General features: G+C 36.4%; 6 protein-coding genes across 14 annotated transcripts in view; 2 read left to right on the top strand and 4 right to left on the bottom strand.

Annotated features, from left to right (window-relative positions):
• LOC120625245 overlaps nt 1-1,207 on the bottom strand; it is a 3,005-nt gene extending 1,798 nt beyond the window's left edge. Inside the window, exon 1 of the mRNA XM_039892249.1 lies at nt 1-1,207. This exon is cut by the window's left edge and continues 1,798 nt beyond it. Coding sequence (XP_039748183.1) covers nt 1-1,002 — 1,002 coding nt within the window. The 5' untranslated portion in view covers nt 1,003-1,207.
• Nucleotides 1,208-12,056: 10,849 nt separating this feature from the next.
• On the top strand, nt 12,057-14,880 carry LOC120625119. 4 transcript variants are annotated; one of them, XM_039892058.1, is made up of 5 exons: nt 12,059-12,152; nt 12,259-12,430; nt 12,721-12,733; nt 13,060-13,279; nt 14,259-14,880. In XM_039892058.1, the coding sequence occupies exons 4-5, from the start codon at nt 13,068-13,070 to the stop codon at nt 14,770-14,772; spliced, it is 726 nt and encodes a 241-aa protein (XP_039747992.1). In that variant the 5' UTR covers nt 12,059-12,152; nt 12,259-12,430; nt 12,721-12,733; nt 13,060-13,067; the 3' UTR covers nt 14,773-14,880. The 4 variants fall into 4 exon arrangements, with proteins under 4 accessions (XP_039747991.1, XP_039747992.1, XP_039747993.1 ...); XM_039892057.1 differs by having other exon boundaries at nt 12,057-12,430; XM_039892059.1 differs by lacking the exons at nt 12,059-12,152; nt 12,259-12,430 and having other exon boundaries at nt 12,728-12,737.
• Nucleotides 14,881-15,676: 796 nt separating this feature from the next.
• LOC120625001 (fibrohexamerin-like) lies at nt 15,677-19,188 on the bottom strand. Its single transcript, XM_039891910.1, has 5 exons — nt 19,137-19,188; nt 17,979-18,192; nt 17,124-17,260; nt 16,408-16,518; nt 15,677-15,816 (listed from the first exon to the last, which is right to left on the bottom strand). The coding sequence occupies exons 1-5, from the start codon at nt 19,186-19,188 to the stop codon at nt 15,677-15,679; spliced, it is 654 nt and encodes a 217-aa protein (XP_039747844.1).
• Nucleotides 19,189-33,635: 14,447 nt separating this feature from the next.
• On the bottom strand, nt 33,636-84,120 carry LOC120625078 (CLIP-associating protein). 6 transcript variants are annotated; one of them, XM_039891996.1, is made up of 37 exons: nt 84,060-84,120; nt 78,716-78,996; nt 77,529-77,717; nt 72,431-72,531; nt 69,864-70,040; nt 68,168-68,292; nt 66,699-66,812; nt 66,357-66,467; nt 63,960-64,058; nt 63,021-63,205; nt 62,193-62,315; nt 59,907-60,026; nt 59,215-59,342; nt 58,540-58,668; nt 56,783-56,916; nt 56,289-56,336; nt 53,760-53,891; nt 49,627-49,725; nt 49,321-49,441; nt 48,015-48,141; nt 47,494-47,595; nt 47,076-47,204; nt 46,056-46,240; nt 44,256-44,372; nt 43,523-43,641; nt 41,932-42,062; nt 41,176-41,263; nt 40,264-40,386; nt 39,677-39,788; nt 39,184-39,285; nt 38,480-38,553; nt 37,847-37,991; nt 36,515-36,612; nt 35,894-36,105; nt 35,165-35,311; nt 34,451-34,585; nt 33,636-33,783 (listed from the first exon to the last, which is right to left on the bottom strand). In XM_039891996.1, exons 3-37 carry the CDS (start codon nt 77,715-77,717, stop codon nt 33,730-33,732), a joined length of 4,335 nt encoding a protein of 1,444 aa, XP_039747930.1. In that variant the 5' UTR covers nt 78,716-78,996; nt 84,060-84,120; the 3' UTR covers nt 33,636-33,729. The 6 variants fall into 6 exon arrangements, with proteins under 6 accessions (XP_039747930.1, XP_039747929.1, XP_039747933.1 ...); XM_039891995.1 differs by lacking the exon at nt 84,060-84,120 and adding an exon at nt 83,836-84,053; XM_039891999.1 differs by lacking the exon at nt 84,060-84,120 and adding an exon at nt 83,836-84,053 and having other exon boundaries at nt 39,677-39,785.
• A 990-nt stretch (nt 84,121-85,110) lies between these two features.
• On the bottom strand, nt 85,111-86,101 carry LOC120625405. Its single transcript, XM_039892457.1, has 2 exons — nt 86,069-86,101; nt 85,111-85,796 (listed from the first exon to the last, which is right to left on the bottom strand). Exons 1-2 carry the CDS (start codon nt 86,075-86,077, stop codon nt 85,356-85,358), a joined length of 450 nt encoding a protein of 149 aa, XP_039748391.1. The 5' UTR covers nt 86,078-86,101; the 3' UTR covers nt 85,111-85,355.
• Nucleotides 86,102-89,610: 3,509 nt separating this feature from the next.
• LOC120625000 lies at nt 89,611-101,900 on the top strand. Its single transcript, XM_039891909.1, has 13 exons — nt 89,611-89,711; nt 90,238-90,316; nt 90,577-90,724; nt 91,125-91,264; nt 91,842-91,923; nt 92,656-92,757; nt 93,110-93,244; nt 93,710-93,860; nt 94,778-94,943; nt 95,439-95,507; nt 96,919-96,949; nt 97,079-97,143; nt 97,602-101,900. The coding sequence occupies exons 3-13, from the start codon at nt 90,616-90,618 to the stop codon at nt 101,622-101,624; spliced, it is 5,073 nt and encodes a 1,690-aa protein (XP_039747843.1). The 5' UTR covers nt 89,611-89,711; nt 90,238-90,316; nt 90,577-90,615; the 3' UTR covers nt 101,625-101,900.
• The last annotated feature ends 11,131 nt before the right edge of the window (nt 101,901-113,031 follow it).

Here is a 113,031-nt window from a genome sequence, read left to right as displayed (position 1 = left end):
CACGCTTGGTGTCCGCATTTCAGCATTAGAAACTCCTTCGGCACATCTATTTAAAAAGTTTAACATCCTTTCTTTATAAAACTCCGAACTCGTCTCAGTATTCGGCTTGTTTTTGTTATTTTGATTCTTCAAATAAAAACCATTGTCATTCTGAGCTAGGAATATCTTTTTGATCTTCCGACTCGGATAGTGATCTATCAAATCTGGTTTTGGGTTGAATTTTCCGTTGATAGGTCTCTTTTTCGTATTGTTACCCTTAATTGTGGTTACGACAGATATACAATTGCCGCGTCTCTCATTGTCCTCTTTATAATTACTTCGCATACCTTTGTAAGATATCTTAACGCTCAATATTGACCATAACAGCTCAAGGAATGCTGCAATCAATATATTTATTGATAGTACACGCTTCGTAAACAATTTAGACACATCCTCTTTAACTTCCGTAGAGTTGCGTGGTATAACAAAATGGGAATTGTTTCTCTCAATAATATCACTATGTTTGATAATAATTATGTCTTTAAAAGGTATTTTATCCTTATAAAAATCCGATATATCATCTTCTGTTGATATAAGCCAAACTATTACCATTGTAAAAGAGACAAACGATATTAAAGTCGATAATGTTGACATTACGAAGAGCCATGTTATATTTCTGTCTATATACCATCTTATCGAAGCGAATATTGATGCAATTCCCGCTGCGAGCGCAAAAAATGTAATCAAAGAAGGTGCTAAAATAAGTATATATGTATTATTCGTTGTTTCCTGTAATACTTCAGTAGAATTATCTGTAGAAGTTTCATTTTTTTCAAGTAATACTGATTCTTCGGCATTAGGGTTGACTAACGCGAGGCAAGCTAGTAAAAATGACGTAGATGCTAATGCAATATGGACCCATGCCAGTCCAGAAACCGTGGAAGCAGAGTACCTTCTCTCAGAAGGGTATAAATTTCTCGTATCAGGTTTAGTTTTCACTTTAATTGTATACACATCCTCCATTTTGTAATTATAGCATGATCAAAACACAGGTAAACTTAAAATATGCAGCTTCACTTTTTCGTGGCACTTGTTTGAGATTAAACTTTGAATTCAAACTTTATACGTAACATTCACAAATCAAGGTTTGATTTATTTAAAAGTATAACGATATTTTTTTGTATGTGCGATACATTAATGTTGTCACCGCAAACGCGACTCCTGCGCATGTCAGTTGTTGGAGCACTGGCGTGAAGTTGGTTGTGGTGTATTACCATACGTTAAAACGCTTTCCCTTTGCAAAAGTTATATTTTACATTTATTATTGCTTTTGCTATTTTACAATTTGTTATTTAAAACAAGATAAAATTGGTACTTTATGTTTCCTATAGCTTATCGGGATTTTAGACATACAAGATATACTTAATGTTAAGAGTAAAATCTTTACATATTATAAAAAAAGGCACGCCACGCCAAGCTTGTCTGTCTGTCTGGGCATGAAACACTAGAAAACTAGCGAATGGATATTCATCATGGTTTTCATGTTGAAAGGAATCATCAAAAAAGTCCGTGAGGATATATGTCCAACTGTTATAGTTAAGTCACAATAAGCGGTTTTTGTTATTATGTGTCAATCAAGACATGAATACAATCTAAAGATGGTGACATTCCTTACATAGTATTAATCCTTATCCAAATAATAAATATTATTTATTCAATCAAAATCATTTCATTCATTCTTTTGAAACCTTGTAATCTAACCATTTGGTATGCAAATAATAGGTAGTAAAAATATAAACCTCCTGTTGGAAGTCTGGAAATAAATCATAATAACCATAATTTAATCACGAGTAAAAATGTTTAAGGCCCAATGAAGTGGGCACGGGTCAGCTATAATATTATACAGCTTTTGAGTTTGTTTGGTTGAACGCGCTAATCTCAGGAACTGCTATTTCAAATTGGATTGTTGTGTGGTTTTTGTGTTGAAAGTTATATTATAACATCACGCTACGAAAAATAGCTAACACGACCTGGAACAATCACAAATGAGAAATGTTCAAAACATAAAATATCTTTTTTGAGAGATTCCAATGCGTGCGATGCGTAAAGGTTAAACTCTTAGCCAAGACGACGGACGTATGTAGTAAGTATGACGGAATTGTTCCCCTATAAAAGTTAAAGTAAATGTAAAAGTCTGAATAACAATCCGCGACAACATAATATGAGTAATCTATTAAGGTTGACTCATACGCGGACGAAAGTAAAGTATAATAGTTTAAAACGAACTACTGCTATTCTCAATATAGCAATGTCCATACAAAAGAATAACATTATTATTGGCTCGCATGACTCCCTAATTTTAGGAAAAAAAACTGAACCTGGCAATACTTTTATTGGCGCGTAATATAACAGACAAATAATTTGAACCTTATCACAATGACTTACAGGTTTGTCTCAACGGTTTTTTATACTAATTTTAAAATGCTTATGTTAAGCAAAGAATTTTATACATTAGCCCTTAGACTTTAAGCAACATATTTGCGCGCATTTTTCATTAGATTGTCGGTTGATTTTTATCTACGATTGTATTCAAAAACGCGTTGTAACTTTTTTTGCAATTTTGTATCTTCTGATATTCTTATTAAGTGCTATTTTACAATGTGTACTTAACAAAGAACATTTTGCCTTGCCTAACGAAACTGTTTTCATCGAATCACAGACAAAAAGCAAAATATAGATCTAAACGGAATTCTTACTATAATATTCAATAGCAAGAAACGGGCTATTTTACCTTACCTTAGTACGGGATAACTAAAGGATACGTATAAAACAGTCGTTACCTGGATTTTTGTTGTTCTTTTGTTATTTTTTATACGGATTTATGAAAGTGAACAACCATTGCTGAATTTTTCTACATTGAGGGAGGACTTCTTTGCGAGATATCCTTACCTATAATAGAACATAGTCCCCCTCCGCGTCTGTATGTCTGTCTGTGCGCGAAAACACAAAAACTACTGCCCGGACTTTCATACGGTTTTTACTAATGGACAAAGTTATTCATGAGTAAGGTTTTCGTGTACATTATTGTTTTCTATTAAAACAGAAACCTTTTTCCTTTTAATATAATTTGGCGTGCTGTGAGAAAACTATTGATAACAAATAAAAGTGATGTACTATTTGATTAAAGTGATCATTAATACCCACAAGTAAACCCCGGGAAAACTGATGGCTCCTGCGTAATTTGTGAAATGCCGGAACGGACGCGGAGGAAGTAGCGGGCAACAGCTAGTTAAAAATAAAAATGTGATTTTCGATCGTCATTTGTAGGCATAAGATATTAATCCTAACAAAAAATAGTCAGCTTATTAACGAAATTATCGTATGTAGGTACGCGCTTTGAAAAATTATGATAACTGGACGTAAGGGGCGTGCATCCGCATTGCCCATATAACATTACGTTACGACCTTTAGTTAAAGCGGGTGTAACCGAAGGGAACTGCTAGTTAGTTGTTAAATAAATAATGACAGTGTATAGTCAGTACATATTTGAAAATTTAATGTACGTTCATAAAAACATTTCTAAATTTAAGAAAAAATGTGACTGCAATAATTTAAACATTAGAAGCAAGAATAAACTTACAGTGCAATATACTAGGTTACATAAAATTCATAATTCGTTTAAAGGAAATTGCATACAATTCTACAATAAACTACCAATTGACATATTGGAGAAAGTAAGTATTAAACGTAAGCTTATAGAAAAGTCGTATTATAGTATAAAGGACTACGTAAACGATAAAAAAGCTTGGGTGTAAATTATTGCTCTAACCAGGTTGCTCTTCTAATAATTTAAAATGACATTGTGAGATGGTGATAACAAAAAAAAAAAAAACACCCGGTTAAGTTTGTTGTGGGCTTCTTCTTAGACCGGGACGCGTTTGGGATCCCTCGTAGCTTTAGTTTTAAGTTTACGAATGTAGTTATCGCCATCATCTCACTACCGTGTAATTCTTATGTACGCATCAAAAGTGCCACCTATGGGCCTACTTGAATAAAGATATTTTTGACTTTGACTTTGACTTTGTTATTTATACAGTCACTCTCATCATCATAGCCTATGGCAGTTAACATCCACTGCACAGGGTTTGCCCAAAGTCACCACGCTGGGCAGACATACCTGTCTACCGGGTCAGCGATCGAAGTGGCCTCATACGACACCTGCGGAAAGAGGAGGGTTGATGATAACTTTATACTAATCTGCCGTCACCAAATGCATGAAAAAAATATTTTTAAAACATGGCAATCCCTCATTACACTATTAGTCCCTAATCACCGCGTCTAGCATTCGTTTATTTCGTCTGTGGTATCATTAAATAAGTTCATGTTCTCTTTTTAAATGTGATTGTGGATAGATAATTACTAATTGAGAGCGTTTTTTTTGCAAATCAAATTAACGGTTATTAAACTGGTTTTGTAAAGGAGGATGTCTAAACACTTTTCGTGATTCATTTTAAAATATAAATTAAACTGTTGTGACTGTCTGTGATTTCGAAATAAATGAAGTTAGTTATTATTATAGCGGTTCGTACATAAACAAATACTTGGGATTCGAATGTGTGTCTTTTTATTTATTTCATGGATTGTGAAGAATTTGCATAGCGTTCTAAGCTTTACTTGACTGAATTGCACAAATATAAATTGTCACGCGGACAAAGTCGCTGTAGTCGTTCTACATATAAAGTTATCATATGCAATAATCATCATATTAGCATTGATTTAATATCTTACTATTATAAGCTCACTTACTGATATTCGGCGCATTGACAATAATCTGTCCAGTTATTAGTTATTTAAAGCTTAGACCCACACATGGGCATACCCAGTTTCTAGTCTATGGCGAGCCAGTGACATGTTTTCAGATCAGATCGCCCGCAGCTGTTTTGTGAATTTTTTTTAGAGGGACCTCTATAATCGACACTGAAGCCACAACTGTATTTAATACTTTTTCTGTGAGATTTCCTGGGGGGCCAGCTGCCCTCGCCTGCCACCCCTGGGTACGCCCATGGACCCACTACACTACTCCAATGCGGGTTGGTGGGTTTTAATGATGTTATTATACTATCATTTATAACACTTTACTTATTAGTTATTACTTATAATAAAACATTTTATTAATTTGATAATCAAAATTAAGCTTCATTTGCTATACTCCGCGAAAAGTAGAATCTATGTGGTGTAATTTATAATTTCTTCAACCTTTATACTCCACACCAAACAGATCTTCGGCAATGTACCCTATACGCACGTTTCGCTCCGAAACCGGAGCATCCTCAGGAGATGTTGACTTTACAATGAATAATTGTTAAGTTAACAAATATTTAATTTTGATAATATATCATGGATTTCCGCAAAGTAACGCCTGCTTCTATCCGATAAGTATTAGGCTGTTTAACATTAACAAACGACCAATATTAAGGAAGAAGAGTTGAGAAAGAGGCGGGCGATGCTAAGCAGTGGACCGTAGAACGGAATTTTGTATGAGACTCTTATAAGAAGTTGCACGCGTATTAACTCGCGAGGGACGAAGTAGGTACTCCGACACCAGTCAATTAAATCTTTACTGTGTGATTAAATAGAGCTTCAACCCACCATGCACCGAAACTTAAATAAAACAGGTACCTTAATGTATTACCGGAAAGTTCAGTGGCGTATGAGGTTTTTAGTCTGCTGGTCATTTTCCTCCTCCAAATTAAAAGAAAAACATTTGAGGCAGTCTTTGGGGACTGCAGATAAAAGTTTTTTTTAAGTTATGATTTTTTCTGGCGCGTTAGGGAAATATGGTGAGAGTAAATTCTTACGATGCGCGCCCACAACGTCACAAAAAACCGACACCATGAAGTTAGCTATAGTCAACATTTTAGTTTTTCTAAAAAAGGTTGGACAGTTGAATTTCAGTAATTCAAACAATACCTATTTTTCTATTGTTAGTGTCGTTTTTTCTACAATCGTAGAATAAGGCGAAAGATAAAATTTTTGAAAAGACTTATCTTGTTGCAAAGACGTATAACTTCTAACGCGTGTACATAAGTAAACACACGTTTCTTTTTTATTTCACTACCAGTTTAGTAATTTGTGGACAATGATGAGGGTCGTGTGCTAGTTGCCATATTTATTTTTAACCAAGTCTATTTTTTTTTGTCTGTTGTCCCTAATAAATAAAATAAAATACAAGTTAACCCTTGACTGCAATCTCACCTGGTGGTAAGTGATGATGCAGTCTAAGATGTTAGCGGGCTACCTGTTAGGGACTATGGTAGTCATACCCCTAATAAGTCTCTATGCGACATCGCGCCGGAACGCATTAATCGCTTAGCGGCACGATTCAGAAATTATAAATTCCCAAATTGCCTCTGTCGGGAATCGAACCCGGGACCTCCTACTTAAATTTACAGCGCTCACCGTTGCGGATAGGAGGTCGTCAAAACTAAATCTATATACCGAGTATAAATAATGCTTGGGGACGATGACGCGAGTTCCATGATGTTTGTTCGCACAAAAAGATGTCAACGCGCCTAGAGAAGTTTGGCAAGAACCACCATGCAACCTCAACGTGGCTTAGCGGGCTACAAGTTCAGACATGTGATAATAGTCGCGGTGCTCGAAAAAACAAGCACATTTGAAATCGCACAAGGTGAGGCGCGAGGCCGCTTAGTTCGCACGGCGGTTTTTGCTTCTCATTTGAGTTGCTTTGACCGAATAAGCTCGTTTGGAGCAAGGTTCCCTCTTTTTATGGGCATTGTACCTACATATTAATAGCGGTTGCCCGGCACTTCCACCGCGTACAAATGATACTTATAATGGAACTGTAACTGGACGATTTCTGTAGCTTAGTATATATTTTGTTTTTGAAGTTTCTTTAGCGGCGTTAAGAAAAAACATGGGAGTGAAATTATACGATTTAATGAAATGCGCGCGCAAGTGGTTACACTATTTTAACAGTATGAAGGTATTTGCTAAAATGAGTGAGAGGGGAATACATCGTCCGCCTGCTCACTTTTTACGATGCGCGCACACACCGGCGCAAAAAACCGACACCCTGAAGTTAGCTATAAGGTTTGACAGTGTACACTTACAATTGTCAAAGTCTGCGGGCTCATTCCGGTGATTTAATTGTACAAATATCTCAATTTGAATGTTCAGTGAAACTTGGTGGGACGATACCTAAGAAGATCACTAGATAAAGCGTTATAATAAAACTTTCATCTATTGTTAGAGTCCTAGTTATTTAATTTCGAAGGTCATGTCTCATGACCCCGTTTCACCCCTATTTTACCAATTTAGGTGTAGATTTTTGAGGTGGAGAGAAACTCTTTCTTAGCGCCGACCAACACTTGCCCACAGGGAACCTTCGTTCTAAATTGGAATAATCATGACATCGATAATTCTGGACCCTCATAAAGACTTTCAATCCTATCTCATACATCAATCAGGGTTAAAAGCCGTCAGGGCACTATTAAGAGCAATAAAAAAGACAGTACTGAAAGAAGAAGTACTTTTGTCAGTACTACTACTAACTGTGTAACTTATTTAATATTTTATTATAGACACATCTTCAAGGTCGTTCGTTAAGGTACATGCCAGTTTATGTGGTAGTTTTTATAGCTTAAACAATGAGTCATTCTCATTAGACATGGCTGAAACTCCGACCGGCCGATGAACCCTATATTTAATAAGAAGGTACCAAACAGAATTTTCTGAAAATTGTTATCTGTAATTTCGTGTATTTGTGCAATAAATCATAATATTATTATTATTGGGAAGGACTAAGTCGATGGGGTACTATGAGAATTGAGACTAAAAGGTTATGCTTAAAGGTTATAATAAAATAAAACAATAAATCACAACACACGTTCATACGCACACACGTACACGTGTTATGATGATTTCAAGCCATTACAATTTTTAAAGTTAGGGTTGTCAATGTTTTTGTTTAGGTAACTTTTATATGAAAACTTGAATATAGGTAATTTAGAATTATAATAATTTCTCTAAATTCAGTATACCTTTGATTGCTGGTTTCCCAGAACACAAGTTCCGACTAGCTTTCACCATCATCATCATATCATCATACCAATTGACGTCCACTGCGTGATATAGAGTTCCGAATTCCACGGTTTTGTGCCACTTTTGTCAACCGGCTCCCTGTAACCCGCTTGATGTCCACCTCGTTGGAGGTCGACAAACGCTGCGCTTACCAGTTCCAGCACCTTGGGACCCCAACGTCCATCCGTTCTCCGAGCTATGTGCTCTGCCCATTGCCACTTCAGCTTCGCGACTCGGTAAGCAATGTAGGTAACACTTGTTCTTCTACGTATCTCCTCATTTCTACTATACTCCGAGCATAGCTCTCTCCATCGCTCACTGAGTAACTTTCTTATGAGGCCCATAGTTAGCGACCATGTTTCGGAACCATAGGTCGCAACTAGCCTTATAAATCAGAAATAGGGCGATCCGTTATCAACGAAAATTAAAACATATACAAAAAAAACTAAAGGGTAGGTATAGCGAAGCTGAAGTGGCAGTCACACCTTGGGGTGTCAAAGTGCTGGTGTGACAGCCCTGCACCCATAATTTCCCGAAATTGGCATAACTTGTTATGTGGTATTTTTCCAGTTCCAAAAGTCCGAGGATTGGTTCCAAGCAGTGGGTTTCTTACCCGGAAAAATTGCGTAAAACAGCAAAATTTTAGGGTAAGCAGTGCTTTTGCGCATGTATGAAGTGCACGCCACTGGTTCCAAGTCAAACTTACCTTGTCTATAAATACAGCAACACTTCGCAGGGTATGCAAGGTGCCTAAAGTGTCATATGCCTGTAATTACAACGCCAACCCTTCGCCAGCGGCGCCCTTCAGACCGGAATATAGCAAAGCTGCTTGCCGGCAGAAATAAATATCGCGTCTCTGCTTGTAAAACACGGTTTATCAATTATACAGTGAGTTGCATTAACATCTTTTATTTGGAGTACTCCCAGTGACACCCCAGGGTACCTAAGGAAATACACGGTACCACAACAAATATCACATCGCCATCTAGCCCCAAAGTAAGCGTAGCTTGTGTTATGGGTACTAAGATAGCTGGTGACTATTTTTTTATGAATATAATACACATAAATACTTATAATATACGGATAAAAACCCAGACACTGAAAAACATTATTGTTCATCACACAAACATTTTCCAGTTGTGGGAATCGAACCCACCACCTTGGACTCAGAAAGCAGGGTTGCTGCCCACTGCGCCACTCGGCCGTCAATAATAATAAGATTCAAAATTCAAAATTCATTTATGTCAAGTAGGCCTAATACAAGCACTTTTGAAACGTCAAGTCTGTCCGTGTGTAGTGACTCTACCACCGGTTCGGAAGGCAGATTCTACCGAGAAGAAGCCGGCAAGAAACGCAGCAGTTGCTCTTTTCCAACATCAAAAATTTACATTTTACATTTTAACATTCGTTTTTCTATCTTGTGAGAGATGAAAGCGGAGCCGGCTTCCAATTAACCTTGTCATTAAGAAACTCATCAATTGTATAATAACCTCGCTGTAATAAATGTGTTTTAACACATTCTTTAAACTTATGCACTGGTAGGCCCAAAATAACCTTAGGAATCATATTATAAAAGCGTAAACATGGCGATAATACTTCCCCGGACGTGCTGTGTCACAAAAAGCTGTATTACTACTAAAAATAGCACTGGCGGTGCGACAGGAAGGTGCGACACCGGAATCCTCAAATGGCTCAATGATTGTTGTGTGATGTCACGATGTTATGATCCTGTTATCAATTGAAAACGACCGTTACTAAACTGTGACCAGTTACCCGCTAATAGCCTGTTTACGTGCCGCGTAATCTGTAACGGCCCGAAAAGGGGTCAAAAGTTATATCATCTAGATTCCATAAACTTAAGTTTTTGACTTGTCCTACTAGGATTTCCTACTAGATTTTACCGCCGAATTAACGTATCCGACAAATAAATAAAATTTGAAATTGTTTGATGTACGGCAGTAATAATATATACACGCTCTTCCATACTTAATATTTCCAAACGCCATCTATTGTGCAGAAGGCGAAACACTCGAATTAGGTCAAAGGCCAAGCAATTTAAAAACAGACTCACTGTTGTATTAAATAAATATTAATAATATTGAAATCAAAACTCAATTATTAAAATAATTAGGTACTTATAAATACTTATAGATACAATAGTTTTACAAAAAAAAAAGTTGGCCAGTGTGCACACTAAAAACTTTTTTTACACTAATTTATTCGAGAACTCTTGGCTCATTTGGGGGTTTTTTATAGTTTATTCAGGGATATTTTCAAACAGTTTCCATTAAAAATCGAACGGGGTGTGAATATTTAATATGGAGTCTTGCTATCTAACATCTGCCATTTTTTTGCAAAATAGTGGCCACGTATAATACGCATACAGCCTGCATTAATAAATAAACCCAAAACTATAGTTATACGTGCGAATTGGCTGTGAAATATTGTGTTCTGGTTATTTAAGTCTAGATTTACGAGAGATCAACCGTCGAAGTCTTAATATAGTTATTTTTGTCAGGCTTTAGAGCCAATTATTCAATAAAGGCCGCACCCGATTTTAATATTTTTTTATTTCTTTGCTCATTTCTTATTGGTTTTCATGACATTATCATGAAAATATATCAAACCAACGATGTTTTATTGTCACTCACTTTGTTACGAAACAGTGCGCTTAATTAGTATTTGTACCTAAAGCGGCTGTTCTACCTCAACTAATCTATGGTTGTTAAATGCTTAAGATATGCTTCTCTTTTTATCACACTACATTTCATGTTTGTGCAAAGAGTTCGGTTGCGTAGTAGTTCAACTGCGAATAATGGATAAATAATTAATTATATATCGTTTACATTTTCGTATACATTTAATTTATCAGATACCTACGCTGATTCGGCGGTAAGGGATCGAATTATTATAATTTATAAATAACCTCTACCCTACGGTCACACCCGCATAAACAAGGGATTGCACAATTGAAATGAATCATCATGATCAAGGCCGTGGGTTCGATACCCGAGACTGGTAAATGTTTGTGTTGGATGAAAATGAATGTTTTTTTTTCCGGTGTATAGGACGTAGTCCACCACGCTGGCAAAATGCGGATTTGTGGACGTCACACGCTTTTGGGAACATTATGGAGAACTCTGAAGCATGCAGTTTTTCTCACGATGTTTCCCTTCGCCTTAAAAGCAAGTAATAGTTGATTGCTTATAACGTACATAACTTAGACGTGTGTGCCAGAGTTCGAAATCCCCAGAGTTGAAAACAGCAATCTGCTGAGTTTCTTGCCGGCTATTCTCGGTGGAATCTGCCTTCCGAACCGGTGGTAGAGTCACTACAAACAGACTGACTTGACGTTTCAAAAGTGCTTATTAATTAGGCCTACCTACTTGAAATAAATTAATTTTGAATTTAGTGTTTGTGTCTTTATTGCAACATTTTGTATAATCCTTAAATATTATCTAGGACAGTGATCTAGGGCCATAACCATAGTAATGTATTCACATTACTATGGTTATGATATCGCGATTTTAAATTCGCTCACTGCAGATCTTTTTAGTTCTTTAGATTACAAATCTAGGGAGACGAATAACTATTAGGGTGAGGCCAAGCGAGCGTAATTTTGTGAGTTGCCAGTCGCGTAATTTCGGTCGAGTAATTTCGTATATATATTTTGATTGATACAAAATTAATAATGATACTAAATTTTATTCACCGCTCGTTTAGCATAAATCGAGATTTAAACGAGAATTTCTGCGAACGAAAATACGCGACTGACAACTTACAAAATTACGCTGGTTTGGCCTCACCCTTTTGTAATAGTAATCTGCATTACGTTCTAGCACGGAAATCTTAAATTTTTTTAATGGTATGTGAATTCTTCTGAGGTCTGTTATCTATGCATAGAGTAAATAATCTCTGAGGCATGCTATATTATATCTGTGCCTACGAGAAAAGGGGGATTTCCCGGCTTATGTAAAACGTAACTTGAAATTTGAATAGTGTTTATATTTTCTATAGGCCGATCCTTTTCTTATATGTTGTTTGTTTACTTTGCTTATGTATTTAGTATGGTAATTAGTACCTAGTACCTACCTTTAATTACATTGTATTGATGAGTTAGCTACGATGTTTGAGAAGCATTAACTCAAGCTCACATTACAGTTCTTACTTTCTCAGAGTGCATCGCATCATTCTTAATCAGTCAGCTGAATCATTGAATGCCAATTTTATATTATTGTTATTTGGTCTGTCTATCATTATTAATGGTGGAAGTGTAAGAGTGAAGTGCTGACGTATTTAATAAAAAACAAAAACAAACCAAATAAAAGAGTTACGGATTTATAGTTTTACTAGCTGTTGCCCGCGACTTCGTCTGCGTTTGATTTTGTTTTAAAGTATTCAGTATCGCTAAGCCTTAAATGAGTATAGTAGTATATATATAACATGTGACTGTCAATTTATTATAGACAAATAATTTGCAATAAAATAAAATTGCGACTATAATTAAAGACCTAAGCTATCCTATCTCTTAAGTTGGACCAGACTGCTCACGGTGAGCCAATTTTATTTAAAATCGGTTAAGTAGTTTAGGAGTCCATCGCGGACAAACATCGTGACAGGAGATTTATATATATTAAGATAACATTTTAAAGTAAGTAAGTAGGTACAATGCAAATAAAAACTTAAATAGTTTAATTTTTAGTTTAATAAGACAGCTGTCCGTCAGTCTGTGTGTCTGTGCGTCCGTGATAGACAACTGAAATCCACAGATTTATTTCTGTTGCCGCTATAACATCAAATACATGGGGGCTTTCATACAACAGACATGGTTTTTTTTGCCGTTTAATAGATAAAAAATGGTACGGAACCCTTCATGGGCGAGATCGATTCACACTTGGCTGTTTTTTTACTGGCTGCCCTTTTTCCCACTACACAAAAAAGTTATGAAAAGGCTACATTAACTGACTTTTATTACAGGTACGAGAATGAAGAAATTTTCATTTTCAACGAAAAAAAATGACCAATTTACCATTTTCGATGGAAACCTTTTCTATGATATTTACAAAGACTCACACTTCCTGCGGGAGAGTGACAATATAGTAACCATATTGACTAAAGGACATGAACTAAGGTCAATGTTGAAGCAAGTTAAGCTGGGTGAATCAGTTGCTGTCAGCGGTATGGTCCTCGCAGACAAGTGAGCATTTTTTTTATTTTATAGACTAGATCTTAGCAATCACATCTGATGATAAGTGAGATGCAGCCTAAAATTGATGAATGGATTGCCTAGAAGATCCCTATTCACCCTTCAATTAAGTTTTCTTCAGAAAACTTATACGATTGTGAAGAAAGTGCAGAGGAAGCAAAGTGCTATATATATCACTTGAAGATATAACCATCTACATCTGGGTTCAGATCCTTATAATGCCTCAAAAGTTTTTAATTAAGAAAATTAATTAAAAACACACACACACACAATAACAAAGATGTGTGGAGTCCAGAAATCTGCATTGGGCCAGCTCAGTGGCTACTTCTTTAACCCCTTATTGCGAGAATGAACCCGTGCCCTGAAGTGGCCCATTAATGCTTCAATCAATAATAAAAAGTAGTGATCGATGGGTTAATTATTCAATATCATATATGCATTCTTGCCTATGACAACAAGTGTGCACAACCAAGTACCTACCAATGTAGGCTACATATGACAGAAAATTGAGCTACTGCATAAATATGCATATTAATGCAATCACACAATAAAACATCACACCTGTAGAATCAAAAGGACTAGACAGACAAATTTTGTATATATATTTTTAATGGGGTACATCATGTTTGCATATACGGTTCTATAAAATAATATTGATCAATAAAGAATTTCTTAAATATAAATAATAATGGGGAACATCCACATTACTCTATGGCTAAAAATGGCATTTAAAATCTGTTGTGCAGTTTAAAAGGGCGAGAACAACTATGATTTATATTATGTAAAGACATATTTGCTTTTTAGTTAATATAACATTTATTAAAAAAGTCAGTTTTTTCATTAAAAAATTTCTCTTGTATTAAATTAATTCTTTGAAAATAATAAAGTATTTTTTTTTATAAATACAGATAAACAATAAGTAACATAACTTATGTTCTTTTAACGTAAATTTCATTGATATAATTTTCAGGACTCCACTATTGGTGAAGAAGACTGGTCCGAATGTGGCTGTAGAACCCTTTGAGTTTACAGCAAACCGGCTGAGTGGTTTGGTAGCATCATATGCATTTGACAATCGCTCAAAATTCCCCGACTTAACATCAACTGAAGCTGCCACCTTGGGTTTAATGTGGGACAACAAAGATGAAATTAAATCCAGACTTTTCCTATCAGCTGTATCTGGTACTGAGCAATTTGGGAAGCAGTTTCATTTCTGGCCACTGGTTTGTGGGTTAAGAAAGTTGCAGTTGAAAAAAATCACTATTGAGCCCGTCATGAAGATGTCTAAGATCAAGAACCCAGAGGGTTTACCAATGGCCACTCAATTTATGAGGAATTTGGCTACCGTGAGAACTCTCTGGTCCTATTTCCCGGGATCGTCCAAAACAGATATTGAATTGCAGCTTGAGTGTCTACCTTCGGATATGAAGAAAGTTTTTTATAACACAAAATGTAGTTTTAAAACAAGCAAGAGCAGGAAATAATTTTGTATTTTTTGTGAAAATTTCTTCACTTATAAGTTTTGACAAATGCCTTAATACATCATGTTGTTTTTATTATTATTACTATTGACTCATTATTAATCACTAGTTTTTTATGAAAAATAAATGGAACATAGGTACTTTCCAGTGTTTAAATTTTGTATGTACCTACTAGTTTGTAATCTTAAGTTCGCAGAGTTCACTGCTATTTTTTTTTTAATCTGGAATATACTTTTATCAGTTTCTTTTTCAGAAGAAGAATTCCTCTTCTTTAAATAAGAAGGACAAAGAAGATAATAAAAATTAATTGTTAAATTCTACTCTTTAGAATCTGTCTTCTGTATCGATGAATTTGACGAACGATGGACTACGTAATTGAGAAAAAAGCTTGGGTGTAAATTTATGCTCTAAATAGGTTGCTCTTCTAATAATTTTATATGACAAATTGATAGCAAAAAAATACCCACCCGGCTAAGTGTATTGTGGGATTCTTCGTGATCAGGGCACTTTGGAACCTTCGTAGCTTTGTTTTAAGTTTACGAATATGGTTATCGCCATCATCTCACTATTGTGTATCCTCACTATCGTTCTCATGTAATGTAAGATTGATAAGTGTCATCTATGGGCCTACTTGAATGAAAGAGCAACTGCCGAGTTTCTTGCCGACTTCTACCCGGTAGAATCTGCCTTCCGAACCGGTGGTAGAGACACTATAAAAGACAGACGTGACGTCACAAACGTGCTAATAGAGTAAGCCTATGAAATAAATAAAATTCGAATTTTTATTGAATTTTGATGGTAGAATCACATATATCGCCTTAACTTTTCAAAAGTGTTTAAAATTATTTCAAATAAATGAATTTTGTTTTTTTTTTAAATTTTTGACTCAAGTTGTTAGGATAGAAGTCTAGAAGTCGCATCCAAAGTCGCAAATGAGAGAGTTGATGAAGAACCGCGCTAGTTGGCGGCCTCGCCAAAAGAAAGTTTCTCTTTCGAAGATGTTAAGGAAAGTTTCGTCTCTTGAGAGGAAATTCGCCGTTCTCTTATCTGAAAAAGAAGAATAATAATCATAAATAAACAGGCGAACGTTCGTAAAAAAAATCATAAGTACATCTTTCGACTCTAAACCAGTTGACAGTCAATTTTACTGAGACGATAAGAGTTGTAACTTTTTGGCCGTTGATACCGATTATTATCACTAACTTGTGACGTTAGCCCATCAACCCGCTTTGCACAGTCGTGGGTCTAAGCTCTGAAACCGGATAACAGACGCGGCCTGTGCAGTGGGAGTGATGAAGTGGTGGTATCACTTTAAACGGTGAAGGAAAATACTACTACGAGTAGGTACTCTAAGATACAGAGTTCAATAGAAGTATGTCTAGAACTAGTCTACTTTTATCATTTCACATTATCAGTCCCATTTTCCAAGAAAAAAATTAAGATTGATAAAGCGATTTTTATACCCTTAATGGAATATTATTCCGATTCTTTTTTAAGTTACATGTCTAATGTGAAAAAGTTTTAATTTTTTCAACCGCACCGGTAGACCAGTTCCTAAGATAATTGCGTTCAAGTAACAACACGAACAAATCTTCAGCTTTATATCTTAGTATTAGTTTGAGATAAATGATAACTCACTGTTGACGTTGATGTGGTATCGCGGCAGCGCGGTGACGTCAGCGAAGGTGAACGCGCGGCACATGTCAAACGGCTGCGTCAGCGGCATGGTTGACGTCAGACGAACCATGGCTGTAACATGTAAACTTCTTTTTTGATGACAACCTTACGTTACGCAAGTGATGATGCAGTTTGAAATGGTAGTGGGCGGACCTGTTTGGGGTAGGAATGGCACCAATCGGTTTCTCGAAGCATTATACCGCAATGCTAGATCGCTTGGAGTCACGTCCTTGTCGATGGTAACTAGCCACGGCCGAATCCTCTAGACCAGACCCCAATAGGTCCCGCTGGTGATCGGGGGAAACGAGACGTTTTCACTCTAAATATTTGTATGAACGCTTCATGAGTACATGTACGGGATAGGCCAATTGAGGAAAGAGATGTTTAAAAAAATAAATAATATACTACAACAGTACTCACATCGCCATCTAGCCCTAAAGTAAGCGTAGCTTGTATTATGGGTACTAAAATGACTGATGAATATTTTTATTAAAAATTATACATAAATATTTATAATATACAGATAAACACCCAGCACTGAAAAACATTCATGTTCATCGAACGAACATTTTCCAGTTGTGGGAATGGAACCCAACAAAGCAGGGTCACTGCACCAATCGGCCGTCCGTTTGATTTGATGATCATTCACAGCAATTGGGCAGGCAGCTGTTACTCACGGTAGGTGCCGTGGTAGCTGTAGTTGTAAGTGAGATCTTCCCGCAGCGAGTAGTGCTGCACGACGGTGCGGGTGGACTGGAACTCCAGCAGCGGACAGTCCAAGCTGAGCACTGCCTTCTGAGTGGCTACGTTGTAACTAGAAACAAACGCTATGATCATTTCGGGATCTTTTTCATTTCTTTTTCGGATGGGCACTTGGCAATAACCACACATTGTCGGTAGTTATTTTAACGTCGAGCCTTAGGGCTCGTCTCATAGCGAACTCTCGCGCTCGCCCCCGACCCCCCGGTGACAACGAAGAAACCCCTCAGCACGGCTAACATGGGCAGGAGAAAATTATATCCCCCGAGAAACGATAAAAATGTAACTTCGCCCACACCATTATCAACTCTGAGAGCACTGGCGCAAAAGTGGAAAAAATATCCAAATAATATATGTGTAATAATAAACGAAGGTAAACTTCTCCTATTCCATGTTCCAATGCTTAAGCATGTCGACACGCTCATTATATCGGGGATATAGTCGGGGGATGTTATTTTTGTCTCCACGTGCACGAGTATAGTTAACATGGAATAGGAGAAGTTTACCTATCCCTTATTACACATATATTATTGGGATATTATTTCCAGTTGTGCGCCAGTGCTTTGAGAGTTGATAAATCTTTGGGATAAGATACATTTTAATTTTTTTTCCCGGGGAGATAATTGTCTTCTGCCCATGCTAGCCGTCCTCCCGAAAACTGAAACTGAAACTGATACACTTCAATCTTGTAAGAGACTCTAGACGATGCATAAATACCCACTTTTGGTCATTATCAGTTGAATATAAGTGTAGATAGATACATGAATACTCACTAAAACTCGGACACGAAGCACTTGTCATGGTTTCTGATGACCAGGTCGTTGTCGATGTAGGTCGCGTTGAAGTAGGGCGTGTCGAAGCGGAAGTTGCGGATGGTGTACTCGCTCGGCACGGAGCCGCGCACGTTCGGGTTGCAGGCCGACTGCGACGCCAGGTGTCGCGCTATGCAGGGTATCGAGTCGCATGGGCGGACGATACTGGACGGCACTGGAAGAATGTGCATGCATATGACATTCGGAATGCTGACAGTTGCCTGCATATGCACAGGGTATTAGCGGTCAGAAGATATAAAACCCCCAAGTTTCTATATAGTGCATTTTATTCTACTAGTCCTTTCATTCCACACGCAATTTTGTAGCAATATTACACCCCGTAGTTTTTGCGTCGGGGTTTAAAAAGAATTGAAGGAATGTAGTCTTGTGTCTCGGGCCTCAGTTCACTTGACGTTTCACGGCTCACTTCATACTTCACATCTACAGTTTCTTCAGGAACAAGCCGCAAAGTATCCAGCTGTAAGCAACAACTTAAAACCCGTAAAATTAACGCTAGCACGAGAGAGAAAACGTTGTAATTTAATATTTATATCAAGGGTAGGTATTTTTTTATTCCGATACAAGTTAGCCCTTGACTGCAATATCACCTGGTGGTAAGTGATGATACAGTCTAACATGGAAACCGACTAAACTGTTAGGGATCAGAGCCTTCTCTGTCAAGGCCGTAGTCCGCCACGCTGGCCCAGTGCGCATTGGTGGACTCCTGTTCTGTTAGGGATACGGCAGATTAATTAAACCCATACCGCCAATAGTTCTACGCGTCATCGTACCGAAACGCTTAATCGCTTAGTAGCACGTGTTTGTCGGTAGGCTGGTAACTATCCAGGGCCATAGCCTCCCGTTATTCCCGCTACCGAACCCGGAACCGCTGCGCCAAGGAGGTCGTCAATTTAATATAGATACTTTTTCGCCTACCCAGCAAAGAGACTATTGCCCGTTTTCACTAAACCTAGACGAGGATTTAGGCTTTGCGTATAGAACTATTCGTGAAGGGTTGATGTATGTCTAGGAATCTCCTTAGGTTAGGCTTTACTTAATTATGCATTGCCTTGTCCCTCGTTAGTTAAAACGAGTAAAGTCTGGATAGTTTAGACTTACCAGCTGCACAAGCTGTGAGCCCAAATATTAGGATAATGGTTTTCAACAGCATAGCGTAACCGATCACAGGCACACCTCGTCAAAGACTGAGGCCAAGAACTCTATGTAACAATAATGGCCGACCAAAAACAATAACATGATTAAAATAATTTATTTTCATATCATCAAAAGAAGTTAATCGATTATTTGTACAACTGAATATTACAAATTATGATTGTTTGAAGCAGACATAATTATAATTACACGTAACAAAAATAAAATTGTTTTTGCGTATACATATTTACATACAATTAATTACAGTTGTCTTGTGACTATATTATTGCTAAATTAAACACTCAATTGTTATTGAGACGGTTTAATGACGTAAAACTCATTAAACATCATCCTATTGATGCCCCACAGCCCACCGCTGGGCATAGCTTTCTCTTCTATAAGAGTGTGCTTAAAACTGAGCTGGGCAACTTTATGTCCAATACCAAATCGTTACAAGGGGTTTCAGTCAGGACAGTAAGGTCAGTCTATGGAATGGGGCATATTTAGGCTTGTATCATTGAAACTGCGCAACTGATTTTGATGCAGTTTTCAAATGTAAATAGCGATTCAAGAGGAAAGTATATAAGTAAGTAAACATCTATACTTATAATAAAACTGTAACGGGTCAAATTCTGTACACTGAAATACTTATTTTAATATTTTTTTTGAAGGGCACTCTATAACCGATGCTGAACCCAAAACTGTAATCTTTTTCATTAGTGTCTGTCTGTCTGTATCTAGGCCGCGCGTCAAGCTGAAACCACTGAATAAATTAGTTTAATAATATAATAATTAAAAATAAGACGAGAAGATAAGAAGAATGTTAGAAATTTTCTTGGTTAACCTTAAGCATACGACCCAACCAACAATGCGATTTCGAGTCTTCCTTTAACGATTACTATTCTATGTTAGGGATAGGAGCTGAGACTGATGGATACCAAATTTCCAAAGACGGGCACCCATCCATTTACTGACTTGGGTCAACGTTGCTTACCCAGAGCTATGTTACTAATATTTAGTGCTGCTGTTAAGTTGTTATAGAGAATTCAAAGTATATTAAATTATTATAAGTATAGATAAGGCAAGACGGGAATAGGTACTCGGGACGGGAATTTGCGATTGGCAATTTTAGATATTTTATCACTCACAAATTAGTAGTTTGTTGAAATATGTTCAAATACTATCTGCACTTTAAATCATAGGTTTGTATACTTATTTGGCCTTTTCAGTACGATATTATATAATTTGGGAACTGATTTATTTAGGTAGGTGTGTGGCAGTACGTTGCGTTCCGTAATTTACGCGACTTCGCTCGCATTTTTTACGCGGAGCGCAACGTATATGCCAGGCATCCAACGCGAAAAATGTTTTGTAAACTACGCTTCTACTACACCCTATGTTTGAAATGTTTGTTTTGCGATCACCATGATAAATAAAAACTCAAAAAGTTGGCTTAAAAATCATTTTAATAACTATTGTACATTAATAATAATAATATTCATAATATTAATAGTTTTTAAATAGTTACGGGCATTGACGCAGCGAACACACACGCACCAAGCGTTACTTGCGAGACAAGGACACACTAGCGACAGAAATGTCTTAAGACAAAATATAACTACACTCCATTTTGTACGGAAAATTATTACACACACCTATACGACAAATAATTCTGTTATTTTAGTGCGAAGTTCAAATTTCTCAATTTCGATGGTTTTTGAATATTAAACACTATAACGACAAAGTTATTTGGACCTAACGAATTCCTTTTATAGTTTTAATTCGTGCATAGCCAGAGTCCCTAAAATATCCCTGTGAAATAAAAATAAAGTATAATGTTATCATGAAATAAATGTCATATACACGAAATCACATTTTTATACCTATCTGGATATTATTGCCTTATTTATGTATATCATATGCGTTTCATCCGCCCCTAGACACTCTTGCAACAAAACGGAATCAGTTGACATCAAAGATAATAAAATCAGTCTAAGAGTGGAATGGTATCTATAGTCGAACATCTATACCAATAAAAATGCTAAGTTACTATTGGTTAAGAAGCATTAAGTTAATGTTTCTCTGAAGTTATAGTGTTTTAATAATAAAAACAAAGCCCACAATTTTTTACTTATACTATAATAGATTTCCCTGTTTCTCTAATTAATTTCAAAATGATTTATCGTCTAGTGTGTGCACGAAGTGTCACGTGAGAAATAGTCGCTAGTGTGATCTCGCGCTTATAAATGCAAAAATTGAAGATGCACGTCCACCGGCCACGAAACGTAATACAAAAAGCCAAGGTAATAATTCAAAGTTTCAAAACGACTAAGCACTACTAATACTAGATATTAAAAGAAGAAACTTCGCGCTGTATTCCGCCAAGCAGCCGGTCTACGTTCAGCTTTACATAACGAGTTGTATAAGTGACGGTATAAATGCGGGTCAAAAATACATAAAGAAATATTAATGTATTAAAATACATTAATATTTCTTTATGTAAAAAGGTAATTTACATTTAAAACTATTTACATATTTATTGAATGACTTCTGATGATATAACTGATGGACTATATGAACAGTTTTTGTTTAATTGCAAGTATATTGGATCGCCTACAATTAGGAACACGTCAGCTAGCGTCAGAAGTCAGTGTAAGACTGACATATTTACAGTTAGAATTTATGTTCCCTTCATTACACTGGTGTCACAATATCGACTAAGGAAAATTAAGGAAAATTTACTCAAGTACCCACATTGTATAATATCAAGTATACAAACATGTTATATTAAGAGTTTTTATACATTACATGTCCTAGTGTATAAATAACAATTTATACATGATTATATAATAAAAAATTTACAAACCGATCAATGGTTATTCGTAATTTTAAACCAATCATTACAATTTTATTGTATTATAACGTGTTTTGTATTTATTATTAAGGCATAGTACTGCCACGTTTATTAATTTATACATCACCAAAAGTTTCTAGAGCAGCAATGAGTAATCTAATACTCACTGCAAAAATAAAACATACTATCTCGCTTATAACCGAGGGCGCTTCGACCAATAGTAGACGTGATTCGCGTGAAAATGTGGTGTTTTTGATTGGCTTAAATATTCGCACCTACCGAACTACCTACATATATATTCGCTGGAACATATCTGTAACTTATAAAGCGATATCACTGTATACCGGGTGAGTTTTAGTTTACTATCATAAACGTTTAAGAAACGAATAATTATTGTACAGAATTCAATTAGTGATTTAAATCTATGCTTCTATAACATTTTTTCTAAAAGGTCGCGTAAATAAAACTTGTCTGTCACAAAAAGTCACCCTGTAAAATGCATCGCCATGACATTCAATTGACTTATACTTTGACGTGTCAAATTTGTACATCGTTAACGTTCCGGTTTTACCATTTTTTCCTTATATAGTCAGTTTAAAACATAAATTATTAGAGGTTTGCATTTATATGCTGTGACAAAATACAACGCTAATTTGTATCTTTGGTTTTTAAATGTATTGGTGCGCCCAAAATTGTTCATATAAAATTCCCTGTAACTAAAAACTACTAAATACAATAGACACAAAATTCGTAACCGATAAAATTTTAGTAAGTTATTTGGTTACCTACGACATGTTATGTATAAACAATGTGGGTCGGATTTCAATATGTTATTATTATTTTATAATATTTTACATATGTATATATATACACTTGATACATACGCAGATACAATTAACGCAGGTTTAATTTTAAAATCATATTTTTTGAGCCATCAATTTGTCTCTGGGCTAAGTGGGCAAAGTCCTTATTATGCTGAAACGGAACGAGAGTGGGTTTCATTTACGTAACTGAATAGAGAACTTTAATTTTGGCATATCAAATTAATCCTACCCGCAAATTCGCATTGGAGCATCGCATTGGGTCAATGCTCTGATTCTCTCTTAATTAACAGAGGAGGCCATAGCAGAGGAGGAATGATAAAGATTGTTTCATGCTTAAAAAATAGAATTTTAAACCCATCGATATTTGTGATGTTAGAAAATCTACAATTCTCCTTACACAAAAATAAAAATAAAGAAATTGAGATTCATCCCATAATGAAATCGACCCACGAACTAAAACACTAAATACATAAATAAATTATGTTTTTTTTTTTATAAACCGGTTTAGATAAAAAAAGGAATTAGTTTACTTTATATTTTTTAAAGCGTTAAATAGTAATAATAAGATAGAAAAAAAAACTAAGTTGGTAAGTAATTTCGTTATTATTCTTGACAATATTAATATCATTTAATTGTGGTGAGAATTATGATTTTTACCATGTTTTATTTTTAATTTCTTGTATAAATTCAGAATGTAAGAAGTCACGCTTGTGATGGTCGGTACATGTCCGACTATTTGCAAAACTGTCTGGGGTTACAAGTGTCGCGTGGCGCGAAACGAAGAAATTACCTCAGTGGAATAAAAACTGTCCAAGAAATAACGACCAAACAAGCGTGAATAATATCAAAATCATAAAAAAATCCAAAGACCAAATCTAACAAACCATTCAACTAAAATGTCTTTAACTCGTAAAAGTTTCTAAGAAACATAAAAATCTTGTATTTCCAAAGATTAACTACCACAACTGAATGTATACAAGAAATTATACATACAATTTGAACATGTTATAAAAAAAGAATTATTAAAAACCTACATAGATTTAAACATGTAACGTAATTTACTCGCAACTAAGTCAACTATTAATCACATACAACAAACCAACAGACTTTTAAGTTTTACATACATACATTTTATATATTTATAACTAATACAAACAGTCAATTCAAGTTTCTCTTGTTCATAACATAATCTCTAAGTTTTCATCTCAAAAGCGCGATTGTAGCGATTGTTTTGTTGAAAAAACCGCTACTACTGTTTATAGAACCTGTAAACTATCGCAAAATGCGACTGTCGCGATTTAGTCGAAGCGAAGTTCTACCGACTGTGGCTATTGTTCTATTTAATTACACTCAGCTACCTTTCATAGGTAAATATCTATAAAGTTAAAAAAAACGCGACTGTCGCGGTTATCTTTTACAGCTATGTGTACAGACTTACTAGTGTGAATTTCATAATTTTCGATAATGCCGGAAACATATTTAACACGCCATCCGAGCAAATACATGCAACGCGTGATGCGTTAAAACGAATCTTACATAATTATTTACAAACCTAGCAGGTCTTTGCACATATAACACGGACAGTGTTATAGTTTTATTACAATTTAAAACTGGTTTATATCTTAAATTTGTTTGAAGTTTTACTATGTCAACGATAATTAAAGTGCGATTGTCGCACTTTTGTTACAGTATTTTAATAATGTGTCGCAAATTTTAGGTCATTAATAGGATAGAATTAAACGCGACTGTCACGATTATTAATAACATCAGTCTTTAGGGTATATTCTTTTAGCAGAATAAGCATATACTAGCCAGTTTTATTTGTATTAGTTGTATATTAAGCATACTACACTTGGTACTAAACTGGTTACTAAAGATATATTCACATAAATGTCTGTACACATTTTACACGTCACGAAAGTTGGTGCAAGTTATTGTAGTAGCAATGAATAGGCATTTACGGCATCATAGTGATGGATTAATTAGCAAACGTATAATTCTTAGCCTGCGTAATCTTATGTAGCATTTGACAAATTAAAATTGTTGTGAAATGAGAATGCTAAATTTAATTTATCAGTAAATATAAATAAATGTTTTATTATGGCTAGCAAATAGCATAGCAGTACGGTCATAGCAGGTGTGCTAGGACAAGAGAATTCACAGGTTAAAATTGTTTGCAGGTCCAACTTTAGTGACGTAAACTGTATGTCTATGAGAAATAAAATAGCATGTGCAAAATTAAAACGTACTATCATTTAAATAGATATTATTGGATAATTAACACTTTCATTTTTGAACCAACATTTGGTTACGGATCACAAAATATACGCTATCACCAATAATTTTAATCGTAGATATATACTTAAATGCATTATTGATACAAGCGCGAGTCTAGGTGTTGACACGATGACACGTAGAGGGGTCTCGCTCACTTGGCGGCGAGCACATTTCGAAATTTACCACAAGGGCATATCAACGTTTTAAATTTTTGGCATTCGCCAAGCTTCGTGCGAACGAATACATATTAAAATGTATAATAAAATTACACAGAAGCCTCTCTCGCCTATTTGAAAAGACCTAAATTTTCGCAAAAAATATATGTCACGGAGTCAAATAAACGTCTCTCACAAAATAATGCGAAATTCCAAAACACTGTTGATGTAGGCAGATACATAACTGACAAAATGACTCGATAATTATGCACTTCTCAAATTAACGACAGGAATTATGCAATTATTAAGAGGCTTTCGTAGGTGCCTCAATAGAAAATAATCGAATCTATAAATTCAAAAATTTGCTCAAAATCAATCTTTGTGTATCATCGAATGACTTCTTGTTTTGAGCTAATTTTTGATTAAGAAAATTCAGATTTTCCATTTATATGCAACCGTGACCTGTTTCGTCAACCCACCCAGCTCTTGCCTACACTGTACAACGCATCGCAATCAATATAAAGGCACCGACACACTCATCAAGTCTTCAAAGAAAATCCTTTAAAACGGTCAAGCATCTTATTTACATCAAACTTTTAAAAAACTACAAGGAGGCATTAAAACGCCGGTGTGGCAATTTTTAATCTATATTGTAGTTCCTTACTAACTGTTAAAGAGTCTTAATTCTCAATATGTCCGATTCGAAAGCGCAATTAAAACACGTATTACGTGACATCAAATTTGAGCCCTACATCTCGCATAGCGAATATGGCAGCCTCTCTTTAGAATTAAGGGTTCATTCGCGCCGTCGATTAGACGTAAATGTTATATATACATATTGTGATGTTGTGAAACGTTAATGCGATAACTCGTCGCTTCACATTGCAGTACGCCCTTGTTACTAGCACCGAGATAAAATGAAAAAGAATGCATATACAACGTGTAAATGAAATCCAAAATAATACTTCAGTTGTTTTAGAGGTATATTATTTACTGTCTCTGAGACTTATCTGTGAAACGGAAACTAATAATTTTTGAGTAAACCATTTTCATAATTTTTACTGTAAGAAATCAGATACAGCCCTAACATCACATGCAAAAGTAGTTATTAAGAAAATTAAGTGACTCCAGGTACGCGTCGCGTAGCGTAGGTACCTACTATGCACGTGTCGGTCTTTTATCTTCAATAGGGTTGTCATAAGTAAACAATAAGAATGTTTGAATTAGTTTGTGTGAAAAAATAAATATGCTTCTTTCTAAGTTTAACGAGGGTATGCACCCTTCAATATTATTTTTTAATTCCGTTATACGTTGTCTAAATAATTATAGTTTTAATACGACCAGCATATAGCAGTTAGAAGCATGACAATATAATTCACAGACTAATGGAAAATAGCAATAATTAACACTACTTTTTAAAGAACTAGTGAATACTTTTAGGTTTTTTCCATTATCCTGTGAATTCCTGTGTCTTAGTAAGCTATACTTACTATTCAATACATTGGCTTGACTTTAGTAGAGAAAAATAAAAGCGTTATTTTCTGTAAGCCTGTGAATTCCTGTGTTTTATTAGCAGACTGACAACTATACTTAATCTCGATTCCTTGGTCTCAATTTAGCGAAGATTATGTTTTCTTTAGGTAAATCAACAACACAAGACAAAATTGTAAAATACCTAAAAAATTCACTTAAACAACTCATTCGTAATAACTTAACACCAATAACTGGTAGCAGAGTAAGCTCTCTGAGAATACAACGCTCGTTTGCAGATTAGTACGCCGCGGTGCAAATGAACCCTTAATTTACGTTACAGCAGTCGAATGCTCAGTGGAGAATGAAGTAAATAAATGGACTCCTGCGACTCTATGTTTTTTGTACGTATGACATGTAGCAGCATTTTCTCATTCTATATCCCTGTCGCACTTTCACTAAAATATATATTGATCTCTTTTGCACGCCTATAAAACATAGTAATTGCTCATTTTCGCTCACACGTTTCACTTTCTAATGTGCCTCTTTCTTTTCGAAAGTTCAGTCATATTAATGTAGTGACTTTTCTTTGTAAATAAATATTTTTTTCTGTTTGTCTGTGCCGTTTTTTTTTTAATTTTCACTTTATGCAAGCTCAACTAAATTCGCGTTATATGCACTAGTTCAATTGGAATACAAAACAACGCGCAGTTAATTTTTTTTTATGGTTCCACAGATTATAGCGATCAAAGCCACGATCACGTGTGATAGTGAAGATAATATAAATACTGTACATTTTACCGAATTCAATAATTTATACAACACCGCAAGACATAGACGACTATATTACAACACGTTTAAGGTCGCGATTTCAATGATTGTATAAGCCCTCGTGCCTGATACCTGAGATGTTTTAAATAATATAGAAGCGTTCTCCTTGCTATGACCGATATCAAGATAAGGTAATTGCCCGAAATTAACTTAGTCGCGCTCGCGGGTTCTGTGGCGCAAATATTCAATACTGATATTGAGAACATTTATTATGTATATATATAAGAAATAATGTAATAGACACATTGATATAATTTATGCTGTTTGTAAAGCCCTTGGCGGGTCACAATTATAAATCAACACATAAAGTTAAATAATAAGCAATATTATTAGTACATGAAAATGAATATATGATAAGTCCATATTTGCAGCGTGGTGGGTATAAGCTCTATATCCTTTTCTACCGGCTTAAGAGGCCTGTGCCGTAGCCTGCAGTGGGGAATTATCAATGATAACGATTAATGTAGATAAATGCACAATTCTGGGTATAGGCCTCATCTCGAAGACAGAGAGTTTCAGAGCACAGACCCACCACTCTGCTCCAATGCGGACTTTGCGGACTATTATTACCACATGTTAGTGACTATAAATGAAAATTAGTTATTTATTTATTAAACATCGTAGTTACTATAACAATCATTGAAATGACGACGTAAAGCAATCTTATTCCAACACCGTTCCCATTTCTGATATAAAATTATTTTCGAGAACAATCCACTACGTCCTATCTAGCATATCTCGAACGTAAAATTTTGAGAACAATTCCTACACTATCTAGCATTCCTCGAATGTGATTTTATTTTCGAGAACAATCCTACACCTTACCATTAATTTGTCGAATGTTTCTTAAGTCTTTAACTATCATGTTCCACATATACAGTTGACGAGTAAAATAACGGTCTTTTATAAGTTGTATAATCAAATGTGATAAAACTATGGTCCTCTTTTAGCCTTACCTGTCTTAAACGTCAACACGATTTTAACAGAAACTATGTCTATAAATACCCTTTTCATATTATAGTATTCTAAAAATCTTGCATATAAATTTTTATCATAGGTAGGAAGAAATGAACTCTGCAAATATTTCTTTTAAGAATTTCATTTTAGTTATTTATAGTTTACGAATAAAGTTTAAAATTAAATTTATAGTTGGTTTAAAAACATAGGTTTCGGGTGATGAAAGCTATGATTTTGTAAAATATTAGGTAATAATTTTGACCGTTATTTTACCATCCAAACAACGTTACTTATGCACAGCAACTAATATTATATTCATGGTATATCCAATGTACAGTCGGAGGAAAAAGTTTTATTTTTAGTACTTGTTATATCTATCCAACTATTATCTGATTAGCCAAGTGTTCGCTAATATACAAATGTATAAATTTTTAATGTATACATACAATGTTTATTTTTAATATTGTGTATCATATTTATTTGTGTATTATGTATTTATCATAAAACAATAATTGATAACTGAATCAAATCGGCTTTTGGCGTGGCAACACACATTGGGCCTCAAATCTTCTCCTTTTTCACACAATTTTTGAATGACGAGTATTTTCTAATCAGAGAATCACGAGAATATACAATCATGATATATAAATAATACAACTCAAGTTTCAAAAACAAAAATGAATTTGTATCTGTAACCTAAAGTATATACAAAATGTATAATAACGAACATGTGGCTTTATGTGTCTTGTGTAAATGTAAAATTCGGTAGTATTTAATAATTAAAACTTAACCTATTCTAACAATAATTCATGTTATGCTATATTTTACATTACTTTTTCCTATTGCAATTTTTCCACCGACTGTACTTTTCGGGGCATCGTAACACCTAGTCACAAACTTTACTTTGAATTCTCAGTGTTATCCGTCAACACAGATTTGGTAGCACCAATCGGATAAGGTGTTATTCTAGATCTATCTCACGAAGACAGTTTTACTGTAGTTGTTTTGTGACGATTATGAGTACAATTAGGGTTTCTAGAGTTCGTTATTATTATGTTTATCAGAGAATTATATGTCAGAAAGTAAATTAAAATTCTTATGTAAAATTTTGTCAAAATCACTTTTGCTATCAAGCCTACGTAGGTAGCAAAATACTTCTTACAATTATTCCACTTAAAGTGAGATCTTCAAATTTGAAGATAGGCTTGTTCTTTTGGATAATATAACATTGACATCAAAGTTATTTATTTTAAAATCCCGCAGGAATGGTTCCCGGTATCGGGATTAAAATCATCTATATCATCTGCAGAATGCAAACTAGTTCTATACCATATATCGGTGTATTAATTTAGCCGAACAAACGTAAAAAACACTTTCGTATTTACGTCTATGGATTTTGATAAAGTACGCCGGCTGAACAGTAAACAGTCTTATTTAGATAGAAGAACGACGTAATGTAACTTTTTGTACACTGTGCGATGGACTGTAAGAGTTAAAGTAATGTTTGTAAATAAGGGTACACATTTTTCGTGATTTAGCATAATTTCTACGTTATTTTTATTTAATATATTGAACGCGCCGTTTTAGTCTATACGTTACAAAATGGAGTTTTTATTCTTAACATGATTTTGTAAAGATCTCCGCATAATACATTGAGTATGCGTCGTAATCATTACTAATATTATATCGAGGAATAAAGTATAAATTATGACGCATACTCTATGAAGTAATAAGCCAAGTGTTACGCAAATAATCGATTTTAGTCACTTAAACTTATCTCATAATAGTGTCCTTTTACTGTCACAGGCGTGTTTAGTGTATTTAGACCTTTACTTTATTTTATATATAACTCTTATACCATAAATACTAAATATCATATGAAAATGTACTATTTATACATGCGGCTATGAGAAAATACATTATATTATTTATAATACAAAATTTATGAAACTCCATTTCGTATACATTAGACTCGCGCACGCATAAGCACGCAAATATTCTGAAGAGTGATATTTTGAGATGGTTCAGTGAGATAAAATCGCAAAACTATCTGACTATCGGACTATATTTTTTGGTGATTTAATCCTTAATTATTTTTGTAATAAATAAACATGAAAATATAAAAACACTTTCTTGATGTATTGACAAACTAGCAACAGTGAATGTGAAATTTCGAAGAACATCTTAACAGCAAAGCGCGTTACTAACACGTTCTACGATAAAACCTCGTTTATTATTTGCTCCAGTCAAAGAAAAGTTGGAAAACTGCCTTGGCTTTCACAATATACAGCCTAAACAGCTAGAGACAATCATGAAACTTGAAAAATGTTTGTGTTCTTAGATAATTCAATAGTCTCGATAGTTTATTACAAGGGTTTTTTTCCCAGGGGGGTTAAATCGCGTATGAAAGTTTGAATGGAGGTCCTGTAATTTTGAACTCAAAAGCATAGAATTTGGTATTACGGTTTACAAAAATAATAAAATACCTGTTCCAGCTTTTTTTGAATAATTCAACGCGAATTATTGTGATCAACGTGATTTAGTCCGAATGCAATATCTGTTTTATGACTATTACACTTCATATAGAAATAAATAGTTTGCAATGTAAACAAAAAAATAACGTCGATCTATAACTGCGTGAAAAAAGGACTACTCCACAAACGAACACACGTCTTTGGAAAATAAAATTATTGGAAGGATAGAAATTGAGTTCCTCTACTACGTTTTAAATAACAATATGTTTATTGTATTTATATTATATGCATATCAATTTAATAATAATACTGTGTTTATTAATTTAATATTTTTTCCTTTTGGTACATTATTTTATGTCATAATTTATACTTATATTTGATTAGCTTCGCAAAGAAAAGCTGTTTGACGCCGATAACACTCAAATAGTTTTCCGCCTAAGTGATCCATCTCAAAATCTCACCTAGTTTATAAAGCACATATGAACCGACATTTTTGTCCGCACTATTTGTTTTAAAACAATTTAAATAAATGCGAGATTTATATAAATAATACACTTTATTATGTATAGGCAGTTTCGATTATATAAAATAATATTAATTGCTTCGTTATATGAAAAAGTAACTTAGTACAACAGTTAATGAAAAAAAAGAATAACATAGCATTAGTATACAGTCAATTTTGGGTAGCCATTGAATGCAACTTGACGGTCTATATAGCCTTAGATCATAACCTTATTGTAAAAATGCAATAAGGCTTTGGTCTCAGGTTATGGCGGATATTCGTCAGCAAGGGACATCTCCCGGTCGCCGTTATGGACATCCTCTACATCGACATCCATGACATAGACATAATTGTATTAACTAACACCTTTTAAGGGTTACGTACCTTGCGATCATCTAAGGTTGTATGGGATCGTCAAAAAAAAAATTAACGCAGCCTGATCAGGCGGGTGGCCTTTCTGAAGTCATGCATCGGTTGCGGAAAGGAAGGTTAGTGAATGTTGGAGGTTTGTTCTCATAGTGATGTCAAACAAATCAAATGGTTTAGGCCTACGGTCATCCACGAGGATTCCTTCTTCAATAAAAAAAAAAGGTACCGTAATAAGAGCACGTCGTTACCCAACCGTCTATCAGTATGTCAGACCCCTTTTTCGCAGAAACGCGTGAAGGTATCAGTTGAAATTAATTTAAAATACTCACATTCTACAATCGCTTGGATCTGTGACAAATCCAACTTAAAATTCAACGCAATCAAAAGATACGGTCGTTTGAGACACACATTCCGACATTATCATGGGAATCAAAACCTTTTGTTTTGGGTATTTTCCGTTGATCTAAGAGCCATGAGGTTCGGCAAGAAGTAATTCCTTATAACACATGGAAATACCGATAAAAAAAACCTATGTGGGATGAAATATTTACATACCAACAAGTTTGTATGTCTCATGATTACCGCCTCTAAACATTCCCAGCACCAGAGTAATCAATACGTCGTCAGCCTTTGTGGGATACGTTTTTACTTCATGAAACTCAATGAAAACACCAAAGAAGTAAAACTGACACATTTTGCAGGAACTTGGAAAACATGCAATAATGAATGAAGGCATACACAGAAAAAAATAGAGTTAGTTTAGATATGAGGTACTGATATAACGGATAATAGTGGAATACGAGATATCTAAGTAGTGGGGATGAGATTCAGGTCAAATAATGAAGTTTGCAAGGTTAAAGCAACTGTCTAGCACTGTATCCATTATGGGGACGATGGTACCAACAAAGCGAATCGACTAACCGACGTGAAGTTGTTGTAATCGAGAACTCGATAAAATTTGACTCACGATAAACTTACATGAATAGTAAAACATATAGCGCACCATTAAACGTTGAATGCCGACATGTGAAATGTCGATGTCAGAATTAAGAGGTACAAAAAAAATATAAATAAAGCAATTGAATGCTCCATTTCTATATATTTTGTGAAAATTTCGATTGCGGCGATGTCAAAATTACTCGTAAACTTATACCGATATTCTAAAACCCAACATAATCTTATACTAAAATATAAAGCTGAGGAGTTTAATTGTTTGTTTACTTGAACGCAATAATCGCAGGAACTACTGGTCCGAGGATATATAGGATATATATCATCACGTTAAGACCTATAAGATCATAGCACCAATGAAGAATGATTCAAAATCGGGGTTTTTGAGAGAGCTTGGGCTGCGTAAACGGTTAAAGTTTCGATAAAATCATGGATACAAAGTTGTTTCCCCTTCAAAGTACTAAAAAATAGTGCGAGACAGTACATGCGTATCCTTTAAGGTCGATTGATACGCGGACAAAGTCGCGAGGGACCGCTAGTCATTGATAACGCAATAAAACGCTAAGTTCCAACATGTGAACACGTCAATGTCGGGGATGTCGAAATCGAGGATGCGGTTAAATTGAACCCATAAAAAAATTACGACATTCTACAAGCAAAAATGAAACATTCAGTGCGAAGTGGAACGCCGAATACCGACGCGCTCGCTAGCCGGCGGCGGGCACATCGGCGTCGGGCACGTCGGCGTCGGCGCCGCGGCGGGCGTCGGCGCGAAGGCGTGCGGCGCGGACGTGGAGCGGCGCAGGCCGACGAGGCCGGCTAGCGGGCGGTGCTTGGCGGGGCGGTACGCGCGCTCAGTCCGTCTGCGTGCTGCGCGTGGCGCGGCGCGCTCGCCGCTACGAGCCCGGCCCGCCCTTGGCGGCCTCCTCGCGCTGCTTGCTGATGTACACCTGCCAGGGACAACTGTTCTATTAGCTCTGTAGGCTATGGTCTAAACGTGTGTACTTATGAACACGCGTTAGAAGTTCTCCTTTGGCGTAACAAGATAAAAATGTTTTCAAAAACTATCTCTCAACTTATTCTACGTTTGTAGGAAAAGGTATTTAATACATTGAAAGTTTTATTATGACGCATTATCAGTAAGTTATTTAGTTAAGAAATTGACTTGATTAATAAACATAAATAAATTTGGAATACTAATAGACTCGTTATCGGACAACCATTTAAATTTGAGATTTATGTACAATTGCATCTATTGAATCACCGGAATGCGCTCGCAGACTTTGACAATTGAATTCGTACACTGTCAAACCTTATAGCTAACTTCACGGTGTCAAAAGATAGACATGTTATACAGAAATTTAGATGATAATAAAAATTGCAACCTATTTAATATACAAAAAAAGTATTCGTGTTCGTGTGTGCATGTTTGTGTGTATGTTTATGCGTGTGTGTGTGTCTATGTGTGTGTGTGTGTTTGTGTGTACGTGCTCATGGTTTGTGTAGGACAGAATTTGTGATAATCCACGACTGAGAAATTTAATTTTATATATTGCAGAACCTTGGCAGTAGCCATAATAATATGATAGTTGTCTCCCCTTTGCAGGGGGGGCGTACCTGCAGCAGGCGGCACTTGCTGACGGACAGGTGCTTGAGGTGCGGCTGCATGCGTTCCTCGCCCAGCGCGAACGTGAAGGCGACCATGCAGAACACCGCCGCCTTCCGCACCGCCGAGTTCTGGTGGTCGGCCAACTGCGGGCGGGCAACACTTGCTATTATCCACAAGGGATACAGCCATTAACTCACACACACACACACACACACCAGGAGCATCCTCAGGAGATGCTGACTTTACAATAAATAATTGTTGAGTAACGCCTGCTTCTATCAAATATTTAAAATGTTAGTGTTTATTGACAGAAATAATATAGAGTTAAAAATTTATTATGAATTTACCCGACCCGACCCCGTCACTATTCAAGCCCTTACATTTGGTATCGTTAATGAAGAAGTCGTACAAAAACATCAATCCACCATTACGATATCAAATAAAATTGATTATAACAATTCGCCATCTTGGACGAATTCTCAACAAACAATGAAATAAGAACACCCCCGACTCATCTTTCAAACAAAAAAAAAAATAGCAACATTATCAACCGGTTCGGGAGCAACATAGCCACAAACACACACACACACACACGCACTTCCTTACACGCACACACACTGGCACACACGCACTTGCGCGCATACACACACACACACACCACCACACGTTACACGTGTTTAAAGATAAGAAAAAAAAATGCTAATGATGAAAAGCGTGCTCACGTGGCCGACCCCCTCCATGAGTTGTGCGACGATGTCGTCGGTCAGCTCGTGCGGGCGCGCCTTGGCCACCTCGGTGGCGAGCTTCACGGCGCACAGTGACGTGGGGTAGCCGCGCGTGCGGATCACCGGCTTCAGCAACGCTAGCACCTGCAAGTTCATTAGCAAACATGTCTTTACCCGAGTCATGAATATTCTTATAATAAAGCTGAAGGTTTCGTTTTCTTACAATCTCTAAAACTACCAGTAGGATTTAAATTCAAAAATTAGATACCCCCTTTAGACTTTAATTTTAGAGTATTTTACAAGGGCTTGACTAGTAGAAACTAGTCGTGCCCTTTCATTTGATACCCATATTGAGTTGTGATAAAAAAAAATTGGCGATAATGTGGTGACGGCCATCTTGGATTTAAAATTATAGTATTATTATAGTCACGTCCTTTTATTTGATACCCATGTTGATTGAGTTAAATAAGATGAAATCTGCCACTTTGTGGCTGTTTAAATTTTCATTTCTAAAATAGTTTATAAATAATGAAAGTTTTTTTTTGAAATTTTGTATTTTAATTGAAATATTGAGTCAAAACAAAATTAATATTACTATCCTGATCATAATAATAATAATTTGATGTAAACACAAAATGAATAAATATGCGGTAGCGTAGGGCATGACGGCAAAAGAGACGTCATGGACATCCTAAGAATGAAATGATGATGAAATAAAATTGTCACCTGTAGAGCGGGCAAGGCAGCCGCTATGTGAGGCATGCCGACGTCCACTGCCCTCATGACCTCTTTACTGAGAGCTCCGTACGCGTTGATAAGTTTCAGCAGAATGAGATCAAAGTATTCCAGCCACTGTGCCCGGGTTTCCGGTCTTCGGCATAGCCAGATTAGCACCTTGACGGCTTCGGCCGCGGCCCGCTCGTTCGCCGTGCCCCAACCTTAGTAAAAAAAAAAACAATGCATTTTTTATTTCCTTCGTTTGAGTTTCTTTCAAAACAATATTATTACTGTTTTGAAAGAAACTCAAAAATAGAAACTGCATTCCGGAACGGTTTTACACTAAAGCGCTTAGATTTCAGTCAATCTAGGGTGCCAACGGTACTTTATTACTAAGCTAACGCTGTCTGTTTGTCCGTCCATTTATTTATCAGCAGTTGCTTCATAACTTTAATATATTACTATAATTGCAATTTTCACGAAATGTGTATTTTTGGAGTTTTTTTTGCTTCTTTTTAATTTAAATATTAATACTACATCGTGTTTCAGAATTCCAACTAGCACTAAGAAGGTTTCTATACTTCTATGACCGTATATAAGTAAAAAAAAACATTATATAGTTCTCCTCACCCGACGGTTGCTGTGCGTTGGTCGCATTGTCGGCGTTTTCTTTGTCAGCAGCGTTCTCATCAATAGACAAAGTGGCTAGTGCCACTCTCACTATATTTCTGTGGAAATAAATACATAACAGTTAGAGCCTAGCGCACACCTGATGGTAAGTGATAACGCACACCTGATAAGGTAAGTGATGGCGCAGCCTAAAGTACCTAGCACCTCTCTATAAAAAATAATTATAGCCGGCTTACGGCTTTAAAATATTTTTTTATTTTTTGGAAAATCCCCCATTTAATGGGGTTAAATAGGGGATGAAAGTTTCTATATAGTAGAAAATTACTAAAAAAATTTTTTTTTTTAATTTGTAGTTGTAGTCAGTCTACAAACCTGAAATTTAGGAAATAGATTTTTTGAAGTATATATCAGTAAAGAAAGGCATGCACGTACAACAGACCAGTTGTAAGTAGAAGAAGGAAAAGATAGGGATGACATAATGTGGTCAAGGGCTGTCTGTGGGCTTTTGGATATAATTTATAAAATTAATTCTTTAATAGTAAGTCTAAGTAAAGAATTATAACATTCATGAGAAAATCCTTACTATATTTTAGTTTCAATAATACTATTAATTAATTAATGATGCCAAAGTGTCATCCTGAACATTGCTAGTCTTGAAGTTAATATCTAGGTTTGAATTTACCTATTTTTTAATGCACGTGTTTGTGTCTCTGTGGCATCATATTTTCCGAATGGATGAACCGATTTTGTATTTTCATTTTAAAGGTCCATTTGTCAGGAGTGTCCTTGGATATGTTTCGTACCGAGATTGCCGCTATTACATAATGGCGTATCTCATACTTTTTCACAACTCCCTCGATTTGTGTGTCAAATGAAAGGGCTGGAGAAATATAAAGGAGAACTAGCGTACCCAGCCCGCCTCGCCGGGCTAGATTTTGCTTTATTTTATTCAAACAATAAACTTACATAATTAAATTTTTAATTTAAGTCTCATAATATATTAAATCATTTATTTCTCTCCGTATTCATTCTCTTATATTCTCTTCTCGAGCGGGTGAAGATCATTATCTACACCCAGGTACACCCAACAATAGAATATCATCATAGTAAATAAAAGCTGTATTTGACAGTTCGACAGTTCAAAAATAGGAGTGCTCCGATCGTCACCAAACTTTACAGGATTACTCGCCAGGTCACTCCGGAGATTCCCTGAAAGTTTCATTGAAATCGGTCCAGCCGTTTCGGAGCCTATACGGAACATACCCACACACTTTCTCTTTTATATAATATATAGATAGGTCGTTGGAAGGTGTCAGATGGAACGCCGCTCACTTGAAGTACTCCTGCGGCTTGCGGCAGTCGCCGTACTTGAGGATCTCGTGCGTGGCGAGCAGCAGGCGCTCGCAGTGCTCGGGCGCGGCGGCGCCCACGTCCAGCTTGCTCAGCGCCTCCAGCACCTCCGTCTCGCGCAGCCCGGCTGCGCAGGCGCATGCGGGAAACATTAACCGGCATATTTACTGTAGGCTTCTACTTGGCGCGTTCGGAGCGGCCGTACATATTATTTTTAGTATTTTTGATGTGAAACATCTATAGGCGGTAAACCTGATTGATATATGATGGAATATATATATTATACGTAGTTACATTGCTATAAATTTTTAAATTTTGATATTTGGAATTCAATAAAAATGCATAATTAACAAATTTGTAATGTTGTATCTTTTATTATATATAAATATATATGTATGAATAAAAAATAAAACATCCCAGTTCAAATAATTTTATAAAAAACACTAGGCACACACACTATAAGAAAAAACTTGAAATTAAATTTACGATGGTTCCGATGCAAGGTCATATGCATTTTGTTGGGCTAAATAATTGCAATTTTCCAATAACTCCAACAGAAACCAGAAAACCTAAGATTAATCTCGGTTATCAGTCGGTGAAAGTATGTATGCTTACACTTGGTTATGATCAATCCATTCTCGTCAGTTTCGTACGGCTTCATCTTGTCGCGCGCGCACGAGTTGAAGTCGCTGCAACAAATGTTTCTACTAGTTACTAGTTACGAGGGAAAAGATAACCTTACATAATTGTATTGTATACACTAATTAGAACATCTTCAGTTACTATGAGTCTTATGTAAAGAGGAACTTTAAGATAAAAAATATTTCTACGTAATTAAAGATATGGACATAGTAAACATAATTAAATTTGGAATACTATTAGACTCATTAGCGGACAACCAAGTTTCAATCAACATTAAAATTTGAGATTTTTACAATTGAATCAATTTAGTCACCGGAATGATCCCACAGACTCTGCGCATCGTAAAAATTTACTCTCATTTTATCCAACGCGCCAAAAGAAGTATAACTTTAAAAATTAACCATTCTCATCTGCAGTCACGTCTTACATCACATCAAACGCTCTTTACATTATCGTTTGGTCCGTTTGAGAAATCGGAACGTATACTACTACTACTACGCTGGGGACGCTTGAAAGCAAGATTATTCCGCCCAAAGTTTTAATGAGTCATTAACTTATCGACTCAAGATCACTATTTCAAGGCAGGTTCAAGTACAACTTTCGAGTCGAAATGTCCACAATTCGTTTTTTATGCCGCACTTTTCCATGGTCAAATTATAAAGACAATGTAGAATCACCCGTGCTGCAAGTCCAGCCGGTTGTGCGGTATGGGTGATGACTCTTTGGTACTGCTCGCCTCCTCGGAACTGTCTGCTGAGGCGGCGCGGGCTATCATCTCGCTGAAACAACACCAGAACTGTTATTGCGGGGATATTTGGGTAAACCAACAGAGCTGAGGTTGCCTGATACAGATCGCAACTAAGCGATAAGGCCGCCTTTTATATCCTACTTCCGTCTTTATATGTCAAATATTCTTTTATTTCCCTAACTTCATAGTGGTATACAAATAAAGAGTTAAATAATAATAATAAAATATTATTAATGAAAATAAATGGCCATCAATGAAATAAAATGCGTTTGCAAACAAAAAAAAATACCGTTCGAAGAACTGTCCTCGACACTTAAAGTGTTGGGACTGTTTTTAAGAAAGTTCTTTTGACTGGAATCAATTCTTCAGAACACATAGAAGTTGTGGGCAGAAAGTAGAAAGTGATAAGTCTAGTAACTCACGCGTTGTAGTGTCCGTTGGGCACGGGGACGCCGTTCTGTCCCTTCGAGAGCGTGGCGTCCGACATCTGACTGATGCCAGAGTCCTTGCTGGACATGTGGTTGCCGCACTCTGCTGGAATTATTATCAATATAGTATAAATTATGTGAGTTCTATCAAAATAAATAGCGATCTAGGGAGAATTGCAACTCTTTTCATACAAACTGTGTACAGGTGTACCCTGAGAAACTGATCGTGTGCGTAACCCTTTCGAGTACACAGGCGAATGTTGTGTGATTGCGTAAAAAATGCACATTTATGCAATATCAGCAATCTCGGTTGATTTGCTGTCTCACTTTTTATGTATGTTTGTACACTAAAAAAACCAATGAAATTGATAACCACGTCCTATTTGAAGGAAATCGGTTAAAAATATGCTGTATAAGTTTATCGACTGTAGTAGAATCCTGGAGACACACAGAGGAAGGGTGTTCGAGTACATCTTCTACGCTGGCGGTGTTAGGACGGGAAAATGTGCGTGGATGCGCCTTAAGTGGACATGTGTGGCATCTTGCCTAGCAGTCCCACGAAAGACGAATGTAGCTCTCACCGGTGGAATGTTGCGCGGTGTAGGTGTGTATCTCGCTGGTGGTCTTCCTGATGCGGGAGTACACGTCCTCTGCGGTGGCGGAGTTCGGCGTGGAGCCGGTGCGCAGAGGGCTGTCGCTGCCGGCTGGGGTTCAGTTTAGGTTTCAGGATTACGTAGACCAACAATGTAAAGGGTTGTTTAGCTTAGATGAGCCATCAGGACTCGAATTTAAGCTTTATCGTTGCCAGGCTTTACTACTAACACCTGATTATAATTGTTAACGCAATTCCTAACTAATTAAGGCCACAAATCCACAATGAAGTCATAATAATTAATATATTATATCCCTCCTATTACGACTTGACTACGGTTAATTCCCTGGCCATTACTATCTGGTACTGAAATTTTCATATACATAAAACTGGTTAAGGATCATTTTTTGTCTGAATCTTTGGAAATTTAGAAATGCCTATTCTATTCTGTTTTGTTTGGGGGATTGACCATATTGTTCCTATTTATTGATATTCATTGTATAGATATATATATTTATTAATTATTAGAACGTATATATAATATTGTGTATATTTATAAATATATTTATATGCACCACCTACATCTCGTCTTGAGCAGTGTTTTACGCCATCGGTTGCCTGGAAGAGATCGCTATGTAGCGATAAGGCCGCCTAATTGTTTACATCGTGTAAACTAGTTTTTTTAAATAATTTTTCCTGTATTTTTTATGTGGTGTACAATAAAAGTGTATTAATTCAAATACTTATAATATACAAATAAACACTGAAAAACATTCATGTTAATCGCACAAACATGTTTAGGTAGTGGGAATCGAACCCACGGCCATGGACTCAGAAAGCAGGGTCGCTGCCCACTGCGCCGGTACGGGAAGGAAGGTAGGAAGATGGCATGTGCACGTACTGCTGGAGGTCCTCCGCACGTGTTGCTGCACCACCCCGTTGACGAGCGCCTGCGTGTCGGGCGGCAGCTCCGACATCAGCGCCGTGAACTGCGGACAGACATACGAATTTAAGTAGGAGGTCGCTGGTTCGACTCCCGGCTGGGGCATAGGCAATTTATTATTATTGAATTTTCTCTCGTCTGGTCTGGTTGTAGGCTTTGGCCTTGGCTAGTTACCACCCCACCGACAAAGATGGGCCGTTAAGCCGAATTAGTGTAGCATACTCCCAAACAGGTCAGCCCGCTACGCTTTTAGACTGCATCATCACTTACCACCAGGTGAATTTGCAGTCAAGGACTAACTTGTAGTGGGATAAAAAAGAAAGTAGTTTAATCTGGGAACTGTTCGCTGCGACGCCTATGGATTCAAATGCGTATGTCAGTTCTAAATGTATAGATCGGTCTCTGCGACTACTTTCGCATAGAACTTCTGACATGTTACTTCTTACATGACCGCGTCATATTTATATATTGTAACTTCGTTTGCTTTATGTATACCTTCCTAAAGAAAAGGGCTATCCAATGCAGCAAAGATTGTTAAGTACGACCGAAAGTTCCAGAGATTAGCACCTTCTAACCAACAAACTTTAAACCTCTATTAACCTCATTAGGAAGTAGGGATTTCTAAAACCTTCAAAAGACTTGTATTATACCATTTATTAATACTACTTCCAGACATTCTCGCGTTCAAACCAACATAGACATATATATACTAACTGAAACGGGATTACAGTCGTAAAGGCACGCGAGCGCACGCCGTGCGCACTGACGCACGTCACCCGCACGGGGGTCCCCCGCGAGCAAGGATACTTTTGCCAGAGCACGTCCCGCTACGTCAGTTGCACCTCCTGAAATAAAATTTAATAGAGAATATTAAAAATCAGGTGATCAAAACATTCTATGGCGACCGCTAATAAAATTCAGTAATACTTAACTAAGCAGCATTAAATTATATTTGCGAGAAATTGATAATGAGAGCTTTCAAAAATTGTTTTCGCGACAATACATTCGCTCACTTAGTATTTTAGTAAGCCATATTCAGTAATTCCGTTCGTTTAAATATTACCCTTTTAATGAACTATTAATAATTATAATGAATAAACATTTTCCAGTTGCGGGAATCGAACCCACGGCCTTGGACTCAAAAAGCAGGGTCGCTGCCCACTGCGCCAATCGGCCGTCAATTATTTCCAGCTTGTCGCAAAAGCTCGGAGAGTTGATAAAGCTGTGGAAGAAGGTAACATTCATTTCTCTGAGTAGAAAAATGTCTCCTGACTGATGTAAAACAAACATTATAGTCGTAAAAATGTAATAGGCCCGTTTTGACATTTGTGCAAGACCATAGAATGTAACTTGGAACGAAACTGAAAGAAACAAAAAAATAAAAATCAATTACATACAGTGTTTTAAAAAATACGTAAATTTTTTTGGGACGTTAAATAATACGATTGAATATGTCGCGAGTATTCTTTTTGCGCTTACTTCATAGTAGCATGCAATTTATAATTGTTGCGAAACGTTCCGAAAACAGTTACGTTCTCAGTCTTTTTTTTTATACTAGAGCTGTAACCATTTTTTTACTGAATATCGAAATTATATATTGTGTAGTTATTTTTACTGCAACGAATGAGCTTGGTTCTCAAAATGGGTTCTAAATAATGAGTCTGAGTTGATGTATCTGACCAAGCGGCACATGACTGAAGTGTCCCCGCGCGCACTGCGCAGTTTTTCGTTCCTCATCTTGTAAAGTTGACTGTGCGCTCGTTTAAGTTTGATATATACTGTTTACTTTTACGTTAACTATGGCTCTTCTATTTTGGACATTAATTTAAACATAGTGATTTGACTCGATTTTTGTGTTTGTTTTTATACAGTACTAACTCTGTTTCAACATGTTGAAAAGTGGACGTATAATCAACAGCCAGTTACGCGTATTAGTTGTGAAGTTAAAGGAATACTTTGAACGAACGAACACTTTACAATACATAATAATATCAATCCAGTACTGATACAAACTTGAATTAATTTATCGTGAGTATCGAGTACAGAGTCTTATGGTTCCATAACTAGTTACGTCGCGATGACAAATGTCAAAACGGGCCTATTATATTTTTACGACTATAATCCATTACTTTTCAGAGATTGTTATGTTAAAATAAATAATATGAAAAGAGATTTATGGTGTTCTTATATGTACAGGTACGAAACACTTGTTTAAAGAACCTTGTTACTCAAAATCCGACTACGATTCGTTGATCGACTTTATAAAGTAAAATGATACATTATGGTCAGTAATGAAACCACTCACCGTGTAAAGCAACAGCCAAGCTGTTAGGCATGCAGTATTCGTGCGCTAAATCTGCCAAGAACCTTAACGCAGCCGCTTTGGTCTTAGGGGTTGGGGCCGTTGCACCGTCAGCTAGAAACCTGCCAACAAACATTATACTTAACAATGCTATTATTATTATCAGCCTAATAATTCCCACTGCTGGGCACAGGCCTCATCTCTATGACATTAACGTTTTATATGATGCAAAACAAAGAATACACATTTCAAATAAGAACACAAAACCGAAGGAATGCAAAGGTACTCTTATTGCAAAAAATTTCTTACGGGCGACCTTGAAATTAATGAAGCGGTGATAGCCTTAATACCTTAAGGTCTTCGGCTTTAGTTTTCTAAGTTTTAAGTAATTAAAATATCACTTGCTTCAATGGTGGAAAAAAAATATCGTACCCGTATACCTGCATGCCTGAGAGGTCCCTATTATGTTGCCAAAGACAAGTGAACTCCATCTATTCTCACTTGGTCAGGGTGATTGGTCTACGGTATGATTATAGATAGATACGATTGATAAACCATGAAATATATTTTAGATCACTACTTTTAAATGTCAGAACTAGCGGGCTTTGATATCTGATCTCTCCGGCAATCTCGGCCTGAGCGCTTCGCTCATTAAGCGCTGGTCCTCCTGAAGCAGATGCTAAATGAAGATATGCTTTCTTCTGTTTCAAAGCGACTGATAGCGCCATCTAGTTACCTGAATATATTGTGCAGTTGCAACTCCGCAGGGAAGCACTCGTGGATGACGTTCAACGTTTTCATGATCTTGCTCTGCACCGAGCCCAAGATATCCGTGCCGAGTTTCATCAGCAATCTGCAGAAGGAGAAAGAGGTCAAAATTAAAACTATGAACATAGAAAAAAAACAAGTTTACAGAAATAAATGTTGTACAGACTAAAAAGTCATCAATTTTTGGTATAAATCAAGCTTAAATACTAGATATCGTCTAGTCACACAAAACATGCAACTAATACTTAAAATATATTATGTGGGCGTACCCCAATATACTGAATTCATTTGTGTAACCCTTTCGAGTAAACAGACCTTATGTAATATTGTTTGATATCGTGAACGATGTGTATTTATGTAATAGCATCCATCGCGGGTGATGTGCTGTAATACATTGGAGAGTTCAGTAGTCTGTCTCCATAACTCATAATATCCATACGAAAATACGGGGCCATTTTGGAGATTTTTTTAAATCCGTATATATATGACGGGAGTTATGCTCGAAAATACATAAAAAAAACGTGTGTGTACTTATGTGTACGCATTAGAAGTTATCCTATGAAAATCTTTTCAAAAAATTTACCTTTCGCCTTAGTCTACGTTTGTAAAAAAAGACAATAACAATAGAAAAAAGGTATTTATTACTTTTAAAAGTTTATTATAACGCATTATCTAGTTTTAAGTAAAGTTTATTTAAATATCACAAAAAAAAAACTTTTTTGGACAATTGAATCAATTAAATAACCGGAGTGAGCCCGCAGACTTTGGCAATTGAAAGTGTACACTGTCAAACCTTATAGCTAAATTCAGGGTGTCGATTTTTTGTGACGGTCATCGTAAAAATTTACTTTTATATTTTTTTCCTAACGCGCCAAAAGAAGTATAACTTCAAAAAGAATATATAAACATCCAAATTGATAACATCGGCCTTTAAAATATAAGAATAATAGAAAAGTCTAGTTATAGTTTGAATTTGAAAAAAGGTCCTCCTAAATAAAAAATAACATTATTTTTTATTTAGGAGGACAGAGACATCATAGACATCTATACAACGAGTAACGGAATTACAAAATAATGTTGAATGATGTATAAGTATATTTCATAAGGAATAACCCTGTAAAAATATTAAATCAAATAAAGCATATTCTTTTTTCCATACAAACGAATTCAAAACATTCTCAGTGTTTACGTATGACAACCCTATTGAAGATAAAAGACCAACAAGCGCATAGTACCTACGTTACGCTTAACTCATAAAGTGACAGGAGTCACATGGTTTTAATTTTGTATGTATCTGATGTCTTTCAGTAAAACAATGGCAGCGGTTTACACAAAAGCTATTAGGTTTTCGGTTTCATAGATAAGTCTCAGAGACAGTAACAGTACCTAATGCACCTCTAAAGCCTGTGAAGTATTACTTCTGTTTTCATTTACACGTTGTATGATCATACTTCTGGAACATGTCTGGTAATGAATACAAAACAATAACCCATCTTTTTGTAATATGAGATAATAATAATATCGTTTATTTCTTTCATCAAAATTGCACATATAATGAGTTGACTAACTGGCTATCCTAGCTAGATTGTATCTGCGTTAAGGATAACCAGCCCTCGCCCCCGGAACATACATAGACAGATTGAAATTAAGACATTACTATTATGTAGCTTTAATTGTAACTTTAAAAAGGAAATAATAAAAATAGTATGGTGTGTGCCTGTGTGTCTGAGTGTGTGTTTGTGTGCGTGTGTAGATATAACAGTCTCACCTGAACATAAGCGTGTAGAGCCAGTCCCTGAGCTGGTTGGAGTGCACCAGCAGCAGTTCGCACACCGCGTCGAGCAGCAGGGAGAACACCTTGGTGTGCGCGTCCACGAACATCTTGTTGAGCAGCTCCGTCAGCCGCCTCAGTTGCGGCTCGGACAGCAGACGACCGCTGTTCAAGTAGTTGGCCTGACAAATAAATCTACTTTAGATTGGCTACCGGTTAGCAACTATCAGAAAAATTACTGAACAGGGAGGATTGTTATTGGTGACGTGTACCTCAGTAGATTATCGAAAGTCCGACAGTGTGTCATTGTTATTAAGCTACGCATTATAGCCCAGATATGTAAGTTTGCGAATATATTTAGTCAAGTATCTTTTAAAGACATTCAACTTTATTTTAATTATTACTGAGCAAATAAAGTCGAGCAGCATGGAGAACGCTGTAAAGTTGGCCTGATGTGTAAATGAAGTTAAAACAGGCTGATTTAGAAGCGATTCAGAAATAGTAGCTGGTCAGAAGCTTTTGAACATGGCACGTTACAATAAAAAAAAGTGTACATGGTAGTGATGGAGGGATGGTACTCTTATTTTGACTGAGACCTTGAAATAGCGGCATTTTCTTTAGCACATGTTATCTATTATTGATTTAGGAAATAGAGACACAAGAAGTAGTAGATTACAATAAGCAGTTTTATCTTTTAGTATCAATACCTACTAGGAAACCTACGGACCTAACCTCAGGTAAACACGAGAGAACAGGTACTGCGTGTTGGTGGGAAGTAACGACGCCTACGGCCAAGAACGTACACTCGTTTTTTTTATTTTTTGAAGGTATTAGAGCAACTTTTTTTTTGAACATTAAAAAAACAGAATAGACGTCCTATTCCTCCCTTCTGAGCCTCATTTATAGTTGATTCTGTAATGATGATGGCTCAGGCACGACTGAGTATAGAAGAAGTCTGACACTACGAAATGGAATCGGAATTGTACTGCTAGCCGTAGCGTACGAGTTGTAACTCACTAAATACGTGAGGCCGTCTTTCCGCTCGGTCCAGTGCGTGCAGGCGCACAGGTCGATGATGTCGTCGGGCGGCGGCGGCGGCGGCGGCGAGCTCTCCCAGCCGAGCCGCGAGCCCGACCACGAGGCGCTCTGAAACATGCATTCGTCATCATTATTTTTTCTTTCATTGGCTGACTTAAAACTAATAATAGGTCTTCACAGTTAAATTCTAAGTAGTTCCGTGTGTGTAACCGTGTTCAGTAACACATAGTTAATATACAGTTTTTAATAACTTTAACGTTGAATTCAGTGTCTGCAAAAGTACACAGAAAAGGTCTAAAGCTCGCAGAACTACTAGAAGTAAATTATACAACAATTTACACAACCTATTATATTCATATTTAAATTGTCCTTTAATTGGTAATAATACAAATCTTACATCGTGTCGCCTGTAGGATTCGAGGCTGCGCTCGGAGCACACGCTGGACGCTTCCGAGTCGTCATCCCGGCGCCCTTCACACGTCGAACTGTCTTCGGGGCTCTGGAATGAGAAAACATTGTTTTGAGAATTGCGATATCCTGCAGTACCCTTTACAACCTTCTCAATTCAAAAACTTTGTTTGGATATTCTGAACAATTTATCCTTCTAATTTATCCCAGTTGTGCCATACATTTTAGCATGGTGTATGTATATATTTCATCCTGACACCTGTCATCCAGTCCATTTCAGCTCAATAATAAAAACCCCAGAAAGCACCAGACATGTTTTTGTTCGACTTTTATTAATTGATAGAATTTTAAAACCCACGTCTAAAGATCAGAGAATCTCCTTTCCCCTGTTGCCGTGTTCAAGCAAAAAAGAAAAGTTAATTATATCCAAACAGGAGGCCTCCAGGTATTGCTCAGCGATATATCAAGGCCATTTATAGCGCGAGAGGTTCATAGAAGAACGCAACATACCCTCAGTGCGGACTCGGCGTCCCGGCTCTGCTGCAACAGTCGCAACGTGGCGGCGGGCGCCCTCTGCGGCCGCTCCATGGACTCCCGCCGCCGCACCGCGCCCGCCACACTGCTCGAGCGCCCGCTCCTGCGGACGTGCCCGCGTCACGGGTTTCAGCACATTGTTATGTTGCAGTGAAACTTTTAGAATCGTTGTGATTTCAAACTCGATGAAACGAAGATAAGTCCATTGAGGCACAAACATAAATGTATCGGATTCAGCCGGCGAGAGAATGAGATAGAACACATTAGACGTTCTCGGATTCCACTCTCGGTGTTTAAGAATTAATAATAAACTTATACTAAAAAAAATAGGGTTACACAAAAATTTAAAAATAAATTATTACAAATATAACAACTAATTCATCACTGCTAATGCTATAAACTACTACTTAATACGACTTTTTATTTTTTTATATTTTAGATGGCTTATGACCAACATCTAGAAATGACTTAAGCTAGTTGCATGAATGTCCGTGTCATTCTAAGCATTGGTGACCTGCATTAGTGCGGCATTTTTTTGTAGCAAAAATCTAATATGCTAACTTCAATGTTGGGTATACCTATAAGTGATAACTGTACCTAATCGGAAAATAAAGTATAATCTAAAATTATTAATGATAATACAGAGTAACGTTGCTATATCTAGTGAAATAAATAAACATATATCCGGCCGAGAGGGAGAAAAAAAAACGTGTGTGTTTAGAAGTTACACTTCTTTGGAGTAAAAAGATAAAAATCGTTTTAAAAAATTTATCTTACGCCTTATTCTACGTTTGTAGATAAAACGACACTAACAATAGAAAAAAGGTATTTAATAAAATTTTGAAAGTTTTATTTTAACGAATTAATTAGTCTCATTATCGGACCACCAAGTTTCACTGAGCGTTAAAATTTGAGATTTTTGTACGATTGTATCAATTAAATCACCGAAATGAGCTCGCAGACTTCGACAATTGTAAGTGTACACTGTCAAACCTTATAACTTAATTCAGGGTGTCTGTTTTTTGTGACGGAGTATGTGCGCAATTTTTAATACTGTTCACAAATGCGTGCGAAGTCTTATCATTCCGCACCTAGCCAGGTCCCCGATAATAAGGTGATAATTACGAAGTAGGCTTACTTAACAAACACTTTCGAAACTGTTACTGGACAGTATAAAGTCTGTCTGTTGATAGTAAATCTACCACCGATTGTATACTTGAGGCATTTTCAAAATTGGCTCGGCAAACTATCAATTTACACGTCCAAACTTTAGTGAACTTACCTGGTGGGACTGGTTTCTCTTGAGCCAGCTAAAGACCTTGGGATACCGGAAGGTCTTCTGCGGGCGCTTGTGAGCGACACTGGACCGCTTCTAGAGGAAGGTGATGAAGATCTAGATGTCGCTGTGGAACAAAAAATATTATTTTGAAAACCTCGGGAAACGTTACCATGATTAATTTTTGGGATAAGAAGTACCCTATATCCTTCTCCAGAATGAAAGTCATCTTTTTGCAAATTTTCATTACGATCAGAACAGAAAGACTTTCGCATTTATAATATTAGTATGGAAATAATGATGATAACTCACGCTGCGACTGTGACACGCCAGGACGCGAGCGGGAGCGGCTCACCACTCTCTCGGGGCTCGGGGGCACGGCCGCACTGACTGGGGACCGCTTGGCGCGAGCTGAAAAGGTTTTTCAAACATTAACGACATGACATTTAATCATTTGCTCATATTGAGCCAAATACCGGCAGACTACAAAGCACGGGATTCCCCCCAGAATTCCAAGGTTTAGGCCTTCACGCTGACAAAGTGCGGATTGGTGGACGCGCGCCTTTGAGAACATTATAAAGAACTCTCAGGAATGCAGGTTCCCTTGAAATGTTTCCCTTTCACCGTTAAAGCAAGTGATAATTAATTGCGTAAAACGCACATAACTTAGAAAAGTTAAGAGTTGCGTGCCGGTGTTCGATCACCACTCCCCAAGAAGTAAAAAAGACAATACACACACAATATTTATATCAATAATGTACATAAATACTTATAATACACAGATGAAATGAAATAAAACGATATTTTTTGTTAAAATAACAGATAAATACCCAGACACTGAAAAACATTAATGTTTATCGCACAAACATTTTCGAGTTGTGGGAATCGAACTCACGGCTTTGGACTGGGCCAATCGGCAAAGTGAAGTCGATCTCCTAACAACCTCCTAGCGCAAGCTTACTGTTTTTAAGGTGAGTTATAGAGCAGGTACCAGCCCCATTGCTCCAATTGGTAACCGGGTTTTAACGCACGTTACTGATAATAACTGGAATTTTACGTGCTCTCCGAGGCACGGGTGTTCAACCAAATTTCTTACTACGAGCTCGTGCTTACTTTTTTTTACACTGACTAATAAGGCGGTACTGTTAAATCACGAAGCAAAAATCTACATCGACGACGTTGCTATTTATGTTGCACAGGCGCGCAATTTTTATTGAGTTAACAATTATTCATGTATATATATATATCGCTATTAAAAATATAAAAAAATATCGTCATTTTTAAAAATATTCAAGAACCTTTAAAAAATACCGCACTTATATATATATCGAAATAAAAAAAATTATAATAAAATAGAAAATTTAAATACTCTTAAATACCTTGTTGAGCCACCTCCCCTTCTGCAGGTTAGCATGTAAAATATCATCATGTAACATCTTTTTTTGTATTAGAGCTAGTTATAAAAATTAAGTTCAATCATACTAAAGGATGTTTTTATTCAATGGGGACTTCAAAATTAAAATCCGACGAATTTATTTAATAATCTAAAATTGCGCAGAAAACAAGTTCCTGTTGAAAATGAGCGTAGTCGGTGGCCACGTATTACACTAAACTAACAACGGTTTTAATATGGGCGACAATAAGTGGATAGGACTATACAAATATAAACATTATATTCATACTCATACATACAGTATTACGTTATGGGCGCCGGGATAAATTTAAAGCGTAACGAGGGTATTTTAGAGTAACTCCTGAGTGTAGCAAGATGTTGCACCTAGAATCATGAGTGTAGGAAGGATTTCAGTGGCTTAGGACGAAGACAGCATATAAATACTATGCTATTGGCATGTCGCGATTAATATCAACACCCAATATGACATCACAACACCGCTAAGACTAGTGTTCGGAATAGGCAGTTTTTGTAAACTTCGAAGAAGAACAAAAACGTTGAGACTTCCTTACGACAACATTCTATGCATCTGCATCACATATCTTACATATACATATTTAATAAAGTTAGAAAACAGAAAAATAATCAAATATCAAACTCAAATTTATTATCAAAAATTGCGATTTAATTAAGCAATGTCCCGAAAAAAATTGTAGCTGTAAAAAGTCTCCACTATTTGCCTCCGAGCCTACAAGATCAGTAAAATAATTCTACCTCTTCCGATCACCAGTGGGTAGGCAGTGCTTTTGGGCATGTATGTTTGTTTTCTATCAGATTTTTCAACACTTATTTTCTATCTCGAAGTTGAACAAATTTAGTTTATTACCGCAGGTGTACAACGTAGCTTTTTATTCATAAGGCATTTGCAAGCTATACAGTAATCAATAAATCTCTCTGCAGACTGATTGAAAAAATGTAAGGGTGTAGTGAATATTGTGAGCTCCCTTAATCACGCATACTTATAGAAAGTGTACAAGTAGTTATACAAATAAATAAAATAAAGGTCGCATGTGATTTCGCTATATCAGTCACCTTAACTGTATTTATAATTATTACACGACGGCAAAACTCGCAATGTCAATCTGTCAGGGATAATCTTTGCAAAAACTGTACTGATTTTGACGAGACTTTCACGGGCAGATAAAGGATTATAAAAGCGTATATGCTAATTTTTATTCCGCATGGGCGAGAAAAATAACCCTTAAAGGTAAAAAAAAAAAGAGAATAAGCTTGTTTGCGAAAATTATACTTATAAGAAATTGTACTCGTATAAATAAAAAAGTCATTGTGTGGATAAAAATTTATTTAAATTACAAAAATATACTTAATATTTAAAAAGAAAATACAATTTATATGTATAATAAAATTGGCGCTAACATTTGCGCAAAATTAAAGAAAAAATATATTTTAGTATTTCAAAATGGGAATGTATAAAGTTTTTAGTCAGTAGATTAATAATAAAAAGATTTTGCGAATAAAAATGTGTGAATCACAGATGGATTTGGTGAGAATTTGATAAGTGGAGACACCATATACGTAGGCAAAAAAGTTTTGCTCAATTTCAAGTCCATGTGTAAATTGTACGTGCAAATAATTCCAATATCTGAACTTAAAACATACTAACAGCAAGAGAGATTTACTACAGTATTAACTCTTATAATTCTTAAGAGCTAGTTTACTCCGAAAGTTATTTTTTTTCAAAAAGGCTTGTTGAAGAGGTGTTCTACAACACTACTCATGAGTATCACTAGTTTAGAGAAATTATTACAATTTCAAATAACGAAAACTGAAACTAACCTATAGCAAAATAATGACAACCCTCACTTTTTTATTGATAGTCACACACACTGACTTAGGTTATTGATAGTCTCATAATAATTTATTATTTCTTTATTGTGGATCAGTCTGCAGTGAGATTTTAGTGAGTATTGGCACATTTGGAACATTCACTGTTCTTGTTGAACAAAGGGTTGGTAGGATCTCGTGAATAATCGGTTATTTAAAAAAAAATAAAAAAAAGTGATGAGAGTAAATTTTTACGTTGCGCGCGCACACCGTCACAAAAAACCGACACCCTGAAGTGTCCCTATAGTCAGCATTTTAGTTTCTCAAAGAAAGTTACCAACAAAGTAAAAGTTATGACATCTAAGTATGTTTTCGTGAGAACTGATAACTCTATTCAAGATATGTATTTATTTGTGATATTTAAATAAACTTTATTGATAATGCGTTAAAATAAAACTTTCAATGTATTAAAATATTTTTTCTACTGTTAGTGTCGTTTTTCTACAAACGTAGGATAAAGCGAAAGATAAAATTTCTTAGCGCAATGACCGTTTTTAAAAAAAAAATTCTATCATATATTAATATGCATCAAAAATTGGACAGAAAGCGAGGGATTTGATTTGCTATATAGAATCAGGTACAGGAATCATACTGCAATGTTTCGGACGTCAACAAACAAGATTTCTAATGATGAAAGAGACTAGAGCTGTTTAGAAGTTTATGTAAAGATCCGCCTCAAGAAAAATGTAACTATACAACTTGACAGGTGAAAGTTTCGTATAAAACGAAATCCATATTTTTTTAAACAAAAATGCCTTGCCTATCGGTTATATAAAATACAAAGACCAAGGCAGCAAATAATTATGGCAAATAAAGACAATTTAGTGGATATAATTTAATCTAGACGAATTTTGAAAAACTTTCATGGCGGCACTCGCGACTACATAGGCAAATTAAAGCTTCAAGTCGTTGTTTCATAGCTAAAGATTGTTGATTTTGGTTGAACAAAAAAGTTCCGAATTATGTTTATATAGACGTGACGTCATAATTTTGAATTCGGCGTTTTACCTGTCATGGCCGAATGCTAGATTTTTTTTAAATTTCAATTAGCATTATTTAAGCTATCCTTTTATACTGTTATCATGCGGTCTCTTTCATCACGAAGCGTAGGAGTAAACATCGGGCGGCGCCTAGTACGGCAACTCACGTAAGCTGGCGGTGCCGGCGGCGACCTTGGAGCGCGCCAGGTGCGAGTACAGCGCCCGCGCGCGCGCCCGCTGCGCCGCCGCCGCGTCCAGCGCCGACACCGAGCGCGCCGCGCCGCCGCCCGGCGAGCGCTCTGCGGACAACGCACACGTACGTTAACGCACGCACCAACGGCTCCCGGCACGCATCGCCTTGCGTTACACTACCCCACCGTCATCGTATCGACCCCTTACCCGCCCACTACAGCACGGCTAGCACGGGACAAAAATTATATCACCTGCCAAGGGATATAGTTTACGTGTCCACCTGCTAAAGCAAGGGAATATCGAGGAGGACAAGATAGATACATAGATAGAAAGTCTTTATTGCACACAAATTGAACAAAACAAAAGGTAAATTATATATGCACAAAGCTGCCTTATCGCTTGAAGCGATCTCCTCCAGACAACCTTTGGTTGATGAAGTATATTTAGTACGGAAAACGGGATAGTGGAACATTTCATTAAAAAATCAATAATTGATATACATTACATACACTTTACATACTAATACTACATAATATATAGATAAATCATATTACAAGGACAAGTTTACCCGGGGGTAATATTACACATATATTATTTGGATATTATTTCCACATGTGCGCAAATGTTCTGAGATTTGATAAAGCTGTGGGAGAAGATACATTTATATTCTTTCCCCGGGGATATAATTCTCTCCTGCCCGTGCTAGCTCTGCAGGGCACGGGTCTCCTCACACAATGAGAAGGGGTTAAGGCCGTATTCCACCACGCTGGCCCAGTGCAGTTTGTGTGGACTCCATACACCTTTTAGAACATTATGGAGAACTCTCAGGCATGCATGTTTCCTGACGATGTTTTCCTTCACCGTTGAAGCAAGTTATATACATTTTAATTACTTAAAACGCACATAATTTAGAAAATTTAGAGGTGCGTGCTGGGCTAGGCTATCACCGTTTACATTACCCCATGATATAATAGAAAATTAAGCTTAATTTGCTATACTCCGCGGAAAGCCAGAGAATATGTACGGTGTAATTTATAATTTTAAACATATCTTCGGCATTGTACTATCTACTCTACGCACGTTTCCTCTGGAGATGTTAACTTCACAATGAATAATTGTTAAGATATAACAATATATAACTATTATTATTATACTTTATAATATTCATTATAAAGTATAATAATAATAGTGAGTATAGCAAATCAAGCTTAATTGACAGAGTACACACATGCGTCACATATTAAGATGCCATATGCATTATAAATTTATAAAATTGATATATATTTTTTTTTGGTAGACGCCGCTACTGTAGCTATAGGATTCATAAAAGAGGCTATAAATAATATATATTTATTTCGGCATATGCGGTAGAGGAGCCGCAGCTAAGTGGAAAGGGCTAAGGCCGCGATTGCCAGAGTGGCAGATTCAATTCCTGCCGGTACCGAATTTTTTAGGTGCATTTTAATATTGATAAAACTAAAATGCGGTTATGAAGACCTGTGATAGCCTACTCAGTGGCGTGTCCTATCTCATTTAAGCACCTCTAAATATCCAGAGTTATGTGCAATTTGAAGTTATGCAAATAAATATGAATTGCTTCAAAGGTGAGGGAAAACATCATGCGGAAACCTGCATGCCTGAGAGTGTTATTAAAGGCGTGAGGAATCTATCAATCGGCACTTTTCTACTCTCTCCAGTCTACTACTCGGCCAGTTTTGTGGACTACTTTCGTTCTGAGTTTTCCCATTAAATATAAATATATAAATATGCACCGACAATACACACAACGCCATCTAGTCTTAAAGTAAGCGTAGCTTGCGTTATGGGTACTAAGGTGACCGATGAATATTTATACAGATAAATACCCCAGCCACTGAAAAACATACATGTTCTTACACAAAAAAAAAAAACCAGTTGTGGGAATCGAACCCTCGCCCATGGACTCAGAAAGCAAGGTCGCTGCCCACTGCGCCAATCGGCCGTCAAATTACCGGCGCGACAACCGTACCGTCTAGTGGGTGTTTTGGTAATGATGATTAAATATAAGTTAACAAGCTAACTTTACTATGTTACAAATAAATGATGACCTCTCATAGCGACAGGTATGTGCGATATCGGAGGTCTTTCTTGCGACGCGCGTCTTCTTCTCAATGAATTAGTTCTATTGATTCCGGAAACTAAGTTTTCCGTGGAAGCTATATGGGAATATCAACCCAATGTAGTAAAATAAAGATTAAATTACCAATTCCGTAGCAGCATGTAAGAGAAATAAGAGTTAAAATTTTAATAAAGTTTTAGTTTATTACGATGTAGAATATAATATGTAGAATAACAAGAAGTTAGTGCTATTTTTTTGACACGGTGAAAATATAAGAAATATTACTGATATCTTTTTGCGTATTTAAAATATCTCACTGAATTAATAGCGGTACTTTACATAAAGTAACAGGTCCAGAGAACACTCAATTTTTTGGTCGGTTCAAGTTAAGTAGGTATGTACTTACCGGACACACTGGCAGATGGACTTCTAGGACTAGTTATGTTTCTTCGTTCTGAAAACAAAGCATTCTATGAGAAACTAGCGGCCCCGCGTAACTTTTTCCACATATAACTTCTGATAAGTAAAACAACCATTTAACCTACGACCTACCGCGACTCATCTCTCTAAGAGGGGTCGTTGAGTTATATAAGAAGCCTCTAAATATTCACAAGAATTGCGCTATTTTCAAATCAGACAGGTATTTTCTGAGGTTACCGCATTAAAATTGATGCTTTATTATTTTTTAACACATCTGTGCGTCGCGACGCCGGTCTGACTCAAAAATCTTATAGCTTAACACATAAACGCCGCATAACGTCGTGTTTTATTTCGCTTTGCCATTTGAAAGGAGCTGTCAGTAGAAGTGTTACAAAATACTGCATTACTTCTGTGCCGTTAAGCCACTTTTATTTGTGAGTCCCATAAACATACTCGTAACTCACACAAATGATAACTGACCTGTGGCGATGTGGTGTAGACTGTCCAGGGAGCCAAGTCTTTCCCTCTCGATCTGCTTTTGCGCCGCAGCGTCCAAGGTCGAGAACAAGTGGTCCGCGTCCGACGGGAAGTGGCGTTTGTACGCGAAGTACGCTCTGCAGACGCAGACAAACAATCATTTAATGTTTAAACAAAATAAATAAATAGTTCAAAAAAACTTTAGTTTGTTGACAAAATGATTTAAAAATTAACTTAGTTAATCATATTTATTTATTTATTTATTCATAAGATTCACCAGACTCATCCATTCATTTAAATAAACTTTTTATAGTGCAGAAAAAATGTATCAGAAGCATTCTCCTAATGAATCCTACTGAATCATGCAGATCTGTATTTAAAAAACATAAAATACTAACTTTACCTTCCTTATACATATATGAGGTATGTGTATTCGTACATAGAAATGTTGAGTATTTTGAAAAGAAGACTGATTTAAACCCAAAAAGTATCACGCGATATCCAAATAGATTAGTAATATCAAAATACCGACTTGCACAGACTTTAAAATGGCCTTACGCAATGAGCTGCCCAAAATAAAATTGAAATATATGTAAAAAAACTACCCTTGAAAACCTTTAAAAGGAAAGGTTATCATGAAATATCTGTGGTTCCTGCTTAATTTTGCATGTGTGCGTGTGACCTCAATTTTCTGACATGTTAATTAATTAAATTTAATTTTTATTGTATTTATTTGACATTAAAACTTATTAACTACGCGATTAAATAACTAATACAATGATCTAATATGACACTATAAATCTCAGAATATTATTTTATATAATTGATAACAAATAAGATCATTATTAATATGACTTAATGTCTAAATTTTGCATGTTGATGTATTAACAGAATATGTTGGAAAATTATATCCTAAACACCAATAATTAACCCATATTTAGCAAAATAAATATTTCATTTCATTTCAGAAATTGATTGTAACTACAAAATAATTAAATTATGTGTTAGAATTACAAATTCTGTCTAGTGCCATTACAATAATCTATTATGGGTGTATACAGCAATATCGTTGTTATCTCCGATAACATTATAAAAAAATAATAACTAAAATAAGTATTTTAACTATTAAAAATAATAATGTAAATATGAATAAAGCTATTACAACAGATTGATAGTAATATATGAATTAACAAGAATGTTTATCAATTTTTTATCAACTGAAAATTTAAATAATCTTATCAAATAAGTGAATTGTCATCGGTAATCGATATATCTAAAAAGTTTAAATGAAATCAGACCGTTTGAAGAGGTCCAAAATCAAGTCCAAAGGAGTCGGTTACAAACATACAAATAAACATACAGGTGAAGCTTAATATAAAGCGTGTAAAAACGACGACGCTATACTTCTGAGATCCACTGTCCGTCCGTATCTTATGCACCCTGAGTCGAAATTTAATAAGGATAATATAAGATGTGTTTTTTGTTTGTTTACCATTAATACGTTCCTCACACCGCCGATGCCGAAATTACGACATGCCCTTTTTATCAGTCTTATAGCTAGTAGTCTTGTAGCGCCGTCTAGTAGGAAACATTGCAGTTTCGATCTACTGTTAAAGGTCCATACTACAATGAGACGCTTTTGAAACAAGATAAGTGTTTTTGAGCTCAGACCGGGATTGTCACGGAGTCGAAAATTCAAATCATATCGGTTCCGTCTGTAGGTAACTAGTTAGATGTAGGTCTGATGATGTGATACATACTTTCTGCCGAAGTTCCTTGCCGAGCTGTCGGCGTCGGTGCACGCCCGACAAATTGCGTCCCGAATAGCTTTTTGTTGTTTCTCTATACTTGGGGTGCTCCATCTGTCCAACATTGAGACCAGTACTTCGCTGTAAAAAAAAAGGGTAAAGTAAACACCTTGTAGATAATTTTGATACCGAAAAATTACTATGGTAAAACTCCTGTGGGATTTGTTACCTATGCAATGCTTCACAGATAAATATAACTTGGTAAAATTTTGCATGCATATAAATTTTAGATAGCTTATAGGGTTAAAGTTAGCTATATGGTTTGACAGTGTACACTTTCAATTGTCGCAGTCTACGGACTCATTCCGGTGATTTAATTGATTTGTCCGATGGTTTGGTGTCCGATGACTCTATCAATATTCCAAATTTAAATTTGTTTATTATGTAGAAAATATTTTTTTTGTGATAAATAAACTTTATGTAACTAGATAACTATATATATATATATATCTCTTTTCTGTTGTTAGTTTAGATTTTAGATAAAATTTTTGAAAAGATTTTTATCTTGTTACGCCAAAGAAGTATATCTACTAACGCGTGCACATAAGTACACACGTTTTTTTTCGTTCGAACCCGGGTCACAGCGCTCACCGCTGGGCCGGCGAGGTTGTCGCAAAGTGTACTCACCACAGAGTGGCGCGTATCTCCTTGCTTTTGTGCGTGGTGAGGTTGGTGGCCAGCACGGGGATGAGGCGCGGCGCGTGCACGTGCGTCACGATGTAGCGCACGCACACCGTGCCCGCAGACGATATCACCTGCAACCGCACAGCCGCTTTACCCTAGCCTTATCATCATCATCATCATCATCATCATTATCATCGGGTCTCCTCTCAGAATGAGAAGGTATCACGCTGTAGTCCACCACGCTGGCCAAGTGCGGATTGGTGGACTCGACACACCTTTGAGAGCATTATGGAGAACTCTCAGGCATGCAGGTTTCCTCACGACATTTCCTTCACCGTTGAAGTAAGTGATAATTAATTGCGTAAAACGCACATAACTTAGAAAAGTTACGTGCCGGTGTTCGATCACCACTCCCCAAAAAGTTAAAAAGACAATACACACATCGCCATCTAATCACATCGACTGATGAATATTTAGGTAAATAATGTATATAAATACTTATAATACACAGATAAACACCCAGACACTGAAAACATTAATTACTTAAAAAGCGGTACAAAGTAAAGTCTTAAAAATGTTTCTTATAGTATCGTTCGGATGGAGATATTTAACGAGACCACATATACTCGGTCGGAGTTCGGTTAAACATAAACACTGGTAAATCGTACAGTTGGTAACAAGAGATATTGACTCACTTTAGCTGCATTCTGTATGAGGTTGATCAACTCCTGCAGTATGTAGAGGCTGAACTGCTCTAACTTGTTCTTCAGCACTTTTGCCATATGTGCGATGGTGATGCAAGCTTCGCGCACCACCTGGAATCAAGCCATTGCAGTTTATATCGACCCATTACCAGTCCTCTAGGGGGTCTCAAGAATAAATAAATATACGTCAATGCACACATCGCCATCTAGCCCCAAAGTAATCGTAGCTTGTGTTATAGGTACTAAGATGAGACTAATGAATATTTTTGTGAATGATATACATATAAACACCAAGACGCTGAAAAACATTCATATTCATCACACAAACATTTTCCAGTTCAGTTTCCAGTAGGAATTGAACCCACGGCCTTAAGACTCAGAAAGCAGAGTAGCAATGCGCCAATCGGCCGTCATAAGACTGCGTTTTAGGCCGTCGTCCAACACGCTGGCAAAGTGCAGATGGGTTGACTTCACACACCTTTGAGCAGTGGCGTGCATCTCATATTGCCGGGCAAATCGTTTATTCGTCGCTCGAATTAATGCGCCGCGCCGCCGCGGTCTCCATAGAAGCACGGCGATTAAATGCATCTGTCGTTACTTGTGTGCACCAGCACACAAGGAAGTTCTGGTGTGTAGTGATATAATCGCGTGCGTGCTTACACAATATTTGGCTCTTTCTATGTGTGCGAGTTTTCCAGGTTTCCAGTATAGGGGTTTCGCTTGTGTGCAAATCTTAAAAGCACTGCTTACGGAAATTTGAAATCCAAATGTATGCTTTGTTTTTTATAAGCACAAGTAATTTGCTTTGTTTGTTATTGTTTTAAACGGCAATAATTCTTTTTTGTAGTTAAAAAATTTATCAATGAATTTTATTACATTCAAGGTCTTTAGAAATTTATAAGTACCTAATTTGTTCAAAAAGTATATTAATATAACCAAATTAAAAGTTGCCGAATTATGTTAAATAAATTATTAATGTATACCAGGTGCCATTGGTAACTGATGAAGTAATATTCTTCAAATGACAACTTTTAATAGCATTTGTGTACTAAGAAAATATTACGGACATATTTTGACTATGATATTCTCATTATCGCTGGCGATCGCTCAGCGCCATTATTGTTTACCATTTACCTTCTGTCATAACAACTTATATTCACCGAATTAGAATTAATTACTGTTTTTTTTGTTTGCTGTACGGTTGTTTGTAAATAGTTACAATTATTATTGTTAACATTAACCTTTGTGACAGTGTACTGTTTGTAAATGATTGTGAGGAATATTCTTAGTGTAAGAAAGTTCTTATACCTATTCGGCGTGTGATCTGATGGTTCAGTGTGCTTGGAAAATGTAGGTAAGTTTAGAGCTAATTCTTAACTAACGTTTAATTGAGATTATTCGTAAAGGAAGGAATGCACCTACAAGGAGCGGCACGTAAAAAGAGCTCTGACTGACTTACAGAAACAGGCGAATAGCAGTGATCAATGTTTTGTTTCATTATTTATTTATAATAATACCTGTTTGTTTATTGTTTATTGTTTACACTAAAAAACATTATTTAATGTAATTGCCGCAATCGGTCGTCTCAGAGCTTACTATACCTATTGGAAATAGGAGATGATGAGAAGATCTACATGGGTATCACAAACAATGTTAGGTTAGGTACCTACTCACAAATAAAATTATACAGTAACATCAAAATAGCATGTTCAGTACCTATTTTTTTTATGCATACCCTGACCGAAAACCCTATGCACGCCACTGCCTTTGAGAACATTATTGAGAACTCTGACGATGAAGGTATCTTATAAATATTTTCCTTTACTGTTAAATCAAGTGAAATTTGATTGCTAAAACGCACAAAGTTACAAAAGTTAGAAGGACGTGATGTCCAAACACAGCCATAAGGCTAACAGTACTTTTTTATGTTTACAATTTACTACTATACAAATTCAAACTCAAAACTTGATTCAAATAAGTTTAACAAGAAGGCATTTCTGCACACAGGTACATTGAAGTGAAATGGAATAATGGTGATAATTGAAATAAACTTAAAACTAAAGCTACGGTAAGTGCCAAATTACATGGTGATAGAAAAAAGAATACTCGGCTAAGTACGTCGTGGGGTTCTGTACGGCCCGTTTGGAACCAACGTAGGTTTAGTTTTGATAAGTTCCCGCATATTTTCACTACAATGTAAAAATTTGTATATTGACGCATAAAAAGTGCGTTCTAAATAGCCTATCTTAGTTAATGATTTTTTGACTTTGACTTTACCTGACTCCTCAGGTCCTTGATGACGACCAGGAACGGAACTGAGAGGTCTTTGAGGTGTGCAGCGAACTCCGAGGGGTACTGAACGTGTGCGTTCGCTGTCAATAGAGAGCGGATCTTTTTCAGCTGTAAAAAAAAGTTATTTAAAATGATGACCTTGCTCTCAGTTTCTTCTAACTTGACTTGTAATGTAAATATTCTGTTAACAACCTCATAACGACTCCGATGATTTCGAACGTGCCATTCGTTGACTACTGTGTATTCATGGTACTGTTTGAGGACCTCCCGGGCAGAGTGGTAAGCGCTGTGGTTTACAAGTGGGATGTCCCGGATTCGATCCGCAGCGGGGAAAATTTCGGAATTAATTTGTCAGGAAGTTTTGGTCGTGGCTAGTTATCACCCTACCTACAGACCTGCCGCCAAGCAATTTATAGTGGCCATTTTGTGGCCATGTTTTCGATCGGTGTCGATCATGGATTTGAAATTAGTCATAAAGTGTAGTATTCTACTAGTCAAGCCCATTCATTCGATACCCATATCGAGATGTTGTATAAAAATATGTAATCCCATATAGATATATAACAGATTTCGATCATACATAGCCAATAACACTCCCAACTGATTCACCTTTCATAGAAAAAAAACTAACTCAAAATCGGTTCATTCGTTCAGAAAATTACGATTCCACAGAAACAGGACACACACACTCGCACGCGTGCACGCACGCATGCACGCACTCAAGCACGCACCCACGTACGCAGGCACGCGCGCCCGCACGCACAACGCGGCTAAAGAAGTTTATAGTGAAAAGAAATGCTCATAGTGTCTGACCGCGTCGATGCGCTTCTCCCAGTCGGCGGCGCGGTCGCCCAGCACCGCGGCGGCGTGGCGGCACAGGTCGTCCAGGCCGCGCGCGCCGTAGATGGCGGCGGGCGGCGTGGCCGAGAACGCCGCCTCGAACGCCTCGCTCGACACCGCGCCCGCCTCGCCCGCCCCGCCACCCGCGCCGCTCGACACTGCGAACGTCACTACTGGTAGAGCTTGGTCCGGCAGCCGGCAGCGGTATCACTGCTGTCGAACGTCACTTTTGTTTATTTACTGTATGGAAAAGTGACGTTTGGCAGCAGTGATTGCGAGATTCACGCCTGTCGCAAGCCTGTCGCGAGATACGTAATCACCCTGCGTACATTATGTATTTTTCAAAGGGAATATAACGGAGAACGGACATCAGCGTCCTCTGTGCTAATACTAGTGTGGGGGTACTACCATACAAGCCGAAAGGCCGGGCTTTCGTTACAATAAATATCTCTTTTAAATTTTGCTCCACTATTCTGAATTGAAATTCACAAAATAATTAACACTAGATAGCAATGAGAATATAAACATAATGTTTTAATTTTTACTTTGTAACTGGGCTAGCTGAAATTCAAGACCCGAGGAGGTTCGATCTGGTTCAGTATGGGTACTAAGATAGCTGATGAATATTTTTTATGAATAATATATATAAATACTTATTATATACAAAAATTACACATACGTGTCCAAAATGAAATGTATAAATAAATCCAACATTATTGCTATATGAGAGAAATTAAAATCTCCGTTATTTATATTTAAAATAGTTCAACGGATACATATCACCACTTACATGATATTTTGAGATTTATCAATTCGACTCAGTTACATATCCACAAATTGCAAAATATCATCGTGGTGTGTATCCGTTTAATGAGACGAACCGAACCCAAAAGCTGATGGTGATACACTTACCGCTAGTGGAGCCAGTCATTTTGGCCGGTGGTGGAGGTTTCCTTGAAGCGGAGGGCATGCTGTATAGTCCAGTCACCGAACGCTTCGGCGGTTCGCACGCTGTCGGCGCATTTCGTGGTGTACACACGTGCGTTTTGTGTAGTATAGTGTAGTTTCAGAGTAATGTAATGTAATGTAATTTGACGATTAAGATTTTTGCCATCATTATACAAATATAAACGAAAAGGAGAAACAAATAATGAGTGCATTTGTTTTAATTTTTTTTTGGTGTAGATTTGTATAAATGTTTCAGTGTAAAAGTATAAAATCGTGAAAATATTTAGTAAATTAAAGAATTATAGTTTTTTGGCAGAATATTAGTATAATTAAAATTATAGTTTTAAAGCATTACATTAATTTAGTACAAAAAAGGTTGTATATAAGAATGTGACATTTTATAAATTAACGTTTATTAAAGTAAATTTAGGTTATGAATAGAAAATTAAATTAAATTAAAATAAAATTTTCGTACGTGTACGTTACAGAGAGTATACCAAAAAAGTTAAAAAACAGTGAGATTGTGGAAGTGATAATTATTAAAGTTTAAAGCGAGAATATCAAATGTTTAGCAAAAATTGTGATTGTTAAAAATGTGATTAATCGTGATGTGATGAGTGTTATCAGTTATCACCGAACGCCACAGATGATCCCCAGGTGATGGCGAAGATACATGGTGAAGAGAGAAACATTAAAATGGGTTAGTTTTCGATCAGGTTGGTAAATAGAGAATTAATGTTTTACCCACTGACCTCTGACATTACTATTGGGACTCAAGTCTGCTATTGCAATTATCTCTCAAATAGTATTCAATAAACAAAAAAATTAAAAAACTATTATTAATATATTTATGTGTTACAAATAGACAAAGCAGTTAGTTTCATGTCTCCGGTCAAAATTACTCAACAAGCGGAAAGTAAATACAACTTGAACAAACACCCTCAAAACGGGCTTATCTATACTGTATTGTTTCTACCCTGTCTTATTATGTTACCTATTCATTACTTTTAAGTGTATAGTATGTTTTAAAAAAAAAAGAACAACAAATGTGTTGAAATAAATTAAAAAGAGATATTCTTTAAGAAATTATGCTTTTATTAATTTTAACACTTTCAAAACGATTTTTACATAATAAGACATGTAAGCAGAATGGAGTTTAGTATAGCTACCGCTAGAATACTTATATATACTAATATTTTTCAATGGTATTGCACACAATTTTAATAGCATACTTGGGGCCCTGGAAAAGCTGCTGTTACTTTGTTAATGTTTCTAATTAATTGACTCCATTTTTGCGCTGTCCATGAGACGCTGTAATACGAGTGTCCAAGGAACTAAATTTAGAATTACCTAATTACTATATGTCTAGTTTCACGAACACTCATATGTCACATGGACAAAGTAAAGCTGTCATTTGTCTAGGGTCAATGAATCTACTAGTGTGGTAATAAAAGAGGCCAGTGGTTACATCTGTGGTTATACTAAAAATATATATAAAGGTACATAAGATGTGGCTTAGTCGCGACAGTGCAAATTAATCCATCGCATTGCTTATTAAGCTATGTTAACCCAAGACGATAACTAAATGTATAAGTGACTTTGTTTGTCTTAATTACACGTTACTTTTCTTACTTTCCCCAAATAGCTTTTTAATGGCATTCTCACGAATCGAGTCACTAAAGACTTTGGCGACTGGGGTTCGTTAAATTCCAACAAATCATCCTTCTTCGAACATGACTGAATTAGTAAGTTATGAGCCTCATGTAACGTGGTATAAAGCTTACATTTCAATTCTTTAGTTAAAGTTGATATCCATTTTATATGAAGTGCGAAGGCTATAAGCTGTAAGTTAGCCGGTTATAAGATGCAATACGTGTTTATTTAGGATTGTGTAGTGGGATACCCTGCTGGCACCATTTATCTAACTCCGCTTTGATATGTAAGAATTAAATTGTGTTGTACGCACATCTCCTAACTGATGGGTCTTAAAATAATGGTTCTCCGCCTAAAACGTCGAGAACGCTTAGATCTGTCAATTTAGCTAAGAGATGTGTGTACTATAAAAGTTGCACCACTATGAGTTTGTTAAAGACTGGCTCGCGGGTGACGCTACTGTCACCATTTATCGAATTCTGTTCAAAAATTAAGTTGTCCAAACCACTTCAAATATTTCATAACTCATTTAATTTAAGTAGGCCTATTTCATTTGCAAATTGCAACCAGCGGTTCGGAAGGCAGATTTTATCGTGGTCTTTTCCAACCACAACATTTTACAATTTAGCCATCTATTTTCTATCTCGTTAAAGATGAAAGCAAAACTGTCTGCTGAGTTCAGTGGGCCACTGATGATGATGAACAAACCTGGTGTGGAGGCGCCGGAGCTATCGCCATCCCTGGTCCGGCCGGAGGTTGGTATCGTCATGGTCTTCTTCACGCTGCGAGCCACGCAGTCTGCTTCGTCCACGCTCTGAGCTGGAAGGGTACAAATAATAAAAATAAAGTAAACTTCTTTTACTAACGGAAAAAATACTTTTAATTAAATTGACGTACCACTGGCGGTACCGCGCCATTTGAAACTCGCAAAGAGGGGGCATAATGCTTTTTCCTTACGTGATTATTTCTTCTGAAGAACTTCGATCCCAAAATCTATAGTGGTAATGGTACGAACTTCACTGGATCTGCTCATGTATTTTAATCACTCACCAGAGGGCAGCAGTAGACCCGCTGCCTTCGCTTCGTCAAACTTCTGTTCCAAGAGCAGCAACTTGGAAGCCGGTATCAATTCCTTCTTTTTCAGGTCCTGTCTGAATCTTTCACCTAAAAACCATATTACAACTGTAAATAATATTTCTTTGTAATTGTCTTTATTTATTTTTTCCAGGGTTTTAATATATATCATATATGTATATCATAATGACAGTCCTAAAGCAACTTGTTAATATTCTATTCGCATAATATAACTATATGTTAGTTTTACGCGTTTACTAAGGTTAACGTTTCGTTTCGTAATGTATTAAAAATAAAAATATTATTGTTCAAGAACCCCATATTCGTAGACGTAAAATTAGCACTCGTTCTCAGTGTCGCCTAGTGCAAACTGCACGATCTAGCGTTACAGATTTAAGACGAACTTATTTTAATATTTCATCACTCATCACACAATATTTCACAAAGGAAAGTTTATCTACATGAGACTCTTCTCTGTGAGGAATAATATTGTATTTGCTTAATAATAAAGATTGGAAAGCACCTCTCTATTTGCAATTACATATTTTCGCCGTAAAATGCTTTATTGTGGCTTATCTTTAGTGGATACGTATGCAGACTTTTATTTGAACAATTGCAGACCAATAATAAAAGTTCAACCCAAAAGCCTTAGTTGTAGTTAAATCTATTCATAGTTAACTCCAAATTGCATTTTATATCTGACAGGAGTCGATTCCATTTTTGTTAGGTTCAAAATTAAAGCAACTAATTTCTTAAGTTAGTTTGTTAGTTTGCACGCTGACCAAGTCCGGATTGGTAGACATCACGTGGTGCGTGCCATAGCTCAAACTCGGTCTCCACGAAAGGAAAGCCGAAGTTTTACCCACTAGGCTATCACTGCTTCATAAGTAGTTAGTGTATCTATTGATGATATATCTATGAGTACTTAGTGTATCTATTGACGACCTACCTATAAGTAATTGGTGTATCTATTGACGACCTACCTATAAGTAGTTAGTGTATCTATTGACGACCTACCTATAAGTAGTTAGTGTATCTATTGACGATCTATCTTTAAGTAGTTAGTATATCTATTGACAACCTACCTATAAGTAGTAAGTGTATCTATTGACGATCTATCTATGAGTAGTTAGTGTATCTATTGACGATCTATCTTTAAGTAATAAGTGTATCTATTGACAATTATTTTTGACGACAATTTGGGAATTAATAATTTCTGAATTTTCTTTGGTCTGGTCTGGTCTGGTGCGAGGCTTTGGCCGTGGCTAGTTACCACCCTATCAAGAAAGATGTGCCGCTTAGCTATTCAGGGTTCCTTTACGAAATCTACTAGGGGTATGACTACCATAGTCCGTAACAGGTTAGCGCGCTAACATCTTAGACTGCATCATAACTTACGGCCAGGTGAGATTGCAGTAAAAAAAAAATACACATAGTTCTCTTACCGACATGCCGGTACACATCCACCAGTAGCTGGAGCGCCGCGTCGCGTACCGCCGCACTGGGGTCACCCAGCAGTGCGGCAAGGCTCGGCACAGCTGATCGCAGTTGCAGTTCTTGTGCACCGTGCCTGCAAACCACGGTTATCATCATCATCATCATCATCATCTATACAATGACATGACGATCCTTCTTTGGTTCATAAAAAGGAAAGGGAAGAAATCAAGTTACGAGGGATTCCTCATCATCATCATCACTTCAACCGATTGAAGTCCACTGCTGGACATAGGTCTTTGAAGCTCCAGAATCCACGGTACCGGGCCGCTTGCTTTCCAGCGGCTCCCAGCGTTCGAGGAAACTTGCACGCCAGAGAGTTCTCCATGATTTTCTCAAAGGTGTGTGGAGTCTACAAATCTGCTAGCGTGGTGGCTTACGGCATAAACCCCTTTCATTGTACCACCAAATTGTACTCTCTTGATATGTATTTATATCTTTGTAAGTACTTTTTTTCTTTGGTGTACAATAAAAGTGTATTCATTCATTCATTCATTGTGGGGGGAAGATCCGTGCCCTTTAGTGGGTCGGTAATGGGTTGATATGCAGTGGCGTGCAGGTGGTCTCATCTTGCTAACGGCGAATACTTGCACAGACATAATCAAGTAGCCAGGATAGTTCATCAACAACTTGCTCTTCGATTTTGCCTTATCGATTTCGAGATGCCTTACTATAGGTAAGACCCGGCGTCAGTTCTTGAAAACAGCAGTGCATTGCCCTACTGGGATCGAACGATTATCACTGACAGGTAAATTACAGCTAATAGACCTGATATAGTGCTAGTCGATCGATCAGTGCGCCATGCAATAATTGTTGACATTACTATTCCACATGACGATAATCTGTTGAAAGCTGAAAAGGGAAAAGTATCTAAATACTTGGACCTTGCTCACGAGATTACCGCCATGTGAAATGTTGTGTCGACGGTTATTGTTCCAACATCTTCTCATCACAAATATATTATTTGGATATTATTTCCACGTGTGCGTCTGTGATACAGCTGTGGGTGAAGATACATCACTATCATTTCCCCGGGGAGATGATTGTCTCCTGCAGGGCTAGCACGGGCAGGAGATAAAAATAATCTCCCCCGATTATAACGTTTGACAAGGGATATAATTAACGTTTCCACCTGCTAAATCACTGGCACAAGGAACAGGAGAAGTTTACCCCCGTTTATTAATACACATATATGATTTTCATTTGTGGGCCAGTGCTCTGAGAGTTGATAAAGCTGTGGTAGGAGATACATTTAAGTAGTTAGTGTATCTATTGACGATCTACCTATAAGTAGTTAGAGTATCTATTGACGATCTATCTATAAGTAGTTAGTATATCTATTGACGATCAATCTATAAGTAGTTAGTGTATCTATTGACGATCTACCTATAAGTAGTTAATGTATCTATTGACGATCTATCTATAAGTAGTTAGTATATCTATTGACGATCTACCTATAAGTAGTTAGTGTATCTATTGACGCACTATCTATAAGTAGATATTGTATCTATTGACGATCTATCTATAAGTAGTTAGTATATCTATTGGCGATCTATTTATAAGTAGTTAGTGGTCCTCTCCCCGGGGAGATGACCGTCTCCAGCCCGTGCAGTGTACACAGCGGGTAGGGGGGGTAAGGGGGCTCACGCGTGCAGCAGCTCGGCGATGCACTTGAGCGCCTCCTCGCGCGTGTGCGGCGCCTTGTGCTGCAGCGCGGGCGTGAGGCGCGCCAGCAGCGGGCGCGGGGGGGCGGCGCGGCTGTCGCCCAGCGACGAGATGCACGCGCGGGCCGCCGCGCGCACGCCCTCCTTCGTGTCCGCTAGTCTGCGGACCACACATTGATACTATTAAAATAAACCTGGCTAAGTTTGTTGTGGGCTCTTCTTAGACCAGGGCGCGTTTGGAACCCTCCTAGCTTTAGTTTTAAGTTAACGAATGCATTTATCAACATCACTAGCATTAGTGTAACATTAGTGTAACATAAGACCTACATGAATAAAATATTATTGAAAATTAAGCTCATTTTGCTATACTCCGCGAACAGCAGGAGAATCTGTATAGTGTAATTTATAATTTACTAGCTTACCTACATTTTGTTTACTTTTACTAGATTTTGCTTTATTTTATTTAAACAATAAACTTACATTATTAAATTTTTAATAAAAGCTGTATTGACAGTTTGACAGTTTAAAAAGAGGAGTGCTCCAAACTTTACAGGATTACTCGCCAGCTCAATCCGGAGATTCACTGAAAGTTTAATTGAAATCGGTCCAGCCGTTTCGGAGCCTATACGGAACATACCCACAAACTTTCTCTTTTATATATATAGAAGATAGATTCAATCCGTATACTCGTGTGGAGTATACATACAGATATAACAAACAGATATCGGCAGTGTAGGGTACATTACTACACACATTTCGCTCCGGAATCGGAGCATCTTCAGGAGATGTTGACTTTACAATGAATAATTGTTAATTGTTTGTCATTAATACTATATTTGAACAAAGTCTAAGAGTTTCCATAAGAAATGTAACGGTTATTTATGCAACTGTTTTATACAACGTGTAAATGAAAACCGAAATAATACTTCACAGGCTATGGAGATATATTATGTACTGTCTCTGAGACTAATCTGTGAAACCGAAATTCTAATAGTTTTTTAGTTAACCACTGCCATAGTTTTGAATGAAAGATATCTAACATAGCATGCTAGATTAAGTCAAGGGACTACTGTCACTTTATTAGGGTACTATGCGAGTGTCTCTCTTTTATCTTCAGTAGGGTTGTCATAAGTAAACACTTAGAATAATTCTTTGTTGCCCATAATTTTTTTTATTTTGTTGGATTGATTTAAAATTTGGTGTAGGTACTGTTACTTCGATATATCCCAGACATGATAAACTTAAGCGGTCGCTGCAGCATCACGGAGTCTGTGGGATATCCCGAACCCTTCAGAAACTTACAGCAGATATGGCGTGTTTGGACTCATTGGAATGGTCTCAACGAGTAGATGTTAGTTACGTAATTACCAAGGGCCAAGTGGTGAAAGAAAGATAAAATAATAGGTGTAGGACTGAAGAAATCACACCATACAGATTATGCTGCTTTTCGCGGTACATAGAAAATTAAGCTTCATTTTCATAAGATAAAATTAAATAAATAAATGAACTACGACAATCCGCGCATCGCCTTTTAGTCCCAAAGTGAGCGTAGCTTGTGGTATGGGTGCTAAGATGACTGATTGATATTCTTATGTATAAAATACATAAATACTTATAATATACAGATAAAACACCCAGACACTGAAAAATATTTATGTTCATGACACAAACATTTTGCAGCCTTGGACTCAACAACCCAATCCGCCGTCAAAGAGTAAATAACGTCAACGCAACAACTTGCTCGTGGAGGAGTTGGCAATTTTAAAATATTATAGACATAAACGGGATCGCACATTATATGGGGGCTAGACTAGAACAATCAGTATACAAATTTATATAGAGGAAGTGACGTAACGGATGCATTCCTTCATGCGAAACAATCTTAATGAGCCAAATGGGTTCGCCCATTGTTCTGCATACGATGATAAACGGACATACCGCATCTATACTAATCTACTTATTTTCTAATCTATTAGCTACTAGAATTTGTATGTTTGAACGCACTGATGACTGACACGATTGATGAATTCTTTAACGACATGGCTGCTTGGATCAGGCCACTCCGCTCTCATCTTTCACAAAACAGAAAATTTCTAAAGATTGATAAACTATAAATAAAATAATGTTGGAAAAGAGCAATCTGCTGAGTTTCTTGCCGGCTCTTCTCAGTGGAATCTGCCTTCCGAACCGGTGGTAGAGTCACTACAAACACACAGACTTGACGTTTCAAAAGTGCTTATAAATTAGGGCTAATGAAGTTTGAATTTGAATTCGCACTAATCTCAAGAACTAACAATCCAATTTGAAATATACTAGGTAGATGCCCGTGCAGTGTAGCAGACTAGAGTACAGTTGTCTTCCCGAAGGTGTCGTACGAGGCGACTAATGGAATATAACGGAAATCGGACAGCAGCATCCTCTATGCTACATAATCATTTACTGCTATCACCAACCAGTATGGTGATCGTGGGCCCACCCGTTCACTGGGAGAGGCTTTTGTCCATCAGTGCTGTTGATGTTGATAGCTAGATGGCGTATGAAGCCACTCACCTGTCAATAATGTGTGGCAGCACAGTGGACACGTAGTGGCTGAACTCCGGCCCCATGCGCTCCGCCAGCGCTCCTATCACTTCCAGCCCACTCTGCGCCACCTGCAAACAAATATAAATAAAACTACATCAAGAGCTAGATATGCAGTCCCATATAAAGTCTAACAGAAAATGGATCCGGTTAACATTCAAAATAGGCCATTTACCCAGTTCAATTTGTTTTTTAGCACCGGACGCACAAACGACGGGGGTTTGTGTATGTGTGTGTGAATGTGCGGTTGTGTGTGCGCACGTGTGTGTGTGTGTGTGTGTGTGTGTGTGTGGCCGAACGGAAGGTGAATTAGATGGAAGTGTTCTTAGCTATTTGATGAAAATCGGTCCAAGATGGCCGCCGCCACAATGGCGTATTATATTTTTTTCTCAACTTCCTCAACATGCCAATATCATATCATATCATATTGCGTATTTTAGTAAGAGTTATATTTATACCGATTGTCAATAATATTGACTGTGTGACGGGCAGCCTATGAACAAAACTTTCTTATCAACTATCGTTCGCCGACAAAGTCGTGGGCAACCGCTAGTTACAAATATGATAGAACAATAGTCTTAAATTCTACACAAAACATGTACTTAACTACGGAGATGTCTCCAAATAATCGATAATGTTCTCCGAAGTCAGGCACAAGCGACACCGCGCGTTTCGCAGCAAAACAAAAAAGCCACAGCGCTCGAAGCGAATCTCCGAGGCGCTCAGCTGAGCACTAAAATGAGATGTGCTCCCGCCCACATGGCGAGATGCTGCCGGGGTTATTCTGAGTACCGGGCGTACGTTTTACTAAGTGTATTGTGTTAGAAGTGTTATTACAATGCTGAGTATTGATTGTGGGGTTCAAACAACATATTTTACTACCAGCCTCTTCTTGCATTCGTTTTTCTTACAGCATTCCGTAGAAACAATTTTGTTTGGGATGGCATTCATTTAAAGTGCAAATTTAAAAAAAAAATTCAGTTAAAAGTAACTGTCTTGCCTAGTTGTAGTGCTTAAATTTTTGAAACTCGCGTTAACTTGTCGTGAATTAAAAAGTATTTTACTTATATAAAAATAAATACGCTTTAACTAAAGAATTAATACTGCGATACTAATGTTGTTTCTATCGACGATGTAATAAAATTTAAAAGTTGCCAATGCGACTTAAATATGTCGCATATATATATATATATATATTTGTTCGCTATGTAGCGAGTCTACAATAAAAGGTATCATTCATTCTTTTTTGTAGGTATTCATGAGTACTTCAATCATGTTGTGCATAATTTTAATGTATGATCAATAGTTTCTTACCGCGCACGCCAAGTAATGAAATTTATATGCAAAATTTTGCTACTTTGAGTTTTATTGTTAAAAATATCTTAATTGTTTTTGGCCTATTCGGTACTAGCAGAGAAACAAACAAAAAAATCTTTCCTCTTTATATATTGTGTAATTACTATGTGTATGCCTTTGCTATTTTCTGACCCTTGAACTACTATGTACAAAAAAACATCTAGACCCTGTAGACATATAAATTTTTCTGTGAACAAATTAGCCTAAATACCTACCTAAGCCAGGCACGTATATGCTTGTAGGGTGGTAACTAGCTACGGCCGAAGCAGACCTGAGAAAGTTCAGAAATTATAAATTCCATCGAGAATAGAACTCGGGACCTCATCTTTAGTGTTGCCCAAATTCAGTCTTGGTCTTGCAGTCTTGGTCTTGTTCTTGCGTTTTTGCAAGACCAAGACCAAGAACAAGACCGCGTATTTTTAGCAAGACCAAGACCAAGACTGACCGTGCAAGACTTGAGCAAGAACAAGACATAGCCTGCAAGACTCTTGCGTCTTGCAGCTAGGACTTAGCGCTATTTCACGGAGTAGTTAGGTGTAACAGTTCGGTGTATAGGTAGGTAGGTACGCTTAGGAATTCTATGAGACGCAAAAAACTATATCAAAGAATATGAAAAACTGGACCTATGCGCATTACGACTAATACCATAAACATAGCGAATAAAAAAATATCTATTAAAATCAAACTGAGTGCATGCATAGTTATGTTTTAACCATCGGCACTTTGATAATGCGGCATCAAAAGTTTTGTACTTACTTCTCAAAGAAATTTGCCGCTTTTCGGAAGTACATGGTTATGATACACGCGCCGGCGGCTTCTTTTGAAATCTAAAACAATCGTTGCCGCCGCGCCGAAATCATAACATTTGACACTATTCATGCAAAATAATTTCGAATTTTAAGAGTACCTACAGGTGTTCCAAAGAATAAATAAGTTTCAGAGTGCTTAGAATGAAAATGAATACATTATACTGATCACGCAAGTAGTATTATGATTAGGATAAAATGGTGAGGATAGGTAGTAGATGTCATAATAATTCATTCTAGTAAGTAATTATAATATTGATTACTTATATGGTTTTAAACTAATTACTTAGGTACTATTATTGTACATTTAGTCATTATATTTCTTAAGTTTTTACAAGAAAAAATAGCAAAAAAGTGTTCGAATATCTCTGAGAGAGATGATGAGAGTAAGTATTTACTAGCTGTGCCCGCGACTTCGTCCACGAGGAATAGTAACTTTGGAGGTATAGTGACGTTCAGGATTTATTTATTTATTTTAAAACTTCTGTCATCAAACATACAAACGAACTCTTCAGCTTTATTCAAATAAATGATAAATCGTAAAACTCTTTTATTAAATTTCTTATAAGTTGAGGGTTCAATCTCTTTCTAGACAGATAAGTATTGTTCTTTAAAATACAGTCAAGTTATTGTAATTAATTTGTTTTTTTACATGTTTTAGCAAATGTAAGCTTATAAATCATAAATGTTTATTAAGAAACAGTTACTTCCATGGAAAACGACATATAGGTCAGTTGATTTTTCGAATTTCTTATCAAATCTTCAGTTATTTATTAATCTGCTTGATCTTTACTATGGCTATGTTAATTCAAGCTCACAATGTTCCAATTCTAATACGTTTTTCTAAGATTTAAAGTAAACTTTAATAAATAGTAATAGACTAATAGGTAATTGCAAGACTTGCAAGACTCTTGCTGCAAGACCAAGACCAAGACCAAGACTGGGAGCGCAAGACCAAGACCAAGACCAAGACCAGGTGTATTGGCGCAAGACCAAGACCAAGACTGGCTAAGTCTCGTCTTGTTCTTGCATTTGGGCAACACTACTCATCTTACAAGACCACACCGCCCACCACTGAGCTAGTGAGGTCGACTATACTAAGTGTCTAAAATCTAAATGTTACCGTACAGAATAAGCCTGCCTACGCGATGAAGCGTGCAAGCGATCGGAATCAGAGTGTATATGATACATGTTTGCAGCTAATGGCGAAAAACATAGTACTTTTTAGGGTTCCGTACCCAAAAGATAAAACGGGACCCTAAGACTCCGCTGTCCGTCCGTCCGTCTGTCTTTCTGTCTGTCCGTGATAGTAAGATAATTGAAATTGTCACAGATGATGTATTTCTCTTGTCGCTATAGCATAAAACACAGAAAAAATAAATATTTTAGGAGGTTGCCGCACAAAAAACGTGATTATTTTGCTAGCTTTTAACCCCCGACGCGACAGGGTGTTATAAATTTGATACGTGTGTCCGTGTGTGTGCGTGCGTGTGCTTGTGTGTGTGTGTGTGATAAATTGCAATTTTTTTAAAATATATTTCATTCAATATGGGTTTGAAAATTAAAGGGCCTGACTAGTATAAGTGTAGTATTAGGGTTTTTATTATTTAAAAGCTATGCTACGCTTCGCCATGCTAGATTTTGCTTTATTTTATTTAAACAATAAACTTACATCATTAAATTTTTAATTTAAGTCTCATAATATATTAAATCATTTATTTCTCTCCGTATTCATTCTCTTCTATTCTCTTCTCGAGCGGGTGAAGATCATTATCTACACCCATGTACACCCAACAATAAAATATCATCATAGTAAATAAAAGCTGTATTTGACAGTTTGACAGTTCAAAAATAGGAGTGCTCCGATCGTCACCAAACTTTACAGGATTACTCGCCAGGTCAATCCGGAGATTCCCTGAAAGTTTCATTGAAATCGGTCCAGCCGTTTCGGAGCCTATACGGAACATACCCACACACTTTCTCTTTTATATATAAAGAAGATAGATATTTAAAGTAACATATACTGCGTTAGAAACCGCATGTACCGCAGCTAGTACCAAAACAAAAGATCGTAAATAACTAGTTAGTACCAAAACATCCAGTCTTGAAAAATAATAACATGGCATTTTGAAGACTGATTAAATGTATTTTAAATTACAATTCTATGTCATTAGAATAAGGTTGTTATTTAATCATATAGAGACATAACACTTTGTAGCTACGCGTAGCATTTTTAAAGGCCCGTTAGGTAACTTCGTTTCATAAAAAAACCGTCCCGCTATGTGTAATTTACATATATATATTCACTTAAAAACATCCGAACATCCCATTTTTGATAAAAAAAATTCACACCAACTTTGTTGGGTTCGATTCCCACCACTGGAACATGTTTGTATGAAGAACATGAATGTTTTTGGTGTTGATATGCATATTATAAGTATTTATGTATATTATTCATAAAAATATTCATCAGTCATTTTAGTACCCATAACGCAAGATACGCTTACTTTGGGGCTAGATGGCGATGTGTGTATTGTCGTAGTATATTTATTATTACTTTGTAGATTCAATATTAGAATAGAATAGAATAGAATAGAATAGAATTTGTTTATTAACCAGAACAACACAAACAGACTTACATACGGAGTAACTTAAAAATTTTGTACTTAATTATTAATAGTTTAAGTCTATGATGTGTCGTGCCAATAAAAAGGTTCTGACTCAGCTTAATGTTCCGGATACTAATGTACCCACAACGCTGGTATTCTCTCAGTACCTATTTAGTTGAGGGAAGTCCAGTTATGAAATCACATATAAAAAAAATAAAAAAAAAATATGAACTTTATAAAAGAAAGTAAACGAAAGTATTAGTATTTTCGAAGAGTATATCCATAAGAAACCCTCACCTTGAAGTTCCCTCCATTGAGCCACGTGACCAACGCGTCCAGCAGCGGCGCAACGACCTCATGCGTGAGCTCTTCCCTACGCACCAACGCAGCCAGGCGCTCGCCGAGCTGCTGCCGGAGACGAGGGTCCGTTTTGACCAGCAACGGCAGCGCCGCCTCCAGGCTAGCCGGCTGTGGGTAGTGCGCCATCTGGGAATGCCTCGGGGTCTTTAGCCATGTTTCGGTGCCTATGCCTAAGCGGAAGGTATGAAGGCGCTGTGCATCTTAATTGCGTAATTTAAATTTAAAAAATTATTTTGACTTCGTTTTAGTCTGTATTTTAATTTATAAGTTAAATGTATAAATTTCAATTTTAATTTTTCATTGTAATTTTGATTTCATTATCCATTTTAATTTTTAACCGACTTCAAAAAGGAGGAGGTTCAAAATACGTCGATTTTTTTTTTTTTATGTTTGTTACCCGATTACCCGAAGACGCTTTTGTTTTAAAGTCCCATTTAAATTTAATCGAAATCGGTCGAGCTGTTATTAAAAAATCAACAATAATGAAACCCAAAGTAGCAACTATTTGCCTATAAAGTTGCCTGGCGTGCGCTGAGAAATACATAAAAAATATGATGATACATAAAATTTATAAGATCGCCGGTAGACAAAAGCTGGTTACATTCGTATCGCAGTATTTTTTTTTTTGCTTTTTAGTTCCTGGGCGTAGTAGTCGGTTTTTTTTTTTTAATTCAAATATAATTTTATAATTTTAATTACCCATCTGCCATTTTATATATTATTATGTTTCTATGCCATTTATTATTATGTTTATATATTATTATGTTTTTATGCATTTTATATATTATTATGTTTCTATTATTATATTTCTATTTGGTCAAATATCCCAAAATCGGAGTGTAATGTCTTGAGGTCTCATGTATGTATGTGGAGTTTTTTAACACTGTTTTGATGTAGGTTTGGGATATTGTTAGAATCCTAATCCATGATGAAACTGGTTATAATATAACGGCTGTATGGAGCTGTTCTCAAATATGAAAATAGTTTCAGGACCTAATTAAAATAAAATAGTGGGTACGTCACGTACGTACAAAGGTGGGTAAGTAGGTACATCGTTAAAGGATCGAACCAAACATTATTAAAAAATATATACAAACAAAAAAGACACACACGTATAGACTTACCGTTTACCAAAACAGCTTCTCCTTGGTAAAATCCAAAATATTATCTTTGCAAGTAAAGCAAAGTGTCCAAATCCATGTAAAAATCATTGCACACGCGGCGATGCTACTTTTGACTCACTACACGCGCATGTACAAGTGTATAGCCAGGACCACTCGAGAAGGCACAAAAAAAAGCACTTAAACTGCACCAAAAGCACTAAGAGTACACTACCACGTAGTAATTTGCGTCACGGCACATCACTGTTTGCAGTCATTTTCTTTTGGTAAAAATTTTGGATGTCCTGCAACAAAAAACAGTTTTAAATTTTTCAAAAAACTAGCTTCTACTGCGGTTTCGTGTGTTATTGTTGTGGAGGTTCCTCTATGACATAGCTTTGCCCTCGTTTATCTCGGTTTCGTAAAAATCTTGGGGGAACCAGCTTTTGCAGGCTTAAAATTATTCTACGGTTGCGGGCTACAAAATTTTGACAATTTCCGTTGCGTCTATTGCACATCATGCGGGCGGACATTGCGATGCGGAGCGACGGGATTTATTGTGTAGATAAACTGCGAATAGGTTGGAGTGTCAAAGTTTAAAACCACGAGGATTGCTGAACCGAAGGTTGAAATGCGATATACATATACATTCGCCAAACTGCAAAGTGTGAACTGGTTGTAAACAAATTTATCAATCAAGCCCTAATGCACTGCAGTCCTTGACATAAGGTCAATTTTGTTTACGAGTTCGCCGATAACCGTACGTGACATCATGTTGCCTTCGCGTATAAATTTCTAAGCAATCGTGACAGCGCAGTTCTTTTTGCGTTTATGGAGAACATGGCTAGCATAGGTAGGAGACAAAAATTATAACCCCCGCACTGCTAGCACGGGCAGGAGACAATTATCTCCTCTTCCTATCTGGATCAACTTTCACAGGCGCACAAGTGGTAATGATATCCACATAATGATGTCTTCTCGCGAAAAGCTTCGACCAATATCTATCTAGGTTGGTTGGTATCTAGGCTGTTGGATCAAGGGTCATATACAGAAGGCAGTAGTCCTTGGAACGGCGCGTATTGTGAGGAGGTTCCTCACTCTGGAGCCCTGACCGCCGGTTGCTTGGGCATTCAAAAGCCCCGCAAGCAGAGGGTTTCTTTTTTGTTTTCTTATAAATTTTTAAGTGTTTTTTAATATTTGTAAGCATTGTTAAGAATTAAAAAAAAAAAAAAAATGAAAATCAATAAATGATAGAATCCACATAATATACGAGTATGTGTAATAATAAACGGTGTTAGACTTCTCCAATTCCATGTTCCCGTGCTTTAGCTGCCGCATAAAAGGCCTCTCCCAAAGGCAGGGTTTCCCCATAATCACTACAGTGGCACAGAGGACGCTGCTGCCCGCTCTCCGTTATATCAATTTAGAAGATCCTATTTTACGTTGATTTTTTTAAATTATTATTTGTCTGTTTGAATCAGTTAATCTCCAAAACAGGCGGGCGATTTCGGAGCTTTCCGAGGCAGTTACCCGACAGTCGCACATAGGTTAGTTTTTACCATTTCGGTGACGGAAACCTAAAAATATATTCAACGTATTACCCCTTTCATATCGGTAGAGACGCGTTAATAACCGTGGGAAACACCGTAGGTACCCACCTGGTTACCGTGTGAATGGACTTTCATCGCGAACGATTAGTAATGGATACAATTTCTAAACAAAAACCAATGAACCTTTAAAAAACTGGTTTCTCGAAAGATAAAACAAAACACACATTTTATTATGCAGAAACTTCGCAAATGTCAGTTGAGAAGTAAATATACCGCTAAGGAAGCGAAAAGTGAGTAAAATAACCGCGTGTTTTGAATAAGTTAAAAGTCAAAGTCAAAAATTTCTTTATTCAAGTAGGAACATAGATGGCACTTATGATGCGTACATTACATTCATTCAACTTTTACCAGTTGCTGCTTGCATGTATTTGGCCAGTACTCAATTTCGAAAAGGATGAAGGATGTGATCATAATGCTCAAATGGTTTTTGAACACATACAGACAGAAAGAGTGTTGAGTGCAGGTACAAGACGTCGTCTATATCGGGAAGCTGATCAACGAAACAGACTGACTGTGAAGGAGTGGAATGCCAAATATCCAAGCATTTTAGAGAAAATTTGATTAACAGTGCGTAGCTAAGTTGGGCTATTTAAATAAAAGATCCTATAGTTACAATTTAACCCTTAGATGCCATCTCATTAATTGGTAAGTATTCAAACGCATAGCCTAGATTCACAGATTTACCTTCTTAGCTTCACAGATTAGTACATCTTCAGTGGTAAAGCCGCTTTAACCATAGGACTTTTCCATGTATTATTATTAATTCCAGGTAGCTGCTATTTTTAGCCCTATACTCAAAATATCATTACATTGTCAAACCAGAAATGGCTATTTGCAATTATCTAGCAATAGGCAAGGCATAACTTTGAGCCAGAAGAACAAACACACAAATATAACTAGTAACCAATATAAAACACTTGTAAAAGTGTACCCAGAACTGGTCAAGATTAAAACCTGTAACCCTTTGTAAGAAATTCAATTGAACCACTTAGCTGTCAAGGCTCCACTTAATATTCATATATCTCTTTGTACAGTGAGTGCAAATATGGTGGTAAGAATTTAGCCAAAAATAGCTAGCTGTATAATTATCGTAGCCTCAGACCCAACACCCACATGCATTTTAATGGTTCTTAATCTGCAAGTTATTGTTTTCATTTATTTTAAATCCAAAACTAAAAAAGAAGTTCATCACCCATTCCCACTTAAGCTTTGGAACTAATTTGACTGTCTGTATGTCTTGTTGTTGTATACATCTCTTGCAGCCCTAACATGCGTGCCATAAGATTACTATTACTACCCATTTTTTATTGCAACTTTATTGGGTAAGACTTGAAAATGAGAAGAAATAGATAACATTTTCTTCTGGTCATGCTTACATACCTGTTCATATGGCCAAACTGGATAAAAGACAACTCTATCTGTGAGTGTGGCCTGGATGAGGACACCAAACCTCACATTCTTTTTAACTGTCCCAAACTTACCTATCCACTCTATGACATTCTTACTTCTAAAGTTTGCTGTCTTTTAAGTGTCCATCATATTAACCTATTACCTGCCCATTACAGGGCACAAGTCTCCTCCCACAATGAGAAAGAGTTAATGCTGTAGTCCACCACGCTGGCCCAGTTGTGGACTACAGACTACAATTAATGTTTGTATTCATTCCTTACTGTAGATTTTTATGTAAATATATAGAAATTAATAAAACTAAAGTTGAATGTCTATAAATTTCCATAATATAGCATATTCACATTTTTGATGTACGTGCTGTATTAGGTTAAGAACTAACAAGCTAATCACAACTACTTCTCTCTAGGTACATATTCAAAATTTACTTTTCATTATTTTCATCAACCTCTTTCGTGCCTTTTCCATGTACAACACATAGGCAAAGTACCTTGTGCCAGTTGGCACAGATAAAAGCCATAAACAAGAATTTAATTGAATGTTCTCATTGCATCTTTATTCAATAGGATGAAAAATGGGTATGATATAATTATCCTGCGGTGCTGGAGCTGCAAATCAAAAGAAAAAGAAGTCTATGATCAAACAATAGATTCATAGATGATTAAATCATAGATTTGATCATGGAGTTCTTATTCTACCCACCACACCTACTGCTGCGCGACTCTCCAGCTTAAAGAATGTACTAAGGCGTAGTTTAAAGTAGCTTATACTTAGCTTTTATTTCATATTAGAGTGCCAATAGTTCAAGGATTTTGGGCGGCCTGCTAAGCTTCTGGAGTGAGCTTGGCTGGCTGTAGTGATCCAGCAGGGAGCCACATCAGTGGCCATACATACAACGGATGATCCCAGACCAACCAAGTGTGGAAAAGGCCCAGGAACAGAAAATCTATTCTGTATGGGTGCCAATCTTGGGTAGTCCAACTAAGCTGATATATCAATTATGTATATCCATTATGAAAATTAAGCTTAATTTGCTATACCCTGCGAAAATCAGTAGAATCTTCATAGTGTAATTTATAATTTCTTTAATCCTTATACTCCACACCAAACAGATCTTTGCAGTGTACTCTCTATGCAGGTTTCGCTCCAAAACCCGAGCATCCTCAGGAGATGTTGACTTTACAATGGTTAATTGTTAAGTGAAAAATTAGCCAAATGTGTGTAGCCTTTTATACCTTCTAAGCAAGCAGCCCCAGATTTACAGTTGCCTCAAACCACAATGCCATCATTAATTTTAATAGTTCCAAATCTGTAAATTATTGTTTTAATTTATTTTAAATCCAAATTTAAACTTTCAATTCTTATGACAATTTTGTTGTGAAATTCTTCAAGTAAAAACATGAACCTGAAAACATGCATTGGAGCATAGTGGTATATATACTCTCTTCCTAGAAAAAGAAAACTTCTATTTCATAAGTGACTATTACCTTGTTTAATGGTTAGTTTACCGAGTGGGGCCCATAACAATTATTGATAGGTATTGAGTTTGTCTGACAATAAATTTTTAGTCAATTGTCAGTAACTGGAGTGGTCTCTCATGAGTTAAAGCATCAAATCTCCTAGAAGTGCAGAGGCCTGTGCCTCTAATATTAATAGAATGGTGATGATCATAAAACATAAAGCCCACTCCCAGCAAGTGGACAATAATATGTCTCATAATTCAACAGGGAATACTAACAACAAAAAGAGAAAACCGAATGTCTGTTATGACTTTCTAAAGGACCTAAGCAGTGTTTATAACACTTAATACCTAACATGATGTCATCATATGGTTCACGAATTCAGAATACTTGCATGAATTTTAAAATGTACACACCCTGTATACTAATGTATTGTAAACAACTAACTTTCTTTTCAGATCAAAGATTATGGGTGAAATAGCCGTTTTGTGGAATTATTAAGTTTTTGGGCGTGAAATTCGTAATGCAGTAACTTTTTGTATGGCATGACATTTCGTGATTTGGTCTCAACAAAGCGATGTCAAAGATGTCTTACCCAATATATTTCGCTAATTACAATACATTTTATATTGATAATGAAATTATAATCAATCAAAAAATATCTTACATACGCGGCCGTAATAATCCAATTCACAAAGATTTTACACAATCTGTACTTCTAAAACATACAGAATTCAGATGGCAATAGAAACCCGATTGCCATTTAGAGATGTGACCTTTTGGCAACGACACAGCACCTGGCACTTGCACTTTACTACTTCGGTTAATGAATAATTACAGCGATAAACACAAAAGGCAATTTAAAATGAAGTTTTGCAAAGGATATCTCACCGTTTCAAAATCACACAGAAAATATTCGGTAGGTATACGCGCATGCCCAACAAAAATTTACATCACGTGACCTGTCATGGCGTCATAGACGTTATTTTTAATCTGCTATGTGCTGATAGGCAAAGGTATAATATTATTCAGCCAACTATTAAAGAGAATATAATCATTACATAAAAGCGCACATGGTGGCTATTGTCAGTAAGGTAAACACTATCCTTTACACAATAATTAGGAAAGCATCTTTCAATATAAATAAGAAATCTTCATACAAATATATAAGTTATACGTTTTTCAGGCCTGGAGTCCATATTTTGTTAAGGATATATAGAAATTCTTGAAAAGATACAGAGACGAGCCAATAATCTGCCAAGGGATTTGAGAAACCTTTCATTTCAGCAAAGGCTTGTAAACATTTTAATAAGTAGAGCGAAAGAGAAAAGAAGCGAGAAAGAGGCGACCTCATTGAAACTTATAAAATACTGAGCTTCGCAGATATTGCCATCATCAGCACCAACGCCTAATATCATCTCGTAATACCTATTCAATATTTGAGCAGTACGCATCACTACTACAAGCACGTTTCCCCGTTGACAAATAACACCCAACTGACGAAAATCGGCGAAATTCAAATATAAACCGAAACAAATTATTAGGGTCCCATTGCATCAAAATGCAAAACCCCTAAGCAATTGAAACTCAATCTAGGTTTTTCCTTTAAATAATTTACACGAATTGCATACACAAAAAAAGATTTTATAATTATTTCTTTTAAATTGTATGTCAAAACAAATTAAATAATTGTTTTGTTTTTTACATTTTGATTTTTATTTTAAAAAAACAAACCGCAATGCGTAGACAGAGAAGCCGCAAAGTCTCCGTGTCAGCGAGCGGTATCCAATTATATTCGGTACTAGAAGCCTGTTTTCTTGTTCATTCTCTCTTCAATTATTGAAATTGTTAATCATTGCCTGAATTTTGTCCTTTTTGGTAGGATCCCAAGTTGAAGACAAAGTTTTCATCCATGTCTGTTTTCTATTTATTCGGCTTAAATTTGGGCTGACCGTATGTTTAACCATAGTTTGGTGGCGTATCTGAAACATCTTGTTTTAATTGTGCATGTTCAGGATCATCAGCAAGGTGTTTTTTTTTTAAACTTCCATCAAAATAATTATTTGAATATCCATCCCAGAAGGAACTGTACGTTCTATTTGTTGCAATGTTAGTTGCTTTGTTGTATCTTTCTTCTCCTGTTGGCGTTGTGCTTGTTCCATTATTTCTGATTTTCAACTTCCTACTTTAATTTTTATTTCTCCTACCATAGTGGTCTTTTTTATTTTCTTCATCAAATGAATATCTGTTTAGGGCATTTATTTTGTCAATAAGGTTTTGTTTAAGATTGTTTAAAGCCGGGTCTCGTTTCTTTACATCAGTTGAAGATGGCAATGAATCTAAAAACTTACTAACTAAGCTTGATAGTTTTGTATCGTAATAATCTTCGTTAGCCAAAGGTTTAAGTCTATTGATTTTATCAATAAGTTCATTAACTATGTTCTGTTTTAGATTTTCGGTACTTGGATTTGAATATTTAGGTAAATCTTCAGCCCATACTAGAACTTCTTTTTCTAAAGCTTCTCTGTAACCTGGTTTTGAAGAGTTTCGTCCTCGATCTATATGTGAAGTTGACGTGTGTTCATCGGAGCTTTTAAATGGTACATGAAAATTGCTGGTTTTTAAAGACTGTGAACAAAGATTTATTTCAATATCAATACCAATACTATTCCATTCCAAATTCATTTATTTTATGTAGACCGCAGATCCTACCTAGAAGCTGTTATTCTATTTATCTGGTAAGAAGGTCTAGCCATAGCTAGTTAACACTCTATCTACATAGACGTGCCGCTAGGCGATCAAGTGTTCCAATACGTTGCCGCTTGTGACTAACCTATTAAGGCTAGGTATGGCTTTTAATTTAACTGCCCGCTACCATTTTAGACTGCAATATCACTTACCAACAGCATTGCAGTCCAGTGCTAACTTGTAGAGGGATAAAAATATACTCTCCAACATAATTTTACAACATAAGGGTAACAATGATTTTTCTTGTAAGAGATAAACGTAAAGCGGCCTGCTTCAAAGCCGTCTTCCGAGTTGGCACCTTGCGAAACACTTGTCGCCGAACGACGGCTCCCAGGGTAATTATACATTTCTGTTTTTCTCAACAGCGTACACTAGTTCTTTAAGAGCGTAAGAGGCAATGTAATTTAAAAATTAAAATAAAGTCGCTAACTGTTACAAATATTCTCTTGAAATAAGAGTGCTCTGAGTCTCACTCACGGCGACAAGGTGACATGTATTACGTTTACGACATTACTATCGTTTACTTATATCTATGTTGGTACCCAAATACATACAACAATAACCCTGCTGAGACATTACCGATTTGCTGGGTGATTCATTACCGATTTGCTGGGTGTTTTGTTTTGATAGCTGGGTGCTGAAGCTTGTTTGTTTGTGGAGTGATGGTACAGCAAATGCTGCTCAAATCGGTCTCTGATAGTTGGGCAATGGTGCTCATCACAGGCCTTGAAAAATAAATAACCATTTTTAAGAATCTGTACTATTCCGTTACGTAGTTCGTATCACTTGAACACGTATTTTTGCATCACTGTTTCCGCCTCCAAAAGATCCGCCATCCTATTCTGTAAGTTTTTTTCTTTCAATAATTTCTATCGGTACACAGGGTTAACTAAAAATAACAGAAAGGTGTCGGCCTTGTACTCGTAGTTCCTATCATGAAAACTAAAGACAGACTTTTGTTCTACGCCCTTTCAAAATTCAGTATTAATTTATTTCATACAAAAAGTTAATATCATGTTATTTCTGTACAGTTGCATTACACTGTGAAACCAAATACATGTGAGTAGCGAAACAGTCACCAATTACCATATTCCACTGTGCATGTTGCCCATGCGAGCACGCAAAAAAGAGTAGTGGTTCGCGCTCTGTTGCTGATGTTACAGAGTAGTAATAAGTAGAGTAATTATAAGTAACATTTAATATTTAAGATAAACCCTTAACAAAAATTGTTTGTAACGCTGTTGGATTACTAATAAATAAATAAATAAATAATAAATATTTCATAAACTATCGAGTTAAAAGAAAAGTCGTAGCACAAAAGTTTTTAGTTTTAATATAAACAACTACATGCCGAGAGCTATCTGGTGGTTTTTATTTGACCCTGTATAATTATCGTGGGAAAGCATCATAATCAACTGCAGGGCAATTTCCTGGCGATGTTTCCCGTCACCGTTAAAGCTGCTAGGTAATATTTAATTTCTTAAGAGCTAGATGTGCGTGCCGGGCATTGAACCCTGTCCTACCAAAAGGGAAGCTGAAGTCTTAACCACTAGGCTAAGAAACTAAAGTGGCTTGAGATATAAATGAAGAAAAATTACGCGGTGACAACATAGAATTAAGAACATACGGAACCCTCATTCTGTCATTATTGCATACAGTGCATTGTGTCCGTCTCTGCGCACGTCTCAGTTTACACCCGCAGAATGTAGCTAGCTCACAAACTTTTCCTATTTTACCCATTTGGAACATTAGAAGTAAAATAATTACTGCCCGAGTGGTTTTTGATGCTTTAATATTAGTCGTGTATGCGGTTTCTGGATGCTCTTAATTCAGTGGGTGACACCTTAAAATACACTTCACAATTTGGGTTCATTGAATACTTAGTTAAGAATAGATGCAGTGGATTTAGGTTGGAATTTTAATCTTTTATAATAAAACTACCTATTCTAATATTAACTTCATAATAATTCGTACACGTTAACATACGAGTTTAAATTACAAGACAATTAATAATTGTAACACATGAATACAAAAAAGATATCTTACGATAAAAGATTTAAGCATGAACGTAAGGTTCTTTATATTGTCCATGTATTTATTTATAGGTTAAATATTCTTGGGTCTAAACTGTTGTGTTCTAAGTTTTTAACGAATTTCACAGTTTTCAAAACATGATTTATTAGAATAATGCTATCTATAATAGGTAGGTATGTTTTTGTATGATAAGAAAATTATTTATATTTTATCACATTTTCGAGATATTGAGTTAATTTTATTTAAAGTCAACTGTAGTCAACAGAGTCACAGTAAATTAATAATTTGTTCAGGGTGTGTTAAATATTTATATCCTCTTTGGCAAAATGTATTTAACCGCCTTTAAATGGAATACAAGTTGTTGCGTTTTATAGAATGCCGTAGGAACAGTTAATTTGGCCAGGCTCAAAGTTATTTGCAGTTCTATCCACGACCAATTTTTGCATCGATATAGCTTCGATATCTATCCAAAATTTTGTCATGAAACATAGTTTACCATCAAACAAATAAAATGACAGACTGACAATTGTCCCTAGTTATTCACAAATGACCATCCCGCTTTCGTCTTACCTATACTTTCATTCCCTATCACAAATTAATTACTGCTAAATTATTCAGAAATTTTTAAGTTGTACTTCTTTTGGCGCGTTAGGGAAAAATGATGAGGGTAAATTGCGATGTGCGCGCACACCGTCACAAAAAACCGACACCCTTAAGTTAGCTATAATGTTTGACAGTGTACACTTTCAATTGTCAAAGTCTGCGGGCTCATTTCGGTGATTTAATTGATACAATTGTACGAAAATCTCAAATTTTAATGTTGAGTGAAACTTGGTTGTCCGATAATGAGTCTATTAGTATTCTTATTTTAATTATGTTTATTATGTCCATTTCTTTAATGATGTAAGTAGACATATTTGTTATATTTAAATAAACTTTAATAATAAAAAAATTGATGTATTAAATACCTCTTTTCTATTGTTAGTGTTGTTTTTTCTACAAACGTTAGACGATAAGGCGAAAGATTAAATTTATGAAAAGATTTTCATCTTGTTACGCCAAAGAAGAAAGAGAACTAAGAAGTATAACTTCTAACGCGTGTACACACACGTTTTATTTTTTAAAAAACCGACAGTATTAATGAGCCAGAGAGTGAAATGAGGCATGTGTTTAATATTACAGGCTAGCCCGTTACCATCTTAGACTGCATCATCACTTACCGCCAGAAGAGATTGCAATCAACGGCTAACTTGTAGACGGCTACTTGAAAAATAAACATGCCAAATTGGCTGAATGGATTTTCATGATCTCACGAAAAAAAACCAGGATTTTTTGCCCAAAATAAAAACGAAAAATTTGAAAAAACCTACTGCAAAAGTGAGTTTGTTAGCTTCTCCGTATGACAGCTGCGTATTGGCGTGGCGGAAGAAGGGATGCAGTAAGTACTGGCCATAATTTGGCATTCTTATCGCTATATTGCAATTACAAGCAACCAAATACAGATATAGCTATAGCAACGACATAATTTGAGGTAAATAGTTATCTCCTCTTTTTTTTTAAGTCGATTAAAACAATAGCTGGCTAGCTTAAAATATAATGAAAGCCTGAAAACTGGCAAAGAAGAATATAAAGAAATCTGCCAAAACGAGTCGATCGCGATGTCAGTTGAATTCTAAATTTTCGTATAAATTTACCTTTCTTTTGGAATCCTAAAAAGCGTGAGGCAGAAAAATTTACACAAACCCAAATCCTTCGGGAAATGTAAGTTTACAGTCTTCTTCCTCTACGTCGCGTGTTGAACTGCACTTTTGAAGAACTTCTTGAAGGAAAATTATCCTCGAAAATAAAAAGAATTCAACATTCTTAAAGTGGGCGGGCGGTCGGTAGTAACAAATTTGTCAAAACCAAAGCAATTAGTCTGTCTTCGAGTCTGAAGAATAGGCCGATTGACAGGACGTGGGATAAGGGCATGTATAAGTTCTCGTTACAATGAACTTCTTCATCCAATTGCCGGGTATTGTGATATTTACATTTGGTTGCCTAGAGAGTTCTAGCGAAGTGCCGATTTGTATACCGCTCTTTGAGAACATGATGGAAAACTCTGTCTTGCAGGTTTTCTGACCATATTTTCCTTCCCCGATGAAGCAACACATATTTACTTCAAACCTTAACCTAACTAGGCTATCATTAAGAATATTAGTTACAATAAGAAAGTAGTAAAAGATCACCTCTCTCTCCTGTTTTTTTTCTTTGGCTTAAAATAAAAGTATCTTCATGTTATTGCTAGGCCTGTACCCACTTCAGAAACCTGTCAGGGCTCTTATCGGCCTGACTGCTACTCTTCTTCGCGCCTGATGAAAATGACCGTAAGTCTACTTATATTTAACTACTTACGTGTGTCTGAGGGGCGTGGTTGGTAAAGGCACATTAGGGTATGGACCTACGCCTCAATTTGTTGGACGTAGGGCGGCACGTTGCAGGAAGTTTTTCTTGCATGTCCTGCGAAGAGTTGCTCTGTTTATAGGATAGTTTTCCACTTGGCATCAGGTGGGCCATCTGCTTGGCCCGTCAATTATTGCTATAAAAAAGCTTTATTTTAATGGAAAAATGCTTCCACATTTGACAGCATATACCTATATTAAATCTGGACTACTGATTGAATGCGATGGCTTGTGGCGAGGGCATGGTGGCCGTGGTGCGCGGACTGAAGGACGCAGGAGTTGCTGTGACGCTGCTGGACTCCGGACGACAGTATACCTTGCTGCCCGACCCTGGTATTTTATTACTAATTAAATTTTAATATTCAGAATTCAATTTCATATACTGAAGAGTACTATTTATAGAGGAATCGTCTCGAATATACAACGAGACGCTGCTGGCACCATTTAATTGCAGAAAATTATATTTATGGTGGCAATACTAATGACAAGTCCCTGGCGTCCCTGATAAATGCAACTCCTGTGTTCCGTATCCATAATCCTAATAAGTACCACAAGCCTGAACATCCTAATGTAGCACAAACTTTATTAAGGCAACCCTTTCATTCAGTATCCAAAACTTCCATAGTTAGAAAATTAAGTACCATAACTAATGTTGAAATGTCTACTCCTGTCGAAAATCCGTTCCAAAACTGCTCCACCTTAAGAGTTTTGGCTGATGAAAATGATTTTGCAGTTGCAACTCATCCCAGCGTACCGCGTGTGAACCAGTGTCGCCACGCAGCGTCCCAGTACGCGGTCGACGCCGACGTGTCGACAACCCGGCGAGAGAGCAGCGTGCAAGCGACTGATGGACGATATGCTAGTACTTATAGGGTTAGTTATTTTCTAAGTCACATATCGTGATGCGTAGCGCAGCACTTTTATTACCATCCAACTATAAGGTAGCGAGTTTCATCACTTCAACTGATTGACATCTACTGCTGGACATACGAGTAGGTCTTTTGTAGAGAGTTCCAAAACCGACGATCCTTGGACGCTCGTTTACAGCGAATTAAGCGACTCGCTTGATGTCATATGGCCACCTCGTTGGGGGTCGACCGACGCTGCGTTTTCCGGTGCGGGGTCGCTCTTCCAGCACCCAAGGTCCATCGGTAACTCTAGTTCTTCTACGGATCTCCTCATTTCTGATTTGATCACAAAGAGGAACTCTCAGACCTCTCGATCGCCCTCTGAGTGACTCTATGCCTTCTTATGTTGCCCATAGTAAAATACCACGTTTCAGCAACTTTGCTGATATGAAAATGAATTATAACTCACTGTCTTACTACAGCTATTCATGAAATCTAATGACCTATGAAGTCTAAATTCATAAAATAAAAATATCCATACATTGGAGCAAAGTATGTTTTACAAGTACTAGTGAAAAGTGATAGTGAACTGTTATTTACAGACGACGCATTGCCGTTTGACCCCAACCTCCCCGCCGGAACTCGTCACGGAATTCCCTCCACAGAGAGCCGAGCTGTATCCCGGTAGTATATCCTACCCTTTTTGTTTTAGCTGCCTTATAAAACTCTACCTAACCTTCTGGATTCTGTGGGAGTTGGTGCATGTGTATCTACTTTTGTATGGCAAAGGTATTTAGTTTTCTTTAAGTTTTCACCTCATAAATGATTAATATATGTTTGCCAATTCTATTTTACAAGATTACTAAAGTAAATTGGACTGGCCAATTTGCTTTAGTAATCTTGTACAATAAGCTTAGTATAAAAAATAGCACCTGCTCTTATTTTCCCGCAAAGAATATAGTGAAAAGGGTAAGGGGTCAATGCCAATTTAGTATAGTGTGGAGCGTTTGGTGCAGAACAGAATAGGTATGTTGATCCCCCATACAAAGGCGGATCCATAGTCATCAGTCACATAGTCTTGGTCAAGTCGAGAACTTGTGATTTAATTTTGAGGACAATAGATAGAAGTAAAAAGTAGGTATTTTATTAATGTACCTAAAAATTTTAAGTACAGTACTTACTGTACCTAAAATTTTTTATTCTTTATTTTACACTGGAACCAGCTCAGGGGTCGTACTAATATGATTAGTGCGTAATTTAATAATTTGAAAAGTGTATCTATTTATTTATTGGTTGGGATATATTTATCCCTGAAATATGAACGGTTTGCATGGGATTAGGATTTTTTTTAAAACTGAAAATAGTGTTCACAGTCTTGGGAAATAGCTGCGGTGTGGATAATATGGAATGTGACAGGTCATGAAAACTTCGTGATCGGCGGAGCTGGTAGCGGGAATAGCTACAGCCCAGGCACGCGGTGTAGCAGCTACAGAGGTGGGCTGTGCTGGCCGGACAAAGGTTTACTCGCATTTCTTATTTTCCGTCGACTTAATGATTTTCCTCTAGATCTAGAGCTAGCAGAGACCTTGACAATACTTAACTTTACGACTATTAATGGTAAAAAAACCCCTAAGGTGCGACTTGGTTCGTCTATCACCAGTATTTGTACCGAAGTTCCCCACCAGACAGAACCTTATTTAGTCAACATTATTAATAAAATCTTGGGAATGGTTTTATTAATATACCTGTTATTAAACACACCACTTCACCAGATAAGTCACCAAAACCAGACTTGGAATACATGAAATAATACATGAACACATAAAACTTTGAAAAGTAGAAGATTAAACTTGTACTTTTCACCTCCCAGGTTCAGTGTACGCGCCGAAGCCTTCCATCCCCACGGACACGTTCACCAGCTCCCTGCGCAAGTATCCGAACATCTCCCAGGATAGCTCCTCTGAAATAGTGGAACGACTCATCTCATTCACTCAAGCTAAACACTGTAAGTTCAATTCCTTACCAACTGTATTGTCGTAGAACTCACTCCGATTTCTTAAACTCTCTATTTTTGTACCTCTGGATCCAAACTGATGAAATAGTCTGCAACTCCTCAACCTCGTTTTGGCTTACCACGTCGACGGCGTTTCAAAGTCAAAGTCAAATGTTTCTTTATTAAAATAGGCGCATAGATGACACTTTTGATGCATTAGGAAAATATGACATAAAAGTGAGTTGATGTTGATAACTAAATTAGTCAACTTAAAACTAAAGCTACGAGAGTTAGCTTATGTATGTACTGAGACTATCAGTGTACTAGGTTCCACTATATACGATAAGACATCAAACAAAAGATAATAAAAAAATAATTAATTGAAGACCAATTTAAAAAATTCCGAAATTTCACTTGCCAATTTAAAATTCAATTAATCCAAGCGTGTATAGTAATATACCATCTCATTTATTCTAGCGTCGTTAAAGAACCTACGCTCCAACGTATCGCCAACGCGTACCATCATAGAGTCGGACGTGTCCATTAACTTGGACAGTTACTCTAGGAACACCACCAACGCGAAGTATCCCCGACAATATGAACCAGAGGTTGTCACCAGGTCCAAGAGGTGAACCGTCTTTGTTTTATCACTAGCAGTTGTTTGCAGTCGCAAGATTGTTATGTTGGGAGTCCCGCAGGCATACCTATTGTTTAATGGGGAAAACAAAAGCACGACGTTCCAGAACTTTGAGATGCTTAATAAAATCGAGAAAACGATGCGCTTCATAGATAACCAATATACAAACAAATAAACACACTTACCCTTTTATAATACCACCCTGTGTAATTAAAAAATAATAATTATATATTAAAACTTGTCTTTAATGTCCCATTTGTCACAGCTTAATAAGACATTTTTATGCCGAGGAGTATGTTAAATTTATCATCTTTTCGAACCACCATAGACTAAGCCTGTTATGTAACAGCTGGAATTAGTCTCGCCCACAAATATATACTCGTATATATCTATATACTCGTATATATGTATAAAAGGCAAAGGTGACTGACTGACTGACTAACTGACTAACTGACTGATCTTTCAACGCACAGCTATAACCACTCTACGGGCTGAAATTTTGCACACAGATAGTTATTACAACGGAGGCATCCGCTAAGAAAGGATTTTTGAAAATTCTTCATTTATTAATTTATTTTTCAAGTTGCATCCATGAAACTTTGATTGCAGGTTTTCAATTAAAAATAAACAAATACGTGTTTCACCAATTTAAAACCAAAGGCATCAAATAGGGGATGAAAATTTATATGGAAGTTTCTGTTTTTTAAGTAATTTACGTTCATATTTTTCTATTTCCAGCAAGATATTTTTTTTAAACTTTGTAGTTAAAATTTACCAAATCAAAAATTGAACTTAACGAGAGCAAAGCCGCTGGCATCGTATAAAAACGGTCGTTTCATTAATTTGGTATGAGCTTTTCGACTTATCGTACCTGATAATCAGTACTAATATATAGTACTATTTATCAGGTTACAAGAATCACCCACCCGGGATAAGGATAAAAAGAAAGGTGTAATAGATCAAGAGAATCTGGAATCTTGGAGAAGATCCACATTTTGCAGGGCCAACGACGTCCGATGCTTGAAGGACGTGTCTAGGAAAGTCCGGGATGGGTTACGAAATCTATCCCAACATGTAAGTGAATCTTTTCTTTTTCTTTTTCTTATAGTACAGTAATTCCGGTTCATCAATGATGTTCATCATCAGTTTCACTTGACCATATGGTGAATTTCGAAAGAAGATGCACAGGTTCCTTTAAAAATATCAAAATGCTATAGGTGTGCCTATAATATTTGAAGAGTTCCCTCGATTTCTCCAGCATCCCTCCAATAAATCTTCACCAAATTAAATGGGACCACCTCTGAGTCTGAGGTATAACGTACCAAACAAAACAATGAATCATCAAAATCGGTTTGTAATTGGTGGAGTAATCGAGTAACAAATATACGAAAAAAAACAATATCAAATTTAGAACCTCCTCCTTATTATCGTTTGGAAAATTTTGTAGAAAAATATAAATTTAGATTATTTGGCGAATGAAATATGATGATAACCTACGCGTGCAACCTTTGACCTCCCTCACGCAGAGTATGTGGGGTCATAGGGAGTTATATTTACATTTATTTTCAGGCGAATATTAAACCTGAAAAACTGAACAAACCAAGGGAGAGATATGAACCAAACGGCAAAGTACATCCGGTTAGTACAGACCTTATAACTAACCAGTATCTAGTAATACTAATTTAGAAAGCGGAAGAGTTTTTTCGTTTGTTTACTTGAACGCGAAAATCTCAGGAACTACTGGTTCGATTTAAAAATTAATTCAGTGTTGGATAGCCCATTTATGGAGGAAGGCTATAGGCTATATATCATCACGCTAAGACCTATAGGAGCATAGCACCAATAAAGAATGTTTCAAAATCAGGTTTTTTTTCCTCTCGAGAGTTTCCGCTGCGTGCGCTGCGTAAACGGTTAAAGTTTCGATAAAATCGTGACAAAGTTCCCCGTTTAAAGTTCTAAAAAATAGTCTGCATATGTCTATCTTTTACGGTTGACTTATACGCGGACGCAGTTGTGACGGATTGCTGGTTATAGATATACGTAGGGTAGTGAGTTCTCTGACGCTTGGTTGTGTCAAGACACGTAACTGAAATAAATCAATGTTATTAAAATAAGGCTTTCTGCAAACAGAGGCGTTGGAGATCGCGGTTTGCGTGCGTTAGCATGCTGGTTCATAGATTTTACAGTCGCGCATTGGCGTTTGCGGTTTGATTATGCGCGAGAGCTGATGCACTGTTCAAAAAAAGGAGGAGAGGGTTCTCAATTCGACTTTTTTTTTGTATATTTGTTACTCTGTTACTCCATTATAAACCGACTTTGATTTTTCTTTTTTTGTTTAGTACTTTATACCTCAGACGTGGTCCCGTTTAAATTTAGTGAAGATTGATTGGAGGGACCCCGGAGAAGTAAGGGAACTATTTAAGTCGGTGTCAAGTAAAATGTAGGAAATAAATCGATACCTACTTTTCTTGTTAGGCACTATTAAAAAGAAAACCGTTTACAAAATATATCTATTTTTAGTAGTTTTACGTATTACTTGAGTTAAAATGGTGTAGAAAATATTTATTTCTTATTTTTCATGTCAGGACATCATGACAATAATAGCAATTTAAGCTGACAATGATGATTCTTTGCTTGCGCGTCCAATGTAAAAATTGCTCTCAACGACACATGCCACAGAGAGTACCCCTGGTCAGATTCAGTACAAATGACTCCATATGGAGTCAGATGTTGGGCCGAGTATGGGCGCGGGGCTTGTATTTCGGTTGAGGTCGCCCGCCTGTGAAGCGAAGGCACCACAGCCGCATCCAACTTACATCCTCAGCGGCACTTATGTGTCCTGGGTGCAAACTTAGACCAAAGGACGTAGGTTGGATGCCGCTGTTTGATGTTTCCTTAAATCGCAAACCGCCACCGCCTCCGTTTGGAAACCGTTTATTCGAACGACATAACTGCTTTGTTCTGAGAATGATTATTCCGTTTTCGTGAGTAATCAGGTATTTCCGTATTTCCATGTTCAGGTTTTTAAATAAGTTAAATCTGTTTTCAGAACTCAAATTTAGTGAATATGGAAATACAAGGTAATCTCTTCCATATAATTTGCTTCGTTTATTTCTCTCAAAATTATCTTCATTTAATAATAGCTAATAGCTTTATTCCGGAGCGCACATACATTTTTGGACAACTTTTCTAACTTATTAATATTGCAGCGGCTGTACGGATGGTATCACGGGAGATTACCACCATGCCTTTAGCGGTGCCCTCGCAAAGAACAGTAAGTCAAACTAGTTTTCATTACCATCTTCATTAGTCTTATTTATGTATCTGCTTACCACTGACTTCTTTCTCTTAGGAAAGCACTCTTACTGCAATCCTCCAATCCTGGAGGGTGGGTTTAGGTAATTTCTGTCTCTTCATCATCATTGTTATCATATCTATCAGTAGACGTGGGATACTGGACATAGTTTTTTGTAGGGATTTTATACTCGTTTAATTTCTTTGTCTAACTACCTAACAACCTACGTACTTACCTTGACCAAAACTGCTGTTGCCGGGGCTGGGTCACCATTCCAGCACTATGGGAACCAAAATTCCATCGTTTCAGCAACCCACCGGTGCAGAATATATGACTTGATAAACCATTGCTGCTTTAGTTCGCAAATCCTCAAGCCATATCATATTCGTAGTTATTTACTTAAGCTTGGCTTTCAAAATTATATTTGTATTTTTCAGATAGCAGTTCCTATAAGTCCATCTCCGTCAGGTACCGGACCAAGGCCAGAACGTGTATCAAATGATCCATCAGAAATGGTGATCTCACAAGTAACAGATGTGATTCAACCTAGCACTAAACTTGGCAAAGAATCCCAAGCAGCGATTGGCACTATAGATCTCAGCGATAACCAACTTAAACGATATAAAGGAAGCAAATCACAAGAAGAAATAACAATGTCGCAAAATGAAATGCCAGTATTTCAAGATTTATATCTAGGGCCATGTTACTCGAAATTCCGTCACAGATCTCGTAGTAAAATAATCAGGCACGATAAGTGTCTAATGAAATCTGTTAGAAACTTGGAAAGAGTACACAAACGTGTGTTTCATGAATCTAGATCCAATCGTATGATAAGTGTTTCTAAAAACTTAAAAAGTGTTCGATCCTACGTCCAAATTGGGCGATCTGAACTCACACCATATTCGATCTCTGGTGAAGAATATTTAGCTGAAATATTAGAAGATTGGCTAGATTTAATCCCTTTTAAGCTAGAATACTCTTTTGATCGAGAGTTCGACAAAGAACTAATTTTTTATCAATTTTTCGAATGCCTTAAATCTTTTGCTTACAACCCCTTTGATTCACACAGGAAAAAAAGATTAAAATCTGATATTTTAGATAGATTGGATACACTTCCAATTGAAATAAAAGGAGATAGGGGTGTTGTTTTAGCTAGTTTAGCTGATATATTGATAAATAAAGTAAAACATTTTGGTTGCACGAAGTGTAGCATGAGTGAAAATACCAGTAGGCGAGAAATCAGGGGATTAAAAGTTAGCTCTACTTTTGTAAGAAGTGCAGCTCTAACCGAAGGTGAGCTCAAAATCTTTACGTCCGCAGAACTAAGGTTATATTTAGAAAAAACCTTTTTGAATATTAATCGGCACAAAATTAACGATTTGGAAGATGATTTAGTACATTGTTTTATGTTATTTATGGAAGAATTGAACTTTGGTAATTACAAACGCATAAGAAAAAGCGTTATGAAAATTTCAGAAGATTACGGATTTTCAAAACATCATGCTATGCATTTTTCAAATCTCCTGATAAACCATTTAAAAGAATCATTTATACACACTAGAACACCGACTAAAGTACGCTCCGAGACATTTATTGTTCTTCAAAATATACAGAACTTAAAACAGTCCCCAAAATATATAATACATAACAATGAAGTTGGTACGAATTATAAGTATGAAAACAATACTTATAGCCTAGACGATTATACTACTGAATTATGCAGACAAATAGACGAGTGGCTTTCCACTTTAAAATTACAAATTCTTGAAAGTAAGGAAACCGGATTTAGACAAGTAATAATAAATGATTTGGCTGGAGACATAATCGATAGACAAAAGTATTTAGAATTAAATCCAACTACAAGAGAAAATTCAAATGAAGCTGAATTAGAACTTTTAAGGTATCAGATATTCAAATGGGTTACTAAACTTGTGGGTGAAGATAATTTTGTACCTACAGACCATGCTCCAGAATTGATGGAGCGAATACGAGGATTACATTACTCCCGTGAGATTGCTCAATTAAGTGGGAATTTGATAAGCAATATTAAGATTAACCAGTCTTTGTCAAAAATTAAACACGACTCTAATGCCACTAATACGCAAAGCAAAGCTGAAAAGGTTTCATTAGGTGCAACAGGTTCTATCAGCTCGAAACAATTCGAGGTAATGACCATGTCTCAAGAAGGAACAGGTAAAATAGCTGCCAAAGATTTTAATAACACTGTAAGTGGAAATCAAGACTTAAAAGCTGCCTGTTGTATTGATTTGACGAAGTCTAGTCAAAGAGTGAAAACTGTTGAGCAACTTGAATCAGAATACAGACAATTCGTTAAAGATTGGGTGGAGCAAGTACCCATAAAGACATCCAGCCCTGAACAAGAAACTGTAGTCAAGAGAGCTAGGGTCGAATTACAAAATAGTTTGTGGAAAATTGTATCTAAGTTAAATTGTGACCCTGCCACTTATTACAATCGATTTTTTTATGAGGACCTTTTAGATGACGCAATTGATGATTTATTAGATGCTTTACCCCAAAATCCAGATATGAGATCTACAAGGCATTTGCTCAAAATACAGTTCATTGAAAAAAGTATAAGTATTAATGACCAAATAAAGGCACACGAGGATGCTTCCTTTAAAAATAATCTAGTGAAAAATGTTATTACAAGCCTCCGCACACATGGAATTATTGAACATGAACACGATGAATCCATAAAACAGCACGAAGATCTTCAAATCTTAAAATTAGTTGAGGAATACCTTTTATACACTAGATTTAAAAATGATAACAAGTTGATCTCTGATGTGTTTAAACACAAACTAACACAAGAAATTGGGGATTTTGTTGAAGATTTAAAAATAAATCATGCCAGAGAATTAAAAAACGTTGATGCTTCTTCGTACAAAACTGAAATCATGAATACATTGCAGAAAGTCCCTTTACCAAGTGAAAGAACTATAAAAGAAGAAGCTGATGATGCACTTTTGGGAATTGAAGTGGAAAAGTGGTACACAGATTTGCCTTTAGTCCCAAATGAACACTCTTACAACACTTATAAGAAAAAAAGAGATTTAGAGATGCTGGCTATGAAAATCAAAGAAATTGTAAATAATATAAAAGCAGGTGATTCATACACGGCTGTCAAAGATGAAGTATCGAGATTTCTTGAAAAAACACCACTTAATGAAGGTGAAAGCGCAAACATTAGTTTCATGGCGGATGAATTGGTAAACAGACTTAGAAATATGGAAAAACAATACACAAGTCAAACTATTAAAAGAGTAGTTTTTCAAGATCTAGATACTTATGAAGATTTTGGAAAAAATGTTCCCTTTGCATCGAGTTACATTGAGACAACTCCTGAAAATATCGCTATTGAGAACGATCTAACTTCTGATATATTAAATCAAGTGTCTAAATTTGACAATAAAGGGCAATCTGATGATAACCATTCTCTAGAAACGGCATTTAATGAGCAATCTCGTAATTTTATAAGTGAACCATCAACTTACAGGCCATTCTCTGGAGAAAACCCAACGAGCTCATCTTACTCCGAAACACCTAACCCGTGGCATTCATTAAAAGACTGTCAGACATATATGCCAGGACTTAACATAGCAAAAAGCGTCCAAGATCATTATATTCCTTATACATCTAACGTCTCAGAAAATAATCAAGACACTACCCTGGATGATGTTGAAAATAAGTTAACAGAACAAAATGACTACTCACATTCAAGTTACCAAAAAGATGTATTGGAAAAAAATCAAACGCAAGCATCTTTTACAGATAAAGATCAAAGAATGAATGCGTATCTAGAACAACCTGCAAGTATCCAATTTAATCCTCGAGCTATAAGAACCAGTAAAGGGTTAATGGGAATAAGTCAAGATGCCGGACCTAGTGGATATAGGCAGAGTAATTTTGAAAATTATGATTCACCACTACACCCTAGCCAAGTTCCGCACACATCAATCAATACCAATGATGATAGAGGTCATGTAACCTATCAATCAGCTTATCAACAAACACCACATGATAGAGTGAATGAATCATTTAATAAATTCTCAGTAGGTTGTCAATCTTTAAAAAGCAAAGGAATTGAAGAAAATGAAAACGGCAGCATCGCAAATTTTGACAACAATTTAGGGGTATCAACAAATACTTCAACTGGTCATTTACCTGATATGGGGCAGCCAAAATACGCGTCCACACCCGAACAGAGTATACCACACTTACCTAACGTAAATAAAAGACGACCTAAATGGTTGATATCAGAAAGGGAGGGTGTGAAAAGACGGATAAGCTTTAACGATATGGTGGAGGATGATGATTATCACTGTCGATGTATAGAGAGACTTTGGAGAAGAAGGAGGCTTAAATACTTATCTAGCGACGAATTTAATGACTATCCTCCATGTTTGCCTTTTTTTATCCCTTACCCATGTTTCTTGTAGGACTTGCTGAAGTATTATGTTGATTGTACAATCAGCAAATGCAATATGGCACATAAATCTTGTTAGATTTATGTGCCATATTGTACGCTCGCATTGTACGTACGCCAAAAATGTCGTATTTAGTCAAGTGCCGAATTTTACACGTTCATTAATTTCATTTCTCAATTCCAGTATGTCAGGTTTGTCTTACTGTCAGTGTTAATACATAATTAGTATATGTGTTGTTTATAACGTAAATTAATTTTGTAAATATTATTGTCAATATTATTGTCAATTGATAACCCCTAAATAAATTATTTTAACTGCATATCGTTTGTAAATCAATCAGCCTCCAAGCTCATCATCATATTTTATCAATATCGGATTCTGAGATCTCGCCGGTCTAAGAATAGTCTATGTGAATTTAAAAAAAAATGCTTTCTTCTGAATATTAATTTTAAAATTAGCCTTTAAGAATATATGAAATCAGAATTTAGTACATTTTCCATAAAAAAAATTGATACTTTGATCGATCCCGAAAGGTGGTAATAAAGTCACCATCAGAAAGTATGACAAGGGAATACAATGGATTTTCCCCATCCAAAAAGTCTTATCATGAATATTATGATGCAGTGGAGAATATACAACATATTAATGTAAATATGCGTGTATACCAATACACTGGTCGCTATACTGTGCGTAGCTAGTATACATCACAAGCATGACGAGGTCTTCAGCGATGAAAACCCTTTTTTTTTTCTTCCTACCAAAATCATATGCACCAAAGAAGTTTGCAATTCAAAAATTTTGCTTTATATGGAATATTTAACATTAAGGGCCCATGATCCGTAAAACCTGTCAATTTCGATAATTTTAGAAATGAAGTGTCTTTGCCGCATTGATGATTTGATTTAGGTAGGAGAAAAACTTATACTATCAAAAAAATAAATGTTATTTTAATTTCTTTTTTGGAATTGCACTATCAACACATTTTTCAATCACAATAACGATCACAACAACATTTTCATAACAACAAGGTCACAAAATGGTTTCAAATTCGATGACAATATTTTATGAAAACTCTTATTTAAAGAACAAATTGCTTGGATACGGGCAACTTCTGACGCAATTTGGGCAATATTTCGAACTACTTTCCGTTACATGGCTATTACAGTGTGATCTGTAATTGAAATTCCTTTCTCCACATTTTGTATATGTTTGTTGTCTATTGCTGCAATTATCGCCTCTTCTCCTACATCCTATAATTTCATTTGGCAAGTTTATTCGTTGGGATGTACTTGTTCGTAATTTTCCAGGAATGTAACATGAAGCCAAAAGTTTACTAGAATGACCCGTGTCTGCTAAACATCCCAGCCTATCATTTATATTGTCGCATATTTTTTCAGCTTGTGAGCTTTTCGGGAAAACGTTATTAAAAACTTGATCAGTTTGTGTGCTAGAGTTTTTAGGTAATTGATGTTTTCTTTTTAGTTGAGGAGCTGTTTCTGATATTCTGTTACATGGAGGACTAGTAGATAATGGTCGACAAGAACCTGAGGACCTTTGGTTTACGTTGTTACTAGTGGAATCCCAATAGTATTCTTTAATGATCACTTGCGGTGATACTTCTCTGTTATTACACCTTCCATTTAATGATTGAGGTGTGTGAAAAGTTTCGCTACTTCTGATTTCAGTTTGCATTGCGCATTCCTTAAGAGGTGCACTAGCACATACATCTTTACAAAGATCTGTTTTCATTACTCCAAGATTATAATCAGATCTTTTTCTTATTCTGTCTAAATAAGCTCTGTCTTCAACATTAAGGTTACTCTGTAGGTACTGAGGAATAATATTGTCACCATGTTTTCCAATGTTAGAAATACTCAGCATCCGAGATTTGTCAGTAGTTTTAAGCTTATCTATTAAAACATCAGCAAGTGTTGTAATTTGTCCGCCATCCTTAACATCAAGTGTTTGTAACCATGTTAATATTCCAAACTTCATTTCGTTATAGTTATTTGGATCGAAATATTTGTCTTTTTCTAGTCCATGAAGACGTTTTGCTAAATCAGATACCTTAGCGTTTAGTTGCGATTCCGTAATTTTTGATTTATCAAGTGGCACGGTTTGCAGCCAATCCATTATTTCTTCTTTCAATCTGACTTGTTCTAGTTCAGATCTTACTGTTTCAATGTCCGTTAATGATACTTTGCACAAAGCACTATATAGCTTTTTGCTTAACTCTTCAGGATTTATAGGGGATTCAGGGTAACGTTGTAAATATTCATTGCAAAACTTATTGACTTCATCAAGTAATTTACTTTTGAATTTTTCTAGTTCAACCATATCTCGTGCAAAATAGTGTAGATTTATAAATGCATCAACTAGTCTTTCTTTACGCAAATCAAAAGCATGCAGATCATCACCAGCCGTCAAGTTTATAGATGGCAATGTGTTCGATATTGTATCCCATAGCGATAGTCTGTACATTGATCCTACATTGGTCCTATTTTGTACTGTTAAATTATTTATTAAATGTTTTATCAACGAGTCTGCTAAGTTATTTAACGTGTTTTTGTCTATATTGCCAAATATTGTAGGTAGCCAAAGACATATTGCATTTTTTATGTAATAATAATTAATTGTATATTCAAGGTCCGTTAATTTATTAGCTAAATCTAGAAATACCTCTTCAGAAAACGGCTCTTCGGGTGATCCAGCTAAATCTTGAGGAATATTAGCTAGCCATGTTTTAAGACTGTTAACTAGGTAAGCAGTCCTTGTTGTCAAATCTGATGTATTAAATAGTTTGATTAGTTCTGGTGTTCTTACAGACGAAATTCTTTTATTCAGATCACCTACTCTTAAAATGATTTTAGGTAAATCTTCAACATTTAATTTGTTTAATCTTCTAAAAATTAAGTACTTAAGATGTTCCAACTCATTAGATTCAGATTTTTTAATATTTGATACTTGTAAATACTTTTGTCTGTCAACTATGTCCGAAATTATATTTCCTATCAGGTTCCTTAGTTCAACAATTCCTATAGATAACTCTAAGCCGTTTACCCAGCTTTCAATCACCTTATTAAGTGTGTTTAAATATTCATCGAGTTCAGTTTGTTCCTTCTCTAAGGAAACATTACGAATAGGTGACAAGTTTGGTGACAGCGAATTACGCTTTGTTGCTTTGGGAGTTGAAGATCCGAAGTGTATTTGTTTATTCCAATGTTTCCTGTGTTGCGGTTCTTGTTTGGATCTCCTGAACAAGGTTTGTTTAAACAATTCTCGATCTTTTGGAATTAAATCTACCCCCGTGTCTGCAGATAAGGTTTTAATAAAATTATGAATTGCATCCCTTGTAAGAGTTTCTACCAATTCTTCATCACTATTCCTAATATCATTCAATGTGCTTACTAAATCTTCTATTGTATTATATTCATCAAGGTCAATATTGGAATCTAAACCAAGAATATCTTTTAGCATTGTTATAACATCGTCATACATATCTCTTTCATTCTGCATGTATATATTTTGTTTAGGGATATCATTGAATCCTTTAACAAGTTCAGAAACTAAGTTATTAAAAGTTGCAGAGCTTAATCTTTTGTTATTCTTAGTTAGCATATATTGTAACCAATCTGTTATAGCCTCCAAAATATCATCTTGTATATTTTCAAAATCTTCACCACTTGTTTGGATTTCATATAACTGTGAAGCCAAATCGTGCAAATCTTTTTTATGTTTTAATTGGTTTTCCCCTGCTAGTTCCGGTATACTTTGAAACCAATTATTTATTAAACCTAAAATACTTTGATCATTAGTTTTGCTTTCATCTAAATGTGATTCTTGTTCTAAATTCTTTACGTTTCTAGTTTTGTGTTGTGTATCTTCAGGGCCATTAACTGCTTCCTTGTTAACCCATTCAGATTTTTTTTCGTGTCGTTTTGACTGTACCTGGGTGTCTTCGATGTCCAAACAATTTTTAGTAATTTTATTCTTAGTTGAATTTTTCATCTCCTCTGTAGAGTACAAATTAGCAAATTCTGGTATTTCTTTATTCCGTGGCAAATCTTTCTGTTGGCCAATATTTTTTTGTAAAAAAGGTTCATGGTGAGATATGCTTTTATCTGATGGTAACTCTTGTTTTATTTTTTTTACGAATTTGTTTTTTGTTCGTGAATGAATACGTCTTTCTGCTGCTTCCTTGTCTAACCATTTGTTCTTTTCTCTATGCTTATTTTGTTGTAACTTACTAACTTCCATATTCTCATAATCTTGTTCACCAATTTTAGTTTTTGGAATATATGCAAATTCTTTCTTCTCTGGAATAGAGAGACGGGAAAATTCCTGTTTATCTTTTGACCATTTCCAAACGTTCCGCCGGTCACCCTTTATCAAACCTAAACTATTTATATCACTAGTTATGCTTCCATTATGTTCTATATCAGAATCACTTTCGTTATTTTTATTATTGAGGAACTTAGCTGACTCTTTTTGATCTTTAGTATAAAGATAAGATGAAGTTGTTGTTTCATCATACGTATTTTCATCATCAGTTGTGCTTTGGTGTGATGGAGTCTGTTGTGTAAAGTATTTTATGAATTTTGGTCTGTTTTGTAAATCACTGCATATATCATCCTTATTTAACAATGCCTTGCATTTTCTCTGTTCCTTTCCTTGGATTTCATTTTCCTCTATATGCTCAGAATCGTATGCACTCATTTTATTTTTTTGATAGTAAGGATGGGGATGGGATAACTTTGGTACATCTTCAGTCTGATCCAAAGCTTTTTCATTTTTCAAAGCTAACGCATCTTTATCATTGGTATAGTTTCTTATCTCTTCTGAATCCTCTGGATCATCATCCATCTTTATTATTTCTGGAGGATTGAAATCAAATAATTTAACTTTTTTCTGTGCTTCCCTGTCACCGTCTTTAAATTTAACAGTAATTTGCTTAGCTATAGGCACTTCAGTGTTATGCAACTGTAGTGGTGATGTCCCCGTTATTTTTGATTCTACTGCATCCTTACTGTTCTCATATTTGTGTGGTGGTTCATTTAAGAAATCAAACTGCCCTGATCCTGATTTTAAAGGTTTCATATATTGCTTTTCATCCGTAGAGCATTTATCAGCACGTTTTTTTAGTCTGCTTGCATATTTATGTGGCATTATTTTTATGTCTTCACTTTTAATTTTTCCCGAGTCAAATTCAATCCCCTTATCATGTTTATTTTCAAAGATTTCCTTTGCATTTGTGAATTTCTTGTCTAATATTAATAGTCTTTCTATTAATTGATCAGCAAGATGTTGTTTTAACACAGTGGCTTCGTGTGAATCGGTTGGGTGCCACATGGGCAGTACGTCAAGACTTTGAAGTATTTCTGTTTTGGCTTTTAAGTTAAAATCTGTTGCATCTAGTTCTCTTAAATTGTTTGTCAACTCATTGAGTATGCGATCTTGTGTTTTCTTATCTTCTTCGCTGAAGTCGGAGTAAACGGGAATACACTTTACCCAATCCTTGAGCGCATTCAAAAACTGTACTTTATACCTTTTCGCATCGCATAGGCAAGTTGTGGGAGACTTGTTAATGTTACGCGGCGAGTCTTTTGCATAAGTCTGAAAAAAAATTGTATTCTAAATAGCCTTCAGATTTTAATTCTAGGCTGATTCTAGGTCAAGTTCGATCTTGACTATTACATTACCGCCCGAGTAAAGTGAAGATACAATTTAAGATACCTTTACAGGAAAACATTGTATCCGACATGTATTCATTGTGATAGTAGTCTTGGTTAAGATCACAACTGTTAGCAAGTGATAATGCCGTCTAAGGTGTTTCGACCAAGATGCCAACTATTCACTCTTTATTTGAAGGTGCTATATCACGGGTGAAGAACAGAAGCTGCAAGTGTATTTTATATGTTTGTTGTTAGAATAAGATATCAACCTGATCCCCGTTTGTATTGCAGACACAAGTTTTCGGACAAATGCACGCATTACGAGGTGACTCTTTCGAAGTGCTCTGAAAAACGATTTAAATTTCAAACGAAATGGTTGAATTGACTAATACATGTAGAGTTAAAAAGAATACCCACTTAAAAGCGTTAATTAGGCAAAAGAAAATTTCACGCTTTTTAGTGGATGGTTTTGCAAGTATCTACGTTATAATAACCGAATGTCAGCCCTTTACAAGATATTGCTTTTGCAGACGCCGGGTAGTTCCCCTAGCACTTCACTATCACAAAATTGTTATAGGCATGATACATTAGGCACGCGCCTAATACCACCTCGACTGTGAAATGCAATATAACCATACTTGATGATCAATATGATGATATGATGATGTTCAATATCTACGGGGAATACATTATGAGGCGAACTCTCGAAGGATGGGATGGTGGTGTCAGAATAGGTGGAGTAAAGTTGACCAACTTACGGTACGCTGATGACACAACTCTCCTAGCAGCATCTGAGACTGAGATGACGTCTCTACTGGACAGGATGGAGCGAATAAGCAATGCCATGGGTCTTTTCATAAATAGATCCAAAACTAAAGCTATGGTGGTAGATCGTGCAGGAAGGTTGGAGCTCACTGGCTCGCTAAATCTCGAAATCGTGGAGAACTTTATTTACCTGGGTTCCAATATTAGTGCCACTGGTTCTTGTGAAACTGAAGTTCGAAGGCGAATCGGATTGGCCAAAAGCGCAATGTCACAGCTACATAGGACTTGGAAAGACAGGAACATCTTAATCAAGACAAAAGTGCGTCTGGTCCGCGCACTTATTTTTCCTATATTTACGTATGCAGCTGAGACATGGACCATTAAAGCAGCTGATAGACAACGTATTGACGCTTTTGAGATGTGGTGCTGGAGGAGAATGTTGCGAATCCCGTGGACGGCACGCAGGACCAACGCATCGATTTTGAGACAGCTTAAAATTACAAGAAGGCTATCAACCACCTGTCTTAAGAGGATTCTCGAGTACTTCGGTCACATTGCCAGAAGAGATGGAGACAATCTTGAAAAGATAGTGGTCACTGGCAAAGTGGAAGGAAAGAGACCTCGAGGACGTAGCCCGATTCGTTGGTCGGATCAAATCCGCACTGCTCTCGACACCAAAGTGCATACGGCTTTAAACGTTGCTCAAAGCCGAGTCAAATGGCACAAAATCGTCCAAAAAGTTGTTAGTGGAAGGGGTCACGACCCTCAGCAATGAGGAACACGACGTAGAGAGAGAGAGATACTTGATGCATAAACTACTATTATGTGAGTACTTCGTTTTCCTAAACCGCTAGGGTTTATTTTTATTGTGATAAGCGACTAAGACACCGGGAGGTATCTTCGCACCGTTCGAGTCCATGTAGGGCTGAGGTGCATCGATAATGCAGTCGTATTTATATCAAAATACCCACCAACTCAATGTCATGAACATTGGTTATTAATCAAATAGGGTATTTGCCTAATCAATTTAGCAAAATATCTGGCAAATATGAATTTGTAGTTATCAAAAGCTTGGATATTTACCCACTTTATAAAATTACTGTAACACTTGTTAAAGTATTAAAAGTTTAGATATAGTGAACTTACTTGCAACAAATTTGATGTAACATCTCTCGACTCCGTTGGTGAGCCCACTGAAAGTTACAAGTAAATTTATGAATTAACTTTTAATAAAGCATTTTTGCATCCTGACTAACTAGTAGCTAAAGGCAATGAATCTAAATCTCAAATATATAAATCTTAAATATCTAAGGTGCGGTAAAATGATGATAATTCTTTTTACTATAAAAAAGAGAACCTACCTACGTACCTTCTTGCTTGTGATTTGAATCCGATGCCAACAAAAAAAAAACAGGCCGTTAAATTTAAATAGTTAATACATTTATTTTTTTTATTTTAACCGTCATTTTAACAAAACTTAAAAAATTCAACCACTCGTGCTTCTTGCATGAGCGGTAGAGTTTTATGTTTTGGTGAATAAAATAAAATAAATAAATAAACAAATATACTAGGACAAAACGCAGATCACGATCTAGCCCCTAAGTAAGCGTAGCTTGTGTTATGGGTACTAAGATGACTGATTAATATTTTTATGAATAATATACATAAATACTTAGAATATACATATAAACACCCAGACACCGAAAAAGCATTCATGCTCATCACACAATCATTTTCCAGTTGTGGGAATCGAACCCACGGCCTTGGACTCAGAAAGCAGGGTCGCTGCAAACTGCGCCAACCGGCCGTCAAATCCAATTAAGTACACATCGTCTAAGTACACATCGTCGACACCCATAAATATATAAACATAACGATGTATTGTAATCTGTACCTTGTGTGTTTGTATTTTTAGACGCCACCATCTAAAATCGAACAAGCTTTAGTTAAATTTAACTATACATTAAATTGCTAGTTTCTTAGTATAAAACAAAGTCGATTTCCGCATGCCTGTATATTCCCACGCCACGGGTATTGATGCGGTTTTCTTTATCGTTTAGAAGAGTTACAGTTGCTTTTAAATATTTAGAAAGCCTTATTAGTAACTAAAAGTAGAAAATTTTTGACGACCTCCTTGGTGCAACGGTAAGTAGGAGGTCCCGATTCCCGTTAAGGGAAATTTAGGAATTTATTATTTACTGAATTGACTCTAGTCTGGTCTGATGGGAGACTTTGGCCGTGGCTAGTTACAACCCTACCGACAGAGACGAGCCGCTAAGGGATTAAGCGTTCCGGTGCGATGTCCTCACCCAACCTTAGCGCCACTCTCAACAAGAGGAGGCCTAAACATATCCTTCACGACCCTGACGATCAGATTACTACTGACAATGCTCCCTATCAGAACACACAATCAACCTATGCACAGCGTCTTCGCCGGCGAAGACGAGGTCCCCGACTTCGCTTCTTCGAGCCCTAGGGTTCAAACTCTTCCTGGCAGAGCCCCATTCCGAGGCTCGCCAACAAGCCCGCGTTACGCTGTTAAAATCATTAGGGTTAATCAGCTACACACAATCCGAAAAAAAAAAAAAAAAAAAAAAGGTGCGATGTCGCGTAGAAACTAGGGTTCATCTCGGCTCGAGAATTCCCGGGAAATCGTTGGGCTTTGTTCCCGGGAAATCAAGCTCGAGAAAAGTCGAGAACTCGAGAAATCATGTTTCGTTATAGATATTAACGTTTTCTTTCATGTTGATTTTTTGTTTAGTTTAATAGAATATTTTTGTTTATAAGTTCTAAATAACCAGCCAAAAATGGTGCTGTGATTGTAATTTAATTATAAGTTAAGATATTAACGTTTTATTTCATGTTGATTTTCTGTTTAGTTTAATAGAAGCTAATTTTGTTCATAAGTTCTAAATAACCAGCCAAAAATGGTGCTGTCATTATAATTATAAGTTTAAATAATATTATTTCTGTATTTTTTTTTTTAAAGTTAATAAGCTTATTAAGATTAATATTTTTGAATATAATCAATAAAAGTTTTATGATTAATTTGATACTTTTATTTGAGAGAAAAACCACTGAATTTGTTGACGTTATTGGAACCAAATAATATGAGAAAACGTACGTGAATGTAAATTTCTCGACAACCCGAGAAGACTCGAGAAATTAGCCTCGAGAATTCTCGAGACCCGAGAAAGTGAAAAGCTCGAGAAATCATGAACCCTAGTAGAAACCGATTAGCGGGCTACTCCCTAACAGGTTAGCCCATTACAATCTTAGACGGCATCATCACTTACCACCAGGTGAGATTGCAGTCAAGGGCTATCCTATACCTAGTGAAATAAAAAAATACATGACAGTAAGTTCACTTTTTTATCTAATTTTTTACCCATGCGAAGCCAGGGCGTGCCGCAAGTAGGTAAATAATATTACATTAAATATGTTACCGAGGCATTATTAGGACTGTTCCCATGGTAAAGCCGTCTGTGGAGGTTGTATCGACTCTGGAGCCTTGGACACACGTGCAGCTCCTGCAACAACAGTATAAACTACGTCATCCTTCGGCTATGTTTAAGCCTCACCGGCGCCCTTAGGTTTATGTTGAGGATAAAAAACTTGAGGATTTTTAATTTTTTGTTTTGAGGATAAACCTTCCTCAAAACTAGGCTAGGCTAGGCTAGGCTAGGCTACGAGAACTTACAGCAGAACTACTTAGCGCAGACGGGCGATGAGACGCGGTGGGTGGCGGCATATCGAGGAGATTAGTGCAAGAAAGTTTGCATGGGAATTTTATCAGTTAATAATATAATAGGCATAATTACCTTAGCCTTGCTTTCAATGATTTCCCTCAGCTTATCCCTCAAGGCCCTCTTAATCTCAGTGAGGTATCTCACATCGGTCTTCCTCCGGACAAAGATAGCACTGTTCAAGTAATCGTAAGTGTAATTCAGAAGCTCCCCTTGACTGTAAAACAATTTAGTTTTTAACAAACTTCTAAGAAAGGACGCACGCAATTATTTAGGGTTGACAATATTTTTATAGGTAAAATGCAAACTGATATACATACATGTTATCTATATCTATATCTATCTATATCTATATAGACTATCTACACTTATAATAAATCTGGAAGATTTCTGTACATTTAATATATTTTGAAAATTTTGACCGGGGGATGCTTTATTATTGTCATTTTTTATGATTGTTGTCTGTCAATTAAAAATTTCAATTAAAAATTTTTCGTCCATTTTACTTCATTCCGTTAAATTTGCACAAATTTGCATGAAAAAAAAAGAATGAATAACATTCTTTTTTTTTAATTGACAGTGTGTACTACCAAGCATGTATTGTCTAATTTTAATGTACATTTAGAGCAACTAAAAAATCACTCGCTTCAACGGTGAACGAAAACCTAGGATTGGTGATAAAATAAAATAAAAATCGTTTATTTCGAAAAGAAACCCCATATTCATATATTACAACGGTTAATCGTTTACAACGTGAAACATTATAAACTCGAACATCAATCTATCTGAACTTATATCACTGTTAATTAAATAAAAAGAGATAACTTCTTCCCTCTTCCCACTTCTGTCTGTACTCCTCTTATGGAGGGTAGAGCTAAGGAAAGTCATCTGTGTAAATGAAAAAGTGTCGTCAAAATGTATTAAATTAGGATGGCGCCACATTTGCATCAGAGTAACTCTTAAAAGAAGCGCCAAATATAAATATTGTTAGAGTAGGCTTGAAAAATAAACAAGGAAGTATGGAGATACAAGGAAGTAAGGTTATATTTACCACAATATTTAGCACAACGTAAGTTGTTGAAATTCTCAATAATTAACTACTTTAGTCGATAATGACATTAAATTTTTTAACTCGGCATACTTCAATTCATCTACGATTGCTACATTCATACCATACCGTGTGCATCCACCAGCGCCATTGTGGAGGATTTTTGAACTGTTATTTAGCGCATACAA

This window comes from Pararge aegeria, chromosome 7 (assembly GCF_905163445.1).
Source record: "Pararge aegeria chromosome 7, ilParAegt1.1, whole genome shotgun sequence".
Lineage (NCBI taxonomy): Eukaryota > Metazoa > Arthropoda > Insecta > Lepidoptera > Nymphalidae > Pararge > Pararge aegeria.
Note: the sequence above shows the minus strand (reverse complement) of the source record. Positions and strands in the feature narration are given on the sequence as shown.

What these genes read in the sequence shown, in the direction of transcription:
- LOC120625119 (XM_039892057.1), top strand. Translation starts at nt 13,068, where the DNA reads ATGAAGAAATTTTCATTTTCAACGAAAAAAAATGACCAATTTACCATT. An exon ending in GGTATGGTCCTCGCAGACAA is followed by an intron (nt 13,280 to 14,258) that starts GTGAGCATTTTT and finishes TATAATTTTCAG; the next exon opens with GACTCCACTATTGGTGAAGA.
- LOC120625001 (XM_039891910.1), bottom strand. Translation starts at nt 19,188, where the DNA reads ATGCTGTTGAAAACCATTATCCTAATATTTGGGCTCACAGCTTGTGCA. An exon ending in GCTCACAGCTTGTGCAGCTG is followed by an intron (nt 18,193 to 19,136) that starts GTAAGTCTAAAC and finishes ACATTCTTCCAG; the next exon opens with TGCCGTCCAGTATCGTCCGC. An exon ending in TGCTTCGTGTCCGAGTTTTA is followed by an intron (nt 17,261 to 17,978) that starts GTGAGTATTCAT and finishes GTTTGTTTCTAG; the next exon opens with TTACAACGTAGCCACTCAGA.
- LOC120625078 (XM_039891996.1), bottom strand. Translation starts at nt 77,717, where the DNA reads ATGGCGCACTACCCACAGCCGGCTAGCCTGGAGGCGGCGCTGCCGTTG. An exon ending in CAACTGCACAATATATTCAG is followed by an intron (nt 43,642 to 44,255) that starts GTAACTAGATGG and finishes GTTTGTTGGCAG; the next exon opens with GTTTCTAGCTGACGGTGCAA. An exon ending in CGGCTGGACTTGCAGCACGG is followed by an intron (nt 38,554 to 39,183) that starts GTGATTCTACAT and finishes CATTTGTTGCAG; the next exon opens with CGACTTCAACTCGTGCGCGC.
- LOC120625000 (XM_039891909.1), top strand. Translation starts at nt 90,616, where the DNA reads ATGGCTTGTGGCGAGGGCATGGTGGCCGTGGTGCGCGGACTGAAGGAC. An exon ending in GATATGCTAGTACTTATAGG is followed by an intron (nt 91,265 to 91,841) that starts GTTAGTTATTTT and finishes TGTTATTTACAG; the next exon opens with ACGACGCATTGCCGTTTGAC. An exon ending in TACGAAATCTATCCCAACAT is followed by an intron (nt 94,944 to 95,438) that starts GTAAGTGAATCT and finishes ATTTATTTTCAG; the next exon opens with GCGAATATTAAACCTGAAAA.